General features: G+C 42.1%; 14 protein-coding genes across 15 annotated transcripts; 11 read left to right on the top strand and 3 right to left on the bottom strand.

Moving 5' to 3' along the window:
- The first annotated feature begins 12680 nt into the window (after window positions 1-12680).
- Window positions 12681-39147, top strand: LOC122616133 (frizzled-2). Its single transcript, XM_043791459.1, has 3 exons — window positions 12681-13460; window positions 22648-22714; window positions 36870-39147. Exon 3 carries the CDS (start codon window positions 37057-37059, stop codon window positions 39145-39147), a length of 2091 nt encoding a protein of 696 aa, XP_043647394.1. The 5' UTR covers window positions 12681-13460; window positions 22648-22714; window positions 36870-37056.
- A 27-nt stretch (window positions 39148-39174) lies between these two features.
- On the top strand, window positions 39175-41165 carry LOC122616134 (acanthoscurrin-2-like). Its single transcript, XM_043791460.1, has one exon. It carries the CDS (start codon window positions 39175-39177, stop codon window positions 39481-39483), a length of 309 nt encoding a protein of 102 aa, XP_043647395.1. The 3' UTR covers window positions 39484-41165.
- Window positions 41166-44126: 2961 nt separating this feature from the next.
- On the top strand, window positions 44127-69867 carry LOC122616441. The gene is given in 5 exon segments (XM_043791894.1): window positions 44127-44335; window positions 46256-46601; window positions 64259-64364; window positions 66392-66691; window positions 68352-69867. Coding segments are annotated over 3 exon segments (1608 nt in total). The 5' UTR covers window positions 44127-44335; window positions 46256-46601; window positions 64259-64358; the 3' UTR covers window positions 69654-69867.
- Window positions 53922-55213, top strand: LOC122616440 (accessory gland protein Acp76A). Its single transcript, XM_043791893.1, has 2 exons — window positions 53922-54915; window positions 55012-55213. Exons 1-2 carry the CDS (start codon window positions 53946-53948, stop codon window positions 55128-55130), a joined length of 1089 nt encoding a protein of 362 aa, XP_043647828.1. The 5' UTR covers window positions 53922-53945; the 3' UTR covers window positions 55131-55213.
- Window positions 69868-77953: 8086 nt separating the features above from the next.
- LOC122617431 (protein Gemin2) lies at window positions 77954-78926 on the top strand. Its single transcript, XM_043793285.1, has 2 exons — window positions 77954-78246; window positions 78298-78926. Exons 1-2 carry the CDS (start codon window positions 78031-78033, stop codon window positions 78817-78819), a joined length of 738 nt encoding a protein of 245 aa, XP_043649220.1. The 5' UTR covers window positions 77954-78030; the 3' UTR covers window positions 78820-78926.
- Window positions 78927-79336: 410 nt separating this feature from the next.
- Window positions 79337-80472, bottom strand: LOC122616774. Its single transcript, XM_043792329.1, has 2 exons — window positions 80113-80472; window positions 79337-80056 (listed from the first exon to the last, which is right to left on the bottom strand). The coding sequence occupies exons 1-2, from the start codon at window positions 80158-80160 to the stop codon at window positions 79337-79339; spliced, it is 768 nt and encodes a 255-aa protein (XP_043648264.1). The 5' UTR covers window positions 80161-80472.
- Window positions 80473-80590: 118 nt separating this feature from the next.
- Window positions 80591-81951, top strand: LOC122616773 (ATP-dependent (S)-NAD(P)H-hydrate dehydratase). Its single transcript, XM_043792328.1, has 2 exons — window positions 80591-80991; window positions 81046-81951. Exons 1-2 carry the CDS (start codon window positions 80665-80667, stop codon window positions 81619-81621), a joined length of 903 nt encoding a protein of 300 aa, XP_043648263.1. The 5' UTR covers window positions 80591-80664; the 3' UTR covers window positions 81622-81951.
- Window positions 81952-82029: 78 nt separating this feature from the next.
- On the top strand, window positions 82030-83325 carry LOC122617207 (protein canopy homolog 4). Its single transcript, XM_043792953.1, has one exon. It carries the CDS (start codon window positions 82095-82097, stop codon window positions 82758-82760), a length of 666 nt encoding a protein of 221 aa, XP_043648888.1. The 5' UTR covers window positions 82030-82094; the 3' UTR covers window positions 82761-83325.
- A 125-nt stretch (window positions 83326-83450) lies between these two features.
- Window positions 83451-85583, bottom strand: LOC122616742 (UPF0489 protein C5orf22 homolog). The gene is made up of 2 exons (XM_043792298.1): window positions 84850-85583; window positions 83451-84562 (listed from the first exon to the last, which is right to left on the bottom strand). The coding sequence occupies exons 1-2, from the start codon at window positions 85379-85381 to the stop codon at window positions 83661-83663; spliced, it is 1434 nt and encodes a 477-aa protein (XP_043648233.1). The 5' UTR covers window positions 85382-85583; the 3' UTR covers window positions 83451-83660.
- Window positions 85584-92298: 6715 nt separating this feature from the next.
- LOC122617008 (dual specificity protein phosphatase Mpk3) lies at window positions 92299-110439 on the top strand. Its single transcript, XM_043792640.1, has 5 exons — window positions 92299-93384; window positions 108570-108687; window positions 108898-109105; window positions 109162-109297; window positions 109448-110439. The coding sequence occupies exons 1-5, from the start codon at window positions 92982-92984 to the stop codon at window positions 109816-109818; spliced, it is 1236 nt and encodes a 411-aa protein (XP_043648575.1). The 5' UTR covers window positions 92299-92981; the 3' UTR covers window positions 109819-110439.
- Window positions 110440-112536: 2097 nt separating this feature from the next.
- On the bottom strand, window positions 112537-115740 carry LOC122617009 (sideroflexin-2). 2 transcript variants are annotated; one of them, XM_043792642.1, is made up of 4 exons: window positions 115230-115740; window positions 114289-114557; window positions 113414-113952; window positions 112537-113350 (listed from the first exon to the last, which is right to left on the bottom strand). In XM_043792642.1, exons 2-4 carry the CDS (start codon window positions 114484-114486, stop codon window positions 113191-113193), a joined length of 897 nt encoding a protein of 298 aa, XP_043648577.1. In that variant the 5' UTR covers window positions 114487-114557; window positions 115230-115740; the 3' UTR covers window positions 112537-113190. The 2 variants fall into 2 exon arrangements, with proteins under 2 accessions (XP_043648577.1, XP_043648576.1); XM_043792641.1 differs by having other exon boundaries at window positions 112539-113350; window positions 115223-115740.
- A 420-nt stretch (window positions 115741-116160) lies between these two features.
- LOC122616172 (UDP-glucosyltransferase 2) lies at window positions 116161-119209 on the top strand. Its single transcript, XM_043791520.1, has 4 exons — window positions 116161-116975; window positions 117037-117231; window positions 117396-117609; window positions 117661-119209. Exons 1-4 carry the CDS (start codon window positions 116530-116532, stop codon window positions 118714-118716), a joined length of 1911 nt encoding a protein of 636 aa, XP_043647455.1. The 5' UTR covers window positions 116161-116529; the 3' UTR covers window positions 118717-119209.
- A 6218-nt stretch (window positions 119210-125427) lies between these two features.
- On the top strand, window positions 125428-126068 carry LOC122616820. The gene is given in 3 exon segments (XM_043792389.1): window positions 125428-125458; window positions 125684-125869; window positions 125872-126068. Coding segments are annotated over 3 exon segments (264 nt in total). The 3' UTR covers window positions 125919-126068.
- A 1035-nt stretch (window positions 126069-127103) lies between these two features.
- LOC122617114 (accessory gland protein Acp76A) lies at window positions 127104-128455 on the top strand. Its single transcript, XM_043792817.1, has 2 exons — window positions 127104-128124; window positions 128199-128455. The coding sequence occupies exons 1-2, from the start codon at window positions 127131-127133 to the stop codon at window positions 128369-128371; spliced, it is 1167 nt and encodes a 388-aa protein (XP_043648752.1). The 5' UTR covers window positions 127104-127130; the 3' UTR covers window positions 128372-128455.
- Window positions 128456-133717: the final 5262 nt, after the last annotated feature.

Here is a 133717-nt window from a genome sequence, read left to right as displayed (position 1 = left end):
GGCTGCTTAATTATTAATTTCGCATTTACCGCAAAACGTTTATTGGACTTCGTGTTCCGTTGCCGGTATCCACTTAGGCCCCAACCACCCGATTCTCCGATTCTCCAATCCAAATCCAAGGAAGCCGCAGGTCGAAAGCAATCTTCCCCAGTCGTCGAACTTATTTCCTCAATTGCATAAATCGAACAGAAATTTGTGTTTTGGCGCGTGTCACGAATGAGCAAAACAAGTTAAAAGACCCGAAAAAAAACCAAAACCAAAGCGAACAACTCCTGCTCTCTAATTTTCCCTGGCATTCGAGACAATGTGACAAGGTCTGGCCCACAGCCGCCCCCAAATATCAGTCTATAGTCTGTTTGTCACCCAAGTCATTTACATGCTCCGCCCGACTACGTGACTCACATACTTAGTGCCCGGAGTGCCCGGCCCTCCAAGATATTTCTGTGGGGATTTCTGTGGTTGCCCCCGACTTGGCCTGGGCCACATTTGATCAAAATGCGAGCGTCCGCCGGGAGACTGAAGCGCAGTCCCAGACTGGGACTCAAGTGAGTCACGAACGCCGCCGATAAAATATTTAAAATTCATTTCTAACATTTTAGTCCGCTCTGCTCATCACCAACATCGATTACTCATGCCCCGAAGTTTAAACCGTAAACTGCCGCAGTCGACTGCAGTCTGGAAAAAAAGATAATCATACTATAGTTAGTCATACAAAAATCCCCATGAACAAGTACTATAATTTTCCTATCTACTTAACTTATCAATAATCTAAAAAGTGCAGTTGAATTCGGCATATTTTCTATTCTTATAAAAATGTGAGTACTCTAAAGTAAATATTTCCAATTAGAAAATGTTATTCTTTAATTAATTTTCTAGGCTCAAACTGACACGTATTACTTTTATTCACTTAGTAGTAATATTTAAAGAATCTTGTAAAAGTATACATGTTATTCCGAGTGTAGATAGCTGTTGTTCCAACTGCAAGTTTTGTGTTGGCTCTGCCATATCTTGATAAGTCTCGAGTTGTGCTTTGATTTATGCCCGTGTCGGTCGCACTCACCTGGCCAAGATTGCATCGAAGGTAAATAGCGCAGGAATCGTTTGGCATCGAGAGCCAAACCACCTGGGGTGGTCGGTTGCCTCAATAAAAGCTGCACTCGCTTTCGCACTGGCAATTGCCATTCCCATTGCAGTTGCAGTTGCAGTTGCAGTTGCAGTTTATTAGTTTTTCTATTGAATTACATATCAATGCATTTCTCATCGCAGTGCGAGTGAGTGCAGATAGATAGATAGCTCGGATAGATAGATAGCTCAGATATCTATAGCTCCATAAAGCCTTTGCCTTCCGATACAAGTCATGTGTGTTTGTTGTTTGCGGGTGTTGATTGTTTGTCATAAATATCTGAGCTGCATTTTATTGCTGCCACCTAAGGGGTTTCTCTGGATGGCAAATCGTGCATAAATCGAATTGGCGCAATTCACACATTCATAAAATCATTACAATGCCCTGAAATCCTTCGAGTCTTTACGCATTCCTAAATAAGATATTCTTGTTCGTTGCCACATTTGGGATATATCTGTCATGCACTTCTGAATTGTAATCTCTAGGTATTTAAGTATATACATAAATAGTCATTTCCAAAATCGTACTCATCTCTCAGGGAATTATCTGTACTTGATAATATCCTTAGCCGTCGCTTTATCCTTGGCAAATATTGAATCCGTGTCACAGCCATAAACACTTCTATGTCTTATCACGACCCGCGGTTGTCTCTATCATATTTTATATACATTTTCTATTTATTATTACATGTTATATGTGGTTCTGAGTACCCCTCTCTCGCATTCTGTTGATAAACTGGGCTGCCACTCACCTAGAACCGAATCCCCAACTCCCGACCCTCAGTCACTTCAGTTGAGTTCGATTCCTTTGTTGATTTTTCTAGATTTGAAGCACTGATTGTGCGCGCATTTTACAACCGTACCCGTAACCATATTCCCCATATTTTCCCGCCCTGCCCGCTTTTATTTTCCGGGCAAGGTGTGAATTGTGGAGGAATGGTGGAGGAACTGAACTGAACTGAAACTGCAGTCTGGAATTGGAACTCGGTCCGTCCGTCTCTTTGCTTTTTTGATCGACAGCTTGCCTAAAACTGTCAACGCGTTTCTTTATTTCTGTTTCTGTTTCTGCTTCGAGTTTGATTTCCCTACATCCTGTGTTTTATGGCGCATTTCTTCGATTTCCAGCGATTTGTTTAAGTTGCAGCCGCTTTGTGTTTGCACGGTTGCACAGTAGATTGTCGTCGTAATTGTCGCTGTCACCACGGTTCCCTATCGAGGGTATACATAGGTGCTTTATATCACAGTCGACTGAACGGATCGGGTTTACCCTCCTCCTCCCAACCGACGCTTAGATTAAGATTAAGGGCGTCAATTGTCGGCGTTTACTCCGCCACTATAGGTTGTCAAAATATGAATTTGGTTGTCATAAATCAGATTAATGGTTAAAAATAGTCCGAATTATGGCATTATGGGATGAAGAGTTATTGTATTGTGCCTATTTAGGAATATTCAATTCGCAAAAGCCATGAAAATGGCAACTTTCTTGACATCTATTTTCGATAAACCCTAATTCGCACTCTTACTCGTATGATACAATCTTAAAGAGTTTCCTCGCCAGTTTAATCCAAGTGGAACCCATTTTTCCATTTTCCCACACCACACCTCACCGGCGAATAACATTTAATCAATTTCCCATAAATCACATGCCAAATCAGCTCGATGTCTGGCTACTTGAAAGGTTCTTTGGAACTGCCATCTAAGCTCATGCACTCCCACAATTTCTCTACTCTGCAGTGCATATCATGACTGCACAAAATTGCTTAACTATATGGAAAATTGACAAGTTTTGATGGCTGACAGTGCGGTTGAGCCGCGCTGGCTTTTCCACATTTTCCCGCACAGTTGGGTTATGCATGATTTGCAATGAAAAATGCAGAAATGGAAAAGGAAAACTTGATCAAAAACTGCTGGCCACCGAAATGGTAGCTTAACCATTTTCCCTTCGGCAACTCGTTTACTTTTCATTCTTGACGTGGCGTGCTGCAGCGCATTTTCCGATTGGAATTATTTCAGCGATTCTGGCCAATTTCGAAATAGAAAAAGTTTGTTAGCTGCTTTTGTTTTTCTATGATGATTGACAGAGGAAAATAGGGGTCGGGTTCAAAGGTTGATTGAACCTCGGCGACAGTTTCTGCTTGGAGGCGAGGTTTCCTCAATCGATTCCGGAAAAATGGGTAAACAATTTGTCAACGGTGGATGGCATTAAGCGATCCATAATGTTGTCTAAACAGAAAGTAATTTTCAAAGCGCAGAACCTCAGGAGTCAAAACTCCTTTTCTACGTCCTGCTCTCTACACTGGAAAAGAACGGGTCCTATTAAAAATGTTATTATTTTGTTAACAAAAAGGACATGTTAGCATAACATAATCCCTCGGATTATATTTTCAAGCTTATGTCATATAATTGGCTTATTCGATATATTCTTATACTACAATGTGAATGATATCTTATATGGGATTTATTCCGACAGTAAATTCCCACAAACGTAGTGTCTTTTCGCTCAGTGCGCATTTTCCTGTCCTGACTATTGGGACCAACCGCAGTCACAGACGAGACATGTCAACTGCTAATGTCACTTAAATGCCAGTGCCGCGTCTATCACAACCTTCCCTTCCCCTCATCTCCCTGCCCATCCCTTTGCAGTCGTCCTGTTCTGGTGCATGTGTGTCCTTTGGTTTCTCTTGTGTCCTTTTGAGAAAATGCCAGGACTACATCCGCTTAGGCGTGCTGGAAATTGGATTTTCACAGCTGCCAGACAGAAACGCATTGAATGCTGCGGAGCGAAGGCCATTGAGTTGCCCTGAGATTTAACACGCTTTAGATTTCTTCCCGCTTTGTCTCCATGGGAATTTCGCAGTGCTCGCTGTCCAGTTGATTCGTCATAGGGTCTCGGCTTGTTCAATCCCCATCCATTATTCCTTTTTGGGCGATTTCAAGCCTCATTATTAGCACCGACTGCCCAAGCAATAAACCAAAACAAATTTTACCTAATTACATTGGCGAATACTCATTTGAATTGAGTCTTCAGGGATTTGAATTCCCATTTCAAGGCTGCACAGGTAATGGTAAATGGGATAGGCACTCTGTCGCTAGGGAATAAGTAACCAAAATTTGGAAGGGAAGCTGCGAAAGAATCAATTCGGCATTTGTGAAGATCATATATAAGCAAACAAATAGAAAATGTATTTTAAATTCTAAAACCACTAAACATGATTTGTGTTAGGCGGCATGTTACTGTTGCATATTCTCATCGATAGCATCCGCTAAATTGCTTCCATTTCCCGTGCATTATGTGTTTTCGCACATTGCCAAGCACCTACCATTCGTAGGCCACACATGGACTTAACCCATAGATTTATCCCAGCACCAATCCATCCATCTGTTCACCGGGATAACCATGGCCAAATCCATTCAGCTGGACCAACATCCGTCGGCCATTTTGCCGGAGTCGGAGATCCAAAGTAATTTCCTTCGCCACTAAACTGTGCGGTTGATGACAGATAATCTGAGTCCGGAATCCTGGAATCCTGGAGACCGGGTCGGGTGGGGTCCACTTCCCTTTAACCGCACAGCCCCATGAATAATTCGCAACTTCTCCGGAACTGGAGCCCTCTCTTTCTCGCCCCTGCATCCGTCTCTTTCTCTTTGCATACGACCATCTCTCTCTGCGACTCCGAAATGGCAAGTGCATTGAATGATTTATTTGGTGTGATTGCTTCACACACACATACTCTATTCGTATATATGTATGTATATAGGCGATATACTGCCGCCGATTCCTCTTTGATTTCCCTTTGGCAGCAATCAAACAGTCGTTGCCGCTTGCGGTCAACAGAGGGCGCCACCCCTCCACTGGGAATTGAGGGAGGGGTGGGTTCTCAGTGGGCTTTTGTGAATTTTAATTGCCACGTTTGCCAAAGTGTTTTGATTGCTTTGTCATTGCACTAATCAGCACTTGTTCTCACTGCCTCACTTGGGGGCATTTATTAATTATAAATTCCCTTCGATGGCTCAAAGCGACGGGAGCAAAAAGCGGCAGGGGGCGCCACTCAATCGTTCGTTCCATTGATTTCTTTCGAAGCTTCAAGAGGGAATCAAGCCCTCTCTGTCGACATCTATAGCCCCACCCTCTCCCTCCCCTGTCCCTTTCCCTCTCCCTCGCCCTTTTTTACTGCCCGCTGTAAAAAGCATTTTCAATTGAGATTTATTGTGGCGTGTATTGGTTTAGGGGGCGTGGCAGCTTCAGCTCCACTCGCTTTGCATTTTTCAGCTCACTACTTTACAGAGCAGTTCCGTTCTCGTACCCTTTCGGGAGTATGGAACACTTTGTGCAGTACAATGCCATAATCTAAAGTAGTTCTATTTGTTTGCAGCTTGTGCCTATCAAAAATAAACCATTCTTTGTTATTCAATTATATATAAGTTACGTTTAACCATTGCTATAAAGAAGATGAAGAAATTATCCTAAAATGGAATACTTCACAAGTTATCCTGAATTACAACTGCATTCCGCACTAGAGTATTTCAATATTCGATATGCCAATGTATCCTTATTTTCCATTTTTTCACTCGGTTCAGAACAGAAGCTTCGCTCTTGGTGCCTTTAGTTAAGTTTTTAGATTGAAATTTATTGTGGAGAGGGGGTCCCCCTTTTTTCCGCCTCTGCTGGCAAAGTCAATTCCTTTGATTTGTGGCGCTTTTGCGTGCAATTTTTTAAATTGAAAATCACTGCCTGAGCGCAATCCTTTTTACATCCTTGGCTTCAAATGAATTCGTTTCGTTTCGATTCGCTTCGCTTTTTTGCTTCAAATTTTTGTGTGAAATATGCAGCACTCGTATTTACTTTTATCGAGATTTATGCGCCACAATTGATATTGAGGTTAATAAATTGAAGGCTGTGCTGTGCCAGAAACCGAAAATCTGAATCGAAACCAGAGCCCACAACTGTAACCCAATCACTTTTCAAATTGAGCTCAAGTGCAGCCAAGGCGAAATTCGTTTCGGCTTTATTTCTCTAAAGTTCATTTTAGAGCAACGCAAAGGTCACTTGACTAGTTAACCCTTTGGCACGGATTTCGGGTTTCCGTTCTACTTGACCTTGACCAGTTATTGTCTGACTCTAACTGCGTTTCCCAAACGCTTTCGAAATTCCCCGGAACCTTCCTGTTCATTTTCGGGTCTCTGGTTTGGAATTTTACAACGGAATTTTATGGCTTTCAGGTCAAATGTGCATATTTCGTTGCCTATTTGACAGTTTTGGGGGCATGGAGGTGTTAAGTAAGTTACAATTGGCAGCTGGCCGAAAATGGAGTATATCGTCATACCGACCGGAAGGGAAATGTGGAAATTGTACTCAACCGGTTGACCATATGTTGAAGTTAAAGATGTCTTTGTAACACCACTGAAAGTTATTAGTACTCAACTTTAATAATATGGTATGCCTTAAAATATAGCATACCTTATTATATAGCATGTAATAAAAAATGTATACAAAGTTCTACACATAACACTTTTGTATATATGGTTATGAACTCCCTCAAAAGAGTTTCCGAAGTTTACATAATATCTGCCTAGTTGGAAACTCTCAAAGAACCGTAAGGAAACTTTAGGGAAACTTCAACAAACACAACGCACTTTCTGAACTCTCCTCCCTGGGCACCTCATAAATATGATTTTAATCGATCTCGGCACACTCACATTTGCGCCCGACAACATTCAAAAATCCATTCGAAAACAATGAAAAAGCAATCAAATTGTGTTCCCCTTTTTTCCGAAGTATTCCAGCTAAACTTAACCACATACACGAGCGCAGAAGCAAATTGGAAACTTTGTAGCAAAAGTTTGCCGTAAAGAGCAAATACTATAGTAGAGGTTCGGGGGACAAATGACAAAAATTTTGCGCATATTTTTGCAGCCAAGGGAAAATTGCGAGTGCCAACTACGAGCGGCAAACAAGTTGAGTTAATGTTGGAAAAGCCGGAGCACCCAGCAGCAAAAGTCAAAGTTTGTTGTTTTCCCGGGGTTCTGTGTAGATTTTGACAGTCATATAACTCGATATGTGTCGATAAACTGTCCCTATACATATCTGCTCCCAATACTCGGCTCCTCTGGCTTCAAATGCACATTTCTCCAACTTCGGTTCGCTTGGTCTTTGGTCTCCTCATTGTTGGTATCTGATTTCAGGAACTGCAGTTGGCCCCACGACCCAGCACCGCCCACCAGACCCACCCATTGCCACTTCCACTCCCCCGCCCCGATTTGTCACTAGTTTTGGTTTTGGCCAAAGTTTTTGGCTTTCAACTTTTGTTTAGTGGAGCAACGACCAAAGCAATGAACCAACCCGAAAAGCAGTTGTCGCTCGATTTGTCTTCCTTGCTATCTCCACACTGACAGAAAATTAGGCGTTCTTAGGAATTCTAAAATTGCTGATAAACTCAGATAAATTAGAATTGTTTATTAAAGCTTTTAAAATTTATCCGTTACATAGATTGATTACAAGTACCTGCATCCAGAGCGAAACGAATATCTATAAGTATTTCGATTCTTTTCAAAGTTGGCCTGATGCCTCATCATTTTATTCCTCTAAGTCATGCTCTTACCAGGACTTTTCTCCCTGTGTAGCTACTCCTGTTTCCTGTCTCCAGCTTCTGTCTTTCTTGGATGCCTTGGCATGTTGCACATTGTTTGCCGCACTGCAATTGTTCCGCTCAGTTGATCCGGGGACCCCTTTAATCTTTCGCCCCTCCCGGCTATTTTGAATTTTTATTTTAGCAAAGTTTTTTCATTTGCTCCGGAGTAAGGCGAAATTCCATCATGTCGGCTAAGGTTTTCCCCACTTTGACTTAATGAATTGGAAGCGATTTCCAGAGTTGGCAACATCTGGGCCAAGTAATTTGCAGAGCAAAAGCTAAGTGAATATTTTCATATGTGCACCAGTCTGGTAACTTACAAGCTCAATTATGCGGTAGCAAAGACGTATATACTTGGATTTCCGTTTATAGAACCCCGGTTCTATATGTATACATATATAAATATATGAATCTATATTTATGTAGTAAAGTCACCCTTGGCAGCCCTCCTGTCAATTTAGCCGGGTCATAAATTTCAATTTTGTACTCGTTTTTTCGGGTAATGCGAAGTCGGGGAACTCCAGAGCGATATCTATGCGGGTTATCTTCGGAGTGACGTGTGGTTATCGGAGGAATGGAATGGAGTACTATCCCAACTATGCCATAATTTGCTGTAGAATGGTGTGAATTATTTGTTCGTTCTGTCTGCCTCTCCGGTTCTCCCTGCGCATTCTCGTGTCGTTTTTTATGGCCTGGATTGTTGTATCTTAATTTTCCTTAATGGTTTATTATGATCCGACTGCAGTTGGCTTTATGTTTGCCCTGCGTGCCAAACGCGTTGCCACCTTTCCTCTCTATATACATATACTGATAATTTCGTCTGATTGACAATTGTTTCTTCGTTTTCACATCGGTTTTTTCGTTCATTTGCGATAATGATAATAATGTGTAATAATATTTATTTCGATGCCGCTCTGCCGACTGTCCGTCATAAATCGTGATTATTTATGGGAAATGAGATTTGTAGTGGCGCATTAATTGTCCGTCCGTCCGTTGTCCGTTCGTCTGTCCGTCTCTCCGTCTGTATTATTTTCAATCTCTGGCGTTGGCACGATCGGAATTTGCAGCCCAGAGGATTGAACTCATTTCCACACGATGACATTGATATTTGCTATAATCTGCAGCACTTGCTTATTATATATACTACGTATTTGCAGATAGTGCCGCTACTTGGCGAATAACGATGATAATTGAATTGTTTACTTGAACACATTATGCGTTCTTTAATAATCTATGCAATTTTAAAGTATTATAAATATCATTTCCAAAATTTAAAGGTTACAAGTTAGCACGGTGTACTTAGGGATTAGACAGTTCCAGTCATCTATAGATGTTTGTTTTTTAATTCTATAATTTTACTATTAAATTTGTTATTTCTTCTCTGTATAATGTTGCACCATATTATTTTCCTGCACGTATTTAATTTTGTAAGACCTCTTGAAGCCGCTCCAAACATATTTTTTACAATATGGTACCACTTGATGTTTAATTCATCTTACCACTCAGTGAGATTAATGATCTCTCAATTGATCACCAAGATTTATGAGCTTTAAATTGATCCAACTCATTTGTAACTCGTTGGCTTAGGTCTTTAAGTCCTTGGTACCAAATTGATATGTCAGCTTGTGGACTACGAAAGAAAACTAAGCTAGGCCCAGCCCAAAACCGAAAATCCAACCGGGATGTCGATGCTATGCGAATGCTTCGAGCAACTCGATTCCAGGGAAGTGAGCTGTTATGGGATGTCTTTAATGCCCATTGACAGAGCGCCGGGTGCAGTCCAGTCCACAGAAACAACACGGACTCCAGCAACAACATCAGCGACAACGCCACTGGTTGTCTAGTTAAAGCTAAAGTTAAGGCGAAATTCCCCCTGAGAAACAAACAAAAGCGCAGACGATCGATCGACAAAGTACAAACAAAAGGCATACCTCAGGGACTAGGGGGGATAGGGGCCCTAGCCAAAGGGAAATCGAGGGGGATCGGGGAAGGCGGGCCTGGTACCACCCAGGAAAATCACGATGACGAACTGATGCCTGGGCAGATACAGATACATGGCCCGCAAAAGGAAACAACGACAGAGGCAACACCTCTTGTTAGTTTTACTGATCATGATCGTGACAGGGGTGGGGAGATGGGCACTGAATACACTGTGCAAATCTTTGGATTAGCAATAGCGATCAATATCTTGCATTTATATAGGATTTTATGTTAATAGATATGTAACATATGATTATAGAAAAGCTTAAATGATCTGAAAATTGCGAAAATCATTAAGTTATTATACACTACAGTTTACTAGTATATTACTCTTAATGGTAGGGCTTGGATTTAGCTATCTATGTCACACATGTACTTACACCACATATTTTGAGCAGTGTATCCTTTTGAGCCCTGCCCACTGGACAAACTGATTGAGGCACGAACGGCCGAACTCCTTCGTGGGTCAATCATCGGGTTCCAACTTGGAGCTGCAGTTGGAGTTAGGTCTGAGTCGAGTTCATGTTTCACAGTTTGCAAATAACTCTAATCGGGGTTTTCTGCATCGCTGTGTGGGTGCCTCCCGTCTTCCCCCTCGGCCATTTATAACTGCCCCTCCCGGGGATCCTGCACTTTCCGCCGCTTTTCGGATCTGAACAAGCCATGCATTGTAAGTTCATTAGCGGCCCAAGTGCACGATTCGCTTGTTGTTGGGGGCCCGATGTCGGATGGATCGGACTATACCGCTGCCTTCCCCAACCTTCTCCGAAATGCATATAAACATGAGATTTTTCTGCACCTCCTGGCCAGACTTTAATTTCTGCTACCCTTCAAGGGAGTATGATGAAGCGGAGCTTGAAAAAAAAACATTTTCACATCTCTGGAATTCGTAATTCAATTCATTTCCCTTGTGTCAATACTAACACTTGACACAACATAACCAAGTTACCAAACGTTGAAACAGCGCATCTTTATGTACGCAACTAATCATGATTCAATGATTATCTTTTCGTTTTCCAACTGTTAAATTGACTAAGACATATGGGCCAGCTAACGTATTATTCAAATAAACTGCATCATACCAATTTAGATCGAGTTCAAACAACTATATCCCACGGTATTTTAGGGTATTACCGCTTCCTTCACCAGGATTTGTGCTTGCAGCTTGTTTATTTTTTGCTGCTTTGGCATACCTGGGAGCTCCTCCTAACTAACTAGGCAAAATCACTCATACTTGCAACCACACTGCACCACATGTGGTCTAAAGAGCGCAGAACCGGCTCGCCGGCCGGAGAGGGGGTGGAGCGGAGAGGGAATGGAGGATGGGGCATTCTTCCTCTTCCTGGGGCACCCTGCAGCTAAAAGAACGGGGTGTATTGAACCGCAGCGAAGGCAGCACAACAATGAGAGCGAGTAAGAGCCAAAAGTCAAAACGTGAGCCTGGATTGCAGGCGATCTGCGTCTTCTTTTTGTTTCTTTCTTTCGCACCCCCTCTCCTTTCCGCCTTACCGTAAACCTGCCCGGGACCTGGAAGTTTTTTTCGTTCTACCTTTTTATCGCTCTTTTAGCAAGCCAACCGATGACGCTAACAAGGCAAGAACAACAACAACGGGTCGGAAGAATGATCGAAAGGGGTTTTCAGAAAACTCGCTGAGCGAGGGAGAGGGCTAGAGAGCCCACGAGAGAGAGACGGAGCTCGTGGGCTGACGGCGTTATCTGGTAACAACGTGTTACGAATTACTTTTAACAAGACCCTTAGCAGATAAAAACCAGAAAACCGGTCGTGAGAGATTGAAGCCGAGCCGGGAGAACAAGGTGAGAAAGAGAAATAGCGGTGAGCCGGAAGAGAGGCTTCGGAAGAGAGAGCGTGTGTTTGGAACATGCGCTCATTAGCAAAGTGAGCACACAAACAGGAAGGAATTGCAATTAAAGCCTGGCTGTCGGTGCTGCTGACTTTTTTCTCCAACGATGGGAAGGGGGAGTAGAGCACCCTGTACTCCCACCACCGCCGAAGAAAGTCAAAGAACTTGCTGAATTTTCAGCAGGGTGCACTGGAAAAATCAGGGAGAGCAAGACGCAGAAAGAAAGAGTGAGTGAAAAACCTGAAAATATGCCAGACAACAACAGATGCGTCTCAAAAACTGGGTGGGAAAGGGGCCGATGGGCGGGGGGCAAAAAGTGGAAGGTTGGCATGCGAAACGCAGCACATGTGCAGCGAAAAGAGGAAGAGCAATGTTGGGAGAGGGGTGGGGAAAGGGGGTAAAAGAGAGAAAGGTAAAGGAGAAGGACGAACGACAGCGAGAGGAAGCGTGGCTGTCAATCCAGTCAGAGATTTGTCACCCGGAGAGAGTGGACAATATTTCCACGGGGGTTGGGAAAGCGCAAGTGGGTTAAAAATAGGAAAACAATTGGTGAAGCTAACGAAACTCAGAAGGGACATACTCAAGTAAGAGTAAATAATATTATTTACAGAATGAAAAGTGTATTAAGTAAACATTTCTGTTTGAAAGATGCATTCGAATAAAGTGAATAATTAGAAAGAAGACCTACAAATAATTCGAAATATGTATTAAAAAAGGATGGTCTCGTTCCTGATAATCGTATAAAATACTCAACAGGAAATCACCTTCATAAAAACTGATTTACATCGGTTGTAAAAATCACCTTTGGAAAGCTATTATAACAGCAAATGCTCCATTAAAACATGACTTCCTTCCCGTATTTATTTGGTTTGTGCAAAAAGTAACGAAATGCAGGGCAAGGTAAACAGAAAGAAAGCAAGCCGTAAACAAAACATTTACTTTGCTGCATTTATCGCATGCTAGAGAGCTCTCTCCCGCTTACTCTCTCTCTCGCAGTCGCATTCACCCTTGCCCTCCCCCACAGCTTATACCAGCGAGCGAGCGAGCTCTGAAACTCAGTTGGCCTCAGTTCTCTTTCGACGATCGGAGTGCTCGGTTCTGCGGACGGAAGACTGCCGCTCGAATCAAATCAAAATAAGACTCGCGAGCACCAATTGCACCGTTGAAACGGCAATTAATCAATGAAGAAAACGTAATAATTTGTATAGAAACACCTCTCTTTTGTGCGCAAATCAAAAGCAGTGACAATCAATCGTAGGCATTTCGTGAATAAAAGAAGTTTCTTCAGACTGCCACCGAGTGGCGTCCTCGAAAAAGCGACAGAAAATACAGAAAACGAGTTATGAAAATACAAATTGTGGCCGTGCCATGTGAGAATGTGTGTTGAAAATTGTTATAAAGAAACAAGATTTACTGTTCGTTGTTATTGTTGCTATTCCGATCTGTGATCGCTGATCGACAAGCGTTAAGCGTCAACTGAAATTGGATTTTCGGGGCTCACCTTTAAATATATCTGTAGGAAAACACACATCCCACACCGTAACACCTGAAAGATAGCGACAACATTTGGCGCTACATGAAATATTAATTAAAAAATCTGTCTGAAAATAAAGTAGAAATTACTTGCAGCGGCAAAAAGTTTCTACGAGAACCAACGCACGTACTATTTATAAGTACATCTGTGTATCCGTTAGATACTTGCTGTTGTATCCGTGTGTGCCTGCATCTCCAGGTGTTCGTGCAACAGTGTGAGTGTTTGATGTAAGCAGACGTGAAATTGGATTAACTTTGACAGACGCACGGCGGTTTTTAATTACCACCAAAGAGTTTTCGGGATTAACAGCGGAAAGTTGGACCAGCTCCCCAGGTAAATATCATCTACGAGGGCGGAGGGGCCGCGGATTTCCATTACATTGCGAGTCAAAGATCAGTTGCGGGAGATCCGTATAATGGGATATGCCAGCCAGTCGAGTTCGATTCGGGAAACCGATCTCCAAAGGGGGGAAGAAGACTCTGGGGAAATGAACGACTCCGCCGAATGGATAACACTTTGAGAAAATTCATTTTTCCTAAGATCGAATGGGTCGAATGCATTTCAAGCCTATCTCATCCGTATGGATATTACCGAGAATTGCGCTATAATACTTTGGATCTTCACAGCAAAACAGTATATTACGTGTAGTTCTATAATACGTTCGTACTTCTTAATCCCTTTCTAAACCAGCTTTGTATATACCAAATAAAAGGTATTCTTAATAGGGTGCTTCCAAATAAGATTGAGCAGTCCTAGAGCCCCATAAATCGCTGTGGGAACTTTCGAGTTGATCCATTTCAAATAATACAAGTCCGGAGGGTCAAAAGCTCACTGAATGTTTAACCCCAACCACAGTTACACATGGTTATTTTTACCGGTTAACGTTTATTCGATCAGCCACCTTATCTCTGCCGCGTTTCTGTTCGACGGGCGTTTTGTTTACTCAACAGAAATTGCGGCTGCTACGTTCTTTTTTGGACAGTTTTCGTTTATTTCAATCGAATCAATATTGCCGTCGAATGAATGGAACACTACCAACCCAGCCAAACCGAAATCTTATCTCCCGCGGGAGGTGGGGGAAGGGGAAAAAGTGGGGTTGGTGTCTGGAATGCGTGTGTGTGTCTACATTATTTCATTATTTGTTGTCAAAGTTTCGGCTGCCGCGGCAGCGACTACCAGAAATACTACCATGTATACCATGCCATCGATAGAGCTGGAAAATCGGTAAAAAAAAAGAAGGTAGGGGAGTGAAAGAGCCGCTGATTGCAGGTGCTGGCTCTGCCGACTCTACCTGGAAAAAGCTGCAGTATGTTCGAGTAGTATGTCTCTGGTACTCGGCTTAATCTGTGATCAAGATAAGCCATTGCATGTCGATCGTTTCGTGTTCGAGATTCCAGATCCCAGATCCCCTAGATAGTTATAGTTTTCCCTTTCCCTTCCCTTCTTTCTTTCCCTGCTTCTTTCTCTGTCTGCTTTCTTGCGTCTCTGTGTGGAAAATTATGTTTCTCTGCGGTCATAAATTATGCGTAACGCGACACCTTCGTCTACAGGTTTCCAATGTGTCGTTAAATATTTTATTTCATTTTTATAGCTCTGCCATTGGATTTCGCATGAAGCGAAAGGCGGAGGACTCGGATCGTTGGGGCCAGAAATGATTTCATTAATTCTTCAGTTAACAGCAGACGCTCCCAAGGTTAGAGCCTCTTATAAAGGCAAAGGTGTTGCCCCAACTGCCCGCCAGAGCCTAAAAATATCAATTTACATACCGAGACCGAGGCACAGGGACATCATGTGGTGCTCCTTGTGCCCAATTCCCAATCCCCGATTCCCGGTTCTCCGTTCTCGGTTCTCAGTTCTCGGTTTCTCCGAGAGAAACGGGCCTGGCCCGCACTTTCGCAATTCGAAAAATTGCGCTTTGTCACACAGCAAACGACTTTCGGCCGCCTGCTGGGGCGACACTCAAATGCCAGGCCGTGCTGTTTTTCTGTTTTTCTGTTTTTCTGTTTGGCTGGTTGCTCCTCTCTGCTGGTCGCAACTGCCGAGTGTTGCCTGTTGACTGGGCACAGTGGTACCAGAGCGTCCTGATTACTGATCTGTAAACGGAATGAGAACCTAAGTAATTATTCACGTGTAACACTGGCATCTTTCGACAGTAAAATAGGACTGTTGGCATGGATTGAGTCCTGAAGATACATTTAATCATGGTATAATTGCTTATATTATTTTATAGGGGCTAACAGAGTGCATGATCATTTTGTAATAACTCTAAGGTGTATTTTCTGTGGGCATGCAGTTGCTCAGAGCTTCAGCTACTCCTTCATCCTAAAAATCCTTGACCACTGTGCCCGTTGACCTCCCGCGGCTTTCCGGCATGTCTGGTTGTCTCGTTCTCGGAGTCTTCCCTCCTCCACTCTGTGCCTCAAACAGGTGATCATTTTACAAACGGTCCTGGCTACCTGTTCCCGCTGGTCCCGCAGATCCGAGAATCCCGAAAGTCGGCCATAAATTATGTTTTGTCTGGTTTTTGTTGCTTTTTGTCTCCTCCAGTGGGCTTGGCTATAAATTTCTCGTTGACTCTTTCCACTTGTCAAAGTCTTTTCATTTTCTTGGTGCCTGACGGTTTTTAATGATTTTTTGGGGCCTCTTCCTCGGCTTAATTGTGACTGGGAGAGGATTATCTCGTTTTTTTAGCCATCCGATGCTGCAAAAAATTTATCGACAGGCGCATTGACACTCGGCCAGCGAGTCAGTTAGTCAGTCACTCAAGTCAGTTACTCAATTCAGCAGGGAGACGTCAGTTGACTTGTCACTCGCGACGGGTTTGTCAGTTTCATATCCTGGTAACCGTTTTTTGCCGATCAAGTGATGGAGCTGTCAGCTTAGGCGCTAATGTGCATACTAATGTCGGATGCTTCGCAGGTTTATGACAAACCGATTGAGAATTGGCATCGAAACTTTTTGCGAATAATCTGGGACTAATGGTGGTAGCAGACCAGCATTCTAATAATTCAAAAAAGCTCAAATACATTTATCGATACTTAAAATTGAAATATGCATACTCAAACACATGATACAGTACAATGGGCAAATGGATACACATAATTATAGTTTTAAGTCAACAATGGTCCCCCAATGTTGTCATATCATTCTCAATTTATTGAGACCGCAATCATCAGCTGCCACATGTGGCTTTCAGTTCCACCTTTTGCCTGTTCCACCTCCGATGCCGCTGGCAATTTGTCTGCGGGCATCGGCATAATGCGTTCCCGTGATCATTTACCGATCTTGTTATAATTATAAAACCCACAATTGTCTCATTGCGGGTATCCTCTGCCGGAGTCTAATCATGTTGAGGCCCGGGCAACTCCTCCAATGGGCAACGGGCAACCGATAATTTACGGGCAACCTGAGCAACGACCCTCGTAATTATAAAACCATTTCCAACTCCGTTGCACTGAACCTGGCCCTCATTTTCTCTCTGTACACACGGCTTGTTTAAATAACACCAACATATTGATTAATTTTCGAGGCCCTGCTGAAGACGGGACTTGACATGGCTCGAAACGGGCCAAAAGCAGGTCTCGAGTCGTTCATCAAACTGGCCCAGTCAACTCAGGCCCCGTGCTGCAATTCATCAAACTGCGGTTGTGTGTTGCCTTCTTCCTTGTTTCGCTGCACAGAGAGAAATGTTAACTATACACTAGATATTAAGACTTAAAAATATATAAAATTGATATACCTAACTGGAACTAATTGTATTTCTAGACCCCATGTCTTACAAATATAATCATTAAGTATCTTTGTTGGTCATCAATTTTTTTACCAAGTGTCCTCTGATTTTGTTTTGCCTTGTTTTGTTTGATTTATTTTGCATCTCCTTCAATTTTCTCCATTCAGTCATATCATTAGGCTTCAGGCTCTCTCTTTGCCTGTTTTTTTTTTCATTTTTGGCCCCTGCCCGTTTTGGTTAGCGGAGGAAAACCGAAATCAATTTGACATGATTGCCGTGGATCATAATTTTTTTCTTTCTCTTTTATTCGGTGGGTTTCTACGGCGCTTTCATTGGACGTCGTGTTTTTGGTGTGTGTTTGTTTTGAATATTTTGTTTGCCGGCTATTAGGTTTTGATTATTTATGAGCTGAACCCATGGGGCACACACTCGCCGCAGAAAACTGCTCATGGCTCGTTGGAATTGGCCCGGCAATTAGCCAACGCAAACGCCTCCCCAACCGAAAAACGATTATTTGTTTTTAAATGAAAAATCACCAAAAATCACAGAAAAGCTTGAAAGACAAAAGGAGATCATCTTTCGGTTCCTTTAGATCTTGGACGTTTTTTATTATTATTTTCGCATGCCAACAAACTATTTGTCTTTGGCCAACAATCAAGCTGAAATTGGCTTTTAATGGCAGTTTACTTATTTATTTATTTGTTTATCTTGGCATATCTTAAAGGTTTGCCAACATTGAAGGAAGCTAAAAACTAAATAATACATGCAGACTCCCGACCAATTTATCTTTTATACATTTTTCAATAAATTTATGGCTCTCCGTTCGCTTTTTGCTTGCGTTTTTTCGATTGTTTACGAAAAACATTTATTATGCATAGTTTGGTTAGACAGGCAAGCAAGCTATCAATTTTTCACCTTTCGTATCTGGCAGATACATCAAACAAAAGTTGAAACTTGTTGCCTGGCTTGAGTTTCTGGCTGTTCAGACTGGGTGCTTGCTAACTGTGTCGCTAAATGTGCTTTGCGGTGTTGTTGTGGAGATAAATTCCATAAAAATCAACAGCAACACACTCTAAAATCGACGACTACCTAAGCAACAATAACAATGAGAAATGAGAAATGACAAAGGCAAACGACGACGACCACGACGACGCTATCTTAGGGAGAACTGATGATGATTTATGAGCGTCAGAAATCAAGTAGAAAATTACGGTAATAGAAGAACACAAGGCAGACTGCACACAGATACTTACTTACGCACACACCGCACTGAATTCAAACTCATAGATACGTGTACGTGTACGTACCTACCTAAATTTCCAACTTTACTCGAGAGGTTAGCACAGAGCACCGAAAACCAAAAACCGAAAATACGTACAAACAAAATCGACACCGTTCGTTGGGCAATTTTAACTAGAATTTATTTCGAGCTTGGGCAAACAGAGCCCACATGAAAAAGCGATAAAAACATGTTTTCCCCGGCTATTTCATTCGGGGAGATATTTTTAATATGCTAATTGGCAATGCAAATATTGAGCTAGCGCCTGCTTGAAGCAATTTGCATTTTATTCGAACAAAACCGAAAACTAAAAGTGTCGGTTTTAAATCCAATGGCACACTCGCGAGTGTGGGAGAATAAGAATCAGACACATAACCACATACCGCATTTATGGCATTTTTTCCATCGTCGAGCATCAGATTCGCTTTGAGTCTAATTTATTTAGCAAGACGACACCTTGTTAGTGCCCTGACTTATGACGGGATGTGTGGGGATATTTTCCAGCTGCCGTGTGTGGGTTTTAGCTGGAAATGTAGCGACTAGGTGTTAATTTTGTTTGTTATTCGAGCCAGTCGACATACCCCATTCCCCAATCCCAAGGAACAAATAGTTCCCAAACAACACGAACAACGAAGAAACACAAATCTAAAATGAAAATTCCCATTTAAAATGAAAACTAACAAGACATGCGGGCGAGTGTAGGTGTTGGAAAAGTTGGATAGGGATAGGGACAGGCCTCAACAAGTGGAAAATACAAATGAAATTTATCTTTGGGATCATTAAAAATGTAATGTAACAAGGGATCAAGAGTCACAAATTTAAGATTTCATTTTCAAAAATGATACAGTAATGTTAAATGCCCACATAAAAGCTCAGCCAAATTTAACATCTAAATGAGTTCATGATAGATCTACATCAATTTCTTTATGCATTAAATTCTTATACTAAAGAACGAATCATATGAAATGCGTTTTAATCGAAGTGACTCACAAGTTCATTAACGCAGACCAAGTGGATTCCTTTGATTGGGAAAGATTTGCTGGTCTTCTTAGAAAGTTTCCCCCAACACATCCTTTTGATCACTCATTCCCCCAAAGAATCAAACGAAAACAAGCCCAATGAAACTTATTTAATATGCCTTATATAGAAAGCAGTTAATTAAATCGACCCTGTAGGAGGGCGGCTGCTGCTGGAGCTTCCCTTGAAATCAGTTAACAAAAGCCCAAAGATAAACAGAGCCAGTCGAGGAGGATGCAAAGCAAAGGGGCACAGAAACCACAAAAAAAATAAAAATAAGACGAATCGAAAAAGGAGAGGAAAGAAAGCAAAGGAGCAGAGCAGACCCGAGTTAAGTTGAGTTGAGTTGAGTTGAGTGTATAAAATGCACAAGTTTAAACAGAATTCAGATCGAGATCCGAGGAAGGAAGGGCGCGATGGGCAGGCATCATTAATTCTCACCCAAGTGTTGCACGACGAGCGGAGCGTTTTCCTCAGCCCGCTGTGCATATTTCCAATTAAAGCGACTTGCAACTCTAATGAACTTGAAGATATCAATCTACGCGCTGTTAACCCTAAAAAACCGCAGACAGACGGCGAAGAAGAAGTCCGGCACGAAATAAATGTCAGGCTAATTAAAAGGCAGGAAAAAATCTGCGGCTGCAATCGAGCATGCAATATTACTCATAAATTTCCCGTCCTGTCTCCTCTTCAGTAGCAACTTTGTTTAGAGGCAGCAAATTAATTGAAATAGTACCAAAAATAGAAGTCCGAACCGAGGTTTCTGTTGCATGTATCCCACAGATACGCATCTCTGGGATGCATCTACATCTACGCACATGTTTCGCTCTCAGTCCACCTCCATCTTCATTCCAAATGGGAATGGAAAGGAAGCGCTCGGCTCGCGTTAAAACAAACAAAAACATATTTTTCTTATAAACAGAACTCAGAACAAAATAATTTTAATTTCAGCAGGCAGGTTCTCTTGTATCTCAGTATCTTCTTTTTGCTCCACCTCTCTGAATTTTACACTTGGAAAAGTTAGGACTAAATAACTGTATTGTTGGAATATTTATTTTTTAATTTCTATTATTATATTTCCTACCTCAGGCTACAATATTCTAAATGAGACAAAGGGATAGCATATATGTATTATTTATTGGAAATCATAAATATACTGTCACAGTCCATGTTTAAGTAATCAGCTTCTAGTGTACCTTTAAAAACCCTCGAAATATTTACATTGATAAGTCCTTGTGCAAATCGTTTTCTCTCTCTGCACTTGAGTATCTTTTTGGGCTCTCGCATCGAAACATAATTAATTTCTGTTTGTTTAAGGTCTGCGCCTGTTTGGCTGCGACTGACTGTTGTTTCCTGCGACGCGATGACGATGGCGATATTTGCTTTCCTCGCAGCGAAGCAGCGAAGAGAAGGGTGCTGCTCCTTGAGATTCATTGGAATTTCAATTTTCAAAAAACGATACTCCACACAATACATATTCATTGTCGTGGCTCGGCGTTGTGTTGGGCATTTAAATGCCCGCTCATAAATTTGTTTTCTGCTTTTTGCAATGTCATAAATTAAACATTTTCGAAACTGATACGTTCTGCCCCTCCCTGCTTTGACTGCCTGCTTTGTTTTTATTGATCATCAAGTTGACATTCGCCGGAGAGAAAGAAAGATCGAGACAGTGGGGATATTTTGCCATAAATTATGCGCCTAATTAATTGGCCTACAAATTCCAATTCCTTCGCTCAGAATCTTTCCCAGTTAATTAGTCAGACACTGGAAAGCGTTTGAAACCAGTCTTGAAACTTGGATCTTCTTCATTTTGCCTCAGCATGTTGTTCTTTTATGTTATTTGAATTTCAGAGGTTTTGTGTGTCGCAGATTTTTAGCTTTGAGATTTTCTGGGAATTTGATTTGTTCAAGCCTTGGAATTGAATAACAGGAGATTTATAATGACAAGCTGGTTTTACAAAGAATTTTAAATTACCAAATAACTTTTGGAAGTGTCATAAACATTTATTGTTCTGAGCTAAATGAATTATTAATCTATGTTCCGGGTATTTTCTTCAGCAAAAATAGCATTGGTGTTATTCTAAATAACAACAGAACAGACAGAAATTGATAAATACATATTTCTTAAAACAATCTTAGATCGTTTTCTTGTTCATTCTAAGAACCCACTAATTGCAAACAGTAAATTTCTAATATGGGTAATACCCTAGACAACCGAAAAATAATTAACTTCAAATAAAAAACGACATCTATTCCCCACATTTCGCCATGATCTCCAGTCCTATCTCAATTAGGCAAGCCAGAAGAAAACAAAGAACGCAAAAGCCAGAGGCAGACGTTCATAATTAAAAAATTGTCATTTTGTTGTCGTTTGCTTAACTTTATCTGCAATTGGTTACAGCGGAGATTACACCTGGCAAATTGTGCGGCGGAGGTGGTAAATCAAAGGCGGCGAATTGTGGGCCCACAAATACTCGGCATTGTTGCTCCTCCGACTTATCTCAGTTTTCTTTGCTAGGTTTGGTTAGGCAAATCTTTTGCGCCACTCCCACACTCGCAGTTTCGGTTTCAGCTTCAGATACAAAGTACAGATACAGATACAGTCACAGATACAGTCACAGATACGGTTACAGGGGCAACCTCTTCTGCGGCATTTTATTTGTCACTGGCTGATTAAACTTGCATTATATATACACATATATACCATATATGTACAAAGAGTGCCGTTAAAGCAAATAACAACAAGGCGCGCTCTTTAATAAGAAATAAAAAAAGATGGAGGGAGTGAAAAAAGTTAATTAAATTGTAAGCGAGTGGCTGCCTCCTCCACAGGCACACACGCAACTTCTTCATCATCCGGCGATTGTCTGGCCCCTTAATCCCGTGGCGTGATTAAAGTAGTCCACTTTCGGCTAGGCCCAGGGATAAAGCCCCGGCCATTTTCCATTTTCCGCCCCACCCACGCTTTTCCCCTTATTCCCTTATTCCGTCGGCTTTTCCTGTTTGCTCTTTGGGAGCTGCTGCTTTCCCTCTGTTTTTCTTTCGTGGCTTCCATGCTTTTGAAGTGCTGCCGCAGAGACAACTGCAATTGTTCCTTAGCCGCCCACAAATTTATTGTCCAAATATTAATATTTGCCCGGGCACCCAGAACATAACTCAGACCGCAAATTGTGGCAACTCTTTCTTTGGCTCTTCGGCCAGCCTGTAAATTATGTCGCCAATTCCCATTTTTTCCAGCAGACTTTCTGGCATAATGCCGCTTTTATGCTTATTGCATAATTAAGTTATTCGGCCTTTTATATTTTCTAATTATACCAGATTTATATACTTTTTTTATGACCGCTTTTACGATTAGCAACATTAGGAGATGCTCCAAATCTGCGCGCGGGGAATTCGCTTTATGAAAGTTGCCAAGCTAAGGCTTTTATAGCTGCATCTAAAATCATCAGTTATCAGATAACTTATCGTACCCTTTTTTTTGCATCTCATTACAGCTGGGCGGAATCGAATGAACCAGAAAATCAACCAGAAAGCAGCTAAACCAACGGAATGGAAAAAATGGTAAGTGGACAAAATTATAAAAAAAAGCTTAGAACTTAAAAGTAGTTTTCAATTGTATATATATGAAAATAAATAGGCTTCGTCTTTTTAATTTGGAAATTCTTGGAGCCCCGTGAAATGTGGTTCTCTCTAATATTTTGCATAAAATAAGACATCAGCTAGACGTAAATACAAATAAGAGGCCAGAAAACTTGACCTTTCCCCCGCCAAACACTTTGCCTCTTGGCTACTTCATTGCGCTTAGTTTGCCGCACAATGGAGAGCAAAATGCCAGGGTCCTCTATTTGTGACCTGGCCAGTGCAATTGACCAAGGAGCAAAGGGGCCAAGGAGCAGGAACCCACTGGTAGTCGGCATCCAGCATCATAAACATCCTCTTCGTCTGCGGTTGTCGGCAGTTACTTTTCGACGCCAATTTTGCTCTTCAAAACGAGCCATCTCCTGGTGCACAGAGAGAAAGTAACTAGTAACTTGGCTTTTTTACGATTCATCGGCCTAAAGACACATTTGGTTTATAATTGCATTTCTTACATTCATCTCCAGAAACTTTAACAGAATTTTTCCCCTGTGTACGACTATTCTTTTCGTTTGAGCCTGGTTTTCTGGTTTCGGCTGCCGTGGGCGATGCATCTTCAGACGCGACTTGTTGCCCATTGTTGGCTCACCCTTTTGAGCGGAGAATATGGGAACATGGTTGAGAGACCGGTAAAGAGAGAGCTGCATCTGAATCTTGGGGCAGGCATATCTTTTGCCACTTTAACGTTAACGAGCTGTTGACTTCTTTCTGCTTTTGCCGGCAGTTGAGTTGCCAAGTTCTGCAGCTCGACTCCTTCCCTCCCTGCACAGCCCTCATCATCATCTGGCTGCCAGCTTTGCCTATCCATCATTCTCTCATATTTCCTTTGGCTGCTTTAATGCAAAATATCCTGGCAAGCCTTTCAGTCTAGTTAGCATCGTCTTTTAGCGTCGTCTCTTTCACCAGCACAACTTGTCTGGCCAACTGTCGAAGCTTTTTGTTGATATGGAGTGGTTTTTTCTCCAGACACTGTTGTTTTATTTTCGTTTGTTCAGGGCTCATTTGTTATGCGAGACATTTCGAAATGTTCTCGTAATTAAAACATGAGAATATTTCCATAAATACAAACATTGATTCGGCCAGATGGGCAAACATACTGCAATGACACATCATCATTCTCAATCCGTTCGCTCGATCTTCGTCGTCTGCCTTCTCTGTTTTTTGTTTACAACGCGTTTGCTTAAGCTTACAAATAACTAATTTAATATGCCAAACATGCAACGTCTCCCTTCGCAGCATGTGGCGCTCAACTCGCATAGAGAACGATGGAATTACTCGGTTAATTGAATTATAATTGTAGACGGCAGGCAGCAATATTCCTAGCCCCTCTTCCCAGGCTTTCCCCACCAACTACTCCCTCGCGATGATCACGTCGATCATGTCGAGCAGTCAATCAATGTTCTAAAGATATTTTCATATTCTCGGTGCCAGCTCGTTGGTGAAATGTGTATATATTCCGTGTAGCCATGGGTTGAGTTCATTAGAAATGCCAGTGCAGCGAGGGATCTGCCTTGGGATGGGTTTCGGTTGGCTGGGGATTCGATACAAAAATTGTTATGATATTTATGGGTTAGGGAATAATAGGAATGCGTATGCATTCTATGCACTAGTGATACAGGAAAGATTAATCATTTATTGATTGAGTGCCTCTGTTATCCAAGAAAACGCACTTGGTAATATAACGTATGAAAACGGTTCTATCCAAAAGAAAACGAAATCTATATATACGATAGATACATAGGTAACTGAATTTGACGGCAACTCGAACTTTGGTTAAAGCGAATGGTTTGCCCAAATCAGTTTGCACCTTGCGGTCCCACAATTGCCCCTGTGATTCAATTCGATTGAACTCAACTTTTATGGCACGTCGGCAATGGCGTCAGTGTAAACAACAGTGGGCATCCACCTAAGGCGGATCACGCGCCGCGAGGAGGAGGGCAGGGCCACAGTGGAACCACCCGTTGAGTGGAGGAGGCTGGAGCGGACCGGAGTGCCACATCAGCCCAGTTCATTCGACATCCCTTCGTGCTGTTTCCTGCCCGAAAAACACGCGCTGATTGCTCGGGCTGTTGAAATGCGCTTGGAAAAATAAACCAAATAAACCAAGAGCCCAGGGAAAAAGGCATAAATTATTTGATGCAACAAAACCCCGCCCGTCCCCGTGGAAAATTAAGGTGACCATATGTGGCCGGAGGGCACCCAGCTGAGAGCAAGTGAAGCAAGAAAAACAGTTCATAAAATCAACAAACAGCAGCAGCAGAAGCTGGAGCTGAACAAAGATCCACAGAAGCTGAAGTCGAGAAATGGGAAATGGGAATTGGAATTGGAATAGGAATAGGAATCTCGAACAGCATTTGAAATGCCGTGCAGGGAATTCCTGTGTTGCTGTTCGTGTTTCAAATAAACTTCGAAATGCATAAATAGTTTACAACAATAACAGGGAATCAACAGCAGCAGAGGCAGCAGCAGCAGCAGCAGCAGCAGCGTTTCCCCGAGAAGAATGAAAAACAGGAACAAGTGCGTTGATTGCAGCCAGCCGGCTGTACTTTGCAGTGGGAGTTGGGTGGAAAATCGTGGAAAAACTGCCAGAGCTGGGCGGGGAAATCATGTGGGCCGAGCTATTTTGAAAGCGACTGTCGAGATGCCGAGTGCAGAATGGAGAATGGAGAATGCAGAATCGAGAACTCAGAATGCAGTTGCATCTGCATCTGCAGCATACCAAGAGTTCATTGGATCCCACTTCCTCTGTAGCGAGTTTCCCCCAAAAAAAATGCTGCTCATTTACATTATTTGTGTTGTTCAGCTCATTTGATTTCCTTGAACTGAGACCAGAGGGAAATTAAAGCGTTAAAGCGAGTTTATGGAATAGAGAAAACTCCATTCAACTGCTTACACTTTTCGAGACTTTAAGTTTTTAATATAAAGTTACAGTCCTCTGGCAAATCAAAAGCCAACACAAGGTTTTATTTTTAAATGTTAACTCAGCTTTTCAGTTTTATCTGCTCACGGTATCGTTTTCCATCTGCGCTTAAAATAAAATAGAAACATATTCCCCCGGCCAATTGTAACCGCTTTGCAACTTCAATTTCTTGTTACAAGTGCAACATTTTATTAACCCTCCGGCGGTGCCCTGCCCCCAACTCCACCCCACCGCCGGTTCGAACAATTTCCCTACATATTTGGCGCTTTGGAGTCGTAAATATTTTTATTGCTTGGCCATAAAATAGAATAACACAAACAGAACGAAGGAAAAAGTGCAATAGACTATCAACAGTTTCACGCCTTCCTCCGCCTTTTGCATACTGGTATGTACATATGTACATGCGAATATCGGTTGATATTTTCCGTCCGCTTCGCTTCTTTGTTTATGCCACACATGTTACGCCTACGAAAAACTCGTATAAAACTCTGGGGGAAGTACGAGTATTTCTAGGCCCAGTCGCACGTCCCGCAGGCCCATTGTCTGGCTTTGAGTCGGAATAGGAATCGGAATCGGTTTGGAGTTCAGTCAAGTTGAGTCTACATTTGCGAGCCATATGTGGCATGAAAATGCTAATGGGGAAACTTCGGTGCTACCTACCGGTGCTGCACTGGAATCATTGAGAGTTGATGCATATAGAAAGAAGGATTCTTGAATATGAAGTTGGAACATAAACCAAGTCACACCTTTTCTTCAGTGTTGGGATCTATTTATATAGCAGTCTGATACCCAAGTTGTTTGTCTGTCAATCAGATCTACAAATTATGCGAACAACTTTGCGAAGGCTTATTCTCCATAAATGAAAATCAACATAAGGTTGCACGAAATTTTCAATGTAGAACATTAACATGCGCCTATCACTTGAAAACTTGACCTGACTGACTCTTTCCTGATATTCCCGAATATTTGAGTTTCAGAATATGAAAGCTGAATGACAGCAGCGGTTGATACGCGGGGTACAAAGTTCATATATCAGCTAGAAATCGGAATTCGGATCCGTATCAAGAGTCATGTGCTGTCCACTTTCGAACTTTTTAGGGTGGCGGCATTTTCCCTTTGAAATGCCACAAAGTGCCACAAACAAAAAACGCTGATAAGCCCGCGATTTATTTATGATTTCGTTCGATTTGGGGCCTGATGCTTTCATAAATTTAAATTCTACAGTGGCCCTGGCGTTTCAATTAAGCAATTGTTGTAAATTGTTTTTCGATTTTTCTGCTCGCTCTCACTATTTCCTTTGACCGATATTGATATTGATATGGAGTGATATATGACTGGCAGAGCAGCAGCTTGTGCATCGATAAGATTTCCATGTGCCTGGCCAAAAGAAATTAGTCAAAGCTGGAAGCGCTTGCATGCAAATTATTGTTATGGGCAATTTGGCCATTAGCCACAGCGCCATAAATTATAAACAAGACCCAGAGCAGCCGAAGACGCCGAAGTCGCCAAGATGCGAGATGCGAGATGCCTCATTGAAATTCCCCTAGCCGAAGGCTGAAATCCAACAGCCAAGAGCCAAAAGCCAAGAGCCCGGGGGAAAGACGACTGCCTGGGACATGTGCCTCGCATTTCAGATTTCCGTCCACATCCATATACTCGAACACTAAGTATATATGCCATGTATACGTAGATTGAATTTGATAATTTGTGGTCTCGCATTGGTTTATGCATTTCCATTCAATTCGGAATTGGACTGCATCTTTATGACTTGAAGAGGGTGCTAAATTAGTTGGAAAATATTTGGAAATATGTGTCCGGGCGGAGCAGCCAATGTTTGTGGTCGGTATTTATAGAATGTCATTCGCCTACATTTGAGTTGGTAAATTAATCAGATTTCTAAACGATACTCGGTGGCCTGACAAATGTGCGGACGATAAATCGATGTGTTTATTATTATTTATTTGAATGGTTTATCTCTGGCCGGCATTTATAAATGTCGTTTTTATTAAAATTAAAGGTGTTTTTTAACACAAATTTCACCGCTGGCACGAGTCTTTTGCGCCAATGGGTGAATCGAGTATTTTTATGGCATTCCATTGAAATCTTGCGTCTATTGATCGAACTCATTTTGTTCGATTTGGACACACAAAATTTACGCAACTAATTGATTTTGTTATTTATTTAACATTTTTACAAGAGAGCCAAGAAAAGCAAACGCAGCAGCAATGCCATTAAAAGCCATTAACTGAAAACTTAAACGCATGCCAGAGACACATAGCCAAATGGGGAGAAGGGGTGAACAGCGGGACAATCGGAAAACGGAGAAAATCGGTAAAATGGGGAAAATGGAAGGCAGGCAAACCGGCGACGGTGGCTGCCGCGTGTTTATCGCTGGGCGTCGGGTCGCGCACGCATGCCAACAAAATAAACCAAGCTAGAAATGCCATTAAATACGAGAGGAAAATACAGAAAAATACGGGAAAAAACGGGGGAAAAAATGGGAAAAAGGCAAAAAACATATACATGTAATACAAAGCAAGCCAAAAAGAAGAAACCAAGGAATATGGCGAGGCAGCGGCGACAAACAAACATAAAAATCAATGCCGGGCGGAGGAAGAGCCACCCACCAGGATGGCGGGGCCCCCGAGGCGTATGCGTAATATCGAAAGAGCAGCGAAGAGCAGGGAAGCATGAAAATAGAGCGAGAGCGGCGACAAATTTATAGCATTGAAATGGAAACCAGACATCGAGACGTCAAATTGCCCACACACAAAACACAACACACAACGCACAAGATTCAAAGTCAAAAAGCATTCAAACTACTGCAAAAGTGCCTGGGTGAAAACAAATAAATAAAACTCCTTTTTGGCAGGCCGCAACTCTAAAAATGGCAATTTATGAGCCATGAGAAGCGTTGTTTGCCTTGCATTAAATTGCATAAATTAATTGCTAGCCATCGAGTACCCAAATGTTGCCAATTCGCGTTGGCGACTCGTAAATAAATAATACTGATGTCTGCGAATTAATTGCGAAAATTCGGTCAAAGCAAACAAATCGTTAGTTATGGCGCCTCCACTTTATCATTGAGAAATGTTTGATTATTGATTTGCTCTCTTTATTATGCCCGTACACATAGATCAATAACATCTGCCTTCTGATCCCCGATGCAAAAGGGGCTTACTTTCGTGAGTAAACTATTGTTTGAAGTGAAATGAGCTTAGTACTTAATTAAAACTGCTGCTGTGGAACATCCACTGCACTGACTCTGACCCAGCCCAGCAATTAAGCACCTTCCGCAGGTGGGGGTCACACACACGACCACGATCCCGGGCCCTAGCCCTGTGTCACCGATGTATCCTGAACTCCCCACCTCGTAGCTCACCATTAATTATCCATGTCAGCGGCATTTTGTCACACAACAAGCATCGCTGCTACGGAACATCCTCGCATTTTCCGGGCGCATGTTGCAGATATATTTCACTTAATTTCCACACTGACATTAATTAATACCCGTGTGTGTGTTTGTGTGTGGGTGTGTGTGTGTGTTTGTGTGCGGGTGTGCGAGGGAGACGGCACGTGGTTGTTAGCCGACAACAAAGGGCACTAAAAATGTTTGTGCGCCGAGATGGGGCGCAAGTTTGGCCCCCATGAGGAGCAGTACAACCAGAGACATGCTAAATTGTCAACCTAGAACTTCAGACATAACATGCATCATTCATGCCGGAATGTATGAGTGTGTGTGTGTGGTGTGTGTGGTGTGTGTGGTGTGTGTGGTGTGTGTTGTTGTGTGTGCGCTTGTGTGTGTGCTTTCGGGGGCTCCTTGCCCTCTTGACGCTTTCAAATGACCATAAAAATCGTTTTTATTGCATGTGTCACAACAGCCGGGAAAACTCTTACCGTAATAGTTTTCCCCGCTTCTTCTCCTTCTTTTTTGTGTGTCAATGTCGCCGGCAGTTGGTTGGTTATTTTTTACTGCGGTTCCCTTTAATTGCCGTAAAAATAAAACAGCCACCACAGACAACGCGACGACAGTCGTAAAGCCACCTATTCCTGGCTTTCCCGGTGTTTCAATTAGCTTTCCATCAGCGAACATCAGCACATTTCTCTTTTTAGTAGCCGGGCTGCATTTATGATTCAATTACTTTTATTACAAAATCGGTGTGTAAAAATGCCATCGCCGGTATTAGCCATAAAACGGTCGATTATCAAATATGACCGTAAATGTAAATCGTAGATAAATGGCAATAACAGTATTTTCCGTTTGGACAGCTGAAAACCAACAAATGGCAATAAAGTAAATGTCTCGGGTATGGAGGCTCGTTATATGAAAAATTGAAACTCGATAGCGGCGAAAGGCAACTGGTTTTTATGGCCAATGCAAATAGCAATAAAATAAAGTTTGAGTGGAGTGAAGTGAATAAAATGCTCAAAACTAATTAGAAATTGACAGTTAAATTTTATTTCAAAGGCTTCGCGTAAAAATTTAATATGTATGCTGCACGATGACTTCCTTATTACATATTTTCCCCAAATCTCATTATCATTGCTCGGCACTCAATATATCTTTGTAACACCTCGTTTGGTGGAAAAGCCATGAACATTTTTATAGTTCCTCTTACGCCGCACTTTTATGATGCGCTAAAGTTGCATCATAAAACCTGTCCACTCCTTTTTTTTCGGCCAGAAAAAATGTTATTTTATAAATGTGCCACATCCTGAAGCAACAAAAAGTATATATACTTGTATTTTTTGTATTCCTTGGTATATTTAATTTGTCCCCCACAAAATTCCCTTTTTGTGCTTCCATTGTCGTAGGGGAAACGGAAGTGGAAATGGCAATGGAAATGGAAATGGGAACGGGAATGCAAGGCAATTCGTTTTTAATTGTTTTCTTCTCCCCCCAAAGTATGCTAAGAGCAGGGGAGTGGCAACAACTGTCAAAATAAAAACGCTTGCTCATGCTGCAAAATTTGAAATGGAAAATAAAATCTGCCAACAGGACAACCACCCACACATGCAGGACTTGCATGTTTTTCTCCTTTTTTTTCGTTTATTTTTTTTGCCTTTTGGCAGGGAAGACACTTGACACTCTTTTGTATTTAGTCAGCCAGCCGACAGTTCACACCCCCGAAAGCACCCTACCCCTCTACCCTCAACGGCAGCTGCACTTTTGTCTTGTTATTAGCAAAATTTGCGAGGACCAAGGAAACGGGGCTAAAATCGGAAATTTAATTTTATTTCCATGTTTTTGTTTCGCCGGCAACTCTCGCACTTTGCACTGAGAAAAAGGGTCTCTTTAAGTTTATATTTTAAGAGCAATGATACACAGAAACTCAGGTCTACAATCCTACAGATCATTAAAACAGAACATGCGTTTGAAGGTTTTTTAAAAATAACTAAAATGTATAAAAGTTTTTTAAAATAAATGAAAATTGTTTCAGTGCAATGCCAACCCTCTGACTTTGTCCTTTTTGCCGTTCCACTCGCCTTCTGCGGTGTCATTTAGTCCGCAGTAAGAGTTTAGCACAAACAAGGACAACGACAAAAAAATAACAAGGACAATAAATATTCAATAATAGAGAACCCTAAACGGCGAAATCAACCCCTCGCAAGGACAGCACCCCTCCCTTCTGCACTTCCTTAGGGGTTAAGGGTGGTTATCGAAAATATGCACGAACTGTTTGACATTTGCAAATCGTTTTGCGCAAAGTGCCCACCGGATTTGCCCGATCTCAGAGGATCTGGTACTTCTGCATTTGCCACAATCCATCAATGGACCCAAATGAAGTCTCCAGAGGATGAGGGCAGTGGAAAATGAGATAGATGCATACTCAGCAGTCGGGGGCGGCGTCCACTTAATTAAGGACTCACAGTGGTTAAGCACGGACTAAAAAATAAAGCAAAAAAAAGAACTATGCAAAAAAGCATTTAATGATGGGCCACATGCACAAACAATTTGCATTCTGCTAAAACTTTCACAAAGCAACAAAAGCAGCCGAACATCAAAGGGCGAAATCGTAGGAAAGAGTGCTTGAAGCCCGCTTTTAAAAAAATGTTGCAAAAGTGTGACAGCAAAAACAGCCTGGCTAAAAACACAAAATGAAAACACGTTTAAATGTCAATGATTTTAATGGGCGGACGCGCAAAAATCTTGAGCCAGTTTTGTGTTTATTACGTTGACAAAGCTCCTCGGGGAAAAGCTCGTAGGAGACCTCCTGCCAAACCCCCGCTTTTCCATTTTCCCCCTTTTCCGCAGCCCTTTTTGCCGTTTTCCCCATTTGAACTCGCTGCGTTTGTAAGGTCATGGAACTTGTCTGCATTGACTTTGTGTGGAAAACCCCCTGGTTGGAAATAAAAACTTCTCCATTCGTCGTCTCTCTCTGTCGCCAGCTACCTGTCTCTCTCTCTCTCTCTCTCTCTCTTTCTCTCTGACCTGAACCTACCGTGTCGACAAACTGTTTTCATTTTGCGCCGCTACGCGCTTTTTGATGCCGCCGCCAACAAGGCAAACAGTTGCTCCTGCTCCTGTTTTAGTGTTTTCCCCACCTCCGCCCGGACCGCGACCCGCTCCATTTTCCCCCCGCTTTTCACGGCGAGTTTTTCAATTGATTTTCGCGGTTTGCTTTGCTTTGGCCAAGGCCACCGTGGAAGGGGGTTTGGGTGGCATTCGGGTTGACTGTTGCACCTGGGAGCCCTTCGAGTTTGTTGCTGCTGCTTCAACGCTTCTTTCTGCACTGCAACTGCGGCGGGCCGAGGGGCTGCCCCGAAAAAGTAAAGAGGAAATACCTCCCCTTAGAAAGTTTAAGTGCTTTGTGGTTGGCAAGTTTTCCTTTTTTGGTTTTTTCGCGTTCCGCTCCTTGCTCCCCCCGCCAGCCTTTTTTCCGCACTTTTCCCAGGTCCGCGAACTGCGATTTGGAGCCGTTTTGTATGAAGACCTCTTCTTTGACGGGGCTTTTTGCCTTTGATTGATTGATTGCCCCCATCGAGGCGATAAGTTATCGATTAGCATTCTCTTTTCTTCCCATCGATGCTGGTTTCGGATCGGTTCGGTGCGCCTCGGTCATTGTTTGGTTAATTGCTCATCAACATTATCTTGAGTTGAATGCCGGACTTACTTCCGCCGCGGTTTTTGTGACTCTGAGTAAACTGTACTTGAAAGCGATTCAGACAGCTTATAGTCTATACCAGAGTATACATTACTGACTTATACCTTGTTTAAGGATCTTAGTTAAGATTTGTTTTAGTTGTTCTGGGTAAACATTACGATGAATTACCACAAAGTACACCCATTCATTTTTAATCAACCTTGAAATGATATAGAAAACATGTTTTTAGATTCCCAGAATTTCGGGATCATTCCTTCGAGACTCGACTCGTTTGGAGATTCCCACCTTCTTGGAAACCCACACCTTGTGCGAGTGGTTTGTTTGCCATGGGTGTCGACTGTACTTTGAGGAGCCAGCAACACTTGCTACTTATTTGCTCATCGGTGTCGTCTTCCCGTCGTGTCTTTGGCTTGTTTGTTTAATTAAAACAGTCAGGTTGTCGCCGCCGACAACACGACGTTGTAGTTGATTTTCTTTAGCCGTTTTGCCCATGTTGCTGCCAAGCTACCAACTTTGGTAACAGCTTCCGCCCGACGACCTCTTTAGTGCATTGAAGCGCAGCCATTCACCGATCGGCCCGGGGATCGGGTATATCTCTCTCTATATCTCTCTCTGTTTTCCCCCACATCTCTGCATTCTCAAGTCTTTGGCAAACATGGCCAAGAAACTCAGAGCCAGATCTTCCAGCCAGTCGAGAGCTAGGGAACTGAAGAAGTGGAGAAGTGGAGAGCTTGAGCCAACATCGTTGAGACTGGCTGGCTGCGTGATTTTGTATAAATTCTTCCAGCGGAATGATTGGCAAAAACCATGCAGTAATAATTTGTTACTCGTAACGAGCTTGTAGCGTCTGAGCCGCACGCTTGTTAACAATTAAATAAACAATATGAGTCTGCACTAAATACGCTGGGTGAGAAACAACGAATCATTAAGCAAACACGACCCAGTCGATCGGCCAAATACAAACATTTGGTCACCACTCGGAGAATCGGAGAATTGGAGAAACGCAGTCTGCGAGAAACGCAACGCAGAGGAGCGATCCATTCCATTCGTCACCGCCACTTGAGACATTTTTCTCTATTAAAAATAATATTTATGCATTCTGCTGGCTGCTTTTTCTACTCGGGAGAAGCACGTTTGCTATTATTTCCAGGCCATTTCCCATGAACACATCGCAGCCACCTATTAGTGCTAGTTGTTGGCCGGCAATCAGAACAACACAGGGTCGGGCCTGAAAGGAGCCCAAGATCCCAAGTACATGAGTCCAGCCACTTGAGGCTTTAATAACCGGAGCAAGTTGCTTTGCTTTCGGGGCACAACGAAGCGCAACTCCACCACTCACTTCTTACTTCTGGCCAAATGTGGAAGCCGTTGTGAACGTGGCTTTTCCATATCCAAACACATGTACGCATTTTCTTTTCTCCTCTCTTCTGCTCTTTTCCATTTCCATCTCCATTCGGCTCTGGTCTGCCATTTCAGTCACGTTCGCTGCATTTCAATATGATTTTCCTGGCCCGGCCAAACCAATTAGACTTTTCCCTCCATCCGTTCGGTGATTGTCGCATTGTTTCGGCTTATGGCTAATTTTCACTCTCGGTTGCGAAAAGAGCTTGCTGTCGAAGTGGCAGGGAAAATGTTAATTTTTGCTATTGGGATGTACTTTCCGTGGTTTTACATTGCTAATTTAAATGTTATCCAGACACCTGAAAGAGTTTCAACTTCGGAAACCACGCATAAATTGTATCCACCATGTCTAGGCGATTATTATCAATTATCCTTGTGTTTAAAGGCTAGCTTGGAATTTATTGAGGTTTGACTTTGCATAGCGAATAGAAATTATTTAGACATTGCTTAGCTACCCCTAACCACCCAACAGCCGTCACTTATGACAGTTCCTAATGCCAGTTCGATTTCCGCATGCTGAGTTTGTCATTTGAGTAGAAGAGTATTGCGAAAGCATCACCACAACCGATGGACGCCTCCATCTCGACGGAGTGTGCAGAATGTATTCAGAATAGTATTCACTGTAATCGATAGCCGACTCACGCCTGGCATTGTTTCTCACGATCCGATTGCCTGGTGCCCACATTTCGATATTGGATTTCAACGTTTATTTTTGGCGCTACCCTCGAGTTGTAATCTCAACACTTTGGCTTTCGCTCCGCCCACGCGCTGTCCTAGAAACATTTTCCGTGGCGTATTTACTTAATTATTTTGAAGTGCTCGGCAAACATTTTAACACGAAAAATGTTTCAGTGAGAGCCGCACTCGGCAACTTATTTTCGGGGTTGTATCGGTCGGGAGGAAAATGGGTTTGGGGCGAAATTGTGATGGACACCGCCGACTAACGCACACAAATGTTATTAATTAAAATGTCATTCATTCAGAAAAACAATGGAAGGACTTTCAGCGCCGAACAATGGAGTTGGGGCTTAAAGTGTAAAGTGGGTAGTGGGACGTGGGACGTGGGAAGTGCGACTATGTTTTATTCGCAGCTGTTGTTGACAGTTTTCGAAAGAGCCAAGAGCTACGAACTACAAACTGGCTGTAAAGCTCTTTAAAGCTGCTGCTTCTCCTTGGACCACACGCAGCTGAGATCCCAAACTGAAACTGAAGCTGGCCGCAAAGCCGCAACTATGTGTGTCACTTGACACTTGCTAAAAACTGTATCTCGTAGATAAATTTCGTGACTTTGAGCGCGCAGAAGCTGCTGGCTAGTAAATTGCCCTTCACTTCAGTCCGTCCAGCTGTCAATTTTTGGTATCTCGAAGTATCTTCGCTTCTGGAGCAGCTAGCAGATAGCAGCTGCTAGTTGACTTGACCACAAACCGCTGACATGGATATCGATATTGCCAGCTGCCATCCCGCAGTTATTCCCCCAAAAAAGGTGTCAACCGTATAAAATAACATTCATTACCCCTGTCAATGATGGGTAGAGAGCCAACTTGATGGGTGGCTTTGCAGCCTCCATTTTGACTGCGTTTCAAGTGAGCAATTGTCTTGAATTAATTTCTGCCTCATCACATCCAATCCATCAGTGTTTCACACCCTTCTTGAGTTGGAAAACCAAAGCAAACACTTTTATCAAGCACACTCTGAGAAAACTGTTGGGCCTAAAGTGCTAGAATTTAATAAATTGAAGCTCTTAAAACAGAAGATCTAACTTCTAACTTCAATAACATTGAATGTTCTAACATACTTCATAGTTGTTAAATCGCTGTTGCAAGCAATTTTTCTTTATGTGCACTAAAGCCATGCGCTTGCAGCCATCAGAGCCCGTCAAATTTAATAAAACTCACTGATTTTGATTGATGCCCCTCTTGGTCAGCAGCAGTTCCAGAATCGGAATCAGAATCACCAGCATGGAAGGGACAGCCCTGAAGCGTCAGCAAATATTGGCGGAAGGGTTGACACTCTATATGAGCGGGGGAGGGAAGGAGTGGGGGATCGGGAAACCGTGGTGGCGGGTGGCGGATGGGTGAAGTGCCCGAGTGCTCGAGTGCTTGACATGTGACATGGACATGTCGTCCAAGTGTCGCCGCGCTCAATTGAAACAAATGAAGCGCGAAAGTTCTCCAGGGAGCGAATCAGAAGCAGAAACAGGAAAGAGCAGTTGCAACTTGTCGCCGCCTCATCAGCGATCCACCATAGCGACAGTGTCCGTCTCTCTTGCTCCATGTGACGTCGGTTGGAAAATGGTGATTAGAAAATCAGAAAATCAGTTGAATTTCGGCAGTCGGATCGGTAGAAGCTACAAATAATTTCACTAATACCAGTGAAACAAACACTATCAGGATCTAGATTTCCTATCAGCATGGGGATTTAATGATCATAAATTCGTTAAGTAAAACCATATAATAGTTTATAAACATGATAGCTTGGTTCAAAATAAATCTACAATTTTATGTCGAGGTACTTGATATCCCCATTTTAAATAAATTGTCTACCGCTTAATGTTTTTATTCCTGAACAAGTTTTTATATAAAATCTTACTGGAAAGTTACTAAACATATTAAATATATAGAACTAATTTGATTTTCCTTTTTTTTACTTGCAGTTAGACCACGCCGTTCGTCGAGCGTTGACGATTTGACGCTGCGCTGTGTCTGGAAGGAAACGCTACCCGCTTTTCCGGCTCTCGAGGTGCCTCCACGAGGAGTGAGGTGCAACCGCAGAGAAGGTCAGCAAAGAAAGAGCCCAAGGGGTTCCAAGTCACACAACCGAACTAAGCTAAGACGCACAAAATGAGACACAACCGACTGAAGGTCCTGATCCTGGGACTCACCCTCCTGCTGACATCCTGTCGAGCGGACGGACCGCAGCACAGTGCGGATCACGGCATGGGCGGAATGGGCATGGGCATGGGTGGCCACGGCCTGGACGCAAGTCCTGCCCCCGGATACGGCGTGCCAGCCATACCCAAGGATCCCAATCTGCGATGCGAAGAGATCACTATACCAATGTGTCGGGGCATTGGCTACAACATGACATCCTTCCCCAACGAAATGAACCACGAGACCCAAGACGAAGCGGGCCTGGAGGTGCACCAGTTCTGGCCCCTGGTGGAGATCAAGTGCTCCCCGGACCTCAAGTTCTTCCTGTGCAGCATGTACACGCCCATCTGCCTGGAGGATTACCACAAGCCGCTGCCCGTGTGCCGCAGTGTCTGCGAGAGAGCCCGCTCGGGATGCGCACCCATCATGCAGCAGTACAGCTTCGAGTGGCCGGAGAGGATGGCGTGCGAGCACCTGCCCCTTCATGGTGACCCCGACAATCTGTGCATGGAACAGCCCTCGTACACGGAGGCGGGCAGCGGTGGCAGCTCGGGCGGATCGGGTGGCTCTGGCAGCGGTTCCGGCTCCGGCGGCAAGCGGAAGCAAGGAGGCAGTGGCTCGGGTGGCAGTGGAGCCGGCGGCAGCAGCGGTTCCACGTCAACGAAGCCGTGCCGCGGACGCAATTCAAAAAACTGCCAAAATCCCCAAGGAGAAAAGGCAAGCGGAAAAGAGTGCAGCTGCTCGTGCCGCTCCCCACTCATCTTCCTGGGGAAGGAGCAGCTGCTGCAGCAGCAGTCGCAGATGCCCATGATGCACCATCCACACCACTGGTACATGAACCTCACTGTCCAAAGGATCGCCGGCGTGCCAAACTGCGGCATTCCGTGCAAGGGGCCCTTCTTCAGCAACGACGAAAAGGACTTCGCCGGCCTCTGGATCGCCCTTTGGTCGGGACTATGCTTCTGCAGCACGCTCATGACCTTAACCACATTCATCATCGACACCGAAAGGTTTAAGTACCCGGAGCGGCCCATTGTCTTCCTCTCCGCCTGCTACTTCATGGTGGCCGTGGGCTACCTGTCGCGCAACTTCCTTCAGAACGAGGAGATCGCCTGCGACGGCCTGCTGCTCCGGGAGAGCTCCACGGGTCCGCACTCTTGTACCCTGGTCTTCTTGCTCACCTACTTCTTTGGCATGGCCTCCTCCATCTGGTGGGTGATCCTCAGCTTCACCTGGTTCCTGGCCGCTGGTCTGAAGTGGGGCAACGAGGCCATCACCAAGCACTCGCAGTACTTCCACCTGGCCGCCTGGCTAATTCCCACTGTCCAGTCCGTGGCCGTCCTCCTGCTCTCGGCGGTGGATGGCGATCCCATTCTGGGCATCTGCTATGTGGGCAACCTCAACCCGGATCACCTGAAGACCTTCGTGCTGGCCCCGCTCTTCGTTTACCTGGTAATTGGCACCACCTTCCTGATGGCCGGATTCGTGTCCCTCTTCCGCATCCGCTCGGTTATCAAGCAACAGGGCGGTGTTGGAGCTGGCGTCAAGGCGGACAAGCTGGAGAAACTGATGATCAGGATTGGCATCTTCTCGGTGCTCTACACGGTGCCGGCCACCATTGTTATTGGATGCTACCTGTACGAGGCAGCCTACTTCGAGGACTGGATCAAGGCCCTGGCCTGTCCCTGTGCCCAGGTGAAGGGTCCCGGCAAGAAGCCCCTCTACTCGGTCCTGATGCTCAAGTACTTCATGGCCCTGGCCGTGGGCATCACCTCGGGCGTGTGGATCTGGTCCGGTAAGACGCTGGAGAGCTGGCGTCGCTTTTGGCGGAGACTCTTAGGAGCGCCGGACCGCACGGGCGCCAACCAGGCGCTGATCAAGCAGCGGCCCCCGATTCCACATCCCTATGCCGGATCTGGAATGGGCATGCCCGTGGGCTCGGCGGCGGGCTCCCTGCTGGCCACGCCCTACACCCAGGCGGGCGGAGCCTCGGTGGCCTCCACCAGCCACCACCACCTGCACCACCACGTTCTCAAGCAGCCGGCGGCCAGCCACGTATGACATGGAGAGTCGGGGGGAGCATCGACCATGGGCGGCGGCGGGGGCGGCGGTAGCACCATTGGCGGCGGCACCCTGGGCCACGGCACCGCGATGAGCAGCAGCACGGTCGGCATGGGCCCTCTCCCCGGCACCCTGATGCACGGCGCCTCCGGCGGAGGCGTGGGCGGCGGCAATCCCGGCAATGTTTACGGCAATGGCAACAACGGAGTGGGCGGCCAGAACACCGCTCCCGGCTCCGTGATCGACTCGCGGGCCGTGTCCGTGGTGGTCACGCTGCCCGGCGGCCCGGGTGCCCAGCATCCGGGCCAGGCGCTCAGCGACTACGGTCCCATATAGTTAATGGTACGCCCGGACACCGCGCACTGGGTCTCGACCAGCAGTTTTAGCCAGCTGTAGCCGCTCAAGTTGGTCGACTCGCACGCCCGGCCTCTGTCTCACTCGCACTTCTAGGCTCTCGCTCGCACACTCCATCCCCATCTCGCTCGCTCCCGCTGTTTGGTAGGGCCCCCTTGGCAAAGGTTGAGAAGAAATGCCATATTAATTCGAGTAGCCGTAGTTTGATTGTTGAGTGGAAAGCGCAACAAGAGCAGCCAATGTTTTTCTGCTTTCAATTCCCATCGGTTTGTGCGGAATCGGAATTCACACATTTTTTCATTTAACATTTAACATATATTTGTTATGCAAAGAGTTGAGTTCTTTGCACCAAAACCTTTACAAAGAAATTAATTCCAATCGAACTATGAAAGAAGTGATCTTCTGTATTATAATTATAATTTTTAAAGTTAATAGGCCTACATTTATTCCAATTCCGCCAAATTGCTTCCGAGTTGAAAATGGAAACAAGACCGATAATAACCTTTGAGATGTGTTAGACAACCAATCTGCATACAAGATTCTAGTCCAAAAAAACCTTTGTCTTCAATAGCAGATGAGCACAGAGCTTGGGCGTAGCGAAAGGATACTACCCGCAGTAAGAAGTGCAGATCGAATCCAGCTGAAGCGCGTTTGTTCTACCTGCCATTAACTGATTTCCTATCTGAATATTCATATTGCCACGTTTTCTGTTGTTATACCCTTTCACAAACACCTTCCTCAACGAAATAGACTGAGAAACGCGAAACCAATTGAATAACCGCCACGTAGAGCAATCGGGGTAAAGTAGCGAGCGGAATCTGCCCACACTGCCAAGTCAGAGCCACGAGCCATATTTCGAAATTACAACTAACTTTTAATCAAACTAACTACACTATTAACCTTAACCTAACGTAAACATTTAACATAACGAACGCATACAAAAATAAAATAAAAAAAGAAAATGAAAAGGAAAAAGAAAAAGAAACACTTCGAATGCCCATAGAAAGTTAGTTGCGATTTTAGGGTTGTCGCATTATCAAAGAATAGGCACTCAGTGTTGCCAGATACCATTTGTAAATTATTTAACGTAATCTAAGGCATTATCCAACACTAAGTTTTGTACATATTTTCAAACCGCGCCTAGTTTATAAACGTCTTTTTTTGTTCGGAGATGTGAAAGTCCCTGAAACTAAAATATAATATAGTAACATGCATTTCAGCATCAAAAGCAACTCTGCATTTAAGCTCAAAAATTGAATTTAGTTTTTACAAAAACCCAAAAAGAGGAATTCACCATTCAAGTAAATGATTAAATGAAAATTGCCAAGTTTTGCAGCCGAAGCAATGCATTTCTACGCATTTATAAAAGAAGCAAAAATAAAAATTGTATAAAGCTAAAACTTTTATATAAGAGTATTAAATTAAATGTAACCTTAGTTGTAGACGAAATCGAAGAGAACGGCAAGCAAAAGCAAAACGAAATATCTATCAAGAATTAAACACTATTGTATTTAAATTTAATATTTATATTACATGGTAAAAGCAACAATTTAACTGTTAGCATTTCAAACCATTTCACATACGAAACAAAAGAAGAAGGGATGAAATTTATATTATAAATTATATAATATAGCAACTATGTGTGTAATGTTTTTAGCAACTATAACTACTTCTATTTACAAAACAAAAACATGCTAAAGCTGTAATAAAACAATATACAAAATAGTTCATTTTTGAGTTACTTTCTTTCGTTTAAACATGATTTCGTTATGCATGACAAGTAAGTATTTTTTATTTAGTTGCTTTATTGCTTTATTTATAGTTTGACCTTTTCTTTACGCACTTTCAAGAGAAGATCCCTCAAACACTTATACGTATCATTAAAACGAAGCTCTCCAAGTTAAGCAAGCCGAAGCAGAAAGGAAAAAAAAAACAGAAAGAGTAATTATTAATTAGCAAATTTCTCGACAAGACGTACAATGTTTAATAAACATATAATACATATTGAACAAGAAACCAAATCCAATACAACCATTTACGCGTACTATTTGATGTTGTTAATAAGCTTAAAGAAATATTGCTAGCTAGTAGCGTTTAGTTTAGTTCTCTAAGAGAAAGTTGAATCCCCGGAAGGGTTTTGCATTTCTCCAACTTTAGTTGAAGGCGTACATAGGAAACGCTTTTATCTATGAATACAAAATATAAAAGGCTAAAGAGTGTAACGAATATACGTAAATGGGAAATCCAAACGAATTGATATGATAAAGTGTAAAAATAAATAATGCAAATTTTGACTCTTAACTCGAAACATTTTCTGTTAATTTTTTGTGATTGAAAACTAATTTACTAAATTGATGAACCGAAATTGATTGCAATTTGCGAATGTATACGATTTTTTAATTTTAAAAGAAAATATTTCATAATGGAGTGGATTATAGATTGATAGGTCAGGATTGAGGAGAATTGAAAGCTGGCGGTGATTGATGGATCAGTTGAAGTTGCACGGAAACCAGAAACTTGACATCAAGTGTAGTTGTGAATTGTATTTTGTGAAATGTAATTTAATAATAAAATAAATGAAAACCGAAAGCAAATTATATATACACTACATATTTATATGGAGCGATGAGGCGCAGGAAAACCGGCAAGAGAATACTTTAACAAAAATTCATGCAGACATTATTTTATTTACAAACAAAATGCATTTTAAAAATATTAATCAAATCAAAAAACGAAATAATGTTGTTGAAAGTGACACGATTTTTATGCACACATAAAAATATACAGCAGCAACACAAGTCGAAAATCAAACGCGTTAACAACAACAAAATATACGAAAAAGCAGCAGCAACAACAATAATATTAAATACATTTGTAATTGAAAGAGAAAATCCATATAAAATAAAATTTAACGTAAGATGTCCACTTTGTTTTTATGGCAATGGGCGCAGGAAGCACTTGCTTCTTGCAACAGTCAATGAACGAAAGCTCAATGGATTCGGAAATGGTCGAGCGCTGAGCCGAGCATTGTTCACTTTAAAGTATTAGCATTTGGGGAGTCTTTTGTTGACTGCCATGATTTCAGATCGTATCGAATTAAACTACCTATCAAATGAAAGGTATTTGTGGAGTAGAACACGCTTCAAGAGGCCAGCAATCGTTACAGCATAGTAATGGGTATAATTAAAACATGTTTCAAAAGATTGGACACGGGAGTTTTTGGCGCTTTGTGTTTGTTGCTATTTTACTTTATAAGTAACGAGTATATTTCAATAAAACTGCTTCTCTTACGAAAAACAAGATGAAACCGTCAGATGGGCCAAGCAGTTCAAAGTGGAGACTCCAAGTTCAGAGCCCGATGAGCTACATTCCGTGACATGAACCACCACGTAGAATCCCAATCCTTGACATGAACCTATAGACATTTTTACAATTTATCTCAGTAGATTATATGTAAATTAAAAACATGTTGGTAAGGGGACAATGGTATTAAATGCAGCAATCACACTGAGCATCATGGGAAATTATTTTATCGTTAAGTGGGCTTTTATGAGCTTAATAAAGCAAAGTCCTTAACCACTTATTTTAAGTAAGGCGCGTTTTTAAAATACTGGTATTTCCGAGATTTTAGAAGGCGACTTCAAGCCACAGCAAAGCAATTCGTCGTTACAATTCGAAGTAAACATTGTTTTTAAAGTGCTCTCTATTACAAAAAAGACGAATATATCCAAGTTGCTTGACAAAATATGCTACATTTTGTTTAACTTTTAGTTTAAACGTAGATTATCAACACCTTGGCAGTAGGAAAATAGCACGATATGACAATGCAATTATTAAAATTATTTTTCAATTATAGACCCCCATTGCTGTCGGACACTCCAAAAAGGCCTTAGCGCATGTCCTTGCCAAAGTATTAGGGCACTAAATTTGAAATTGGAAATTTTCGACTGCCTTGCCAGACGAAACTTACGCGAATTATACTTATATCTACTTACGACTTATTTTTAGTGCGGAGTGCCGAGCGGAGTGCAGCCAAATAGCTTCGATGGCCTTACGTGCATAAATATTTCAGCCGACTGCCGCTTGCTAGCTGCCGTTTTCAAGAGCAAGGCAAGGTCCTTGCAGCTCGGCAAGTGGGGGCAAGTAAGGACGAATGTGGTGCCACCCACGGGGGGCGAGTAAGCTGGTCAACAGGTTGAAAGTGAGCGCAGCTGAAACTTTTCGAGAGTTGCCAAAAAAGCGAAATTAGTGCCCGTCCGCTGGCGTGGCCGTGAAAATTCAATTAGTTGACAGGCGCTAATTAGTAGCAAATTGAAAGCTTTCCACTTGTTGAGAAAGGTTTTTCGAAAATGCCACACGGCCATTGTCCAGGCATACAACACACATGGCTCACGTGCTAAAAGCTCCGCACGTGTCCTGCCGCACATGGAAAGCGGTGAAAAGTGGGGGAAACTAGTGGAGAGGCGGGGAATTCGCTGGGAAAGCTTTCACTGCCAATAGCAACAGCGTGCCCCAAACACGAGCTCCACGAGCTTTGGCCGACTCCAGAAACCAAAAAATCCTTTTGGCCAACAGTTTGTTGCTCAAGCTGTTCCCGAACGGACGTCTCCCCAGAATCGCTCGCTCCCGACAGTTGGCACTTCGATTTAGTTTCGGTTTAGCTTCGATTCGGTTTCGGCCAGGAGTTGCTCTATAACTAAAAAAAAGAAAGCAAAAGAAAAGAAAAACCAAGAAAAGGAAAGGAGAGAACAGAAACCAGTTTGGTGGGGAGTTGCTCCCCAAATTCAAGGAGTGGAAATTCTTTGCCATCGTAGTTGGCAGTGTGTGTGCGTGTGTGAGTGTCTACATATTTGAATAACACAACGATCAAAATTCAGGAAAACCAACAAACCAGTATTAACACGGCGAACAGGGAGTGAACTTCTTTTCGGGGAAAACAGGCTAGCTAAGCAGGCCAAATCAGTTGCCAACTAACCTTGTTACCACCAGTTCGTTGGTTGGCTGTGAAACATGCAAAGCCAGCATTAGATTGTGTCAGCCCACTGACTTTAAATGGCAGGTCAAGACGGCTACATGACCAGCAGAAAGCAGCGGCCTCAAAGGTCTTAGGTCGGTGAATAACTCCGGCAGCATGCACTTCCCAAAGGAGCGTCTGTGGCATTTAATTAACACAGGACATTAACTCATCAAGCGTGCAAACTCAGCCGTTTTGTTGGGCTCGGGTCGACTAAGCGACTAAAATAGTAAAATGGTTAAATTAAAGGGAATGCTTAAGCACATTCCTTGGGAGGAATTAGTCGGAAGCGGAATTGAATCTTGTTAACTTAAATTAGCTTTACTCCTCTGAATATTAAAGCAGGCAATACCATCAATTAGCACTAAATGTTACACTGAAGTCATGGGAACCATTTGTTCAACACAGAAATACTCTTATTATTTTGCACAATTCAAATCCATTAAAGATATATTTACATCAAGGACTCTTGGGCAATACTATATTTTCATTTTATTCAAGTTTTAAAATCATGAAACTAAGTTATTTAAAAATTTTAATCAAAACATATAAGTGTTTTATTAATTGGGCAACCCCAGCTTACACATAAATAATATCATTTTTTTTACTTAACGAAACTCGTGCCGTTAAAGACTTCCGCCTCCCGTTGGTTTGTTAGCATGCGAGCTGGGAGAAAACTGCCAAATCAGCTTTGATTCGAGGTCAGAATCCAAAAAGTTAAAAGGAACAATGAGCTCCGTTTGACTCTGGGCTCCTATGACTCGGAAATTCTATGGCTAAGTTAGAGAGATTTCCCCAAGGCTGTGCCGCCATCGCCATCGCCATTCACACAACTATTCGCAGTTTTGTTAAGAGTTTAGCGAGACTATTTTGGGCGGAGCATTCAAAGTGGAGCCGGGGGCTAAGCCGTCCAAGGCCATCTGCATTTCAAATGACCAACGCAACAATGAAGGCTGAGAATCTACAAAAGAGGAGTGCCCCTAAAACAAAAACCCAGCCAAAAGCAGCAACATCGCCAGTGACAATAACACTGAACAGAGAATTGTCGCATGCAGGGTGGGGCCAGCACACACACATCCGAGAAGGGGGGCTACTTAAAAACAGCGCGCACATGACGTCATTAAGCATATTAAATGAGTTTACATCGTTTTTGCACACCGACAAAAAACAGGCATTAAAATCCCGGAAACGAAATGCGTTCGCCTCGAACTGGACATTTTTATAAAAGGAAACAAACAAAAATGTATTGCAAATAATTATCTTATTAATGAAACAGATTGGAATATTTATTCTTTCTTTTTAAAAGTTAAGAGATATTATTTCCGTGTTCTGTGTGCTTTATTATTTAAAACACTGAATTTGGACAAGAAATATACTTTAAAATCAAAGTAAAACATTCAATTGCGAAAAGTACGAAATGACAGGCGAAGTGGCACGCATATAATATTTTACCGGAATATGTACATTTTTTTCTGAGTGTCTTGTTGCATGGCGCTTAGAGATGAGCAGCAAAACGGTAAAAGGCCATTAACAAACGCCTAATGGCGCACTTGAGACACTTTGCAGCCAAGGGGGCGTGGTCGGTGGGCGAAATAGGGTTAAGCTGATAATGCGAATGGATCTGTTGCGAAAGTCGCCCTAAATGGCCAAGCGGGCGAAGCTTTCCCTTCCCCTTCCTCGTCCCGTTTTCATTTGCTCACTTGCTGCGCTCGAAAATTGAAGTATTAAATATTTATCCAGTGCACGGAAGAAATCACATTACCTCGGCAATGTGTCGCGGTAATATACAAAAATGGAGCCTCTAATGCATATGTGAAATGATCAACCAAAGGGCCATTTATCAGCATCCCCGAAGTGAGCTGGGAAAAGTGTAAAAATAAGCAAGCAACCTGCAACTAACAAGCAAACAACAGCCATAACAATTTGTCAAGTACACAACCACACACCCAAAAACACAAAAGCAGGTGAAAATCCAAATAAACGCGCGCGTTTTAAAACGCCCCAAAGCAGCGAGAGGCGGGCAAAGGATTATCGCGATGGCAAGGACCACGGAACTGAAGCTGGCTATGGGGGATCCTGCGAAATGGTAAGTTGATGGCCCACATTACCGCCACTGACCCTCTGTCGACCCAGAATCCATGTTTTGCTCAACAGTGATGGCGATTTAAAAATCATTTTATTCTTTTATTTGTATTATAAGGCTATGGAATGATTGAATTAATACAAATGTGGGAAACAACAACTGATCCTGCAATCGGAAATTGGTATTTCTTCCTAAACGGTACCAGGCATCTCTCCTGCTGTTCCTCGGCTCCTCTGCTCCTCTGCTCCTCGACTCCTCCCAACCAATCAATATTATCGAGTTAGCTAACGCGAATGGCAAGTTGGTATCCGTGTTCGTGTTCGTGGGGGTTTCTGGGCGGGCGTGTGCTGGTGAGTAAGTGTTGTCTGAAAAAGCACGTGGAGTTTATAAAATATGCAGGGCCATATGTACATATTTAAGCATCCCGGAGAGGCGGAGCAGCTCATCCGAGCAAAAGATGAACATGTCAAAGCCAACGGCCATCGCTTTTGTTTTTTACTTGCCCACGCGTACAGGAGCCATATGTATGAGAATACTCCATTTCTCGTACCCATCAGCCGCCGTATTTTTCATGGAATTACATATGTATGTGCTTGCTGTAGATTCCATTCCGCCGGACGAAATCTGCTCAGCTCTTCTCAACGCTCTTAATTTAACTCTGCTGTGCTGTGCCCCGGATAATGAAATAATAATCTGTATTGCCGGTAAACAAGCATTAGCTTAATGGAGGATTAGCCAGAAATGTTCTTTGATGAGCTTAATGGAGTTGAGGATAGGCGAATAGCTGGAGATTTTCCGCTTAGGAGCTTCAAAGTGATTTAAATGGGGATTAACGTTTGCTTTTTGTTTTATAGCTTAGATGGTTTTGAAGGTCTTAAGCTAGTTATCTACTCACTGTTTTATTTTATTTCAATGATCAACAAAATGTAAGCATAATTTAATAAGTTAATTTATTAATGTGAAATTCCCAAATTACTTAAAACATATAAGCCGAGATATATTTAAAAAATGTAAGTTCAGTAATGTTAACTTTGTCCTCTTTAAGTTAACAGCTTATATAAGCAAGCAAGAAAAAGTTGTGTCAACAATTTAATCGGTTTTCCGTTGAAGTGGGATTTACATAAGTACAAAAGCCCCAAAACCTTTACGACCACCCACAAAAAATACCGTGATAACAGACAACAAATAAATATTAGCATTCAACAGCTTTCATTTGAATACACATTCAAAGTCGGCCACCCATGAACATAAATCGGCTGCCATTGTGGCATTTAAATCCATAAGGCAGACGTGAACATCCCGAGGAGATAGGATTCCATTGTTGTCACTCCGATTGGCGTGGTAGACACGGGGAAATCTGATACCAAAACACGTCGAATCTTTTGGCCAAAAATAGCTGCAGGAATGAATAACTAAAGCCGCGGAAAGAATGTGAAAGGCTTTGTGCGGGGCATGAAGTTGTAATTAAAAGGATATCCATATTCATTTCGTGTAAGCAGCCGCAGGGAGGCAAAAAGCGTGGCATGCACGTCGAAGGACGAAGGACTCAGAAAAGTGGAAAAAGTGTATTTTGGAGAAGGGCCCGAGTGTGGCATGTCGGTTTGTGTATTTGTCAGTCTGGCTGGAACGCCACCAAAGAATGCTGACAGGAGCATTCCTGGTCCCTGCTTTCTGGTCCTTTCTCATAGTATGAGATGGCTTCGCGATACTGAAAGCAACATAATCTGGGTGCACTGAGAAAAAATATGAAAACCTAAAACGCAAATGATGCAGATAAAAAATCGGTTTGGGGATGACTGATTTTGCAGTAAACAATAATTAAACACAGCTCAGCTCAAGGACTCCTGGCGATTTTCGTCTATCCAGTTCAAAATATGCTTAGAATGGTTTATAATAAAATATTAGTAGAAAGATAACTTGGGCTGTGTAAAGAGAATATAAAGAATGGTTCAGCAATGCCCGCTAACAATGTACTTGTTATCCATTTGTGGTACCAGCAAGTAAACTATATTCTACTATAAAGATAGCTCGGGTAGCCTTAATTTTCAGGCTGCCGTCGCTAATGCGACCCGCTTGCATATTTGTTTCACTCGAAAGCATCGAGGTCTGCCGAGGGTCTGGGTTTGGCTATGGGCTTTCTGTCGGCCTATTTTGTGGCCGAGGCTTTGCATGTTGCAAACAATTTTCCAAAGCAGCGGCAGCAAAGCGGCAAAATGTTCGTGCGACTAATTTGTGAAAAAAGGAAGAAAGCCCGGCCATGCAAAAACAACAACGCCAACTGGCACGAGACGTTAAAATCAACGGTCCGTGTCCATTAAAAACGGGGCCAGGAGGCAGAAAAAAAAACAAATATATTATAAACGCAACTCTCTGCGTTCCTTTTAATGAGAAATTATCACAAAAAATAAACATCAGCGAAAAAGGCGAGCAAACGGCGGCACACTTAATGCCCCGAATGAACTGGTCGGATATATACCATATACGGGTGTATGGTACACAAACAAGCAGAACCACCTTTTCCGACAATTGGTAAACACACAGGGCTAATAAAAAACTGTAAAATATTCAACAATTGGCAAAGCTTTTAAGAGTCTTACAGACGCTCCTGATATTGAAATGTAAACCACGCAATTTTTCCGCCCCACAGCGGGCGCCAAAAAATATGCTACTCAGAACGCTACAGAGAAAATTATGGGGGTCGTGATAAAGTGGGTGGAGATAAATAAGTGGCGCATGTTGAATAAAATTAGCTGAAGGAGAAGAATGTTAAATCTGTTTTCAGGCATTTAAAGATGTTTTGCAAAACTTCTTTAGCGAGGAATTAATTTAAAAGCAACTGTACACTTTATTTTTTAAGATTTAATTATAAGGTTGACATTTACTATAAAACCACAACAAAAATTCATATAAAAATGTTTTTAAAATTAATTTTGCAAGCATATGCCAAGACATCGTACTTTGCGCACTCTATTTAAAGGCGTTTGCATATGTACTTAATCGGGATATAGGCCCTAAGTACGCGTTTACCATCAATCAACACACCACCGCCGCCTATTGAAGTCGTACATAATCTATGAAGGTCGACCAAGCTTCACTTATAAATAACCAACTTAGGAGAGTTCTATACGCTGAGATTATGACCAGGGTTGCGGCCATAAATTACGCAGCCAGAACAGAACTCACGCACACAGACAGCGTCGACTGGCTTAGGCAAAATCCTCGCTTTTATAATGAGCATAAAGGATAACCACAACAAAGCCCAAGGCCAAGCGGAAGTTGGAGCTACTTACGAAATATGCATAGAATTATGATCTAACGAAATTGCGATTTAATTGAAATGAATGAGCAGCATACAACTTTTTTGTAGCAAACGCAAAGCAAACACCAGCGGGGGAAACAACTACAAAACAATACGTAAACATTTCAATTATGTCGCTGCGGCTGAAAAACTTTTTCGTGCTAATTAAGCTCAATGGGTGCTCAGAGTGGAGCTTCAGTTCCAGTAATTAGCCCGCAGAAGTATAAACAAAGCCAGGAACTCGAAAGCAAATGAGCCGAGTCCAAATGACAGGGAGAAGGGGCGGAGAATGGCGGCAGATGGCAAGAACAATGGCATCAGGCCATTTCCGGTTTGCTCATGTGTGCTGTCGCCTCCCACCGCCAGGGGGCGCACTAGAGCTCCGTTTCCGCTGGCCCTTAGCCCACCCCTTTCTGCGATTGTGTTGGTGCTTGCCTTCGTGTGGGTGTCGCAGCAACAGTTTGTTGCTTTGTTTGGCTGCTTGTTTGCCAAGACAACGACACGCTTATAAATTTTTAATTAAATTGTTGTTTTTCAGTTTGTCGCCCATGCTTTTGCTGTTTCTGTTTAGTGCTATCTGGTCGCATGAAGTTGCATTGATTGTCCTGTGCCTAGAGCCCGTATCCTTTGTTTTTCCATGGGGTCACTATGGCTCGAGCCATCGCCTGTTCATATCCGATAGCTTCTACGGGGCAAATTGAGTTGTTTAACCTGCAATTGAACCTGGCCGAGGGATTAAGTGGTAGAAGTCCGTAACGCTTAGCCTTTGTAAAGTATATCGGGTTGCTCCAAAGATGGACAGGAAAAAATAAAGCTGTTGAAAATCTTTAGCTGGCTTTATTACATATTAAATGCAGCTATATACCTACAAGTGTATTATGTATTATATTGATGTCTTGTCCTTAACTTTGCGATTTGAGTTTATGATTTCTCTTCTATATTTGCTGGTCCTTAAGTTCTGTAAGTATTTGTGATTGGATATAATTAAGAAAGCTAAGGAAGCCAATGGATAATAAAGAAAGCTAAAATCATGTAGCAGAGGAGTAAGATCATATTTCATTACCAGCACAACTTGCTGACGCTCATCCCACCGCTTGAGGAGCACAGAAACGTACACATGTATACACCATTAATAACAAATTTATTATGTATTCCCTATCAAAGCTCAACCAAGAGCTGAAGGCAAAGCCCCATCGAGACAATTTACATGTCTGAACGAATTTTTGTTGGGCTTGCCCATGACAAATTAACTTATTTAGTTGCGGCAGCAGCGGACTGTCGTACGAAATAATTTATCAAATTCCTATATAAATTATTGATGTCCTCGCTGAGGACCGCGCTCCACTGTGTGGGTGTTTCTGAGTAGGTGAGTGGATGAGTGGGGGTGTTGCATGTGAGCTGTACATGTGCTCACGCCCACACAATATTTTCTCGCTCCTGCTGCACGGCAAATGAATAAAAATTGCCGTCAGGCGTAGGCGTAGTGGCAAATGCCAATCACGGGCATTAAGTTGGCAGTGCAGGAACGGAGGTGGATTTCGGGGCTCCACTCTGGGTCGGAGGTGTAATGAGCTCTTCGGACTGGAAATCGGGGCCAAATGATAAATGACACTGCAGTCGAGGGCCCTCAAAACTAACATAATTCTCTCCTTTTAATTGGCTGATGGCCACGAAGTGCACTCGCCAAACATTGTGCTTAACAATACAGGCGTTACAAAATCTATTAAATGATACGAAATGTAGTCTAAAGGCTAATAGAACATAAATTACGCATCCGCAACGTTGTCCAGCGTTGGCATGCTGTTGGGAATGTTTTGATTTCCCGCTCATAAACCTCGAAACCTTTTCATTCTTAGCAGCAAAAATTTAATATATGATAACGTATAAATATCTATTATCATGGTTTTTAAGATCACACATCTATTTCTCCATGTGTATACAGAGCTATCATGGTTGTTGGTGTCGGCTGGGCTTGTTTGCGATGGTGTTGGTTAGTGTTGCTGCTGTTTCTATTGGCGTAGCTTCTGTCGGTGGCGGGTAATTTTGCATGCAAATAACTGGAAATTAGTGTAAGTGCTGACTGACATGCCACACACAGAGCGGCAAAGCCAGTGTCTGTGCCTCGTCCTGGCTCCTGGATCCTTAGCACCTCCCCGCCTGCTGATAAGATCCCCGCCGCCTTTGGCGAGTTCTCGGCTAGGTGAGCAGCCCAAGGAAGACCCAGAGCAAATGGCGGCGAAGGGGATAAACAGACGATGGCACAATAAAGTGGCAACCGCTTGGGAAAACGACTGTGCACTGCAATCAAAATCAAATCCTGGTGTCAAAGTCGTTTTTAATTGAATTGGACGTTACTAAAATATTTCTACAATTGTCTGAATTTGTTGGTAATGGTAATTATTAAGTTACCATTATTGCTTTAATTTATAATATTAATACTACTTTAGAGCCGTATCTTGAAATTGCGTAATTTTCCGCTAAGTGTGCGAGGCTTACATGCAGCTCCATGTGGGCGTTGCATGGCAGCATATCTAAATCGACTTGCCACCCGTTGCCAATTCAACTTTCCCCCTCGCCCCGCTGCTCGCTGTCGTGGAAGATCAGCGCTGTAAAACGCCATTAAAATGCAATGAGCGCTCAAACGTTTTATGCCACGAGCTAAGCTCGGATATAAAAGTGCACTTGGTTAACTCGGCGGGTTGTAGGGGAAACGGAAGTGAAAAGCGTTGCCTTTAATGGTGTAAACATAATTATGAAACCTGGCTGTGTTTCCTATTAAAACGAGACTGGGTCGGGTTTGTCTGCAATTTTTAACAGATTTTGTTATCATAATTTATCGCTGCTCCAAAAAGAAAATGCTATCTACATTTGGCTTGACTAACAGCAACGCTTATTGCATTCATAAAAAGTGCAGTACTTAGTAGTGCTGCAATAAAAGTTATGACAGTAAAGTATTCATGAGCTGATGTTTATTTATTAATTTTATTATTCTTAAGATGCAGCATATGTTATTGGCTTTAGTTGGGTTGGGTTAGTTCTTTCAGTAACCAAAAAATAAACTTTTAGCAGAATGCACCAAATGCTAATTTCTTTGTTGCAAAGTCCACATTGCTGTTCTAATTAATTGTGAAGCATATGTTCATGTGTTAGTTTCGAGTATCCAGTCCTTGTAATGCTTATAAATCTGTAATGAAGACAATGTTATTTAAATCTGTTTTTTATGTACATTTGCCTATGTTTGTTATGTAATCGATGCCATGGATTATGGAATAAAATGGCTTCCCCACTATATTTAAATAAATATTCCATTCGAGGCTATTGAAGAAGTCTCAGACTTTTGATCTATAGAAGCAGTACTTGCTCATGTTAGATATTACATTTTAAGAAGATAGTTAGTCTGAGCAGATTACCGATTTTAGTCTTCTGCAGCGCAGCAAATTTAAACGAAACCTAATTGGTTGCCATTTCAGTTGAGTGCTTTGATTATCTAATGCTTTAAGATACTTTGGGTTCCAGTTGGAACCATCGGTGTAGATAAATGATCGAAGCATTTTTTTATGATTGGAATACGCCCGTGTACTGTATTCTTGTTTGAATTACCATTAAATGAATTAGCAATATTTACTTATGTCAGCGAATTTAAGCTCCGTGTAAATTCCAATTTCATAGTAATATTATTTATCCATGAATAATTTTGATCTGTAGTAAAATGGTTAGCCTTGTATACACACTAATGACACCTCTGCTTCGCAATTTTCGTTATAAAGTAAATATATTTATATACAACGTGATGTTACGGGTTTGGAAGTTGAGTTCCAAATTTTAGGAATCTTAAGCAGCGCGATAAGCATTGAATTTGTAAAAGTGATTGATTGATATGATGATAGGGATCGATTGTTACAGGTGTTCTGAGACATAGGCATTAACTAGTCCGGTCTATTTTCCCGCATAATATTGTTCACAGCTATTACCCTTTTAATGAAACTGAAATTTTGCCTCTGTTGAATCGACCGCATGTAGAAGAAATTAGTTACATTGTTACAACCGAAATGGTCAAACGCATTTTAATTTGTTTCCTGCTCTTCCTAGTAAACCATTTGTATGCGAGTGATTTCGAAATTAATTTGATAAAGCAACTGAGCAGAGGTCGATTGTCGCAGAACTTTGTGTTCTCTCCATTTGCGGTTCACCAGGCTCTCGCACTCCTCTATCTGAGCAAGAATAATGTCAAGGACCACCAGTTGGAACAGGCCCTCGAATTAACCGGACTTGGTCAAGAGGAGATCTTGTCCTTTTTCGGAGAAGCTCGGGAAAAGGCTGTTAAGGAAAAATTTACGTTGGCAAATCGGATTTATTTGTCCGGTGATTACAGTGCATTGCAGAATATTATGCAATTTAGCGGAAATCTCGGCGTGGAGGTGAAAAATATGACGTTCTCCGGCGACCACAGTTCAGCGGAAGAGATCAAGAAGTGGTTGAATAAATCCATCAACAAGGCTGGACACAATCTATTTGGCAAGAAGGATATAACCAACTCCACTAGACTTGTGGCTGTTCAAGGAATGTCATATTCATGTGTGTGGAAACACCGAGAAATGGCGATGACAAATAGATTATTTAGCTTTATACGGCCAAACAGAAAACCATATGTCTATAAGGTCGAAATGATATACACCGAAGCACCAATGGAGTTTTTCAACGAGGATCAAGTTCGCGGTGTTATGGTCCCATTCTCTAACACCGATATCGGAATGCTGGTATTGCTGCCAAGGCCACGTTATTCCACCCAGCAAATACTGCAAAACCTGGACAAAATTTTGAACATTAAGTTGCGAGAAGCGGAGAAGACGCATCTCTTCCTGCCGAAATTTAAAGTCCACGAAACTATTGATCTTAATTCGGCGCTGAAAGCTTTGGGCATCAAGGATGTGTTTACCAACGGGAATATCAAATCTAAGTCGAATGCTGCTAGTTTTAAGCAGTATAATTCCCTGGATGTGGATCAAAATCGGGTGTTAAGTAAGTTAGCTTCGGAAGTGCGCCTTCTTAAGCTTATCCTGAAATGATTATTCGATCAACATAGCTGAAAAACTAATTTCAAAACTGTAATTTCAGTGACCATAGATGTGGGCTCTGACTTCGACGATAGAGTCCTATATGTCAACCGGGGCTTTGTGTTCGTAATCAAGGATCAGAGCACCATTTACATGGTCGGTCGCATGGAGTCGGTTTGACAGTGCGGTTGCGGGAATTTACAGTGAAATGTCAGCTGAGTTGTAAATTAAATTAACTCGAATTAATCCGAGCAGGAGCCGCACAGAACTGAGTTTATTTCGGCCATTAGTCAGAAGGTTGGTGCGGGCTTATCCCGCAAATTCCCCGATGGCATTGTTTACAACGTTGCCGCGCATATTAATTGCCTGTTTAAGCAAATTGAGGCCACAAAACATCAGCATCAACGTTGTTTTTCAGCTCCTGTTCCCTTTTCCCCTTTTAATTTTTTTTCTGCTTTGTGTGTTTGGTGCCCCGTGGCATTCCACAATTACTCGCGATTGCGGTGCCACCGAAGCCAAATGCTGACAATTGCATCATGGCAGCCGAGTGGCGACCCTCCTCGCAAGCTGCAATTGCATAAATTATAAGACTGGGGCACCGGAAACCGACGCTGATTTCCCACCAACCCAGCGGTATGTTACCACAAAGACATCGACGGCAGCCCTCTAAGTGCCGTTCGCTCTGCAGGACTCCAAATGCACGGTATTAAGGATGTGGAAAGTGGTAGGACCGCCCGGTCGGTCTCCTGAGCTGTACACGGCTTTGATTTCGGGTTAGCTGTCACTGGTTTTAAGGTCGAATAAACACAGGTATCCAGTGTCGCAATAAATTATTCAAGTTCCGCGTTACTCAACCGTTTCTCGGCAACTATTAAACCGTGAATCTCAAAAAGTGGTTTCTACTTTGGTTTAAAAAACATATAGGTCCAAACCATAAGCCTTTAAGAGCATATTTTCAAATGCAAGTATACTTATGTATATTTTGTAGCTTTAATGGGATCACAATTTGCCAACGCAAAAAACAATGCTGTGTCTTTGTAGGGGGTACTTCACAATTGATGAGTTAATGGACAAGAACTGCCGAATAACAGCAGCATTTATAAATTAGCAAAATAATGCAGTAAACGTTCCATGGCTCATCAAAGAACAATTAACCCAAAAAGAACTACCCCAATTTGCGGGTTTTTTAAGTTGTTACACAACATGACATTGCTCATACGCCCCGTTGGCCGTACAATCACAACAAACTTGCATGCACCAAGTGCGTTCATAGGTTATAATAAAACCCGATGGCGCCTACGACTCACATGGCCAGCAGGAGTTCCCGGTCCGGGCAAGTGCATTATTTCCCCGGGGTGATTGCTGACACGTACAGCTTATAAAATGCAACAGAGTGCAGCGACAGTGACTCGCCACCACCGGAATGCGCAACGAATTCCAGAGCCAACGGTCGTGGATGACAAAAGAAAATCATTAAAAAGGTGGATCAATTCAGATTGGCTCAGCTACGGGAAAGGTCAGATATCTGCCACAAACCACGGGAAAATGCAGGAAAAAACCACGAAAACAGTGTTTTTCTTTATAGTACATCCGTGTAATCAGCGATTCCCGCCCCAAACAAGGAACATTTTCTTAAAAACTAAGCTGTCGATATAAGAGCATATTTGAATTGTTTAATTTGAGCACTATTAGAAATATAAAATAATGTTCTCTGCAGCAAAGCTCGTTGAAATTGACCTTCTGAATCGGAAACTTCAAAAATATTGCTGGTCAGAAAATCGCTTCAAAGTTTTTAGCTTCGAGCGTTGGATTTGTTTCACTATAAAGTTCTTGTGACAAGTGGTGAAAGCAGAACGTTATCTTTGATAATTTACCCATAGTTGAAGTTTACAATATTCTTGATAGAAAGTTTGAAATTATTGATTTATATTAAACAACTGGTAGGAGCCGTAGCAAGTTCCCAGTAAGCGTGGCAACTCTCACCTAAATAATTGTTTCCAAGTGGAACGAACACAAAGTAAAAGTCGTGAGAAAAGTCAAATAACCCACGAATCGGAAAACTTTGATGAGAACAAATGGAAACAATTATAAGGCAGACAACGAACGGATACTGCTACTCCTCATAGAATCGCTCCCTTTGTTCTCGCACTTCAACTTTATCCTTGGCTTTTTCTTGCTCCTCCTCTGCACAAAAGTTAAACTCACTTAATTGAATTGAATGCCAAACATCGACGTCGATGAGGATGAGAATGAGGATGATCATGATGGAGGCAAAGTGCACTTGAGTGCAAGTTATTCAGCCAGCTCCTCTTGCAGCGGGCAATATGGCAAATGGATTTTGGTAACAATTCCTTAGATTATAACTGCCTGCCGTTCGAGTCGAATGGCAAAACGCAGCAAGGAAATGAGGATGTGTACTAGCGTGTCAAAACGGCATAAACTAAATCACATTTTAGCCCATTGTTTGTTGTGGGGACATGGCAGAAAAGGGCATAAAAACGATAGCCGACAAGCGCATAAGAAATGGCAAACGTTCACGGGGGTTGAATATCGGAAAATCTTTATCTGGGCATTAGCATTGAATGAATTTTACGGGTATAGCTACTAAAACAAACACTTTGCTAATAATTTTGATGCATAATCGCAAAAGACAAGAAACGAAGCTCACACAGCCTTGTAATAATTATATATTTCAAAGAAAAGTGAACCGAGCAAGAACACTGGATGATACTTTATTATAAATTAATTTTCTGACTGTCTATAGCACCTAAACTATATAGTCGTCCGATTTTAGTAAAATTAAATGCAAAATCATATATTGTTTACAATCTAGAGCATGCCGAAAAAACAGTCAACATTAACAATATGAACAAAAAGTTAATTTTCTCTATTTATTTTTTGATATTTCACTGCGTCACTTCTGCCTAAAATCAATATACCCTCTGCACAGGTGTAAGAAGTACCAAACCTATGTAATGTCCGAAATGTGCCAGAATAAACATAAAGGTTAATTCGATGTAATATGTTGGAATTTTATCTAATATCCAGGGGATGTCAATATATTTCTATGATAATCCCACCCAAATTAAACCTTGTAAGCGACCCTCGTTCAACTGTTGACTCTCACCTGTCCGGCAAAGGTTTTCCTTTGTCTCTGCCAGATGTGTATTGAATTTTCACATGACTGTGAACCATAGCCAACTCTAGCAGTTCACAGAACCCCCGATTTGCTCGCCAGGATATCCAACCCACAGCTCATTTAACACATTGACTTTTGGCCTATTAACACCGGGACACAAAGGAAGGGTGGTCAGGTTCGTGGCGAGACCGGGCTGTTTAACTAATGGACTGGGCATTAAATCGAATACGCTCGTTATACACCTGACTTCGATTATAATCGATAATGATTTGAGTGCGTAAGTCAGGGGAAGCCAGTCGCCAGTCGCCACGTGCCATTACTCGCAGATTATAGTAAGTGCACATGTTGATTCGGTGTTCCCTGCTTTCGAGGCATCTGGCTCGAGAAACTTAAATAGGGTTTTTTACTCTTCATCAAATTTGAGTAAACCGCTGAACAGCTACGATAAAATGGCAGCTAACAGAAGTAAGTTAAGGAACACATCAATTTATTTCAGAGTTTTAGCAGCTTACTTAATATTAGTGCCTTAAATCACTTCTTGTAGAAGAGTTCGTTCCGCATTTGTTTACTTAATGTGCTCTCCCACATTTTGCGGCCATCGACTTCGACTGCTAGTTCTTTTCAATTATAAACTTATTTGGCACATTTCAAATGCTAAACTAGAAGCGGTCTAGCAAATTTGGTTCGCCCGACAATTTGTGGCTGCTCCTTGGCGAAAGTTTCGCCCTGCGAAAAGTCGCGTTGTGCTACGCATAGAAATTGAGTTGCCCCCATTGTTGGCCCCATTGTTATTGTTGTGGCCACAGAATGGTTGGCGCACAACAACACTTAAGCTTAAGTGACTGCTCGAGACTTTCTGTTTTTCCCCTCTTTACCCATTTTATTTTATTTCGGCGAGAGGAGCGGAGAGTCCTTGCGACTGCGTGACCGGAAAGTGTTTGGTACTTCCGGCTGCCGCAGCCACCGAAGCGGCCAAAACCACCGCAGCAGCCAAAACCGCAGCGGAAGTTTTGCCACGTAGACAATAACACCCATACAAGCGCAGTTACAAGTACACGGCCACGAATACAATGACAGAATGGACGAGGGCTTCCACCTTCCACCTATTGAGACCGAAAGCATTGAGACCCAATGAATTTTGTATGCTCTGAAAAAAATATTGGGTGGTGTCCTGGAAAAGAGTGGCAGCCAAAAGAATATATTTTCAATTTCTGTATTTCTTGGGTTTCATTTTAAATTGGTAAGGTTTCTTATCAGACATTCTATGTATTCACTGCGAATAATTCCATCACTTAAAATTGGCCTGGGCTGTATAGCATCTCTGCCTCTCCGTTGTGAATTCCAGTCGCCTCCTGAAGAGTGTTAGGAAATAGCATTCCGAATTCAGTTAAATATTGGATCGCAGGAAAGCCCGTACAAAGGTTATTCTAAACAACAGCTGTTATCCTGAAAACAAAGTGGATTTTCGAAAGTGGAAAGCGACAAATGCGGTCAACAAAGAACGGGAAACCCTCGCCGGACCCAAAAAGCTAGCAATGCGATTCGGATGCAGATACAGTCCTCTAGAAGCAGATTGCTCATAGGCAGCGGAATGTCACGTTCCGACCGTAAAATGTGCTAAATTGTTAATTCGGCAAACATGCCATAAGCGAAATCGGGTAACAACAAAAATCCGGAGGGAGTGGGTCAGTTTTTGGACATCCCTTTTTCATTTCGCTGCCCTCGCGATTTTATGCATATTCCGTCTTGGGAGGAAATACCTGTGAAGGTGAAAAATAAAAGTTGAGTTAATTGCTTTTGCATAAAGCAGCCGCCAAGAGGCAGAAAGTCAAAGAAAAAGCTGCCGAGGGAGTCGAGTGTTGAATGGGGAATGGGGATTGGAGTGGGGAAGAAATGAAACTCAGACGAGCTGCCAGATGAGTTGGTGCTCAATTGAGTGGAACGATTTTTCATCCATTGGCTTCCCTTTTCTGGGAAGCTGTTCGGGAAAGCTGCGGAAAACTGAAGAAAGTCTGAGAACAAGTTTAAAATTGTGCAAACTTTTAAGCGCAGCCAAGTACACAACGCTGAAAAAATCAATGAAAGCCACAAACTCATTTTCGCAAATGAAACTCAATAAATAGAGGGTTAGTTAATTTATTAAAGCGAACACAATAAAAACAACTTAGAAGGCTTTAAGTTAGCAATAAAAACATTTACTTAATATTAAAATTTTCCTCTGTGCTATATTTGTTCTGAAAATAATTCTAGATTTTCATTAGACCTATACATATATGTCAGTATCACACTCTTGGAAAGAATAATGACCTTTAGCAAGCATGTAAGTTAATTCTTTGCAAGAAATTAACAACAAAGGACGTTTACAGGCCAAATTAAGCGTGACTAATGCAATCAAGTGTTTTGGCGTTTGTCAACAATCTCTGCCAAATCATGATCGAGTTAGGGTCAGTCCGAACCCATTTCAGTTGTCAAAGGCAACGTGAAAAGCTGCCCGTAAGCCAAATAAATTCGGACTGGGGTTAACTGGCCCCATAAAGAAGCCCTATAAATGAGGGTACGAGCGGTTCTTAGCAGCTAATAAGTACTCCAAACAAGTTTCTTAATCCCATACCCATATCCCAGCATTTTCACGACTAGGTCAACGAACAGGTTGACAAACACTGAACCCCTTCTGAAAAACGCAGCTGGGAATCCATTAGGGTCCAGCTGGCCATAATTCAAATACTCCTGAGCCCAAAACAATGGCTCGACTTCAATGAGAGTTGAACGACTCCCACAAAAAAGCGTAGAAAAGTTGCCACCGAGAGGTAAACGACTCAGTTTGCCCGACAAAGTATTCTATAACATTTTACACATGAAAGTTTAGTGCCGCAGCCAAAAAACCAAGAAAAGGTCCGCAACCCGGACAAAAACACATTGTTGGCAGCACGGGCTACATAAATAATTTCCACCACACACTTACTCACCAGCCGAGTCCTGGCACTTTGACTAAATGGTGTGTAATAAAATTTAAATTGCTTTTGTCTGGATTTTCTTTTAGTGTTGAAGTTGTAGGGGCCTCTGTAGTGGAGGAACTTCCTCATCTAGGCCCCTTGGTCTGAACACTTTGTCTTCATTAAAACAAATATATGAAAAATATTGTTATTCTCATAATTTAAAAACAAATTATTAGTAAAGAAGTATTTTAGTATCCACTTAGTAGTGTATCCACTTAGTATTTGGAAGAAGACTTTTGTTCAATATAAAAGGATATTTTAGCTACAGTCATGCAAAAAGTTTGGTAATAAATCCAATTAGACTAAAAAAAGGTTTATAAACTTGAAGCGAACTATGAGTTCACTCAATGAGCATGTCATGCAATGCCAAATAAATACCCAGCATTTCAGTAAAGCATTTTAAAGGATTTGTATATACATAGATATACTTACTTAGTTTAAATGATCATACTGAAAGGGAATCCGGAAGTGCCCCAAGGAATATATTTTTCGAAACTCTTCAAGGGGCTGACCAGAGTGATCGGAAATTGCCCACTGTGCCGGACAAGGGCCGCACATTTCGGCATTTATAACAATTGCCCAAATTGCTGCTAATTAAATATGATTTAGCTGGCTGGTGGCAACGTCTGTCTTTGGCTGAGCTGTCAATATTTGTCAGGAAGCGGGCGATAAAGCTGCCGTGTCCTTACACTCACACAGACGTGACTGGGCCTGGCCCTGACCCCTGACATTAGACCGTGCAGGGAACTGGCCTCGGGCAGCCAAATTTGTTTATAATTCAAATAGCAGAAAAAAGCGAGCTATGCAACAGCAGCGAACATTGTGGAATTGTACAAAAACGGGGCAAGGAAAACACGTTAAGCAAACACGATAACGATACTATATAGATATGAGAAGGAGCCAGCAAGGACAACAAGGACACTGCCGAAACACAAGCAGGCAAATTTATTTCAATTTAAAAATTTTGGTCACGCTCAACACAAAAAGCGAGTTAAGCGAGTAAATCTAGAGGGGCAAAGTAAAATTGAGGGAAGGACGCGCGCCAACTGCCATTTGTATAATTGCTGTCGTGATGAAGGAGCAGACTCTGCTCCTGTCCTCTCCCAGCCCCTCGAAGATGCCCACTTTATGCCATGACACGCTCCAAGGACGCTTGACAGCAAATGGATAAGGACATTATCATCTGTGGACAGGGGGCTTAAAAACGGCAATATGAAAACTAGCCAGCTCGAGGATAGCCGGCGGCTAGATGTTATTGAAATTCGAGATGAGCAATGGTCCTGCCAGAAAAACAAAGCAATCTAAATTGGAGTTCAACGTGCAATTGACTAAGGATGCATAAGAAGCAATTTATTTATGGTTCAAGCAAAGAAAAATTGTTGCTTAGGCGAGAAAACCGTTTAGAGATGAAATGTATTTTCCTGCTTAAGTCTTAGTAATTTGAGTACGAAATAAACTTAGGTATTTCGCAAAAACCAGTACAATACTTGCTAGAAGAAAAACGCAGTTTAATTTCAGTGTGATTTTTTCGTCTTTTAACTCACTTCACGCCGCCATCTCCTTTGAAATATTTATGCAGGAAAACGAGCCAGCCAGCCAACCGTCGACGATTTATGTCTGGGAATTACTTGATATGCAATGGCGATTCGGAATCGCAGACGGGCAGTTGAGTGCCGACAAGGCTGCCAGTGCATATACTCGTATACGAGTATTGGAATGGTGCTATAGGATATAGCTATATAGTGCAACTTGACTGTCCGGGGCCTTGACAATGGCATTGAGACCGTCGGACTCGTGTGTTGACATCGATTGACAAGGTGTGCGGGTCGAAGCCGAAGGCCAGCTCCACCACCACGGCAAACTTTTTCCAACCGAGTTCGAGTTCAAGTCGCTGGGACAAAAAACAAACGTGAATGTCGTTAAGTTGAGGCAACCCACGTGTTGTCCTTGCCACAGCGACGGCTATGTGCAACAAGCAATCGGAGAGGCGTGGGGCTGGGAATCGGCTCAGATGTCCCTGTTTGTCTGTATGTTTGTGAGTGGTCGGATTGTTGTGGCTGTTGGAAACGGTCACTAGTGGGCCACACCATTTTCGGCATCCTTGAGGCAATCAACGAAATTATAGGGGAAATGGGAAAAGCCTGCAACTACTGTTGGGCACAAAAACTAATAAAGAGACTCATTTGAATCTTTGATTTCTAACTATCAAAGAGTAAATCAAAAAAGTCTGCACACTGAAAATGAAAAGAAGCGTCGTTTAATGGAGAACTCAAAACACTTTACCCCATTAAAGGGAAAAATCAAGGTTGCCCTTCAGCAGCCATAAATAAATCCGTGGCACACTAATTTATCACTTTGCCGTTTAAGTAAGGCCGCAAACACTAAATTATCGCACTCCGGAGACATTTGCCAGCATTTACCAGCACTTTAGAGTGTCAACAACAGCCATCAGTAAGTGATGCGATCCGCAAGGCGAACTTAATTCAAAGTAACGAATTGAATTGCTCAAACTAATTATCGGACCTTCCACCGCAGCTGGGGCAACACGGGGCAGCATGGGGCCGAGGAGGGTCCTTGGGGTTCCGGAGGGGGTTCCGGAGAGACCCCGGAATCGTGTCCGTGTCCGGCGACTGATTTATGCTCGCAGGCGTCGCAAAAGCATTCATCCATCGTGGCACCAACAGAATATCCTTCAACTTGACCACCATGAATGGGAAGGAGGTCGGTTCTTCATATTGCGGTTGCCACACACACACACTCACACACACACACACTCATACACACATAAATACATGGCTGAATGCGAGTGTTCGAAATGTCCTTGTCAAGCACTAATGGCGTCGTCGCCGTCGCCGTCGCCATCGCCTTTGTCCTTGCCAGCGTGTTAATGTGCGACAGTTTCCTGCTCTGATGTTTCCTTCCAGCAAGCTAAAATCGAATTGAAAGGCTACATTTTAAAATTCCCTGTTTGCTTGTACCAGGTAAAGCAATTGAAACCTGTTTCCGGCACGCCGTGAATCCGATCCGTCTCCTTTGCAGAATCGAATTGGGAGCCAGGACATCTGGTGTGCTGGCATGGGGCTCTGGGGTCAACAGAAACGCTGCATTTGCTGCTGCGAGACCGCTTGATTTATCCTTTTCTCTGACTCGTTTCCTCTGTTTTCCCATTGCAGAATTTATGCCTGTGCAGTTTTCCATCGATTTTCGTCTTGCGCCACAACGGACTGGGGATGAAACACCAAACACATAAAACGGATTTGATATTAAAAAAATATGCAGGTAAAATACGTGCCGACCTCAGAGGGTTAGGGTGCACCTATAAACACTGAAAACTGAATCAATTATGTTTTTATTTTTAAGAACTGAAACTTGTGTTTAAAACTTGTTGGATTTTATTGCGGAAAAGTTATCATAATTTGATAGGTATTATTTTCCGACCCGCATTGCTCACAAAATAACATAAGCTATACCTAACAATAACATAACTATGCAGAATATTTAGCGAAACACATATTAATTGTAAATAGGACTTGCACCAAAGTTTTTTGTTTTGTTTGATTAGCAAGCCACGTTACCCCTTCCATTTTTTAAAAACAAAACAAATGTAATACCATTAATGGCTAAAGTGCGTATGAGTGATAGAGCCGAACAATGTAAATTGCCTCTCCTTTAAATATGGGTTTAAAGGTTACAAAATACAAACATATTTAGAATTAGCGTGAACCATTTAAATTAAGAGAAGTATAAGTTGAGAAAAGCGTCGTCAGGACTTTTTGAAATACGCTGACAATATTCCATCGAAAGCAGAAGAACTCGCGTTCTGAAATCGGGCTTGCCTATAAGTTGCAATATGGCACATTTGTACAAGAATCGCCCTAGCCACATGTTGGGTGCCCCATGGGAGCCGAGCACGTGGAGCACCGAACTGAACGCCAAACTGCGAATAGAGAACACCAAACAGGGAATGGCACACATCGGCGACAAACAATGGCAAACAATGGCTTCTAGCGACTGCGGCTTATCGCCAAATGCAACATGGCGGCGGCCAAGTCACGTCTCAGGTGGCTCCTGGCGGTTGATTCTGCTGTTGTGCCACGGTAGTTGCCATTTGTCAGCGGAAAACAACACACAAGCCTTTTTAATACAGACACTCGACGAGCTTAAACAAGGGGCAAGTGCCACAGTTTAAATTGAAAAAATAATGCGCGAATTTGGCCGTGGGCATACGAGGTCGATGATGATCACCATGATGGCGACGCTTCAAATGGAGAACAGTTCGGTACAAAGGGATGCTGCATTTCGCCAACGCAAATATTTATCGACACTGCACGAAAATGTCAAAGCGATGGGCTCCCACGCAAGGGCTAAAATGAAATTACTCCGTGGCCAGAGTACCTGTTGCGGTCAATTAATTTCAAAATAGCAGCAGAGTTTCTAAATTATTGGGACTTTGAACCGGAAATGCCTCGCAAAAGCAGCGAGAGCTGCAAATGGTTGAGTAATTAAATTATGCACATTTTCCGTGCCAGCAAAATGATTATTTAGACGTGAAATGTTAAATGAAATTTCAATATATCATTTAATCTTAATTTTGTTTGTAGAACAGTAAGAACTAATTTCCACACCAGCCACGTATTTTAATACATTTGCTACATTTCTCATTAACAACAATACCGCTACCTAACCTATTCCCCAATCGATTATAACTAAATTATTTATCAGGAATATACAAAATAATTCTGCGAATAATTAATGCTGGCATACATTTTTTGTCATGACAAGCTCTTGATTTTCCTCAACAGGAAATTATATGACACTTATTAATCAGACGAACTTCATGAACCATGCCAATTAATGCCTTTCATTTATTCAACTAATTGGAATATTTCATTTTTTCGCTTGTAAATATGTGGAAGCTAGTTCCGTTCAAATCAAACCCAGAACAATGACGAAAATTAATAATTAACTGGTGCGAAACTAAAATATGCAACACACATGTAATATAAAACGGAATAGTATAGAAGAGGAATAATAATTAGTTATTGTGCATTATTACCCCCATTTAATTCGGTTAATAAACGGTCAGTTCTTTTAAATTGAATGTATTTATTTAATTGGATTTTTAATTATCAGAGTAAAACCGAGCCAAAAGAATACATTGCAAAAGTACCGCAGGTGAAGTGCACTCGTGCAAACAAGTTGATTTCCCAATGATTCCAGCCGTGCAAACAATACTAATGAACACCCAAACATGGAGAAATTGTTGAAAGCCAATTATTCAATTCCATCCGCGTTTCCACTTGCAGAAACAAGAAAAAAGGCGCGAGCTGCGCCTGAAGCGATTCTGGCGCTCCCCCAAGACCACATCCTCGGAGGACTCCAATGGCTATGAGAGTCCCACGAGGACGAAGGCGTCCAGTGCCGGCGGCAGCAGCGATGCCCAGAGATTTAACCACCTGCACTACACCAGCCTGTCGCAGGGATCGGGCACCTCCTCCTCGGCCGGCGGAGCCACTGCATCCGGAGCGGGGGCGCCGTCTCTTGGGCAGTCCGGCAACAACAAGCCCTCCTGCTCGCTGCCACTTTTGCAGGTGTGGCCCAGCCAGGTAGGTCCTTGTCTCCCCATTTTTGATTGGGTTTCCAGCTCGCAGTGGCGAAAAAACACGTTCCAAATTCAGGAAGTTCAGGCTAACGTAAAGCATTTTATTAAATTGTATACAGTCCTGAAATCACTCAACAACTGAAACATTTCCGCTGCCGTAAAGTATGCAATCGATGTTTTTATCCACTTAGAAAATTTAACTTTATAAATGAAAAATCCATGAAATATTTCAAATATTTTAAGACATTGCAACTCCCACATAAAGTTGTTTTGGAACCTGCTGTTTTCCCACATGCGAAATATAGTGTGGCAAAGAAAACGTAGACCAATATATGTGTTTTGGGAAAAAGCAACCGCTACAGTTTTGAAACTTGGGGCTTTTTAGTTTTATTTTTTATGAATCTCTCGCCAGCGAGCGGTTTTTATGCTGTGGGCAGTGGTGCGTTTTTGCGTTAATTCGTTTCTCCGACTCTCTATTTCTTCCCACTACACCAACACCACCAAACCCCACCTACACCACCAAAAAACCCCAACACCACCACCACCACCACCACCAAACACCAAACACCACCACCTCCAAACACCAACACCCGCCTAAAAAACATACATACCCCCCTGTGTGTGCGTTGCGTGTTTGGTTCGGTTATGGTTTGGTTTTGGTTTGGTTTGGTTTGGTTCGGTTCGGTTTGATTTGGCTTGGTTTGGCTATGGATATGGTTTCGGATTGGATTGGTTTTGGTTCTGATTCTGGTTCTGATTCTGATTCCGATTCCGGTTCGGTTTTGATTGCTGGTCTGCTGTGGTAGCCGCTCCTGCGCCAGGAGGGCTTCGTTCAGTTGCGTCGAAACAGCGGCCCCGAGGGTCAGCGGGTATGATTTCCATTCAGTTCCTCTTTTTCCAGCCTCTCTAGTCTGCTCCACTTCTTCTCTACTCTCTATCTTATACATATATGCTACTCGTAACTACTAACTACATAGATTTTTGCATGCCTCGATTAACTATTTTGAAGGAGCCTCCAACGGCTCCAATCGTTTTTGACTACTAACTGTATAAATCTGACCACAGTTCCCTTCTTGTTGAGGTTATTTTGTGTATTCTACACGTCTTTTTAACCTAGAGCTCGATACTCATGTAATTTTATTGGGAATTCTTTCGCTAAATTTTATTTGGTTTTTCATGCACCATTTTTTGCAAGGGCTGGTCGACATTTGTTAAGGGAATGTGCTTGTGTTTCGCATAAATATGTAATTATTTATTGGAATTTGCAAACAAAATACTTGGAAGTACACAATTTGAATAAAAGTAGTACTGAAGATCAAACTAAATTTAGCTTACTCTGAAATTCATTGGGATGTAACCCACTTTTGTCGATCAACCCAAGCTCCGCCACCCCAAAATCACCTTGTATAAGTAAATCCCACGACACTACACTTCTCCCTGTATAAAAAGGCAAGCCCCACCACCGAAATACGTTTTTGAACCACCTAACTAACCAAGTCACCTCTGAGAATATACCACTCTTTCCGAAAAAGCAGCGAATCCCACACTGCACTTGAGAACCGGCTTGAAAGCTCCCCGAACCCCCTACGTAACTCCCTGAATGATCCTTTCCAGAAATTAAATGCAAATGAAGCCTATCTTATATGTGATCTGGACTCTTGCAGGATTCGCCGCGCGGCGAGGCGGATGGCCAGTCCTTCGTGTTCCCGGCCATTGTGGAGACGAGTGTCAGCAGTCCGACTGCCGTCGCGAGCGGGAGTGGCAGTATCGGGAGCACCAACCTGAGTCTGAGCGCCAGGAGGAGCAGCAACCACCTCAGCTTGTCCACGGACCGGCGGAGTTCTCTGTACTGTGATACCCTGCACGCCGGCGACTCCGGCATCGATTCGGTGCAGGCCTCGCCCTCGCCGAACGCCTTCATAGCTCCACCGGGGGTTCACAACCTGCCGCTGGGCCAGACGGGCGGCGGATCCTGCCATGTGTCGCCCACCAGCACGCCCACCCAGGGATCCCCCAATTTGTCGCTGGGCCGCAGGAGCATGCGAAACAGCATTTGCGTGGTGCCCAGTGGAAACGGGCGGAGGAAGTCGAGCGCCCTGCTGCATCCGGACCACGCCCGGCTGTTCGCCCTGCGGATGAAGCATGCGGCCGCCCTGGAGAGGGCACAAACCTCTCCGGACCAAACCTCCATCGAGGACGCCAACGAGTTCCACGACAATGGACTGGCCACCAACCTGCGGCTGTGCTCGGCCTCCTCGTCGACGACGTCGTCGCTGACATCCGTGGCCGCGGTCAGCCTGGGCGGTGCCGGTGGTGCGGGTGGTGCGAACACGACCTGTGGCTCCTCCTCCGGCTCCGCCTACGCTGTGGGCGCGGCGGGCGTCCAGCAGCGCGTCTCCGATCCCTGGCTGCAGCCGCAATCCGATCGGGAACGGGACTCCCGGCACGACGGCAGGCGCAGGTCCTCCACGATGACCGCTCGCTACTCCCTGTTCGATGCCCTGGACCTGGAGTACGTGCTCTTGAGGGCCGCTGCCCGCGGTTCCGTGGGTCCCTACAGCCTCAGTGAGTCCATACACAAGCTCACCTTCACCCAGTCATTGGCTTTCCCGGCTCTGGCCCGGGGCCTGGCCACCAAACGGCGGAGGTCGGCCACGCACACCAGCTCACGGCCCCTGAATCCCCATGAGTCCGGTCTGAATACCTGCGCCAAGGTGGTCACCGCCGTCGTCCTGGTGGCCCTGTCCTTCATGGTGTTCCTCATCGTCTACAAGTTCGTGAGGACGTGAGGTTTGCTCCTGGCCCCGTCGCCAGAGCTCCCAGTCACATATCAGGCCAACTACGGAGCGGAGGAGGGGTCCACATCGGAGGGGTCCTCCATCATCTCGTCGGCGGGCCGCAGTCTGGGCAAGCACATGTCGGGGTTCAGGAGCAAATTGGGTCTGCGTCAGGCGGACTTCGAGTGATTCTTGGGAGGATCGTTTAAACAGACATTAGAACACTGGTCGCCAACATTTTTGCTACTCGGAAAGGATTAATAAAGAAAAACGTTCTACAAAAAATAACAAATTTCCTTGAAAAGTACCTACGGAAACTATTTTGTTTTGGTAAAAAAATGGCCGACCAGTGACATTTTTGTGATAAACTATCAATGAAAGCTAATTTTTCCACAAAAGAAAAGCAACACAGAAAAACAAGGGTGGAACATGTGCATGTAAGTTAATAAAATAAAAAAATTAAAGGCTTAAATAAAAACAGCTTCAAGAGGCTTGCCAGAGTTTCATCAAATTTATAATATATGTACTTATGAATAATATTTTTTATAAATATAAAATCGCAGCTCGCATTTCCTAGGCTCCTATTTAGCGAAGATTTTTGAATGAAAATCCAAATCCAGTTACATTGTTTGCAGTTGAAGTGCCTAACTAATTTTTATCGAACTACAAATTAAATTAATAATCGCTTAATTTTGTTCTCTTCTTAAAAACGAATTTAGAAATTGGCAGCTGCTTGGAAAATGAAACTGCTTATGCGCTGCGGTAGTCCACATAATTTTCCAGTAGATAACTTTTTTGAAGGAAAAATGGAAGTGGTGGAGGAAATTGAGAGGACATGCATATAATTCAAAACTCATTTTATAGCATTTTGTTATTTTACTTTAGAAAAAAAGTTACAGTTTAAAATGAGCATTTGTTTTTTTAAGGCATTGTTTTATAATTTCTTATTTTCCATTCTTATTTTTTCCGCTTCTTAAGTTGATTTTAATTAATTTTTTAAACTCATTTTGTATATTTTTAAAAATTGTATTCGCTTGTATATGGGAGCTCCTAAGTCAATTGAAAACCCCATCAACTAGTTATTCTTTTATAATTATGCTTAACTGATTGGTTAACCACTCCTCACAAGATCCAAAACACCATGTTAGAGTTATATAATTGGCTTTAGTATTAAGGATCAGGAAATTGGCTGGCGAATAGGAAACTACAAACAAGATAAATTTGTACTGAGTTGTTAAACGGCTAGATGATATAGATGATATGATATGGAAATCCAGGCATATTTAATTAACATATTTATGGTAGCTATATATAGTTATACAAGCAAATATATATGTACATATATGTATACATGCATTATATATCTGTATATGGGTGTTTATAAATTTATATCTAAGCGGCTTAAATGTGACAAAGCACTTGCTGAAATACCAACACAAACTCTCTACTCTTAACTTGCTGCCTTACTTTCCTCTAGTGAAAATAGTTCAAAATATTGAAAAGATTAACGAAAGAGCCCCGACTAACAAATTCTTCATAAATTGCTGCCTTACTTTCCTATACGAATAAAAAGAAAATTGAAATAAACCTTTTGAAGAAACCTCTTTATCTCTCAGAGCTTTTTTCCTATTTCCTCTACGAGCTTGGCCTACCAAAGAACCTAAAATGTGCAAAAAAGAAGCAGACACATTTTATATAGAGTAAAGAATTATATACTAAATGTAAAGTTAAATAAACGATATTAATATTAAAGCTGGCTAAAGGATACATATTTTGTTGCATAAGTATAAGTTATTCCTTCCCTTTCTTGCATAAATTGTTTCTATATTTGTCGATGGCATTCATCAATATTTATGCATAGTTTTACAACCTCTCCTTTTTCATTACGATTGGTGTGCAACCAACTATGGTTAAAAAAAATGCATATTAAATGTCACAAAACCAGAATGGAAAGAAATGAAAAACCAACTGTAACCGTAACTGAAGTAAGTTGAAACGTGCAACAATAAAAACGAAGATATTTTCAAATAAACCATTCCATTTGTGTGTTTTGCCTTCCTTCTCTTACTTTTCCCAGTGGCATCGCCGAACATTAAATTAAAAATGTTACATTTTCAGCATCGCATTTATGTCTCGAATTACCTCTGGCTGCCGGAAATTGCAGATAACTAATTGAGAGTGACGTGGCTCGGAAGGATCGAAGATAATAAGGATAATGGTGACTTATCGAGAGCTGCCATTTTATGCACAAGAAAAAGGGAAATACCTGAGAAAATAAATGCTGCTGATGAAATCGAATTAAGAAAGTTTGAATCGAATTATGGATTTAAGTTGCATTATGAAGTTGTTCGTTTATTTATACAAAGTTCTTCCTTCTACAAAACATTACATTAATTGCCCGTCTTTAAACATAAAAAATCCTTTTAGCATATGAAATATTCTTAAACTGCCTAATTTAATCTTATAAACTTATATATTTTTATGTACGATGTCAAAGCATGTGACACTATTTAATTGCCCCCAATTAAGGATTAATAATATAAACAAAACACAACTAGCACGAAAATGAAATGAAGCATTTTATTCATTGGATTTTAACTGTTCAAATATAGTCCACATTGATGCAGAGTAATTAAAAGGAAACTATCAACAATTAGTTGTCATTATTTTTTCAGCAGCCAGACAAAGTTATTTTATTAACCAAGCTATTCAGTTAAAATTCATTAAAATTGCATGCCGTGTTTGAAGTACGAGCCACTGATAATTGAATCCTCAGTAAGCCGGCATCGTTGCATATTTGGGTAATCGAACTGACGCAGATTGATGTGCCACGAGAACTTTACAAATGGCAGGAAATAAGTTGATTTGGGAACTTTGCCCAGTTGGATGGTTCAATCTCCAGTTTCCCATTTATCCAAGCTATCACAGTTGGAATTCGGGCAATTCGCAAAGTTCTTCGGGCATTGTGATAAATCGGGCTGTCGATGGTTGTCTTTGGGGTAAGTTGCTAATCTAAATAATTAAGCAAACCCAATTAGATTTGCCAGGGCAAATATGGACACATATATGTACAAATGTGCGGCACATGTAACACCCATTCGTTTCTGTGGGTGTTGCCAACTAATTTATCCATAAAGGCCAAAGCAACTCCCCAGCCAGACGAAATGGAATGAAAACACTAGCTGAAATCAAGGCAAAGGACATTTGGCACAGATTGCCCGAACTAGGCCAGAACATTTGACGAAAGCCCGGCCGGATTAAAGGAGCTCGGGCCGGAAGAGTCCATTGCCACATACTCGTATACACACATATGTTCATATGGTTTTCTGGGGGTCTGGTGCATAATTAAGCACGCAAACCGCAGAGAGGAAAAATAAAAGCCCCAAGTGCGGAATCGGTGGCTGTGGACGAATCTATAACAAGGGTAAATACAATTTTCAGGACCTCCGATTGCTACTCGGTCGGATACATATTTTCATATATGTATGTATGTGCTGCATATCACGTATACGCAGTGGGTGACCAGTAAGGAATGCGTAACGATTGCCCAAATAATTGAAATGCAATTTTCCACGATTCCCCCCCTCCCGCACTCGAAACGGTCCTATATGATGGCTTTCAATTTCCAGTTCTGCTTTTCGACGCATTAAAAATCTTCCAACAGATTTTACTCGTGCTCACTGAGAGAATATAATACACAATATGCGCATATTGCTTTGCTTATGATATAATAATAATACAATATTACGTGTATTTTCTATGCCCCTTTATAATAATGCACAGAAATGAGTAGCCGTATTAGGTAAATATTTAAAAAATTATACAAATAGTTTTTCATTATATACATATATATATTTAAATATTAACATAGTAAGTGCATACAGTCAGTACTTTTTTGACAGCCATTTTTATGAGTGCATTGCTGATGCCGTCTGTGTTGTATTTGTATCTTTTGATACGCCCGGGCCGTATATTTTTAGAACCCAAGGTTGTCAGAGCGTTGGATGCTCATGCGGATGTGGATGATTTGAAAAGTGGTAGGCAACAGTTAGCAGGTTGGTGGTTGGTGGTTGGTGGTTGTTGGGAGGCTGGCTCGATTTTGGTGGTGCAGGGAGAGGGTGAAGCACACACGAGCCGCCGCCTTGAGAGCCAAGCCGCAAATGCACCTGCTTTATTTCGCTTTTTCCATCGCTTTGTGTTTAAACTTGTTGCAAATACGAGGCGAGCTGCAGCGAGCATCTGTCGAGTCCTTGACTCTGACTGTGGATGTGTCCTTGCAATGGGGCCTTGGGCAGAAATTGAAATTTTGTCGGCCTGCTAAAACGCTGCACACGAGCAATATATTCCGCCTTTTTTTAAAAGAGCTGAAATGTAGGCAGTATGAAGTTGAAAAATTGGACCTCGACTTGGAACCAGGAATAAATGCATGCAATCAAGGAAGGAAATGATGTGTGCATAGACTTATCTGTACCCAAGTTTTTAAGTTATGCCATCTCTGAAACTCCAACCCGTTCGTCAGATTCAAGTTAACGTACAAATATTTAGCTGCTAAAACAACTTCAGTGCAAAAACAAGAGAGAACGCTATAGTCGAGTTCCCCGACTATCTGATACCCGTTACTCAGCTAGTGGAAGTGCGAAGGAGAATCTTCAACACTGACGGTTTTTGTCGCTTTGAGGGCGTTAGAGTGGGCGTGGCAAAAAGTTTTTTGGCAAATCGATAGAAATTTACAAGACTAATACAAAAATGAAAAAATATCGAAACATTTTTCAAAAGTGTGGGCGTGGCAGCTTTGGGCGGTTGGTGGGCGTTAGAGTGGGCGTGGCAAAAAGTTTTTTGGCAAATCGTTAGAAATTTACAACACTAATACAAAAATGAAAAAATATCAAAACAATTTTCAAAAGTGTGGACGTGGCAGTTTTGGGCGGTTTGTGGGCGTTAGAGTGGGCGTGGCAACATGAATCGACAAACTTGCGCTGCGTCTATGTCCCTGGAGTCCGTATGTTTAATCTCAACTTTCTAGCTTTTGTAGTTCCTGAGATCTCGACGTTCATACGGACAGACGGACAGACGGACGGACAGACGGACATGGCCAGATCGACTCGGCTACTGATCCTGATCAAGAATATATATACTTTATATGGTCGGAAACGCTTCCTTCTGCCTGTTACATACTTTTCAACGAATCTAGTATACCCTTTTACTCTACGAGTAACGGGTATAAAAACTGATTTTTACATATTATAATTTCATTTTTTTCATTTAAATTACTTATATTATTAATATCATTATTAATCAACTAATATTAGCTTTAAGCCTTTAAATTGGGAGGACTATTGACCCACGCTATGAAAATTACAAAGACACTCACATAATATCATACATATCTTGATTTATTAGGGGGATGGCCAAGTTTCAAAAACAGTTGCTATTCCGTAACGACTCCCAGTGGTCCTGTCTTGGTGACCTATTAAACTATTAAGCTGTACAACTTATTACAATGATTCGAGATATTTTCAGGGGTCAATAATAATGTACATACTTAGTTTGGTCTTATTGCCAGTGCCTTTTGTGTTACAACTAACTGATTAAAAGATGTTTAGAAAGTATTCCCCTTAAATTATTGAAACTAATCACAATTGCGTTTTCGTAACCTTTGTAGAGGTCAAACTAAATTTGATTAAAATTTTAAATTGCTTACACGATGAAAGCGATTTTGCGAGTGATGATCCACGAAATTGGATGATTGGGGCAGTTTGAGGATGTGGATGGAAGACCCAGCCGTTTAGAGCAAGGGAAATGCTAATGGTGTTATATAACCAGATAAGGCCTTCTGTGCTGAGGCATTGCGCAGACCTTTTACATTTCAATTAAAAACAAGAGAGAACGCTATAGTCGAGTTCCCCGACTATCTGATACCCGTTACTCAGCTAGTGGAAGTGCGAAGGCGAGTCTTCAACACTGACAGTTTTTTTCGGTTTGTGGGCGTTAGAGTGGGCGTGGCAAAAAGTTTTTTGGCAAATCGATAGAAATTTACAAGTCAAATACAAAATGAAAAATATCATAACATTTTTCAAAATTGTGGCGTGGCAGTTTGGCGGTTTGTGGCGTTAGAGTGGCGTGGCAACATGAATCAACAAACTTGCGCTGCGTCTATGTCTCTGGAGTCCGTATGTTTAATCTCAACTTTCTAGCTTTTGTAGTTCCTGAGATCTCGACGTTCATACGGACAGACGGACAGACGGACGGACAGACGGACGGACAGACGGACGGACAGACGGACATGGCCAGATCGACTCGGCTACTGATCCTGATCAAGAATATATATACTTTATATGGTCGGAAACGCTTCCTTCTGCCTGTTACATACTTTTCAACGAATCTAGTATACCCTTTTACTCTACGAGTAACGGGTATAATGATTAAAGATACACAAGAAAAAGGTTAAAAGGCGCGCATGCAGCACAAATTTGGTTGCGGGCAAATAACTTTCAAGGGGAACGAAAAACAGCCAGAAGGAAAAGTTGTAGAAGCCAAGCTGGGAAACTGTCACTCACACTCGAACAAACAGACAAGCATTTCAGATTTTCTTTATGTATATAAATATTTTTTGTATTTTGGAGGCATACATTATGCGAACGTAGGCCGAAGGACTGGAGGGAAAAATGGGAACGTGCAACCATGGACATTATTTTTGCTGACTGCAAAGTAAAGGAAAACAAATGCGGATACATATTGTTCAACCCGGGAAGGAAACTCGAAACTCCAGTGCAGCGAAGTCCAAAGGAACAGGGACGGAATCGAATGAAAAGCGCGTGCAGTGGGTTTTCCCTGCCCCAACGCAATGGGAAAAGTCCCCGAAAGGCAAAGGGGGCGAAGGGCAGGCAAAGCGACACAGTGTCTGGATGTCGACGCATGTTTCTGGTTCCTTACAGCCATTTCCCTGATTTTTGTTGCCTTTTAACAATTCTTTTATGATTTCCGTAATAAACCAAGTAGTAAGCTCAAGGACAATAAAGCTATAACAATTTCAAACTACTTAAAAAAAGGAATTTCTGAAAAATGTATTTCTGGACCGTAGCCAACAGTTTTTACTCATTTTCAGATTTTTAAAATTGAATGTGCGATTTTGCTGATTATTTTTTTCACTGGATGGAAATAAGCTTAAGCAGCCACCGAAATTTTCGCAATTTCAATTTCACAACATATGTTTCCCCCTTTCGTATTTCCATATTACTCTCTGTGCTCTGGGCTAAAGTATTTTGTGCTCTGACCTTTCTTTTAATGAATTTTAAATTTAATGCATACGCTAAAACCACCAGCTTAATCAGCACTTTGCCGGGCACGACTATTTGCAAATTCAATGCCGAGCGAGCAATGGTGAGCAAACAGGAGGAGATTCGGGCGGGTCCAAGTTCGGCCTGCGACTGACAGCTAATTGAGCCCAGCCTGCTCCCAAGCTCCTTTGCTCCCTTGCTCCTTTGGCTCCTTACGGGCTATTTTACGGCCCCAAGGATCCAACACAAAAGCCGCACACGCACACACCTGAGGCTGGAACTGAAGCTTAACCTGAAATCGGGCCCGCTTCCCAGTTACCCAGTTACCGACTGTCCGCCCACTCTCGTAAGACAATTATGAAATGCCTTTTTTTATAGTCCTATTATTGCCGGGGTCCTGGGACTTGCAGAAGGACATCGGGCTGCCGGGTAAGTGCGGCGTACAATCGGGCTTTGTTATATGGCCAAGATCGCTTTGTCTTGGCCTGCCGTTGATTAAAAATAAACGTGCGTGCGGTTCGTATAAGAATGTCCTTTTTGCTTCAAGAAAACAAATTTGTCGCTGGTTGAAGTGATTAAATTTAAAATGTTTAGAAAAAACGAACGGACAAAGTGTTTCATGAAAGGTAATTGCTCCTAAGAAGCTTAAGGTGCTCTTTCTTTTAGTGAAAACTTTTTTCACGAAATGAAGGGCCCCTCTTTTTAAGACCATTTTGAATTACTAATTTAATTAATGTGGCTGATAAATAAGTGTCATGAACTATGATAGGAAGAACTTCAGGAAACACAAAAATAGTGTTTTAAAATCTTTGGTTTTACGAGAGGAAGCACTGGATTCGTTGAAAGTATTCAACAGGTATCAGAAAGCACTTCCGATAATCCTCTCTAAGTAAGAACAGCTAGGTTTTTGGAACTATAAAAGCTTGAAAGATTAAGACTAGGCTATGCAGTTTGCTTTAAGTTCCAAGTTTGTTTCAGCAGATGGTCTAGTCCACTTATACGCCCAAAATGTTCCCAAAACAAAAATTACGCAAATTTCGGAAATATAACCGCTTTAATTCATAGGGATCCATGGAGTCGACTTTAAAATAAATAAAAACATTTTTAAACCTATTTAATTTTAAAATTACTTTTAACCAACTTTTTGATGTTGACAACCCTAGAATCCTTACTTTTGCAGTTTTCGATAGTAGGCATTTTAGAGGCGCAACTCAAACGGTCACACTGCTTGGCGGCTTCGTATTTGGCACTAAGATTTCAACATTAATTGGGATAAACACAGTAAAAACATGCAGCATGAGCCCGAGGAACAGACTTTTCAACTCCAGGCACTAGAGATCCGTGAGCCGGATAGCAATTTCGATCCCCTAAAGCCGCCGGAGTCCGGGGAAGAGTACCTGATGCACATGTTCTACGAGAGGAAGCGATGTCCAGCTGTGGTGACCAAAAGATCACCCAAAATCAGGAATAACACGGGAAGTACCACACTTGAGATGTTGGATAATGTAAGTTCGGGCCACTCTCTACTGAGCAGTTACTAACTAATGATGTTGTAGCCCGAGCTGCCACCGTTTAAGAGCCTGCTGCCCACGCCCGAATGGCAGGACGAACAGGTGAAATCCTTCCAAGCAGCCCGCTCCCAGGTGCTAGTCCTTCGTAGGGAGCTGGTCAACAACAACTACGACCAGTCCGCAGAACCGCCTTTGACCTCCGATCAGGAGAAGTGGCAGGAGTTTTGCCAGAATCAACTGCCCCTTCTGAGCACCCTTCTCCATTTGACCCAAAACGACTTGGAGCACTTGCTGGAAATGCTTAGCAAGTGGCTGCAGGATCCCAACTCCACGGTGGACCTACTCCACGATGTCTGGCTAGCTCGCTGGCTGTATGCCACCTTGGTCTGCCTCCACCTTCCACTGGAACCTCACGTGTTCAGCACTCTTCGGTACATCGCCCGAGCCTGCATCCATCTGAGAAATCAACTAAAGGAAGACGAGGTGCAGCGAGCAGCCCCCTACAACCTACTACTAACACTCACCGTTCAGGTCTTTGCACAGAGTGATTTTAAGGATTACATATAGGTATCATATTCTTAATTTAGAAAACCCTAATATAAGCACAAATCTAATTATTTGGTTACCTTAAAAAGTGCAGAAGCTAAGCTGGAAATTGTGTTTATATTGTTACTCAATGTTTCGACATTATTTTAAGTGTTCTGTTGTAGAACTTAAAAAAAAAATGTTAAAAAAAACTTTGGTTAATAAACAGATTTAATTATGTATAGCAATCAAGAGAAATTATTTCCATAAGGTACTTCAAAATAAAATCGAAAATCATCAAAGTGAGCAAATATGGGTAGGGCTAAACACCTTTACTTGAATGCACGTGGATTTGCAGTTATCAATTTAATGAATGTATATTTTACAAGTATTCTATTCCAGTCTTCTTCAGAAATCATTAAAACCTACTGAAATGTCGCCAATTATATAAAGTTGCAATTGTTTCGCGGGTGGTAACAAACAAATGTTTAGTTTATAAACACCAACCGATTTCTTTAAACCAATAAGACTTATTTGATAAATTAATTTGCTTATTTATTCAGTAAGAAGGAAACATGCGCCTATAGGCCTGGCATATATCGCAGCTGTTGTGGTGATCATCCAAAGGGGTACTACAGCTGGACAAATGGCTGCACTGCGTCAGGGAGGAGCTCTGGCTAAAGCTACTTAACTGAGTTGTGCTGGAGCAGGAGGACAATCGTCGTTCCTGCTGGTTCTGTTGGGCAGAAGAGCCACCTCTCCCAGCAGCGTAACGGGCACTTGGATAACAATTGCCCAAATGGCCCAAGCAGCGGCTCTCGACGTGGCGACTGACGGGAGGCACAGAGTACTCCCGGGAACTGGAGCAGCTGCACACCTTTTTTCGATCCTGCGTGGTCAGTTGCGCAGATAGTTCCACCTTGGGCGCCAGGATTCCCGGAAAAGCAGGCGTCGCCTTCATCAGCAGCTGAACATTGGAGCTGTGGGCACAGCTCAGTCGCGGAAACGTGGGCTGCATTACATCCGAGAGACTGCCCACGAAGTAGGCCAACCTTCGGCCATTCTGCCACACGGTTATCTCCAGCTGCTCAGCTTTTAGTAGCTCGTGCATGTCCTCCAGGCAGCCCACGCTCTTAAAGTATCCCTCCATCGTAAACTGATCGTGGCACAGCATCGGAAACCGCGGCTCCATGGGTCCAGTTCGAAAGTAGTAGCCCAAGGTCTTGATGGTGGCCTCCAAATATCCGTGTGAGCACAGCCAAACGCCAGGACAAGTGAGCTGAAAGTGGAAAGGGACTTGGAGTCAAAGGTACTCCCACCGATATAACCACAAACCGCATGGAGCTGCAGGTCTAACTTTACGTAGAATCTCTTGTGGGACATTTCTTGGCTAATTTCAAGTGAAAGTCAACTTGGCTGCCGGAAAGAAGCCATCTGTTGGGCGGGAGTCGGGGATTGGGGGGCGAAAGCGCATGGTTCTTTGTTTTGGAGCCCCTGGTTGCCGGGGCAGCGCTTGAAAGTGAATTTCAAAGTCGATTACTCGCCGATAACGCCGCCACTTTGATTAAAAGCGGAAAAGTTGAAAAGGGCAGGTTTTAGGGAAAGTGATGTGTGTATTTAGTTTTTGGATGAAGCTTTTCCAGTTAATAACCATGTTAATAATAAAACAAAAATGTATTTCATTAGCGTAACCTAATGACATTTTTCCTTCGTTACATTCCCTTGTAACTCACTTTTCAAAGCTATACCATTAACTACTGATAACAATGCGGATATTTCTCACAGTGCACAGTGATAGCAGCAGCCGATAGGAAACCTGACCACTAGGTGCATCACTAGTCTTAGCAATAGTAAACACCAATAAACAAGGAACCATTGCCGGTAGAGATGGCTGCAGTTACGGATATACCAGTACACCTGCCGAAGCTGCTGGCGCTGTTCAAGACGGTGGTGCCCAAGCTGGTGAACAACAAGCACAAGGGGCAGTACGGACGCATCGGAGTGATCGGCGGGTCCTTGGAATACACCGGTGCGCCCTACTTTACGGCCATTTCCTCGATAAGAGTGGGTGCCGACTTGGCGCATGTGTTCTGCCACTCGAATGCATCGGCCATTATCAAGTCCTACAGTCCCGATCTCATCGTGCATCCAGTTCTGGATTGTGTGGATGCAGTGGAGAGGATTACGCCCTGGTTGGAGCGCCTTCACGTCATTGTGAGTAACCATATATATGTTATGTATTTCAATGCTAAATTTAGAATCGCCAAGGTTATTGGACCTGGACTGGGTCGGGAACCGAGCATCCTGAAAACTGCATCCAACATACTCAAGCTGTGCATGGAGACCAAAAAACCAGTTGTCATAGACGCCGATGGGCTGTTTCTGCTCAATGATAACTTGAACCTGATCTGTGGACAGCGAAATGTTTTGCTCACGCCAAATGTCATGGAGTTCCGGAGACTGTTTGGGGAGGATTCCGAGAAGGCGCGCCAGAAAATGTCCCTCCTGGGAGATGGAGTTACTGTCCTGGAAAAGGGCGCCAATGACAAGGTCTATATCCCCCACTGCAACGAAGTCCACTCAATGCCCACCGGCGGTTCCGGTCGGAGGTGCGGTGGTCAAGGTGACCTTCTCTCCGGATCTCTAGCCACCTTCCTCTCGTGGTCGCTGCAGTCGGACGAACCCAATCCCGCCCTAGTAGCTGCATGTGCCTCCAGTTACTTTGTTAAGAAGTTAAACGCGGCTGCCTTCCAAAAGTTTGGACGCAGCCTGCTTGCCAGCGACATGATCAATGAAATACCCGGCGTATTTCAGGCCGAGTTCGAAAACAGCGATCCTCAATAGGCATTCACTGGTGACTTAAACTACGACTTCAAACTTGTCCATGCTGCCCGTAATTTCAAATGGGCGACCACTAACCGAATTCTTAATTATCGCTGGACTTTTATTTTCATATAACAGGAAATCTGTTGGTGTGGATATTAATTTTATGTAATTTTTAAAAGCCAGATTTTCAAATTGCATTTGCAACGAAGTAAGAACATCTGGTTCGTTGATTTGGAGAGCAGAAACTTTTTATATTCGTTAAATGGATTCTATTTCACCGTTTAATGATATATACTACTAAAATGGTAACAAATTTTATAAACAAATAAAACAAATTGGGATACGAAAGCTGATTTGGCTTTTTTTGATGGTAAATAAAAGCTAAAACGGCAGAGCTGTTCGGTGCTTGGTGTTTTGAAGCACTGGTCTTATCGCGAGCGGCATTTCCACGTCAGGTTTATTATTGTTTTCGAATTTATCAAGCGGTAAAAATGCTCCTCAAAGGGCTTTCTGGTTTTGTGGCACTCTGGCTCCTCCTGCAGTTGGCCGGAGCGGATTCCCCGGAGGAGGAGCAGGGAGTTCGCTATGCCAACCGCTGCGAAGCCTGCAAAATCCTGGCCACGGAACTGGAGGCGCGACTTGGGGAGACCGGCAAGTCGCACGACGTCATCGAAATCGGATACTCCGTGGACGATGTGAAGCCCAAGAAGCGCACCGAGTACCGCCGGAGCGAACTGCGGCTCCTCGAATCCCTGGAGAACGTGTGCGAGCGAGTCCTGGAGTACAATCTGCACAAGGAACGCTCGGACAGCACGAGGTTCGCCAAGGGAATGTCTCAGACCTTCCAGACCCTCCACGGCCTTGTGGACAAGGGCGTCAAGGTGGATCTGGGAATACCCTACGAGCTGTGGGACAAGCCGCCAGTGGAGGTCACCCAAATGAAGACCCAGTGCGAGAACCTACTGGAGGAGTACGAGGAAACCATCAGCGATTGGTACTTTAAGCACCAGGACGAGAAGTCCCTGAAGAAGCATCTCTGCGAGGACCACGTCCTCAAGAAAAAGGCCGAAAGGGAATGCCTCAAGGAGCAGCTCGCGCTCCCGGAAGCCAAAAAGGGCAAAAATAAAAAGGCCAAGGGCGACAAGGAGGAGCTGTGAGCCAAAGAACCCATGTATATCCTAGGAATCCCTACAATATTGTAATTCCATGTCGTAAAAAGTAGGTGAAGTGCAGCTATTGTCGATACCTTTAAAAAGGAACACCAAATTTAGTTTTTGAACCTACTCCAACTATGGAAAGAAAATGTTATTTACTCAATGATCTTATTTTTTTCGAAATGGAAGTCAGATTAAGCTTTACCGAACAAAGCGAAAAGTGTTTAATTAGCTTAAGTAAACTCACTATGTCTCCCAATTTTATCTGTATAACTTCCACAACGACTGAACCACCAAATGCTACTGAAAGTTTCGCCTGGGGCCATTGGCTTATTGATTTCGGCCACGAATTGGGGTCGACAATTAAAAGTTGACTGCCCTCAATGAGGTGGCCAGCCATTGCCCCCAGCCAACAGTTCAGGTGTTTACGCCACATTATGCTTATAAATGAGATTTTTTGCATTTTCCAGGAACCTTTGGCACTGAATCAAAGAGTGCTTCTTGATCGCCTGTGAATTTTGTAACGAAAACTTAGTATTGATCTTAAAATATAGAATGTCTGTGCATACCAATTTTTATTTTACTGGGGAAGTTTTTACGTTATTTATTAACGATCTCGTTACGAACCCTTGTGAGTTTTCGTCCTTTTAATGAGACGGATAAGGCGGAATATAGGTTTCTTTAAATAGAAGATTTTGTTTAATTGTCTGTAATAAATACTTCGCGTATATTTCAAAGTAAAAAATATAATTATAATTAGTATTGGATTTTCCATCATTAGATTCTAATTCGAAATCACTACGGGGATCTGCTAGTCATGGGGTTTTTCCGCCCAAACGAGTTTTGTAAACGCTGAATCTAATTCGCAGTGGCGGGTGGGAGAACCCCTAGATATCAATAAGCTTAGAGCTTCATCACATCCCAAGGATCGTCCATATAGTGCAGGATGGCTTTCTCATGCAGTCTTTCGCCGAAAACTTCCCTAAGCAGGCGTAGAACGCATTCCTCGATGAATGCCACCTGGTCCTGGGGGCAGTAGTCGTCCTGAGCGGAATGGGCCATCGTAATGGCCACTGGAGGAACTGGTAAGCGCTCTAAAAATCTCTTGAAGTTTGCAAAGTACGTTTCCAACTCTGCGGCGGTGCTGATGTGGTGAGGCAATCCATTATTATCGGTGGTGCTGCCCGAATCGAAGATCAAGTGCCAGTCGATTTCATCGTCTGGATATTTCTCCTGTAGCTGATCGGCCAATTTTACAATTTTAGCGTATACTTCGGGCGTGACCACGGTTTCGTCTGGTTTCTCCAGTCCATCGAAATTGCGCTCCTCTTCCAGATGCCAGAAAATCGTCTTCAGAGCTTCCAACTGAGTCTGTCGCCTCTCCGCTGTGGCTAAATAATCTGCTATGGTAGCGGTGCCCGACTTTTTCACCTTTTCCACGCTTTCGAAGTGAAAGATTTCCTTCAGCTGATTGTAGCAATCGGCATCCTTGTATATTTCCAAGAACGGGTTGGAGGTGCTGAAGAAATCGAGGTCAATATCCAGCACGAATCCCTTGGCGTCCTTCTCTGTAAGGAATTCGTTCGGATTCAAGCTTTCGCTGTCTGCATCGTGGACCTGCAGCTCCACGCTCTTAGCTTCCTGCAGATCCTCCGTAGTGCAGTAGTTACCATCGGCAATGAAGTAGTCCAACGGGCAGTCCACTCCAATGCGGTCGTCCTTTTGTCCAACCTTGAAGTCATGCCTGCCAGTAGGCAACTGCTGGCACCACGAATTCTTCAACCACACGACTCGGTTAAAATGTCCTGAAAAGAAGTATATTGTTTTTTATAAGGAAATAGTACTTATCAAAACGAAAGAAATTGATTGTTATCAAGTGCTGATGATGCAAAGGAATGTTTTGAAATTCTTAGGCAATTTAAAGTGAGAATGGAATTATCTTTGGATATTAATTTCTTGACAACAAAAAATACCATTACTTCAGTCATCTGACTTGTTACAATTCATTGTTATTTACTTCTAGAGATAAATTACAGCATTTAAAACTAAGGTACTGCGTGATAAAGTTCTCTTTTCCTATGGATTTCCTCACCTGCATATAGTGTGGGCATGATCCAGTTCTCGATGCTGAGCTCGTTGAGCATGGTGTCCTTTTGGTAGGTGGAACTGGCGGCTATGTGCCGGGGAATGACCAGATCCGGATGCGAATCGAAGTGGACGAGGGTGTTGTTCTCCAGCGGGAGGTGGCGGGTGGCAAAGCAGCGGTAGATGAACTCTAGCACATCGTTGTGGTAGTCGACGATGAAAACGGGGATGCGTTGGAAATGCCTCGGACTGATGGTGGCGCCAATCTGGACGATGCCCTCGCCATCATCCTCGTCTTCATCATCCAACTCTTCGCTCTCCTCGGCTTCCTCGTCTTCGTCCCGATTCTCCTCCTTTTCGTCTGCAGTCTTTTGTCTCTTTGTTGGCGGCGCCTCTTCTTCCCCTCCCTTTCCATTGCCATCCCCCTCGCCCACAGCCGCAGTCGGCTCCCATTTCTTCGAACTTTCGGGACTTTCACTTGGCGATAGTTTCTTTAGAGCGGCCGCAGCACTCTCCTGATCCAGCGTATCCGATTCCATTTTCCTCGCGATCTATTTGACTTTACGCCTCGGATCTTAGCACTCTCTTCGATTACTTGCACGGTAAGCAGACTTAATTTCTTTTGTATTTAATTTTTTGGGGGTCTTTGACCATCAACAGCTGTTTGACAGTGTGGCCAGCTAGTGCTCGACTGTTAACGACGTATTATGGTTAAATGGTTACCCTGAAATATGGTCCCATTAATAGGACCCTACTATCGATATATCGATTTAATTTGAGAGTTTGAATTTATATTCGTTATATTCGCCAATGTAAATGTTGAATAGAATAACTTGATTTGGAATTTCGTTTTCAAAGCATGATCTTTGATCCCAGAAGTACTTTCAGAACTGTTCCTCATTTTGAAATAGCTGGAAATATGTAAAGTACTAAATTTAAAAAGGAACTATGTTTGTAGCCTCTTTATGATTTTGCATGATTTTGTATTTAGCAGCATTTTACGATATTGAAAGCAACACCTGCAGACATGTTAAGTTATTCAATTTTTTACTATTAATTTGACTGCAAGTGCTGGTGGAAAATGTCTTATAGTTAAACAGCGTCTTTTGGAAATAGGATGTATAAAGAGAGAGTATCTGATAGTCGAGTCACTTGGCCATATCTTTCTTTCCGTGACTCTGCTGCAGCCAACGAAAGATTTGAATTTCAATTTGCAAGTTCTTGAAACCATTTTTCGAACAGCAGTTCATTAATTAAACAGCACTTTATAAGCTCAGCCAGCACACGAGCTCTTTGCCATCCGCAATCCACATATCTCACACTCCCCTCGAGCCCCTTCCGAACCACCAGGCTCTGCCTTCTGTCCGCCGACCACCCACATTTCAAGGTTACTTCAGATTTGGAGACTTGCCCCCAATCAATATTCCGTGTGTATCCGAAGCTTGGACGCTGGCATAATGCGATTGCCATTGGGGCGGGGGAGCTGAGGTGGCTCTGGAGCTTTCAGCCCGCAGAAAGCTGGCCCAGCTCTCCGCCCACGCTTCGCAGAAGCTTTTCATTCATAAGATTTTATTATATCTGTGCCTATGTTGTATATTTGTACATACCTCTGTGTGTACATATATAAAGTCATTTGCAGCGGGGAATCGGACGCCCACATGGCTGATTGGAATGCGTAAAACGCTGCCGCAGTGTGTGTGTCTGTGTATCCGTGAGTTCGACTTTGTATCTGTATCTGAGCGCTCGTATCTGCGGCCGTCTTTTTCGCCCTTTGCAGCTGGTGGAAATGAATGGCGGCTCGGTGGGCTGGAAAAGCGCCGACTGCGCTGCTCGGGCGTTGGCGTGCAATGTTTCCGCCGCCGAGCGTTATCAAAAATATAACTGTATATGGACTTTTGTGGGTGTCCCTGTACATAAGCGACACTCTTCTTTTATTACCATTTATTTTGTATTTTTGGCGAAGTTTTCGCGTGGGCCGAAACACCCTCGGTGGCGTCCATTAAGCCGAGTTCCACGTTGCCACGTAGAATCTTTACTACCAAGTTATCTTAGTCAATCGGCTTGGGCTTTAAATCTGTTGTAGTTGGTGAGGTCTTTCCGCTTTCGCGCTTTAATTCTTATCACTTTGAACCTATAATATCTAATAATATTTATGAATTCAAACATTTCTAATCAAATTTTAATTGAAATAACCACTAAGTACAAGTTATATGGTTGACCACAGTATTATGCACAATCGATACTTTTAAAACAGTAACCCAGTAAAATTACTTGGCTCAACATGACTAACGAGCCTGCCGGCACACTCAGAAAAATAGTTTTTGGGCGGGATTTTCCCAACCCTTATAACACAGCGGAAGTGCCAACTTTGAGAGCATCGGCCCCTTAACTCGATCAATTGGCTGCAATTTGGCCCCTCACTTTTGTTCTTGTATCAATTACAGCAGCTCCGCGCTTTCTCTTGCTGTCCCACCCAATTCTCGCAATTAATTTGCCTTCAGCTTGACCCTGGAGGTCAAACACTGGCTCGCATTAACCTTCGTTGGCCCCTCCGCTGACTCAATTGGGGAAGGAAGCATGAAAATGGGGGGATGGCAGGAATTTCTGCTCTTGATTGCTCCAGTTTAGAATACATCCCGTAAAGGCGACTGCCAAACCGGATAAAGATTTAATGGGGTTTTAAGTAAAACATTTACAACAAAACTGCAGTCAGAAGCAAATTTAGAAGACACAAGACTATTCCATTCAAATATTCCAATATTTTTAGAATTTTTGACACAACTTTTTGATGACGTTTTTGAATACATTTATAAACATTAGCACATAACCGTCAATTTTACTTTTGAAAGATTTATGAAATGTTCCCATTTTTTTGCTGTTTTCAATCCAAGCACACCTTTTAATATTAAAGTAATTAATATTTAATATACATATCTTTGAGGTACTCACTTATATCAAGGATACATTCTCGTACTTTATAGCCACCACCTCTAATGAAGTAGGTCACATAATGAGTTTCTAGTACTAACTGGCGGTTCTTTTACACGTGATTACTGTAAAAACGTGATCGTGATCAAGCCATGAACAAAGTTATGGCAGAAATACATGTTGAGTTATTTGAACTTTTGCAATCAGTACATCGCAAAAGAAAAGGTAGAAAATTCAATGGGCATCCGCCGAATGACGTCAAAGGGATTTTGAGTCTGGCGTAGGTGCCCCTTTTTCTTTAGCCCTGTGAATTTTACTTTTACTTTACTTTCCCTTTGGAGGAAACACGTGGCACAGGCTGCTGTTTAAGCCAATATGAGCTGAGTGGAGTGGCCAAAGTGAGATGAGTAAGATGAGTCAGAGGGCCCGACAACCCGACAAAACCAATCCCAAAGTGAGTACAACCAACGTCATTCGCATCTCAATTCGCTGAATAGTACCTCGTTTGGCCAGGTCGCCGTTTGTTTCGTATCAATCGCAACTTTTGCTCGCGTGGGCGCTCAAAGCCAAAAGATTGTTTCACATCTGCAGCCTCAACTCGTCATCAGTTCTTCTTTTTAGCGTCCGGAGCAGATCTGATTTTTCAGACATTTTTTATCGCTGGAAGCAGATACTTTTAAGGGGGTCTACACTTCACAGTGACGAATTGTTTAACCTCAGATGAGGAGAGATATATCTTCGTATTTGGGATAAACTCGGATTTCGTTTATATTATTATATAAGTCAATTTGGTGGGTAATTATTTCCAATGACAGATAGCCCTTAGAATTGTAAATTGAAAGACTTTTAATACAATTTAACATAACTTTAGCATAACTTTTACAATCAGGGTATTTTTGTTTTGTATGTTTGTTATGATAAAATTGTTGTTAAATGATAATTTAATCGTTTATCCCCTCTTTGGCTACTAAAATGAAACAACTCTTGTCTGGAACGACGTCATCGGATTGCCCAGAATCTTATAGATTGGCAGTGTGAAATTCGGCAATGAACACATACTCGTATCTAGAGAATCTTTGAGATATTTCAGCCTCTTTGCTCTGGTCAAACGTCAAACGCACGTCGATCGTGGATCGATTGTTGATTCTCGAGACATGTGGCGCCCACCGACATCCGCTGTTCATATGGGCGAGTGATTCACAGTGATCTTGTGGAACGGAACTCTGGGGGCTGGACATGGATGTGGGATGGATGTGTGCAAGTACACACACTTCTGATTTGGCGAAGCGGAAATATGAATGGCAGATAAACGGACGCGCCGGTTCTTAATCCCATTTCAGTTGTTTTAGGTCAGTAAAGCGGAATGCGAAACTAGTGTGGGAGAATTCAACTGTGCAGTTGCGCTGAAGTTGCATTAAGGAAATAATTATATGGCCGTGATATCGCTTCAGCTAGTAAATGAAAGTTCAAAATACTTACTGTTTTTTAACGCGCGAGTCCCACGGCCACACCTCCCGCCCAACCGACCGAGGGGCGCTGCCGTGTATCGTACGGCTCGAATCGCAGGACGATAGACGCGATATAGAAGACAGTAAAGGACGAGGAAATATATGCATACTAGTAGTAATATCTAAGAATTCGTTAAGTACGTTAGTATTGATCGCTTAAAAAACGGCAGAGAGTCAGAATTAGAGATAATAGGATAGAATCAATTATAGTCAGAACATAATACTCTGTAGGGATCATGCAACTCATAGTTAGATCTACAATAGATACAGTTGCAATCATACGAATTTACGTCAATTATGATTAAGTTTCAGCGCAGTGATAATTAATGACTTGCTGGGAAATATCTGAAAAAGCCTTTGCTGATAACACAAGAACACTTTCTTCGATAAGTCACATGCAATGAGTGGAAAAATTCTCGTAATAATTTCACGTTATGAATAAAACCCTACCAACCACATATATTATACATAAGTAGATAATGACGATGATCCATATTTGCCCCCGTTTCCCTAAACTTTCCACGCCGTCAGAACTATTTCAAACAAGAAATAGATATGACTGATCCTACATATATGTGCATAAATATATGAACCCTCGGGAAAGCGTCATCATCTTTATATTGATTAACGTTTGGCCTGATATCGAGGTATATGCCGTCACTTTCACAATTTTGAATGACAATCGTGATGTGCAAAAATTTAATTGTATTCTTCACTTTCGACATCAGTTTCCTGCTATAAAACAGATAATGCGCCACGTGAATCACTGAGCTATAGAAGTGGGTTGGGTATTCCCTTTTGGCTGGGAGCAGACTTTGAACTTGTGTCATCGAAGAATGGAACCCCGAGGACTACTGACCTTGGCTTCTACACTGTCAGAAATATATGTATCGCCAAGGCCAGCCCCAGACACTCTGAACGTGCAATTGGGCAGCCTTTTGAAATAAGCTATCCAGGTGCTTACTTCTAATTCCTTCATACTTGAGTGAGACACTGATAAAAATGAGGTATTCGCGATATGCACAAAAATGAATGGTACGATGAGTATGAGTGATTGCGAATGCGTTTGCATACAGAACTCTGAGTGTTTTATTATTTTGGTTTCCGACATAAATAAAAACAATATTTCTTCTTGGAGCAAAATTGTGCTCTTAATAGAAGTAGTTAAAATGTAAAAAAAAAGAAAAATCGTTTTGAAATATAAACTTGTATAGGCTATAAAGCAGTCTCAACACGTAATATAAACATTAATTCACTGCTTCTCCAATTTCAAACTACGTTTAATATTATATATGTATTTCTCTTCAATGTGATTTATATTAAATTTCATAGTATTACGTATACAGTTAGGAAATATTTTCTATTAGGACGGTTCAAATAAAATGTAGTGTACTAAAGGGGCAGCTGAGTTTTCTCAGTGCACTCCCCTTCCTTGGCACCCCACCCCTTCGGCCGACGAGCCTTTGGCCTCCCACGCGCCAGGGCCGATAGCAGAGTAAAGTCCTGGGGAATTACGCCCTTGGAATCTCAGGAGCCGCGTGGCAAGCCGAAAGTGAGCAGCGCGAAAAGCGTGGGCTGAGCATAGATTTCGTATGGCCGTTCCTTTCCCTCGCCGACTGTCTCCGTCTCTGTCTGCCTGGCTTTCTTTGTTGCTCCAACGGTTTTCGCTGCTGCGTGTGACTTTCATTCATGAAAATGTAGCTCGAATGTCGTTAGTTCGTATTTAGGTACATATGTACATATATATAAATGTATGAATGTAGTATATATTAGCACGCTGTGCTGGGCCTTGCCTAACGGTATACGGGGTGTATGGGTGTGTGTTTTATATAAAGCTAGTGCAACGCAGGCGCAGCAGGAAGTTGGTTGTTTGTGGAGAAATTTTTGCACGCGCCGCATATCCTTGAAATTGTCCTTCCATGCGATTTCTGTATGGGTACACACGTATATCCTTGTGTGAGGGTCTTCTTTTTGGGTGTAAATATCAGGGTCATGGTTATAAAATTAAACATTTCGCCGAGTCTCCAAAATAACTGACACTTGGCGAAGCATTTGCGCAGGAGCTTTCGTTGGAGAGAAGACAGCAACTCGACTCCATTGATGATTCCGATTCTTCTGGGCACCGTAATTTCTTATCGGTCTAAATTAGTGGTCCATTAACTTTTGCACTCCATCAAGTGAAATATTAACCGCGCTCTCGCAAAAAGAGAGTAAAAATAAAGGAGATTCCATCGTGAAGGGGAAGGTGGGTGGAGGTGGGGTTAGTGGGAGAGTGCGAGAGAGAGCTAGTTTGGATGGCGAATTCAATGAATCAACACGAACATACGCATTTTACTTGCCACACGCACACCACAGCACAAAAATATCAATGAACTTTACACAAAACTTTGTGAGCGTATGCAACGTGGAGAAATAGTCAAAGTGCCAAAAGCTAAAAGAGTGCGGGAGAGAAAGGCAGGTGGGAAATTTGAAATACGAACCCAGTTACGAATAAATTATTTAACATAAACGAAAATATAATTCTTATTTTCTTAATAACTACAATATCATTGTCCCTAAGAAAATAAATTTTAATTTAAATTTTACGAAGCAGCTTTCCCAATAATTACTTCTTTATTCCTACATGTTTCCCCTCTCCTTTTCTAACCAAGCAAATTTCCAAGTGGGTTTGTGCCTGTGCACTGGCTCTGCTCACCTTTTTGGAGAGTTGCTCTTCTCTCTGGTTAGTGTACATGTGTGCGCGGGTGAGTTCTACCTTTTATTGCGTGGACTGCCTGTTTCGAAATAATAATTCCAATCTGTTTTTTTTTTTCAAAGAAGTAAAAAGATTTAATTTTTAAAAACACATTTCTTCATACTGGGGCTGACAAAAGCAATATTGTTATTGGGGTTCGCTCTTCGAATTCCAACAGAGAATTGGAGAGTCGGAGAGCAAGTGCAACTGTGTTCGTGATTTTGGAGAGCAACGAGGCTATTTAAGCAACCCGCGAAGCGCGTATTTTGTTATTGCCCGATTATCTTTCACCCGCGCTGCTTGTGTGTGCTCGCTTTCCATTCGAAAAAAAACATCAACTCAAAATATGGATATTTGATAGGCAGAAGTAATTACCAATTTGTTTGGGAAATATTCAACGGTATTTGGATGTTTTAGTGACTCGATGACAGGTTCACCGCACGTTTTTCATTCGATTCAAAACTGTTGTTGATGTTTTAGCGAAGCACACCTAAAAAATACAAAACCACTCACATACACGCGAAACATACACACGGTTGTGATTTGGCGCGCTCTTGTGTGCGTGTGTACATACAACAAAAAGCAAAAGGCAACGAATTTTGGTGTGTAAGAAACATAAATCGGCAAGCGAGGAAATCGGAAAGCCAAAAATTCAAAAAACCAAAACAGTGCACGTTAAAGTTTACCCTAAACGAGTAAAAACAAAAACACCTTTTTGATTTCCAAGATTTTCATCTGCGCGGGTGTGTGTGTGTAACAGCAACAAATACCAATACCAGCGCACGACCAAGAAAGAAGAAGGGAAGCAGCGCGAACCAGAAGAAGAAAGATGATGTAAACTTTGTTGTAACCGAAGGAAAAAAGAATAACATAAAACACGAGTAAAGCAGAGAACAGAGAAAAACCAGAAAAGTAGTAGTAGTGCTTCGAATTCTTCAAGTCTCTGAGTAATTTTTTGGAGCTTTTAAAATGCCAGAGACGGAGCACGAAACTTGCAGCAAGGAGTGGCTGCAGTCGCAGCTGCGATCCCTGGACTCCAAGGAACTGATCCTGCTGGACTGCCGCGGCTCCCACGAGTACAGTGAGTCCCACATCCGCGGAGCCGTCAACCTCTGCATCCCCAGCATCGTTCTCCGGCGCCTGGCACTGGGCAAAATCGATCTGGCCTCCACGATCAAGTCGCCCGAGCTGAAGCAGCGCATTCAGTCGGGCTACAAGCTCTGCTGGTTCATCCTGTACAACGGCGAGGGCGTGTCCGGCCAGAATCAGGAAATCGCCGGAGCCGGATCCCTATCCATCGCCATGGACTCCATCATCAGCATTTTGCACCGCCGCCTCAAGCAGGACGGCTGCCGAGTGGTTGCCCTACAAGGTGAGTCATCAATTGATTACTTTGGTATGCCCCACAAAATTGGTCTACAATATTACAACACAAATGAGAGAGTTACTCGAATAAACTAAGTGTTATACCTTGAAACTTTCGAAAAAATACTCACTCTAGAATTGCCACATGTAAGCACACAATGTAAATGATAATAAAATAATTTTCAAATATCTCTAAAATATATGTATGTATGCCACTCTTTAGAATCGAATATACCTAAAGTATAATTTGAATAGCGATTATTAAGACTTACATTGTGCTTTTCTCGGAATGTAATGAATCAATAGGATATAAACACAAGAACTAATGGGTGGAATTTTTGGTTAGTTTATTACGCACCTGTATCGAAAAAGGAACTCCTCATTTGTTGATCATGGCTGTGCTATCGGATTCTTCAAATGCCTGATACTTCCCAACACCTCCCATAAATCAATGCCGCACATTCCTGTCCTAGGCCTAAGAATATCATAACTTATTTATACTTCCCCAATGTTGTTTGCGGCATTTTTAGCCTGAAACCCCCAAGGAAGAAAACAAAACAAAGCAAAGGCAAAATAATATTAATAATACAAGCAAGCACTGCCATAAATAAACATTTGCATGGATTTGTTGTTTTTTTGCGTTTGCGAAACAAGGCAGGCATTCTTTTGGGGGCGGAGACAAAATGACAAATGCAAAAAACTAGCAAAATATAATGTAATCCGTAGAGCTGATAAAGCTAGCGCCAGATTAGACTTATATTTAGTCTGACTGATCCTGTTTTGTATTCTGATTATAGACATAATAGACTGAATAGACTTCACCTTTCTGAACTTGTTTTTGGTTGACACGATTTTGTATTACTTTGATCGATGGAATATTATAATCGCCTGAATTTGTTAAATGACTTGTTAGTTAAGGAAACGTGTATATTAACTTAACTTATAACTTAACTTATTATATGCCAATGCAATGGAATACGGTTTCTTATCACAGCTGCAAACAAGCTATAATAAAACTTGCACAAAATACCAATCAAACCATATCGGCGGATATAAATACATATGTACAAATATGTGGACATATGTACATATATGTTTGCCCTTCCAATTATGCACTTTATTCTTAAACACAATGCCCCTCCTTGATTGCCCCATATCAATTAAGGGGCGATTTAAATATAAATGTGTGTTCAAAATCGTTTGGTATTTTACAAACACGTTCGGAGATTAAGGAAGTCATAAATAAACATCAATTCTGTCGATATTATTGAGGTCTTCCCACTATTATTGGCTACACATTTTCTTTGTGTTCCCATAGATTTGTGTCATTCAGAAAAATGTCACAATTGCTTTTCAGAGACTCGAGGCTCGACTTCCATGACTCAAAGCCACATAACTTGCCATATACACTGCTATACATATGCTTATTTATGTACATCAGTGCTTATATGCTGGCCTATATGTCTCTGCACATAGTCCAATATATACATAATTATCTGTCGACTGACTATGGCTTCGTTTTTATTTTTATCACTTCAATTTCCGCTCGCTTACAAGCCCCACAGAACCGTGATTGTACGGATTGTACATAAGAGTATATACACATTTATGCGCCGAACGAGCTTTACGCACGTTCTCCTCTTCCATTCAAATGTTTTTGTGTGTCTGCCTGCTAATATCGCAAATTGACAATAGAGCGTCAACAAATGGACCGGCTTTTCAACCTTCTCCTCCCCCCTCCTCCTCCACCCTTTGAGAAACTTTTCTTTTTGTGCCGATTTCATTTCGAAAGATAAATAGAACTTGAAAGGCCGAGAAATTAGCATAACATAAGGTGCCTTCTCAACTATGACGTCAAGCCGCGGAAAGAGATGGCACCATAGAAGGAGATCGCTGCTGCAGAGCGTCCTGTGAGAACTACCTGTGCACAGGTAATTAGAAGAATAGGTATGGAAAAATTTTACGACCGGCAATACCAGGGAAACACCCAAGAAAGTAAGAACCTCTTGACATTCGCCAGATGAACAAAACGAGGTTGGAATGAAATGGAAATAGGAATAGGGCAAGAAGCGAAGGTGGAAAGATAACAGCGTGAAAATCCAGTGTCACCTTTTAAGGGATTTCATTGTTTTCCCGTCCTGCTGAAGTGCCAGCTTTGTTCTACCGTTTCCTAATGATCCCGAAATGGTAAATGAATCCTGCGACCTCAGGCAAAAATGTTGAATGGAAACAAGCGAGTTTAATGGCGTTTCCCGAAACATGCTCAATAAACCCAATTTCTCAACTTGGGCAAGATGCGAATACTATTTTCATAATTGTTTAAATTTAATTGTTTCGATTTCGTGAAATGATCTGGAAATAATAACCGTATTATCGCCCATATTTAGTTGGCTAAATTCAAAATCCATTCCGCGATTTCGCCGTTATGATTTGGACGTTAAAGATTTGGACATTTCTGTGGAAATCGTTGAACGGACTTATCTTATCACATGGTTGGGTTTGGGTTTATTTGCCATGCAAATGCACAAAAAGCAGTTGTGTGGAGAGGAAATTGTGCCATTTATGTGTGTTCTGTATCGGAATGGGGGATATCTAAAGCATTTGCTTGCGATTAGAAGTGGGGCAGGAAGTTTGGGCTGGGAAGCAAGCGGAGCTGGGGCAGGTTTGCAAAAAAGGAAGGAAACCCAAAGCGGAAGAAAGAAAGAGGATGTAAATAGTGATAAATTTATTTGGTATTTGCAACAAACTTGGGCACAACATTCTTTCTACGATGAACTATAATAATGAAATCAATACGAAGAGTTAAGTAGTTAATTAATTATTACAATACATAACAAATCTCTTGGCAAATTGATAATTGGTTACTTCAAATTTTTTGTTTTAATTTGGCTTTGTAATAACATCAATTCTTGAACTTTTCTCGTTGGGACCCTTGAAGTGAGCACCATGTTATATTATCGCCTAATGGCCACTCTGTGTAATCCCCTTTCTTGTTGTGGCCAACAGAAAATCTCCGGTTAACAACCGCCAACCAACCGGCGGTAATCAGCTTAAGCTGGCCGAGCAAAGTTCTTACCAATCCTGGGTACAATAAAGATTTTCCCCCGGCTTGCCAATAATTAACCTTGAAATTCAATCAAGTCCGGGCAATTATGCGGTCTTTGTCAGCCTTTGATGCCGTCTCTTTCCACGAGCAAGCAGCCGTTTTTTTTTCAAGTTCCAGCTTCAGGACTTTATGAAGTCCCTGGGCAGCATGAAAAATGCATAATGCATCGCGGGCAGCGCTGAATTCAGCTTCAACTGGCGATGTAAAATTCATTTTAATTAAATGCCACTTTGTATGCATTTCTCGGAATTAAAACAATTAAGATGGGGCCAACTGGGGCACCAACTATATAGGATAGAATCCGACATGTGTGCACAGATAAGGTCACGCGAATAGTGGCAATGTTTTAGAAATATTTCAAACCTTTGAGGTACATCCTATGCTCTGTTCATGCTGCGCGGAAAGCGATATATATCTTGTTTCATTTCCAACAAGTATTATTTTTAAGGCATATACAGTAACATATTTACATACGTCGGTCTATGGCTTTAAACTGCAGTCCGTGTATCGTAAACTAAGCATTTCCGTTGACGGAATTTAATTCAATTAGATCTAGCAGAGTTCCGAACCGCGCCAGCACAGTTGTCGTTGTGGTGGTGGTGGTGGTGGTCATGGCGATGGTGTTGGTGATGGTGTGCTCTCTCTTTGAGGGAGTCAATGAACGAGAAGAGATGCATCTCTCTCTGGAGACTGGGAAAGCGGCAGATCCGATCCGCGCGATGAGGCATTTCGCGGCGAACTCGTCTGCTTTATTTTTGCCTTCTGCCTTCTGCCTTGTTTTGTATGTTTTTATGGCCAGACGGATACAGAGCTGCGCTCTGTTGGCAGCCGACCCTTTTATAGAGATTGAACCCGAGCTGCTGCGCATGCGCCATAAAAAACCACTTTGCGTCGGGCCGCCCGGCTGCATTTCCACTGGCTTTTCCCAACTGGCTTTTCTCCGACTCTCCGATTGGGAGTGTTGTTTGCCTCATTTGCTGTTTTTAACGAATTCGTTGCTGCCGCTTTTTGTGTTTGGTTTATTACTTTTTGGCCTGCGACGGGTTGGCTTTTGATATTGTTTTTGGGCCCTGGTTGAATTTCTTGAGATGTTTTCCACTGCATTTTCTCCATTCCAGTTGAATACTCACGATATGCAGGGAAACCTCACTAAAATACTCCAAAACTTATTGAAAGCTTCATATCGTTGTTTTGGAATAACAAAGTTGAATCCTCCGTCAATATATATAACACATATATTTGTATATTTAAATTTTATGTAGATTTAATTAGAAACGTTGAACTTATCGAGGTCTAACTGTGAAAGCAAAGTAACACGTGGCAAAATCCGAAGGCCAACCAAATGGACCGTCTCTCATTACGATTTCATGATAACTCATCACAAAGGCGGTGGCTCCCACAATCTCCCTCCCCCTCTGAGTTTTCTCGTCCCCTCGCCACCTCCTCCCCCGCCTTCCCCCATTGAGGCAACTCAGCCAACTGGTCTACCTTCACCGAAAAAAACTCAGCCACAACAAGCGGCTACAAAAAAGACAGTAAAATAACTGAGAGGCTGAGACAGTTGGCCCGGTTGCCCACCTACGTGCCAAAAAGCCGTTGGGCCAAATTTGTCGGCGGATACAGTGGGCTAGAATGGGTCACGGAGACACATAGTAAACGAATATATTATATTATATATATATTTCACAACAATAGTGCAATGCACTGTAATGTTAATAAATAAAGACTTCTTAGAAATATATAAGGAATTCTTCAATATTCCTTTAGTATTCCTATAGAATGAAATACCGGAATACCATTCCTTTTTTAGCTAAATTCAAGTCCACCTGGACCTGTAGAAACAAGTGAGTTTCAATAATCACAGAACAATCCCTTTGCCCCACTGTGCCCATCAAACGTACTTTGTTGGCTTGTTGTTTTTTGCGGTTTCTGTTGTTTTTGTCGCATGCCCACATGCAAAGTGAGCCGAAAGACAGTCGGACATCTTTCCAATTGGAATTGGCGTCAGCATCTTATAAAGTAATCATAGTACTGCGGCAGTGCTACAGAGAGGCGGGATGTGGGGCAGAGGGAGTGAGCGAGAAGAGGCGTATTGGGGCTCGTTTGGAGGAAAGGAGACAGCAACAGCGTTTGACAAACGGGGCGTTGAACATTCTCTGAAATGGAAGAGGGGCAAGGAAGGGAGGGGGGATGCTGGTCGGTCGATCTGTTTTGACTTCCAGCCTACGGCCAAAACATTTTGAATGTTGTCTTTGCGGCTAGTGTAGATTTGGGTCAAAGCTTGTGTGGGCTGTAATTGTAATTAAGCAGGCGTTGAAAATGGATAACTTAACTAGCAGCTAATGGCAAGACCGACAGCGAAGAACGCTTTTCCGGCGGCTGTGCAAATATTTGCATCCTAACTACAGTGAAGTTTTCTTAACTGTACTTGTCGTTACTTTCAAATGCAGAAACAAATTACAAAAGTTCTCCAAACTTAAAAAAACTTTTGGAAGTGCTAAACCGTACTCTGTGTTCTTTTATTTTCTGAATAATGATTGGAATGAATGTAGGCAAAATATAAACCTTTGTACATTGAAAAAGGAATACTCTTCTTTCTAATTCTTATATTTGTTTACCAAGGAATTTCGATTTCCGTTCGAGCTGTTGAGGTATTACTGTATTTGCAACATTCTATCGCTCGCAGTCGTGGGCCACAACAGCAACTACAACGTACAGGCAATAACAAAGACTTCCGGTCAAATTTGTGTGGGCGTGTTGCGTCTCTTTCTCCACTCTACACTCCCTCTCCTCGTTCCACTCCCCTTTCCCCACCCACTCTCCTCTCGCGGCTTGCATACCTCAACGTTCAACGGAAGTTTCCAGGGCGCATATAGCATAAACACTCACACGAGCGCACGTGGAATGGGAAACAGAAATCAACGGCGCATTGCGAATGGAAGAATGTGAAGGAAGAAGAAAGAAGGCAGGAGTCGAGCTTCCCTTCATTCAATTCTATATCTTTTCTTCATTTTTTCTTGGCGAGGGACGACGCGTAAATTGTTATATTCTCGGAATTAGCAAACGGCAACAAAAAGTTACAACAACTTCAGTCTGTCACGCAAAAAGAAAAGCTACATACATGCTCGTATAAAAAAGAGAGGAGGGCATCAAAATGAAATTGACCTAAAAGTTGTAGTCGATGCGCTCGCGTGCATAAGACTACACTGTAGATTCTACAGAGAGGAACAAAGAGAAGAGTCGAAAGAAGAATCAACAGCCTGAACGCATTTTATCAAAGTGAAAATTAGCAACAGATTCCAAATCGAGAAGAGAACGAGCCACAAAAGGCAGTCGAAGAATCGAAAAGGGTGGAAAAGAATCATCATCAAGAAGAATGGGCATTCGCTGCAGAAGAAGCCAAGTGAGAAAGAGACGGACGGATACCGACCTCCTGAGTTGTTTTTATTAAAAGGGCATACAAATGCTTCGGAAGGAAGCATATGCACGTTTAAATGCCCTAAGTGGGCAAAACTTAAAGTTAAAAATAAATCAAATTTTTATGAATTCTACATTAGTAGTTACATATGTATATAAAAAATGCATTTCACCTAAATGGTTTTTTCAATTCAGATAGAGCATTGCATATTCGTTAGATGGGGCGTAGTTTAGCGTCATCTGTCGTATCTTCTTTCTGAATTGCAATAGTCGGTGGGGTCGGTGTGGGTTTCCTTCTCTGCCGTTAGCTGCACCAGAAATCTTTTCCACTCAACAACTGTTTCCTTCTGGCTTTCCTTATTGGACTTTTACTTGTTAGGCAAAAGAAAGGCAATAAACTTCTTGAACTGGAAGAAGACGCCTAGCGAAAGACTTTTATCTTAGAGGTCATTTTCTATTTGTCAGATTGCAATCCAAAACAAAGCAAAGAATCTCCTTTGTAACTGGGAAAGTGTGTAAAGATTTAGTCCTCTGAAAGACAACCGCTTAGAAGAACTTACAAAGTATGGACCATTACAGTAAAACTTCTCGAATGACTCTCGAAGTTTCCTTCTTTCTTGACAAAGTGTACTGCTTAGTCGACCTTCACTGTGTTTTTATTCATCTGGTGCATATGCAATATTTATAAAATCCCTGGGACCTCCCCCGTCATTTCATTTCTTATATGCCTTTTGCGCTTCAGCGCTTTCAGCATTTCAACTCCAAATGAAATTCAACGCACGTGTTTGTAGTAGGATACATGCTACCGTGCAAATGCTGCTGTCGTCGTGGCTGTCTTTTGTTATTTGTCCGCCCAGCTGGGCATTTGCTTTGGCCATTCCTGCGGGTGTTTTTTATATTTATTATTAGAACCTTCAACATTTATTTTGATATAGCAAACATACTAAAATCATATTTACAGAAGTAGTAAGTCGTCAAATGCTTAACTAATACATTTTGATATGTCGATATCTGGTTTAAATTCTCCACAAGTGCTTGGGAAAAGAAGTAGCTATGTGTACTGACATATCTATCTACTTTGCTACTTGTTGCACCTCCTGGCAAACCAGGGCACTGATGTTAGTCCCCTGCAATTATAAAAAGCATCGGAAGAAGAGGAGCAAGAGGCAGCAACAGGATGCTGCACATTAAACTTGACCCATTTGTGAGGCTTCGCTTCAAAAAGCCGAAAACAACACAAGCGCACTCACAGGACTCACCCACACTTACAGAGGCCTGGCTCACTCAAGTATCCTGAATTGGTTCGGCTTTCCATAGCGTATTTTCGCCAGGCAACGTTGCCAAATTTCGCCACCCCTGCCAACATTGTCAGTTGCCATTTTCAAGCAAATACAGCGCCATATAATTAATTAATAATGCGGCATCCACAGAAGTCAGAAGCCAGAAAAAAGGATCTGCGTGTGCACTCAGGAAAATGTTCATACTTCTTTCGTCATATGCTCCATTCAAAATATTAAAAAGGAATTTGAGCCTTAGGGAATCTGGTTCGCTTCACCCGGAAAAAATTTCTCCAAACTGAATTTTAAGTTTCATTTTGAAAACCAGATGTTTAGAGTGTTGATTCAGGACCCAAAATGGGTCCTAGGGCAATGTATTGCTACTAAAGCTGTGGCTTCCTGCTATTTATAGCTCCCAGCTCCCCAAGGGATGAAGCTCTGGTCGTGAAGGAGGATTTTATGGGGTTGGGAAAATTTCGGGCGTGCCTAGACCAAAATTAGGTTTTTGCTTATTTACATTTTGATTGATTGGCTTACGCAATTTGACATTTTGCCAGCGACCCGAGCACGGATGCCAAAGGTAATCCCCCGGCACCCTCAAGAACTCTTCCTCATCCCGCACCCATTAGAGGGTCATTAGATGGGTGTCCCCTAGAAATTTATGGAACACAAGGTGAGGCTTACCAGGTCTGCTCAATTGTTGACTAAGCGTTAAATTTGTTCGTCTGGACATGGAAATTATATGAGCGGAAATATATGTGCATCTGGGGAGTACTTGAGGTCGAGTTGAGTTCTTTGGCAAACAGTTTAGCTATCGAGCCTGTTTAATTGCTGAATAACTTATTAACCAAATAGAGAATCTTTAATAATTAATTTTACGTGTGGAAAATGAGTATTAAGGAAATATATAGCTACTCAAAAGGATATACTTTTAATCAATAAGATGGGAAAATATTCAAGGTTTCCAATAATAAGAACTTAAGACTAGGAGAAGACACCATACAGCCGTATAAATGCAATCATCATAAAAAATATAGTTATTTAGCCATATAAAACTCCATTGATGTTCAGTCGGGTTTCGTCACTATCGTTATAACCATCGTTACGCGTTCGGCACTTATACTTACTCATTTCTCCTTTGCTACTATTAGCTCGTACCGCCATGTAGAACGGACGTCTAACTAGCTTATTTAACTATCCACTCAGTGAGTGAGTCCGTATTGAATGAGTGACCAACTGATTAAATGAGCAACTGATGCGGTGACTAAGCTCGGTCTTTTATGTCGACGGCATTCTATTCTCCTGTTGCTTGCAATGCGGAAGTGGCAACAATGGCTGCACAAAGTATAGGAAAGAATGTTGCACATTCGTTACAGCCCCATTAAAAAATGATTGAATGAATAAAACGAATGAATATTTAGATTATATTCAAAGAATTAGATATTCTATATTCAGAATAGTTATGTAGTGTACACATAATATATAAAATATGTACTAATAGTTCTGACCAGACTAATTTCTTTAAAACGATATCCCACGTTTTTTCTCTCCGTGCCGAAACCTTTCTCACTCTTTCGCCGGCTCCCCGTAGTAATCCCCTCTTCAATTGCAGCAAATTGGGTGTGGAAAAAAAACGTAAACTTAATTGAATGCATGAATGAATGAAATGGAATGGAATGAAAATGGACTTTAACTACTTATGGACTGGTTCAGTCTGGCTCATTTTCCATGCAAATATGTTGTCGTGGGTTGTTGAGCAAATAGTTGCGTGCAAAGTTGCCACTTAGCTTACCTACGAAGCCCCATCGGTTTTCGCCTTCTCTTTGCGTGGCTCGCCTGGATTCATTCATAAAAGCAATTTTGGCTGGGAAGGCGGCTTACATAAAGGCGAACTCTTTCACTTTTCCACCCACATATATATATATATACATATATGTTATATATATCAGGTGCAACAGCATAAAAAGCTGTGTGGCGAGGTTCGGGTCCGTGCTACGCATACATATTTATTTTTGTTGATTTTTAAGAGGTCTGCCTTCGCCCATTTCTTTATATTTTTCTGCGTACAACAATATTTTCTGGTAGGCGAGGCATTTATTTAGAATTTTGTGCTGTTTGTTGCAGTTGTTACGTTCATTTTTGGTTTTATCGCCGTGGGCGGGGGATTTTCAGAGGCAAGTTGCCGGTGTGGGCGACTCCCACGGCAACAAAAACCGGAACACATCAACTGCCTCGGTAGCAAAAAAAAAAAACAAAAAACTCAGCAGCCGCCACTGTGACTTTAGCTCTGGATTTTATATATTTGTGTACGATTTTTTTAATGCCGTTTGGCAGTTACGTCTAGTGTCCGGGCCGGTTAAATGGCCAGGTACAGTGAAGCAAGCTTATAGTGAAGTAGAAGTTTTAGTTTAATCAATGCTTAAAGATGAAGATATCTAGTTTTTCACATGTAAATAACATGTCTGTTATGCTATCATTACAGACTTCACATCTTAAGTTCCCTATCTAATTAAGAGTGCCACCCAAAAACAGAAAGAATTTGTAATTAAATATGCAAAGACGAAGCAAAGTGAATATGGTAATCTATCGATCACCATCCAGTGTCAAACTCTTTGATTGATGGTCTTGAAACTTTCACCGAATCAATAATTCAAGAGTGCCCTTTAATTCACACCACCCTGCCCGTGTGGGATATTTGCTAAATGCCAGGCAACTTTGAGGTGTTTTCATATGCAAACGCCGGCGTAATTTCCGCTTTTTACCACTGGCAAAATGGCCAAGGGCAATCCAAGTGCAGCCAAAGTAAACGTGAACGTCTGACATTCTGCAAGTTGCTTTTCGTGTCTCTCGGGCTCTGCGCATCAATCAATCAAGTTATAATCAATCAACTTCCGTTCCTTAACACGAGTTGAAGTAGTTAAAATGTCAACGCTTTCAGACAAGCGAAAGGTACACGGGCGGCAGTTGATTAAGAAATTATTCTCATCGGCGAGAAAATGCAATGATTGGCAAATCAGCTATTCCTCCATCGAAATAAACGCAGGCGGAAGTGGTAGACATTAATATTTTCCTCAAGTTGTTTTCAGTCCCGTTTTTTCTTCGAACGATTTTCTCTGCACTTTGTTTATGCCAAGCTGGAAAAATGTGCCTCCATATTTCAGAGCAAGGCAAACGACAAAAAACCGATTTTCTTCGTAAAATTCTAGTTCGAACTTAAAAAATGTTAATAATGATTATGTACGTTTTTTGGCATATGTTTCAATATGTTTATAGTTCGATTAATTTGGTATAAGACAGCAATCTAACTTAAATAATGTTTTTTATTAATGATTATATATCAATATAAGAAAATCTGATACACAATGTTTTTCTTGTGGTAATAAAACAATAACAATTGTATTTCACAAGCCTATGCTATTATGTATTTTTAAACGAACTTAATAATCTTTACGACTGAATAGAAGTTCTGCCATTTTCCCTCAGTGGAAGGCATAAAAAATTCGATTCGAATTTTTTTGGGGGAAAAGAGAAATGTAAACAAAATTGGGGCCACGTTGGGTGGGGGAAAAGCACACGCACCCGCCCACATCGATGGGAGATACTAAATGCTCTATATGCATATGGCTAATGGATATGGGGCCCCAAATGGGACTCGCATTATGATTGCCGTTGTGTTTTACGGCTCTTCCTCGTTCCTCGTTGCTCGTTGCTCGATCCCCATTTTCCTTTTCCCATTTTCCATTTCCCATTCCAGTTGAAACGGAAAAGCGACAACTGCCGACTACTGACTCATTGACAAATAGCATTGAACTGCAGGCGTTGTCTCGTGGTCTGGTTTTTCATTCATGCCAGCACTCCCCATTCTGCCACCCAGCGCCTCACAAATGCACACATGCGTGCGTGTATATGGCATATACGTACTCATGTACACACGTACATATGCAGATAGGTTCTATATATTTATAGTACCGAGTATCTCGGTATCTGGCATTGTGCAATGACCGGCTGAATGCATTTGCCAGACCAGAAAGCACCGGATTCGCTTCGCTCCGACCTGGGTGCGAGTAAACAACGTTTACCAAACCGCCGCCGCACACACTGCGTATGCGTAATATCGATTTCCTCAACTTCAAAACTCCCTGGGCAAACACTCCTAATGGCTTGAAATCCACATGACAAAACAATTCGAACAATTAGAAAAAGAGCAACGTTGTCCGGAATGCGGCTGAGGAATTTGTGTGCCGGGTGCGATGAAAAGGCATTCCGGGAAGCAGATGAACCATGATATGAGCCATAAGAAGGGATTTCAAAATTGTTTGTATGAAAAGTGGGACACCGTTTGAAGTTATTCATAAATATAAGGATAACAAACTTATAAACACTGTTTTTAAGAGTTTATTATTTTATTGAATCAAACAAATTGTGTAGGACCGAGCGCTTCCTTTTGGTTTCTCCTTAATTCTTAAATCCATTTACAAATTTCCCCGGAAAACTTTCGAAAGCAACCCAAACAAAGCCAAATGAACACAGATGCGGGAATAGAAATGGACCCGTTCGCTCTGCGCCGTGTTCCGCTGCATGCATGTGCTCAACTTCCGGCTTGGGGGCTCCGGGGCTCCGCGGAATCCATCAATGAGTGCTACCGATGAGTGTACGTGCCTCGATTCGCTGGGGATTCGGTTTTGGGGTCTGGTTGCGTATCGGGCTCTGCATCCAGTCCAGTGTTCCACTTTAGGGATCTGCGTCAACTGCAACCGCAAATGAATTAAACAAGGCACACACTCGAAAAACGCCCACAGAATGGCGAACCATACAAGGGCTTCCCCCTTGAAAAACACTTCTCTAACTGTTTTCATGCGGCAAAATAGAAAAAAGCGTAGAAAAACGCGCCTACGTCATATCCGTTGGGAGCAAAAAAAAAAAAGCTCAGAAAGGGGTGAGCGGCGGATTAGGGAAAGGGGATAGGGGTTCTGAAGTGGTACCTGTGAATGAATAGCTTGCGGTTGTGGGTGTGGGTGTGGGTGTGAGTGTGCGCTCGTATCTGAGTGCTCGTCGTATCCGTATCTGCGGAACTGCTGAAACCTAGCGAAGTGAGCTAAAAGTTATTTAACTCACGTTTTGTCTTTTTTGCGGCTGTTGTTATTTTTTATATTTACACACGGAGATAAACAAAACGAACAAGAGAGAGCCAGATAAGCAGAAAAAAAGAAACTAGTGGGGGAAAGGTTATTCGTACAATAATTAAAAACAAACAGATCTTGCCCAGAAAGTCCATATCTTTAGTGCTAATTAAGAATAAAGCCAAATATTTTGTTGTGCATAGTATTTTCCTAGACTTTTTATAAGTAATTAAATACCTATCAATTACCATAACCATAACCATTAGGAACATTTAAAAGCAACCCAAAATGTACAGCATGAAACAAAAAGTTAATATTAATGAACATAACAAATGGTTCAAAAACGATGTTATTTGTATTTATTTTGAGCTAATCAGATGTGCCGATTAAAGTGGAAAATGAGTTAAAAATATTAATACCCTAAAAACATGAATGAGCGGAACAAATCGTTTAAGCCCCCAGACTGTGTCTCCCTCTTAATATAGCCACAAGTTTTTTATAATAGCAACCAATTTGATGGTGAGGGGGCGAGGCTGATGGAAAGATATTTAAGTGGGTTGCTGGAGTGCTGATGGTGTGGTGGGTGGGTGCTTTCATTGAAGGTGTGCTGATGTTGCCAAAATCCGGTTTTCTAACAGATATGAGATAAACTGAAAAGCGTTTTCGTTTGCCTTTATTTAGTTTACGCTTTGTTCAGTTCAGCAATTTGTTGACGTTTTTTCAAGTTTACATTTTCAACGATTTGAAGGTCGTTTCCACTGTTATTCACGTTTGTTTTGTGGTTTGGTTTTTTCTTTGTTTTGTGTGAACTCATCAATGAAACAATCTAAACACAAAAGCACTCACAAGTGTGACACAGAACGTGACAAAAAAATATAAAAAACTATAAAGATACAGATACGTGCACATACCCACACACATGTGTGTGACTATCAGCCATATGAGGGGAAAACAAGTGGAAAACGAGGAGAACGATGGCCATATGGGAGATATAAATTGGTTATTTTATAATAGGGAAAGTTACCTGCAGGGGTAACATAATTGGGGGTTCTGTATGGAATGGTATACAAATGTGGAAGGAGGTTACGGATTTTGAGTATACTTTCTATAGAAATCAGACAGAAATTAGGCTGTGGAGGCTAAAGTAATTACTGAGTAATTTAAATTAATAGATATTTAGCACTGAACTAGCACCATGTTATATTTTTTAAATTAAATACTGGTTGCATTTTGTGTATATAACTTTATTGTTTAAACTCATCATACTATCTTAACTCTAAATTTTTAAGAGTATGCGGCTGTCAAGTTACCACTTATCCTAGTTCAACCAAAGAAATATTTGCAGAAGTGACCACCTAAATATTTAATTATGTGCCAAAAATACTCTGGCAAACCTTGGTGAGATACCATCAAAATCCAATTTTAAATAGCAATGATGTACACCAGTTTCCAATGAAATGCTTATGCAGCAGTTCCGTGCTATTCAGCAGCCTTTCTATGTTTAGTTTCATCAATTTCCTTCGATTCATTCGGCGGAACTCAATGATAGGCCGAGTTAGTTTGAGAAGGAAATAGCAATCGAATGCAGTTTGCTATGTCATACCGCGGATTGATATCCATGGCCATGGTCGGTTCAATCCGCCTCTATCTTGGTTTATTTTTAAAGTTCTTCGGAAAGTGCAGATTGCGCCGGCAGAGTGCGTATACCACCCGTTGGCCGACAAATAAGTTGATTGCCAGCGAACCTTTGCTGCGCCTTCCGTTTTATTCAATTTGCTGTTTTTCGCATTTAATATGCGGCAAGTAGAAAATTGTAAGCTTCCGTTTTGCGTTATGCTTATGAGCAGTGGTCGTTCGCGTTTGCGTTTTTTTTATTACAATTCCCATACAAGTCTCAAGCTTGGAAATATAGAAACAGCATTTCCGTTGGTGCGGCCACTCGCACTTCCGTTTCCTTTTGGAGAAAAGATCACCAGTACCCTCCCCCTCCTCGCCCTTTTCACTTAGTTTTCCTTTCCCCCTTTTTATGAATGATTCGCTTGCCAGAATTTCACGCATTCTTGGCTTTGGTTGGGTTAATAGCAGCTACATGTCGCGTAGGTGTTGTCTTACCAAAGACGAAAGACCAAAAAGCTACACTTGGCCAAGCATAACGAACGTCAAATTCCAGAGGCCTCAAATGACACGTTGGTCCAAAGGAGTTGGGGCCTTCAGCGCTTTGCTCAAAAAGCATTCTAAAATTAACCTCTTTCTTCTCTTTTCTATCTTTCAGATGGCTTCAACAATTTTCGCCAGGCATTTCCTGAATGGTGCGAGGACGATAATCAGGCGCACAACAAAGAGATAGAATCTAGTCGCAATGTTCAGACCGATCAGTTAATGGGTCTTAGGTAAGAGGGTCTTAGTTAAGATATCAATACCACTATATAGTTTTAATTTGATCAGATTTTTGAAACCGGAAAGTAATTTAAAGAGCTTTTCAGTTTTATATTTTATTTTTCATTTAAGAAGTTATAATAATTGTATAAAACAAAATATTTTGCTCCACTTCACTTACAATATTTCCTAACACCTTAATTTAACTCTGCCAAATTTTCTAGGTCCCTACGCATTTCCACAACGCTATCCGATTCCGCGTGCAGCAGTTCGGCGGAATCGTCGGATTGCGAGAGCTCCAGCCACCATCACCACCACCAAAGTCACCACAATTACAACGAGGCGCCCGTGGAGATAATTCCCGGACTTCTCTTCCTGGGAAATGCCACCCACAGCTGCGACTCAGAAGCATTGAAAAAGTACAATATAAAGGTGAGCACTATTCACATTGTTAGTTAACTTTATTTAATCATATTTTTGTATTATAGTATGTTTTGAATGTAACACCAGATTTGCCAAATAAGTTCAAGGAGTCGGGCGACATCAAGTATCTGCAGATTCCCATCACGGATCATTACTCACAAGATTTGGCCATACATTTCCCGGATGCCATACAGTTTATAGGTAAGGTTTTGTAACTGGATAAGAAATACACTTTACACTTCTCTCCCTCTTTGAAATTCGTAGTTTGAAGGGTAATTTTATTAAAGTTCAAATCTTGTTTTGTCAATTTATATCTAATGCTTTATATCTATTGTTTCCCAAAATTCGCAGAGGAAGCGCGGTCCGCAAGCTCGGTGGTGCTGGTCCACTGCCTGGCCGGAGTTTCGCGCTCGGTGACCGTGACGCTCGCCTACTTGATGCACACCCGGGGCCTGAGTCTCAACGACGCCTTCGCGATGGTGCGGGACCGGAAGCCGGATGTGTCGCCCAACTTCCACTTCATGCAGCAGCTGCTGTCCTTCGAGGGACAACTGCGCCTGAGACCTGGCTCCAGGTTCTCGTGCAGCTGCATTGCGCCGGATTGCAATTGCATGCAAACCACGGGCTATATGGCCGCCCATTTGGCGAATACCACCGGGGTCTCGCCAGACTCCGGCATCGAGTTCGACCGCTGGACCCCGTCCGACACGGGTCTTAAATGAGAACAGCTTGGCGGTAAAAGTTTTGTGCTGCCACCAAGTCAGGAGATCCCAGTTGCAGCCGCCGCCACATCGCCGCCGCCCATGTGCCTGGCGGTAAACCCGGACAATATGTCTCCGGCAAGCACCACCAGCTCGTCCACATCGACCACGACCACTGCGGAGGCGGTCTCCGTGGTGGAGATGGTGCAGCATCGCGATCACGAAATGGTCGAAGAGGACATCATAACCAGGGGAGAGGACGATGAGGATGCCTGAATTGCGAAGCTTTTCCTAACTTGGTTCTCGCGCAAATCACCCGTATAATCACATACATATGAGCCGCTAATTAAATAGGGGTACGAATTCAAACTTTAATAAATGTACAAAGTCTTGGAGAAATACCCAACGTACACATATTGATTAATACCATATAAATAACTTAATATTTAGTACATTTTTAAGTAAAGTGCAGACAAAATCCAACGTTATCCACATGCAAACTACACCTACATTTACGAAAAGAATGAAAACTAAAATATATAAAATATATTTATATATACGCAGTGTACATGTTTGTATCTAACTTCTAAGCCAAGTCAAGAGAATAAATATATTGAAGCCGAAGCGAAAATAAACAATTAAGCTGAAAACAGTTCTTCTAGGCATATAGTTTTACTTTTAGTTTTAAATTTTACTAAACTCGAAATCGTTTATAAATGTAAAGTTTGTTATATTCGGAGCGATTGGCCGTGAAAGACGGCCCCTAATATAAATATACTACCACTTAATTACCGAATGCCAAGTCATATAAGTGTAAAGTAAACTAAAATCCCGAATATCGAAGAATTTTTAAATTGAAAACAACAGAAAAAACACTAAAACAAAGAAAATAAAATACAACTATTTGCACAACACAAATAACCACAAAAAAAAAAAACATTTCCCAAGAGCAAAACATTTTTTATTGTTTTTAAGGGGTGATCTGAAAAATATCGGCATAGACCATAAAAAAAAACAGAAAATTCTACGAGAATTTGTCTAGATTTTAGGAAAAGCCGAACGGTCGCATAAAGTTATTTTCTACAAACGTATGATAACGTTTTAGAACAGCAAGATGGAAATAAATTAAGCGATTTATTTGTTATGTAATGGATAAAAATAAAGGTTATGTATGTCAGCTGATTTCCAGTCAGGCAAAGTTGGTACAAAATTTTATCAGGTGTCGTTTCAAGAAACAAATTACGAACCAAACTGCATCTGAATAATGGTTTATATGTAAAAAAAAAACAAAGAAACAAAAAGAAAAACTACAAAATTCCCAGAAACTTTTTTGGAAAAATAAGGCTGTGCGCGATATAAAAACAATATATATATTAACGTGTGTTGAGAGTTCGAAGAAGAAAGGTTGATATGCCAGAATTGATAGGTTACTTGGATTTATAAGATCGCGAACAACTCTCCTTGGCCCAAGGCTAGGATTTGTTTCCAGCCGAAGCTCGACTGATTCGATTTGATAAGGATGGGAGAGATGTGTGCTGATGTGGTAAGTGAAAGTCAGAATATTCTAAATTTTAAAGCTCAGGAACGAAGGGCAGCCCGTCGAGGGTTGCAAGAGTGCGATATTAGATGCTTGGGAAGTATAGAACCCAAGTTAGGCTGGTCCCACACAATATGCGAGTGCTAAGTCGCACAACCATAGAAATCCATAGAAATCATGTCCACTTTAAAGAGTTTTTATTGTAGAGCAACCTTAAGTTTCGAAGCGAGACAAGTTTTGATTAGAAAAAACGGCTTTATTAAAGCAACGAATGAGTTTTGATTAGGCAGCTAAATACGGATAAGAAGTTCCTGGTCAAAAGGAAGCTTGCTAAGCTAGTTGCTCTAGCCCCTAAGATTTTTGCAAAGAAAACCCCTACGATTTTGAACGAGCTTTCCCAGCTAAGAGCCAAACATCTAGGAAAACTTACTTAAGCATTAATCAAGTTTGAAATGCCAATTTATTGTTGAAAGCCTCAGTCAGTATAAATAACTAAGAATGCAATTAATAAATATTGAAATCGAAGCTAAAACGGTCCCAGAACCCCGTAAATAATTGTGTGTCGAACGTTTTGCCACTTAATAATTAAGATAACAAAAATGTATTAAACAGTGTTTGCTGATCCATACGACAAATTCCATTTTTAAGGCACAAGTCGATCCACTTTTTACAAGCTAATGCGAAATGGAATCGAAATTTTGCTGCCAGGCAGCGCATGTGTGGCGCCCATTGCCCCCAAAATGGGCGTGGCAAGGGCATATCTGCTGAGATTTTTTCCTTTTTGGTTTTTGTTAGCATAAGATAAACAATTTTACATATTGTACATCTGAGTGTTGAATTTTTCCATCAATATTTAGCACCGAGATAAAGAGATATTCAAGCAACAGTGCCAACAAAAAAAACACCTAAAACTATATATAAAATTGAATGAAACGAAATTGTACCTTGAGAAAGTCTAAGAAAAACTACTTACGGTGGTTGCACTGAATGCGAACAAACCGATCTATAAAAAGTCGAAAAATGATAAAGAGTACCCCTCTGTCAACGTTTAAGGACGAATATTCTATAGCTACCTAGTTGTGTTTTGCACATTTTGTAAACTTTACAACACGATGAAGGAAACCGAATATCTAAATAAACGACAGCCCCGCAGCGTTATATATAATGATATATATACTTATACAGGATACAAGAACATAACTAATAAAACCGTTTTTAAAACCCGTGAAACTTTAGTATTTTTATTTACTTTTATTTCAAACAATGAGTAAATTAGTCTCTAAATGAAACACAACGACTTTTGTTTGTTAGTTATTAGTGGCTTTTAAAAGCTTTCTTCCGGGTGGTATTGTTGGTGTTTCTATATTTTTGGGCAAGCATCTCAGTTTAGTTAGCTTCTCAATGGATATAAATTATCAATTATCGCAGTTTTCGCTACCTTAACGATCATATTTTAAAGTAATAAATAACGTGAACACTGTTTAGGACATACATATATGAACATTAATACCCATTAAGTGCTAGCCATGCTACGGTTTTCATGAGCAAATACAATTTGTTGGGCATTGAAGTCACTAGATAAACTATAATAATGTTTTCCCTGCTACACTGTAGCATTATATCAGACCATACAATTTAAAAACCTAATAAGCGTAGCAGGTTTAAATAAAACATTTAAATAGAGCTGAGATTCATTTTAGCTTAGCAACTACGACAATTGACATATGACAAGGAACAACTGCAACTGCAAAATTGCGCGATCTACAACAGTAAATGCTACATAGAACATGACGAGAACGGATACCACCAACACACAATAGTTTTCCATCAATTCCAGGATTATTATCGAGCCGATCTTACAGACCCTTGTTGAAGTAGACTCGCTTGGGCACATTGCCCTGGGTTTTCTTCTCGAGGTCCTCGTAGAGTTCGGGCTCGAAGGTGCGCATAATCGAAGTGTCCAAGGAACACTGCTGGGGAAACAGTGCGCAGGCAGTGGGCACCATGAAGCAAAGGCTGAACATCAAAGAAAAGATAGATTGGCTGAAAGAACTAGTGGTCGAGGGTAAATTTACTTACAAGCACCCAACCAATAGGGTCTGGAATGGAGCATTAATCCACTTGATGCGCCTGTAGGCAGGCATTTTCTCCAGCCTCTCCATTATCAATGGCAGCACCAGCATTCCGGGCGCCGCCATCGCAATCCTGGACACAACCACCTCACCTATTCCCTTGATGGCTGCCACTCTGCTCTGGCCCACGACCTCACCCTCGCCGTTTTTCACCTCAATGCCATTGATTATCTCATTTTGTCGCATCAGAGGAATGTTGACGAAATTGGCCGCCGCCACAGCCGCGAAGGGCACAAATCTTTGGAACAGCGGAGTCGCTTTCTTCGACCAATAGTTCTTGCATCCAATAGCAGCTACTAGAGCCGAAGTCGTGGCGGATACATAAGCCACGCCCAGCTGCGTAACGCTGGTGGGCGAATTGGCATTGCGATTCGTGTAGTTGACAACCGCGTTGAAGGACTGGTTGATGAACTGCCAGAGCACCACGGCGGGCACGGTGCGATAGAAGGCCAACATGCCACCGGTGATCAGCATGCCACCGGGTACCTGAAGATAGACCAAAAGCACACAGCAATTAGTGAGAACGGTCAACAGATGAAGTCTTTATAAAATCAATTTAAAAAAGCTCTTTAGAGAAATGTATCCTTCATGCAAAAAACAACCATATTTAAAGATGATTTATGACACTTAAAGAACATTTTACATGACAGTTTATAAATAATGAAAGTGTGAAAGTAAGCATTTGTCTTTAAGATTTTGGCCTTTTGTGCAATTGGTCCTGATATCGTGCCTCCCCTGTGTTTTTGGCAAACCATTCACAACCGTTCACGCCAGACGATTCTATTTTCAGCACCCACGTGCCAAACCCATCTCGAGACTTGCCTGAAAACTCATGCGACCACAAAAGTTCTGCAGCTCGCCAGTATCCGGATGAAAGGCCGAGTTGTATAGCTTCATGTTGTAGTGCACCTCCTCCGGCTTCAACTGCGGCGACTGCTCTCCTTTCCGGTAGCGTTCCACCATAGTTTTGGCTTCCAACAGGCGATCGCTGGAGGAGACTACGGTCCGGGGATCCGTCATCCAGGCGAAGTACTGGAAGCGCCCCGCGAAGGTGCTGAGATCGAAGAGCGGCTTGTCCACATCGATAAGGGCTAGGGTTAAGGATTGGTTGGGTCAGTGGCCAAAGACTGTTTGTATCTTTGGGCTCTCACAAAAATCAAACACTTTTCAGGTTTATTACGTACGATGTTTTAGATGCTGGTAATTTTTAAAGGTTGGATTGTTTTAAAGAAAGATATATTCAAACTATATTAACTCAAATATTATAAGCTAGCTAGCTAAATAGCTCAACAAATCTAGGTAACGTAGAAATAACAGAACAAGTTACAACAATTTTATGTATTCAGCATAGGTAATTGTTCTAGATTTTTACATATTTATTGACAAATGAAAAAATCTATTAATAAATATACAAGGATTTAATACTGAAAACTGTTTTGTCAAAACACATGAGTAAGCATTTTAAGATATTGAAAAGCAAATAAGTGTTTCCTGCTGTCATAAACTGTCTTATGTTTTCGAAGAGCTTTTGACAAAAAACACGACTAAGCTGATTGGATAATGAGGAGGCTATCAGCGGAATCAAGTGATATGCTTTTTTTGTGGTTTATTTTCGCAACAGACACACAAGCAAAGACTCATTTAACACGGCTCAAACATATTTCCCTTGACTCCTCTGTGTGTGTATTCACTTCTGGGCTCAATTGATTCGATTTTCGTGGGAGCCCATACAAAGTTGGGTCAATTTGATTCTTACTTGATACCTGCGACATTTTGGCTGCAGATCCACTGGCCTAACTGCTTGTAATTGCGAGCGGCTTACGTAAGCAGTAGCTTTCAGCTGTTGCCGGTTTATTGCGGCTCGTTGCTGTTCTTGTTGTTGTTGTTGCTGCTGTTTGTGCTTTTGGCCAGATTTTCACCTTAGGTGTTTGCTTAGGGCCGATTTAACAGCAAATGATTCGTGTAAACCATGCACCTGATCCGCCAGCTGTTCGTTTCACTTTCTGCTTCGTAATGCGGTTCAAATGTTCACTTTTTATGTCGCTCGCCGTTTTTTGGCACTCTTCCAATTTGCCAAAAAATTTGTTTTGTTTGCCGCTCTCTGCTTGTTTTTTCCTCTGCGTTTGTGCATCCGATTGTACTTCTTGTGCACGCCGCAACTACTCAATTTAACACTTCTTTTGTCGAGCAATTTGCCGAATGATTGGCAACTGAGTAGCGTATAAATGCAAAATTCAAATTGTTTACTGCGAAGGCGTGGAAGAAGAAGCAGAGTGGCGGGTGGGGGTGGCTTTGCACACTAGGGAGACCGTTCGTGGTTCAGGTGGGAAATACCAGAGACAATCATGTCCACTGCTTGCATTGGCTGCAAGCAAGCAGTTCAATAACATAGCTAAAGGTTGACGTCCGCGCTACAATATGCAGTTCAAAACTGAGCATATATAAAATACAAGTAACAAACACTACTTAATTCGAAAATCAATTTGACACAACTTCCGTAATACTGGATTATGCAGTGATTTTTATTAAAGATGGTTGCAAAGTCAGGTATTCAGCTCTTCTCTTCGCACAAGTTGTAAGTTCGTTACAATTCCACCCTGCTTGATTTTAGGACACTTGAGTAAGTGAGCCAACGCTGATGCTACTCTCAGCTGCAAAATAGCTAGCTTTGCCGGTCTGCACAGCCAGCGGATCACCTCTGAATGCTATTCCCAGGAAACGCCGACACAGCCGCAGTTGTTGCTGCCGTTCTTTTCACTTTCGTTACCTTTGCACTGAATTTTATTTGGTGATTTGTGTGTTTTTTGAACAGCTAGGATATTGTGCCATCGCATCGGTGCAGCAAGATGATGAAAATCAGCGGAATAAACGGGAGCAGAAGCAGCAGATAATAATAGAAGCCCTGTGCTCGTGCGTGTGTTGTGTATGGGCTGAGTGCCAGTGTATGTGTGTGTTTTTGCGAAAAAAAACCGGAAAAGCAAAAACACAGACACGAATGCGGATGCGGATGCGAACGTAGAAGCGGATGCAAAGGCCACTGCGGATATTATCCACAAACACAAAATGCGAATCCTGCAGGTGTTTTTGGGCTCGCTGCTCTGCGGCATCGTCCTGGGCGCCAATATATTGGCAGTTTTTCCCAGTGTCTGGAAATCCCACTATCTCTTTGGCCGGAGATTGCTGCAGGAATTGGTGGAGAGTCCGGGAAACCACTCCGTGACTTTGATCAGTCCACATGCCGCGCAGGAAGACGTGGATGCGGAAATACCCAGAATCAGAGAGCTGCGCATCGAAGGGCTGCGGGAAAACTGGCTCGACATGGGAATGAGTTTCGGGGCCGAAGAAATGCGAGCGCAAAGTGTGATGGAAAGGTTCACCCGGCTGATCTACGCGGGCACCACCAATGTGGACATCTTGCTGTCGGATCCCCAGGTCCGAAAGCTCCTGACAAGCGGCGAAAAGTTCGACTTACTCATAGTGGACTTGTTCCTAAGCGATGCTCTGCTAGGGTGAGTCTAAAAACGGGGTTCATTAGGTATCTACTTCAAATGGAAATCTGTTTTCTTTTAGCTTGGCCTTCTACTATGGCATACCCACCGTTGCCGTCAGTCCCACCGGCGCGAATTCCTGGCTAAATAACATGTTTGGCAATCCCCAATCATCCTCACTGGATCCCAGCAATTTCCTACCCTTCACGGAGAGAATGAACACGAGGCAGCGGATTCTAAACTCACTAATGAGCACCTTTGAGCGCCTGACCTACAAGTACGATCCTCCTTCGGTAAAACTTTTATAACTGTGTATAATTTCGAGAAAGTGTGGAAGTCAAATTATTCTTCAGCAACTAATATTATTTGTAGAAAAATAATCCTCGTAAAATAAATCCCTTAGATTTAATTTGACCGGATCGTTTTTTTTTGTGTTTACAGCTTTTTCCACCTGATCTCCCAGCAGTCGGTGTACACCAATCACTTTGAACTGCTCGTAAAGGAGCTGCCGCTTTATAGAGATCTGACAAAGAATCTGAGCTTGGCCTTGATCAACTCCCATCCGGGCTTACATTATCCTCGTGCATATTTGCCCAATATGGTGGAGGTGGGCGGCCTCCACTTGAGCCACTCAAATGACTCCCATTTGCCAAAGGTGTGTTAAATGCATTGATGGCTTCTAGCCACTAACTTGAATTATTTCTAGCATCTTCTGTCGTTCATGGAATCCGCTCCTAGTGGGGTTATCTATTTTAGCCTGGGCGCCGATGTGGAAACAGCTCAGCTGCCTCAGGAAAAGTTGGCCATTATTCTGGACGTGTTTGGCCACCTGAAGGAGTTCCACTTCTTGCTAAAGTGGGAAAAGGAGGAGTTCACGGCGGACCAGGTGCTGCCGGAAAACGTTATGATTGCTGACTGGTGGCCACAGCAGGCAATTCTTCACCATCCGCAGGTCAAGATGTTTGTTAGCAGCTGCGGCCAGTTGAGCGTTTGGGAATCGATTAGTGGACAAAAGCCAATACTTGCCATACCCATTCTTGCCGAACAGGAGGTGATGGCTAAGCGCTTGCAGCGCCATGGAGTCTCCGTGACCGTTGGCTACGACTCGATAGCTTACGATTCCCTGCTCCACGGGATAAGACATCTCACCCTGAATACCAGCTATGTGGAAAAGTTGGGTCAACTCAAAGAACGACTGATTACCAGGGACCCCACGCCAGTTGGGAAAGCAGTGCGAAAAATACAGCTTATTTTGGAATCTGGAGGAGCCGACTTTCTAAAATCCCACGCCAATACTTTAAACTTTTGGAGAGCTGAAGGTGTGGATGTTCTGCTTATAATAGCAGTGGGCTTTTTTGGAATTTTAACCATTCCTTTCCTGGCCATTTGCTTTATACTCAGAAAATCCTACCACAGCCAAGCCGCGCAGGATCAGCCACCATACAGAACCAACCTAAAGGTGGTTGGCAGAGTTCATAGCTATGGTGACCAGGGAAGTGGTAGATCTCCCATGGGAACAGAGTCGCTCAGAAGAACGCGATCCGCTCAATCTTTATCGCCTCGGTCCAGCTCTTCGAGCATGAGCTCCAACTCACCGACGAGTCCATCAACGGCGTCCACTACGCCACTGGACCTAACTCCCCCACCTCCGATTCAGCTGCTCGGACAGGTACCGCCCTTGCAGTTGTACGTGAACCAACAGCGGATATACTCAAGCGATCGCAAGACATCACAAGAGGAAGCAGAACGAAGGTTTTCATAACGATATATCTCCCGATGGAACATATTACTAGAACTTACGTTGGTGGATCACATAGAAAGGATGTTCGTCTCGATTTCATGTCCTCATGTTAGGACGCTGTTAACTGGCCTAACAGGAGGACGGGGAAGCAGGACTTGGGATGGGAAATTATTCATTGGACAATCTACAATGAGGACCCATTAAAGTTGCTCACTGTCAATGCTTACGTGCTCCAACTATTAGGTCCTTGATTGCCCACGGAGTACATTCCGATACCATAATCCGTGTCACAAACCTATCCGTATCCACTAAACCTATAAACCTATACATCAAAATATCGTCTAGTGTTAAGTGTGATTTTTTGTTAATACATGTGGTTTTGTATTTCGATAAGTTTTAAAATTTATAGAGTGTAAATATTTTGAATATTTGTATTGTGTGTGAACGAACGTTCAAACTTTGAACAGAGGATATTTGTACTGACAAAGTATAACAATAAATTGGGTACTTGAAATTGATTTTATATTCTGATATTAATGTCAAAACCCGTTACCGCTATTCCCTTCAATTAATATTTCAATTCAAAGACTGACATCTTTCGTATATTTTCTAAAAGACAAAGCTGGATAGAAACAAATGCGGTTAAACTGCAACGGTTCAGCTTAAAAGCAACTGAGTATTGATGTAATATCTATTTTACTTTCGAGCTGAAACTAAAATCTTTAATGTTTTTATAGTACATATGTATAATGCGGTTCCCTATTTTACAATGGGAAAACTCGCTGCAGTTTTCAATTCGGTTTAGTTGTTCTGAATACTTTAAAGTAAGGATATTTTATAAAGCCATGTATGAATTGTTGAATAAAATATAAAATAGCCTCTAGATCTGGAATTTGTTTTCATCTTACAGGGCAAAATCTATTTGATTATAGGTTTTAAACATCAACTCATTGAATTCACATATTTGTTTAAATTATATATCACCGTTTATTTGATATCTACTTAAATTCCCATACCATTCCGCGCATTCCTATTTGTTTCACGTTTTGTTTGAACTCTCCTTGCACAAATTCCAAATTCTTTTTGTTGGCCTAGAGCAGTTAGCGTTAATTATGGTTTAATATGGCATCTCGGGGCATGGGGCGTGGCTAATTAGTCGACTGCACTGGGCTAATGTCGGCAGGCTTTGATGTGCATGGCGGCGTGTGCACTTCATTTAAGCCGAGTGCGCCTCAAGTGTCTCTGAGGATGTGCCGCGGATGTGGATGCGGCTGCGGAGGCGGATGCTCCGCAAAGGATGGCAGGATGCCAGTTGTGGCAGCAAAGTCACCTGTTTGCTTTCATCAGTCCACACACGTAGACAAAGGGAAAACGAAAGCAGGCGAGTGGAAATTCGTGGGATGCATGTGTGCCCTGTGGGTGGCGCATTTTCACTTGCTTTCCTCCTCCGGCTGCCTGTTAATAAAACTGTATTTTTGCACACATGTCGTGGGTAAGCTACTGAAGAACCCTGGGAGGAAAATGCACACGCGGTCTGATTTGCTCTCTTTATGCACATATTTTTGGTTAGACATTGGAAATTTGATATGTAAACCACAAGTGACATGATGGTATTCACATGACATGGCTCTTTACTGCAAAAAATCGAGATTAATTCTGGAGCTCCATCTTCATAGACTTGCTCTAAAGGAGAGGAGAATTCCTAGCCATATCCAATATATTCCGCATTTTTAATTTTTTAACATTTTTCACGTTTAATATGTTATCAAGCTTCAGCTCTTCAACATTTAAAGGCACGAAGTCATATTTGAACCCCTCACAGGCGCTCATCGGATTCCAAGTTCAAGCCCCATTAATGGCGGTCCACTTCTACTCTATTTCGCTGTCAGCTTTATATCCCGACAGTCCTATTTGGTGTTCCATCACAGCCACACTTGTCACAGGGGCACAAGACTGGGAAAGATGGTGGGATGGGGACCAACTGGAGTGGAGGCCATGGGCTCGACCGCCAGTCGCGAATGTCAACCGCAAGAAGAGCGGCAGAGTCAAGTGAAGACTTCTCGCATTGACAGGCGGCCAGTGCAGTCGGCCGCAGCATGAACACATGAGAATGGGGTTGTACACCGTCAAAAAATATGGTAACCTTTGGCTAGAGTTAGGTTTTCCACTAAATACATCACATTCTCCTTAAAGTCGAGAAAATCTACTACAGGGTTCTCTCTAGTTTTTTAAGATAGATAGATTTAAAACCAGCTTCTTTTAGAATCAGCTGAATGCCAAAAGAGGAAAGATAAATATTTTATACAGGACTTAATACTTGTAGATTTCATGATCAGCATCTATCAGTTTAAAGGAACATTATTAAATCAATATCAAAAACAAAAATCTATTATTAATTTTTTAAAAGGCGTTATAAAAAATTAAATATTTTAATGTATATATATTCAATTTGTATTTATGATGAAAACATTCCAGTACGTCTTTTGTTTTAACATTTTCCGTACTCTTGGATATTTATTATTTCTCTTCAAAATTATTTAGTATTCGGCCATTTTTTTGGTTTCGAATGAATTTAGAATAGGTTTCTTTCAGCGCACCGCAAGAATTTGACATTCCGGCCATGGGAACAGAAAGAGTTCGAATTGGTTTTGGCCGCCACTGGGGCTTCCCCTGCGCACATCTCAGTCTCCCATTAGCACTGCTGTCAGGGTCCCATGAGGATTGGGATTGGGATCGGGATCGGAATCGGGATGCGATGGGGAGGCACGGCATCAAAGGCCCCATTGACGGAGCTGCCGAGTTGTTGTCATCATCTGTCCACGGGCGGCTCCTTTCAGCTCCTTTGAAGTGGGGCTGCAAAATTAATTGCATGCTACACAAATCCCTCCTCGGCCCATCTGGCAAACTAAAAACTAAGAACTCTAAATCAACAATCATCATAACTATAACTTCGTACAGAACCAAAGGAATGGGGTAGGGGGCTGGCCAAGGGTGAGGGGAGCATATGTGCTGTCAACATGCTGCCAGTTGCCTTGCTCGCTTCATTTCCCTCCCCTCCCCTCCCTTGCTATTTTCAACACTTTTGTTGGGAACACACTTGACTCTTGCCACGGCAAATCCCACGCAATGCACACGGAAAAAAACTAGTTTCATGAGGAATTTTAGATAATAAACGAGTCTCTCTGAATTCAACATGCTTTTTACGAATGAGTACTTAGATTGCTGAGGATCAAATTTACTTCGAAGTGACTTTTTTCTTCTGAGCTTCATATAGCTAGTATTATATTGTTGATAATTAGATATATTATAGTTATTTATAATTAGTTGAAAAGGTGCATAGAGCATATTCCATTTACTTATGCCATATTTCATTTATTTATTTATAGAATCATTTTTGACTTGAATAGCTCATGAAGTATATTACAGTGCGGCTTCAGCACGGACATGTGCCATGCTCCCCATTGCCCCGCACATGGAGTTTCCGGCTTTTGTGTGCATTTTGCACTCTGTTTCAATTTAATTACTTTGGAGTTTTGGAGTTACGCAACGAGGACAGGACAAAGATGGCCGGGATGTAAATGGAGCAGTGGCCGAATGATTTAGTTGTCCTCGATGTCGACCGCTGCAGTCTTCAATTTAAGATTCATAATTCACAAATTAAATTAAATGTGAGGGAAATCCTCAGCTGAAATCCTCGGCAAAGGATAACAAGGGAAGTGTTCCTGGTTTCGTTTGCGCAAATTTGCATTTATCGATTGGACGAGTCGGCAGGTCCGAGCAGAGGCTTTCCCAGATTTCTGTTTTTTTGCTCCTGTTTTTTGGGTGACACACAAAAAATAACAACACAATTTGCATAAACGTCAACAGCAGCAAAAGAAAAGATACAAAATGCGGCAGCTGTTGCAGCAGCAAGGAAAAACAACCTCAGAATAAGTAAGTAGAGGGCAGAATATATGGATGGGATGAATGCCACGGGGGTTGGCATAGGGGCCTCCTGGCGAAGTTGAGATAGGAAAGCCTGCTGCCAGTGCTATAACCCGGATCAAAGTCCGCAGGTATCACAATACCTGAAGTGAATTATCTTTCAAATGCTAGCCAGGATTTTGTAATGTATATGTATATGATAGGAAAGCGGCAATTAAGTCTAATATAAACAGCTAAGTCTTAGGTACAAAATGACAAGCAAGAAGTAATGTTTTTCATTTTGGCGAGTAAGTTTAAATGCAACTTTCTCGATGTCCTATCCAAATACTAAATAAATACATCTATTTCTATATTGCAGGTAAAGCAGTTGCAGCATTATATTTAAGATTGGGTCCTAACAAAGTGTTGATTTACCGATTAAAATGCCTCGATGTTACTCAGTGGTACTGAGTACGTAATTAAAGCACATGGGTGCACCTAGTTGGGTACTCACTTTTATTACTCCCCTGCGGAGCAGAAACAAGTATGTTCGCAAACTTCTCCAACAAGTCTCCCCATGTCCTTTATTTGAGTACCAAAGTACCAAAAGCCCAATTTGGTTGACCAAAAACCCTTTCCCACACTTCACATGACTATTTTTTGGGCGAAACTTTATTGTGGCTGTCACGGTTATGAGTGTGTTTGCTTTTGTTGCCAACTTTAAAATGCATTCGAACACGGCTAAAACTTGCCCGTGGGTGTATGAGTGCGTTCAGGGGGCGTGGCACTCCGGGGGCGGCAACAGCAGGAAATGTATCCCATAAGGAGTAGACCAGAAACAGAACTGTGCAGTGCAGTGCAGTGCCGAGCGGAAGGCACTTCCTGTGGATGTTCGTATGTGCATGTGCTCCTTTTGCATCGCTCCTCCTCCGTACTGTCCTGCCCCAGTCCCCCAGCCTCCCAGCCACCATTTCCCGCTCCCCGGTCCCCGTTCGCTTCCTCCGCCTGGTTTTGCTCGATGCAGATAAGAGGCATATACGCTTGTCAAGATTTGCTTTGATGTCTTTTTCATGTGCCCGACTTGGGTGCGGCCAGCTCCATGTCCAATGCTCCATCTCTGCACAGGGGAAAATGCAGCACAGAAAAGCACATAATACATAATACAATTTTTGTAAATACATATTTTTTTTAATATTAACTGCAGCTCTAGAACAAGGCGCTAAATCAAACTGTTTCTTAGTATTTAACATTTGTTTTAAATCTCAAGAGCTACATGAAATACCTACCAAGTTCAACGCCACATCCAAATGTAATGACTAATTTGGTTCTCAGCACATCCCATTATGTGTTGGTAGGCTTTATAAACTTAATTTAATTGTTTTTCGCGCAGTGAGTTGTCGCTTAGCCCTACCGCTCTGGTTGCCTTGTGTGGGTTGACAACAATTAAAAAGTGACGGGCAAGACAAATCGGCGGGAAGGGAAAGGGGAAGGGGTGCGGATGCCAGGAGGTCTGCCAACTTAAGTAGCAGCAAATACACAAAGAGCAAATTCCCTTTAGAAGAATTTCAATTGGCTTTGGCTTTGGCTTTGTTTATGCGAGAGATTCCCCCGGATAGCGTCCTCGAATTTGCTTTGAAGTCGAGCATTTCCATGGGTCCGCCACGGTGTGAGTAAGTTTTATTTTTGGTAGCGAAGAGATTTTATTGGCAAAAGGGTTGGGAAAGCGCTTTGAAGTTCAAGTGTAGGCGCAGCAGCGGCCCCATTAATATATTTATTTCCCCACACAATCGCTTGCTTTGTGGCCGTCGCAAATTGAAATATCGCATCAATTTGCCATGCCGCCGTCGCGCTTTGTAATAAAAGTAAATAATAATTTAATAAAAAGGCAGCAAAAAGCACCGCAAACTACAAAACAAAACACCGAAATGCGGCGCAAAAAAATCCAAAATCGAGTGAGCAAAATCAACCATTAAACGCTGCCGGCAAAGAACAAAGCCGAAGCAACCGACCGGCAAAAAGCCGCCAACAGCTGGCCCAAATGCGCAAAAAGCCAAGAGAGCTGCTCGGCGGCAGGGTGGCAGGGTTGCGGGGCTTTGGGCCAGCGGGGCGGACTATCACCATCGCCCTCTATGTGTCAGTTGGCCGACAGCGGCCCACCTTCGAATCTGCCGCGCATGCGCACATTTCCGATGTGTGTGGTTCCCAGTGGTGTCAATAAGGAAAGGCTTGAACTAGCCGATAGGAAGGGTCCAGCGATTTTCAAACTGTTTAAAACAATATGCTGGCATAATAATAAAACAACTTATATTAATATATTTTATTTAAATATCTATGCGTGTATATTCTTAATTGACATTGGTAACACTCAATACTAACACTCATAATAATAATACTATTTGTAAGGCATTGCATTTAATTGGATCACAATATACAAGACCTTTTTCAGTTACGAAAACCAACACTGTCCTATTCAACTCCAAAAATCTGTAAAGAGAGAAAAATATCATGTGGAAACAAACTACATTTCGTTAAACATGAAGTCAAGGACAATACTATTAAATTTCATTCAAAAGTAAATTGAATTGTTTTAGGATTATGAGAACAGTTTTACCTGTAATCCAAAATTTTATGATTTTCTAATTTTTTAAAATTACTGACTTATTTTCAATAAAGAATTTGTCTTCTTACTCTTTATCCGGAAAAAGGACAAACTGGCAACTCTAGAGGTTCCCCGCTTGAGATCTCCCGAGATGCCGATGCCAACCGCTTCAAATTGATTTGAACGAGCGCAAAAGCTTTCGGACAAGTTGATAAGAGCGGCGATCCAACATGACCGTTTTGCCGCTTTTATGGTCGGGATGTAACCGCTTGGGGAATATCGAAATACCCTTTCCCGACACTATTGATTAGCATAAAACTTCCTCTTAACACTCGAGCTCAACTTACTTAAACTTTACGGTTCACCGGACTAACCAGACCAGACATTGTACACAGCTTATGCAGCCCTTGATAAAAACTTTATAATCCTAAGTATATAATATTTAAGGGCATACCTAAACTTCGACTTGAGTGCTCTTTCGATTAGGTTTTATCGTACTTTTTTCGCACGGGTGGCTTTCGACGTGGCTGAACTGTCCAGAGAGATCCGACTCTCGGCCGAGATGGCGGTGCAACTTCAAAGGAAGTGTGATGGGCGAATGTGTGAGGTGGCCGCCTGCGGACCGGGCTGAAATGAACATGCACACAGGCAGGCGGAGGGGCGGAGAAAATTGGGAGGAGGGGGAGTGCCTGGAGCAGGAGGATCGGGTCTGTCCAGCTAATCAAGCATCAACTTCATCATCATCACCGCGGATGCACCGTGAACAGTTACTCATATAGGAAATGCATGGGTAATCGGAGGAAAATGAGCGGCTTGCCTTTGATGAGTTGGAGATAAATATAGTTTCACAGTTATTATGAGGATGCAGAAATTATTGTATTTTGCTGTATTTCAATCGTTTTCTACACACTATGTCTGTGATAACTTCCAAAAGATTTATTATGTTCATTTTATGACGTTGCAAAGAAAAATGCATTTCTTTGCGAAATCAAAGTTTGTATTGAGTGATCTAACGCTACAGATATTCAATTACCTTTCCAACAAGTTCATATATGCATGAACTTATAGCTATTGGTTGCAAATAATAATAACAAGATATAGCACTTGCAATACTCTTTGGATAAATTGAGAAACATATAATAGTATTCTATTGCAATACTCTTTGGAGAAATTGAGAAACAGATAATAGTATTCCATAAAACAAGGTTACTTCCATCTGCGCATGCGTGAGTCCTTTTGCTCAGTAGGAGCGGCCAACGGGTCGTATGAGTTATGGCAATCGAATGGGCACACGTGGCTGCCGGTCCAATAGCCAGTAAATCAAACTTTTTGGCAGGGCGTGTAAACAGTGTTATAAATCAGAAAACCGCAAGCACCCACCAGGCAGCGACCATATTGTCCATGGAGGAGAGCAGACAGTTGGCAGACTGAAGTCGGACGAAAAGACACCCACACAGGCGGGAAAATGCAAGGCGGATTGCAATGCGCCAGGATGCAAGTGACGCATAGTGCTATTAGCATATTGCCAGGCGGGAGTGGGTGGCTCTCACATTCAGTTCGTGCATGGAAGTGCGTGCCTAACTCTTGAGAACTTGAGAATTTAATGAAAACATAACACGGCCTAAGCCAGATATTTTTCTGCTGCTGAATTTGCCTTGCGTAAGCGTGATATAGTTGTTGATTTTAGTTATACTGAAAACACCATAAATTAATTTTTATATACGGGGTCGCAAACAAATTTTACACAGATTTTGATGGACTCTTTGTTGGCAAGAGGATAGAAAGCATGAAATTTAATAACAGCGACAGAAATCCGTACTAATTTTCATTCGTTTCCGTGTATTAAGGCTGATCCAAGATCTTAAGGGTCATTCCCCTGTCAAGTATATAAAAGAACAACGTTCGTTCAAAGGGCTTATTGAGGTTGTGGAAAATGGCCTACCATCAGCTAACGTTCTCAGTGCTGTGCGTGTTCCTTTTCTTTCAAAGCACATTCCAACAAAATGTATCTCTACAAATGTTAAAGGAAATTGACAGATACACTCCCGAGAACTATGTACTATCATTGCTGAATATAGAGGTAATTCTCTTTGAGATCTATGCCGCTAAAGCAATCGAGAACAGTATTACATTGGAAAGGAACTTGATCACAGGCACAGGAGACCCCGACGCAAGAATGGAAATCCAGAAATGGGGCCTGAGATATCACAAAGCCTCGAGGGCCAAGTTCGAGATGGCTAATAAGGTGGCCGTGTCTCAGAGACTACCATTATCGAAAAAGTTACGTCTGATAAACGAATTTCTGATCAGGAGTGCCAAGAAGTATGATGTATCAAAAGATGTGAGACCCTCAATATCAATGGACAATTGGTTGTCCCCACATTTGGATGATGTACTCGGCTCCTTTGTCCAAGTTAAGAAGATAAACGCGGCTGAAAGCATTGTAGCCCTCAGTGGAATGTCAGTTACTCCCCGTTGGAGTACTCCTTTCCAATCACAGATTAACAGATATTTTGTCAAGAAGCATGGCACCGGATATGGCTCGAAAGACCCCCTATGTGTGCCCATGATGCACTCCTTGGCCATGTATGAAACAATGTCCACGGACGAGGCCAAAGGTATATACATCCGATTCTCAACGGCAAACATGGGTATGTTGATCCTTCTGCCAAGAAAAGGAGTCAGCTGCAAGGACATTTTAGATAACTTGAGCAACCAGATCAATGTGGAAATGAACGATCTCAAGTATATTCACTTGATACTGCCCATATTCAAGGAGAAGTTTGACTACAATATTGCTAAATTCCTCAATGGAATTAATATTTACGACGCGTTTAAAGATTCCGGGTTTATTTCGAAACCCAATATCAAAATCAATGATTTTAGGGTCAACCATGGTGTACAATTTGAACCCACCCAACGTTTAGGTAAGCGAAATGCAATTTCATTCTATTTTCCTTTTCCTTTACATTAACATTAATTTATTTTATTCGATCTCTAGATGTAGTTGAGGATATTGATACTCGAAATGCCGAAACATTTGAAGTGAATCGCGCATTTGTGTTTGTCATAAAGGATAGTGACTTCGTGTACGCAGTTGGTCGAGTTGAAAACCTAGATGGACTGACTCACAAAGTGAATTGCTCAAAGAAATTCGATAATCTTAAGTCGTAACAAGTGTGTAAAATATCTATGCACTAATAACATGTTTCGGAGCGTAATACAAAAGAAAAATACAAAAAAAAATTATAAATTTTATTATTAGGAATTACGTAATTATAATGATATTAGTCTGTTTAAATTTAAATTAGTTCTTATTGTATGGTCCACTTTTTCTGAACCCTTCAGTGTATGATCCGTGGCAAATGCGTGTTGATTCCATTTCATACTCTTTTTAAACGTGCATTGCAGTTTCTTTTTTTATATCGATATTATAAAGTTAGAGAAGAGGTAACTTACTCCACAAGGAAATCCCTGTAAGTAAATAATGGATCTTCCGATCTTTCGTGTCAGTCTACATAAGTTATAACTTATTAGTAGTTGAATATTTTGTACGGATCCATTTATCATTTAATGTTTTGTTTCAAATTGTAAAACACAACAAATAATTATTGTTCCAGTTGCGTTTTATTAATATTCGGGATTTGAAAATAACAAAATGAGAGATGTGCGACGGATATAAATTTAAAAGTGCGCCATGAAGTGCGCCAGTAATTCGATTAGAGTTTGGACGGAGATGCTGTTGCAATTAATGGGCTGATGAATACGGATATGACATGGATGGGCCCCGTCTGGAAATGGAACCGAGTTCTCGGGTGGAATTGAGTGCATTTACATATATGCCATACTATACCATACCATACCAAGTACATGTAGAGCGTTCGTTGAGTGATGTGCGCACTGCGCATGGATAATGAAGCAATGACGGCATGACTGACAAAATGAGGCGGCAACCTCTATAAGATCGGAGGGTTCTCTCAAAGGGGCAGCCGCCCATGCACGACTCCACTCCACCGGCGACTTGAGCTCCGCTTGCGGCTAGAGCGTTTAATTAAAAGGCAACAAAAAGAAGAAAAACACGAAATAATGGAACATATATATACGTATATATGTATGTATAAGTATAAAGAAAAAGGCGGCAACTGAGGCGTCGGCCAGCAGTTGATCATTATCAGATACGGCAGCGTAGATAATGCAGATACAATCATACGTTTCGGGGGGTAATAGATGCCGTGTCTGGGCAGCACTTAAAAAAATTATTATTATTTTCGCTTGGCCCCAAAACCAAAGTCCGACACCCTCCCCCATAATGCAGCTGCTTGTAATTTACGAGTGGATACCAGAATAAATGAAAAACTTTATTTTGGTCAAAAGCGCGTGGAAAAATAAATGAAAATGCATAAATTATTACTACTTTGCCTGTGGTGCGACCAAGATTTCCACTTCATCTTGGCGGCAATTCCAGATTTCTGTGTGTTGCAATTTGATTATTTATTTGTTAAATGTTTTCGAATGGTTAATTTAAGTTTGAGGGGGCGTGGTCTGATCAAATGGTATCGCAGGGTGTTTTTCTCTGATGGTTCCAGCTCAATTATATGGATATATAGTAATATGTAGTATGAAGCAATACGCTTTAGTAAAATAATGGTATATATCTCCTTCTATCAATGGTTAAATTTTGATAGGATTTTATTGAAAATTGCATAACAAATGTCTAGACCAGAGATATGATTACAGGCACGATGTTTGTTTCGCCTTAAATAAGTATTATGGGATTTAATAGCCACGATTTACAACGAAAGTCATATGAAAACGCTTTGTAAAGTGATTCAAGTTCCAGACCTGCAATTTTAAATATTTTATATGAGTTTCTTGGAAGCAAAAATTAAAGAAAATATTATCTTCAGATCTTCAAAATATTCAAAGATGCCTCAGAGATGCTTCTTTCCTCGGAAAGAATTCCTGAAAGCACACACAACTCAACCCACTACCCACCGCCACCCCACACTTAAATCGCTTTTATAGCTCCCATTTAATCTATCGCTTCCCATCATGTTTTTGGCATCATTAATCTGGTCATTAAGTCCCACAGAAACCGTAGACCCATAGATACAGCAGATCCACTCCCTATATACATACATACATACTCGTATATATGAACATCCATGGAGGGCCTAATCGTTTGATGGACATCGATGGACGGCGTACTCTTGTAAATGTAAAATCGTAAAAATCCAGTTGAAATGGGCGGGCGAAAAGCGCCCAAAAACACTCATAAAACGACTGATTGAAATGGCTTCATTCCGTAGGCAACAATTTGTTGCCTCGTCGCTGTTGTTGTTTTGATAGAATTTTAATGTTTTCGGCCTAATAAGCAACAATTGGTTGCACTACCCATCCCTTGCCCTTTTCCAATTCCCCAATCCCCATCCCGATCGCAATCAATGCACAGTTACAATTTCCGCTTTGGGGCAGCAAACAAACTTTCCCCCGCTCCAAACCAATATGCATCTTTTGCTTTTCGTTGTGGGCCGCGTTTATCAAAATTAATTGGAAATTTTCGTCGTTTTTTAACGACTTCTGGGTAAAAGTCATTTGAGCGCCGAGAGGTGGGGACTTCAAAAGCCAAAGGCCTGTTGCACATGCCACCAAGGGACTGAAGATCTCTTTGAGGCTCATTTGGTTCTCCGGACCTGCCAGTTTTATGGCCTATAACACAATATAATTTCCTGTCAGTCAGACGACGAATGCCAAAAACTACAATTCATAATTGCTTCGGAAATATGTTTATAAACGCGTCCCACTCATCCACCATCATTGGGGGACAACTTCATTTGAATTTTACGACAACCGTACAAATACTATAAAATATAAATATTTATGGCCAGCACTTACAACAAAGTTAATTTATTGAATAGTTTCACAGTGCACACGACCCTATGCATATGATATTTATTTCAATTTCGTTCATTTACGACTTCCAAAAGAAAAACACGGATTTTTTTCGTCGAGCCGATCGTGAATATATATATATTTTAATGAGATCCAGCGCCGTTTCGATTGTGACGCAAGTTGAAAAATATAATATATCTGCTTATCTAATTTATTTTCTCCCCATTATTTACTGAATAAATAAGACAAATTTCTTTCGTCTAGTTTAATGGTTTAATGGTATTTAAACAAAATAATCATTGATTGCTGAAGTCTATTCCTAAATAACATTGAGAATTTTGCTTTGTTCTAAGAAGTTAAACATAAGCATTCGAAATAATTAATATGGTGCTTAAATTGCTGCTTTAAACGATGATCTTTAATGATTATTGGAACGATTTGCAATACGAGGAACGGAAGAAAACGAAAATACTTATATAAAAGATCTGGCTCCTTCTCTTCGAAAACATTAAAATTACAATCTAATTAAATAAATAGACTTCGTGAAATTGCCCCTTAATGCTGTGCCCTGAAACGCACCATACTTTGCGGAAATACCGTTCGAGACAAGGCAATTATGTTTATCTCCTGTAGCTAAAATGACCTCCGTAACCTAATCAACTCCACAATGCAAACACACACGCCACATAGGGCCCGATTAAACTCGGCTAACCCTTCAAAAACTCATCAGCATTGCCAATATGTGTGAAGATAGGGAAATGTCTGTGGAAAGCGGGGGAAAGCTGGGCAAAAAGGCGGGGGAAAGTGGCACACAGCGAATCGAATACAGCCTCCTTGTCAATTACAGCGACAGTTGCCATGGCCGTCACTCCGTCATAGTCATAGTCATCGTCATCGTCGTCGTAGGGGCAAATGTCAGGAACCCTTTATATGAGCGGTCGGTCAGATGTGAACAGGAACACCGCCCACCGAATTGCAGGGCCGCCAGACATGTTCCACTCGTTTTTGGGTAATTACATTTGCAGCCAGCTTGTCCTGTCCTGTACATCGACTTTTGTCAAATACAAAGCGGCAAAATGTTGTGCGAAGTTCAGCAGAACAAAGTGCAGGGGTTGCAGGATTGCAGGGGCTGCAGGGGTAGGGGCTCGGATGCGAAACCGGAGAAAACATAAATCAATATCGGCTACAGGGCGGACAGATCCCCGACATCAATCAGGGGCCCGCATCCGAAATGTAGGGAGCGCAGGAGACGCGGCCTCCTGAAATTAAGACGATGGATCAATGTATGACGAAGGCACCACAAAGGAGGCTCCGACAAAGAAAGACAAGCCCCAGACCCGAAACCCTTCTGTTAGAAGGAGGAGGTTCCCTCTGCCGCCTTTGTGGAGCCCCTTCTTGATCCCCTGCCCCTCCGTTCGATCGCGTGTTCTTCTTCAATTACAGCGCCATTATACCGAAAGCCGAAAACGTTTTACGGTGCGAAAGCCTGCGGACCCCGAGGGCAAAGTTAACCCCTTGGGAGCGGTCTACCCCATTCGAAAAGATTTGGGAAAATATTTTTATAAATGTAAAATCAAGGAACGAGTATATGGTGATCTACCTAGTTTGCGGTTCCTAATTACGAGGATAGGGGTAATATAAATTTTTGGAACTTGGTGATATCTTATGTTATTCATTAATCTACTTGGTACACAGTCGAAGTTTCCAGTTACTATCAATCTGGATACTTCATAAAATTAATCATTTTATGTATTTTATTTATCGAACTAAAGCAACTATACAAAAATATTTATATTAAATCATATGATTTATTTCTACAAAATTTGTAAATATGTCAATTCAAAAACAGAATTGAAGATCCTAAAAATATGATATTCATTTGAATTACCAAACATACCCTCATTTTTTAAAGTTGCCTCAATGGGTTAAGGGCAAGCCGATCGCCGCGGGTTCCTTCCACTTGCTTCGATCGCCGAAGAAAGAAAGAGCTTTGTGTTTCTTCATCTTTTTTTGCCTCTGCGGCGTAATTCAGGATTCTCCTTGCTCTGTTATTATCGGCGGGCTTGAGCTTGGGTTTGGGGTTACTTTTTGGTTGGTGGTTGGTAATTGCCCTGATGTTCAAATGTTCAAGCTCAGCAGGCGGCTTCTTCTGCGGAGCGTAAACTGGGGCAGGGGCAGTGGTCGGGATCAAATTTAAAAACAATCAAATTTTTTTCTGTTGCGGCTATGCATAGAGGCAAATTAAAACCGGGTATTATCCGAACACGTGTATAATCAAAAACTGATGGTGGAGGGAGCAACAACCAGTCAAAAATTAAGCTTGAAAGGTGTAAGGCAAAAGAAAGCTCTGAATTCGAGGCGTGGAAATCGCTGCCATCAAAGATGTTGCTCTAATAATTGCTTCTTTGTATGCAATATTAAAGAACATTCAGATTGGAAAAAAAAGCTATGCAAATTATCATTTGGATCGCAAATATATATGTACATATGTATATGCAAGTATATGTTGCACGCATTAGCTATTAAATGATTCATTTCCTAAGCCAAAAGAATTTTTCTTTGCGTTAAAATGTTGTTTAAATTTTTAATGTATAAATTTGAATGATAACAGTGCGTTTTTAAGTTTTT

The sequence above is a fragment of the Drosophila teissieri genome, chromosome 3L (genome assembly GCF_016746235.2).
Source record: "Drosophila teissieri strain GT53w chromosome 3L, Prin_Dtei_1.1, whole genome shotgun sequence".
NCBI classification, from domain to species: Eukaryota; Metazoa; Arthropoda; class Insecta; order Diptera; family Drosophilidae; genus Drosophila; species Drosophila teissieri.
Note: the sequence above shows the minus strand (reverse complement) of the source record. Positions and strands in the feature narration are given on the sequence as shown.

Excerpts from the sequence above, each read along its gene's own strand:
- LOC122616133 (XM_043791459.1), top strand. The coding sequence starts at position 37,057 with ATGAGACACAACCGACTGAAGGTCCTGATCCTGGGACTCACCCTCCTG.
- LOC122616134 (XM_043791460.1), top strand. The coding sequence starts at position 39,175 with ATGGGCGGCGGCGGGGGCGGCGGTAGCACCATTGGCGGCGGCACCCTG.
- LOC122616440 (XM_043791893.1), top strand. The coding sequence starts at position 53,946 with ATGGTCAAACGCATTTTAATTTGTTTCCTGCTCTTCCTAGTAAACCAT. Across the intron at positions 54,916-55,011 it reads GGATCAAAATCGGGTGTTAA|TGACCATAGATGTGGGCTCT; the intron begins GTAAGTTAGCTT and ends CTGTAATTTCAG.
- LOC122617431 (XM_043793285.1), top strand. The coding sequence starts at position 78,031 with ATGCAGCATGAGCCCGAGGAACAGACTTTTCAACTCCAGGCACTAGAG. Across the intron at positions 78,247-78,297 it reads CACTTGAGATGTTGGATAAT|CCCGAGCTGCCACCGTTTAA; the intron begins GTAAGTTCGGGC and ends ATGATGTTGTAG.
- LOC122616774 (XM_043792329.1), bottom strand. The coding sequence starts at position 80,160 with ATGTCCCACAAGAGATTCTACGTAAAGTTAGACCTGCAGCTCCATGCG. Across the intron at positions 80,057-80,112 it reads TAGACCTGCAGCTCCATGCG|CTCACTTGTCCTGGCGTTTG; the intron begins GTTTGTGGTTAT and ends TTCCACTTTCAG.
- LOC122616773 (XM_043792328.1), top strand. The coding sequence starts at position 80,665 with ATGGCTGCAGTTACGGATATACCAGTACACCTGCCGAAGCTGCTGGCG. Across the intron at positions 80,992-81,045 it reads TGGAGCGCCTTCACGTCATT|GTTATTGGACCTGGACTGGG; the intron begins GTGAGTAACCAT and ends AGAATCGCCAAG.
- LOC122617207 (XM_043792953.1), top strand. The coding sequence starts at position 82,095 with ATGCTCCTCAAAGGGCTTTCTGGTTTTGTGGCACTCTGGCTCCTCCTG.
- LOC122616742 (XM_043792298.1), bottom strand. The coding sequence starts at position 85,381 with ATGGAATCGGATACGCTGGATCAGGAGAGTGCTGCGGCCGCTCTAAAG. Across the intron at positions 84,563-84,849 it reads CATGCCCACACTATATGCAG|GACATTTTAACCGAGTCGTG; the intron begins GTGAGGAAATCC and ends ACTTCTTTTCAG.
- LOC122617008 (XM_043792640.1), top strand. The coding sequence starts at position 92,982 with ATGCCAGAGACGGAGCACGAAACTTGCAGCAAGGAGTGGCTGCAGTCG. Across the intron at positions 93,385-108,569 it reads CCGAGTGGTTGCCCTACAAG|ATGGCTTCAACAATTTTCGC; the intron begins GTGAGTCATCAA and ends TCTATCTTTCAG. Across the intron at positions 108,688-108,897 it reads GATCAGTTAATGGGTCTTAG|GTCCCTACGCATTTCCACAA; the intron begins GTAAGAGGGTCT and ends CAAATTTTCTAG.
- LOC122617009 (XM_043792641.1), bottom strand. Across the intron at positions 113,953-114,288 it reads GTGGTCGCATGAGTTTTCAG|GTACCCGGTGGCATGCTGAT; the intron begins GCAAGTCTCGAG and ends GTCTATCTTCAG. Across the intron at positions 113,351-113,413 it reads ACCCTATTGGTTGGGTGCTT|CCTTTGCTTCATGGTGCCCA; the intron begins GTAAGTAAATTT and ends TTTGATGTTCAG.
- LOC122616172 (XM_043791520.1), top strand. The coding sequence starts at position 116,530 with ATGCGAATCCTGCAGGTGTTTTTGGGCTCGCTGCTCTGCGGCATCGTC. Across the intron at positions 116,976-117,036 it reads CTAAGCGATGCTCTGCTAGG|CTTGGCCTTCTACTATGGCA; the intron begins GTGAGTCTAAAA and ends GTTTTCTTTTAG. Across the intron at positions 117,232-117,395 it reads TTTGAGCGCCTGACCTACAA|CTTTTTCCACCTGATCTCCC; the intron begins GTACGATCCTCC and ends TTGTGTTTACAG.
- LOC122617114 (XM_043792817.1), top strand. The coding sequence starts at position 127,131 with ATGGCCTACCATCAGCTAACGTTCTCAGTGCTGTGCGTGTTCCTTTTC. Across the intron at positions 128,125-128,198 it reads TGAACCCACCCAACGTTTAG|ATGTAGTTGAGGATATTGAT; the intron begins GTAAGCGAAATG and ends TTCGATCTCTAG.